The 115,905-nt window shown below is 38.6% G+C and overlaps 1 protein-coding gene across 1 annotated transcript; it reads left to right on the forward strand.

The window, feature by feature from the left end:
* Positions 1–24,199: 24,199 nt before the first annotated feature.
* On the forward strand, positions 24,200–106,830 carry LOC145768195 (von Willebrand factor A domain-containing protein 3A-like). Its single transcript, XM_082579673.1, has 31 exons — positions 24,200–24,345; positions 25,091–25,223; positions 28,950–29,074; positions 32,125–32,196; positions 38,470–38,524; positions 39,285–39,386; positions 40,658–40,764; positions 41,063–41,188; positions 41,587–41,776; positions 44,113–44,229; positions 45,831–45,992; positions 46,400–46,480; positions 46,896–46,976; positions 47,648–47,742; positions 47,830–47,949; positions 48,482–48,556; positions 48,856–49,000; positions 49,253–49,339; positions 52,546–52,657; positions 56,785–56,930; positions 59,556–59,657; positions 76,417–76,489; positions 77,172–77,371; positions 79,582–79,731; positions 88,599–88,745; positions 89,121–89,227; positions 96,465–96,609; positions 101,331–101,479; positions 101,775–101,901; positions 101,970–102,067; positions 105,686–106,830. The coding sequence occupies exons 1-31, from the start codon at positions 24,299–24,301 to the stop codon at positions 105,783–105,785; spliced, it is 3,576 nt and encodes a 1,191-aa protein (XP_082435799.1). The 5' UTR covers positions 24,200–24,298; the 3' UTR covers positions 105,786–106,830.
* Positions 106,831–115,905: the final 9,075 nt, after the last annotated feature.

The following is a 115,905-nucleotide window of genomic DNA, read 5'->3' on the forward strand; positions in this document are numbered from 1 at the left end:
TTAAATGTAGTGTTGTTGCTTAGCTATGTCTGTTTATGGTTTAAAAGAGTTACCTCTCTACCCAAATAGTTTCATAAATAAAATAAAAATGTTTAAAAACAATTGCAGCATTGTTTAGCTTTTTTACTATATAGGTTGTACATTAGTCTTTTGGTGAGGCTTAGTTGTAATTGCATTAGATTTCATAGGTTTTAAGCCACCACATAATGAGACTGGACATTTTTCCCATGCAACGTTTATTCCATTTGCTGTCAAGGGATTGGTCCTGCTCCCAAATTTTAAGGATGATTCCGTTCTGTAGTGAAACATCTATTTTACTAGATTATTTGCATCATCAATAGCAAAACGTTTGATCACTATGTCTCACTGTATCGTTCCATGTATTTTTAGGTCCTCTGCTTCTTGTACTTCCAATCACTATTATTATTCTTTTAGAACTTCTTGTTTTGACATATTCCCATCTACAGTATTTGCTCAAGGTGTCCCGTCTATCAGACGATGCCGTCTTAAATGTTTATCAATACGGTACTTTCAAAACCAGTCCACTTATTCAACATATCTGGTTACCACACATCATCATCATACCACACATAGTGGTTACCACACATCATCCTATTTGTTTTCATTTTCGTCGTCCGCATTTGCCTGACATCTTCCTTCTTTGTATGCTAACATTTAAGCCTATGACACATTGTGCAACTGTGGTGCAGAAGAACAAACTGCAGACCACGTAGGCCTACTCTAATGCTACCCGACTTTTACTCCACCAAGGGCAGTTGGTCTGTCAATACTAGACGATTTTACCATCAAGTGGCTGCTTGAGGAATGCACAAATATCTGACCCCAATGAAAAGTAGTCTACAGAAAGAACTTCTCATTCAAAAGAAGCTTAAGCCCCTCAATTATTTGGAACTTTGAACGCCGATTTTGACATACAGCTTGCTAGTTACCGGTACTCACACACAATGTAGGATAATCAAAGAGATATAAAGACGAAAAGTAAGCTTTCTTACCTTTACATACAATTAATGCACATTTTTAATCATTCAAAGATAACCATGTATGTCACAAAAATTAATAAAGTGCAGCCAATTGTGTGCTTTGAAAACAATAGTGCAACACATTTGCAGTGCAACACATTAAGGCATTTCAAATGATTGCCAATCAAACGGGAGCGCAGCTTAGTTGCCGTCAAGTCCGCATTGGAAAAGCATCGCTCACAAGATGCTGATGTTGCAGACCGTATGCCGAGATATTTTAGAGCCAACTCTTTTAGCAGGGGCATCTGCTCAATGTTGTTACTCCACCAGTCAAACTGTCGCATACGCACGTAGATTGAAAAAAAGCATTGCACGATTGTGCATGTGTACAAAGTGTGAAAAGAATTACGCACTTAGTTTCTTTGTTTGTTCACGCGAGCGTGTGACGTAGGGATGCATGCGCCGTGCGTGCAAAACGCGCGCAAAAAGGTTTTTGAAAGTGCGGATGGTGTCAGTGCAAAGAAAAAAGTGAGTAAACCACACTTTGTTTCAGTTTACTGTCTCAAGCTCACAGCTTGCAAAGTTGCAAGACTTGTGCATGTGCATATCTTTAAAACCGAATCTTATTACCCGGTTTTATTGCCATTTTGGATTTGGATAGTTTAAGATCCGAATCCTTCTGGATTCGGTATTCTGAATTGCCCATCCCTAATTATACCAATGTAACTGGTTAGTTTAGTTTTTGAATATTTATCTTAGAATTAAGACAGCCACTGAATGGTTATTTCTGACAATTTCACAATTTGCATACTTATAAAGCAGGGGTTCCCAACGTTTTTACGATCTCGTACCACTTGGGCACCCCACATTGTCAGCACGTACCACTTCTTGCACTTAATTTGATTGAATCTTAGTTTATTCAGAAAAATAATATAATATGGTGCCATGCATTAAAATAACACTAACAAAGCACAACTAAGTTTAATATAGTTTTTGTTTATTTTCTACCAATTGGCCGATGCATGGTGTGAATTTTCTAACAGCGTATTGAAAGTTATGTCTCGGTACATCCAGTCGGTTTTGATTAGCTGTTAACCATGACTGAAAATCCTTGCTCACATGCCCATATAAAAGAAAAAATCACTAGCTGTGGAACAGCATGGGAAGCTAGCACCAAGTATGAAGAGGCAATAGTAAGCCCGAATTTTATTGGAAAAAATTATTTATGTTTTGTTTTTGCTGTCTAGTCCTCCTGAATATATATCGGTTCCCATTGCTCCCAAGTCCAGATGGGTAAGTCAGTTGAATCACCGGAGAAAGGATTGGTGATGTAACCACAACTTGTCGCAACTCGAAAGTAATGCATAATGTGAGTGTAGAAATTTTCAAACACGGTGGAAAAATGACTATGTTTTCAAAGAAATGTAATCTCACCGAACACATGTGGAAAAAATTTAACTACAAGATCAACTATTCATAGATGTTTTATATGTACACATGAACCTTAACATTTATAACATGTTTAGATCCTTATAAAACTAATAATAATACAGACGAAATCGGTTAATAGTATACCGCTTAAACGTATCAATCGTTTATTTGAATCAAAACCTGAAATCCCAAACCAAATTCAATCTAATGTTAAGTAAAAACATCGGTTAAGCGCATACCGCTTAAAAGAATAAGTCCGATAAAAGCATCAGGATTTGCTTGTCGTTTGCATACTTCATTCATTTAATCATATAATTGTACCCATAAGCGAAAAGAGATTTGCTTTGCATAATTGTCTGCAATGTTCAAAAACGAAATGAAGCAAAGGTGAGGCAGATGCATGCGATCAAAACAAAGACAAAACTGTCTGTTATCCCAGGCCATAATCTTATGTGCTAGACATCGCACTACAAACAACCAATTTTTGCACTGCTGGGCTTCATTAAAACAGAAGTGCAAACAAAAGGAATAATCACACTTCCCAATAAAGAAGTTTAAATGCTTTTGATGTCATCCATCGGTGACTGGCCTTCCAAGGAATGGACATGGATAAATTATTTCGCTTGAGAGAGAAGTGTTGGAAAGCATGTCCAAAAGTTTAAACCAGAAAACTTTGGAGAATTTTTTTAAAATTGCTGGAAAACAAGTAGCCTGCAGTTGTGAAATGCAGTGCGTAATTTCATTTGTGCAGTTTCGTTCAGTTGAAGAACATTGCAGATTAATTATTTTACCAGACAGCGCAAAAGACTTGAAAAAAAAAGATTCAAAACAAACAATGAGTGTGAGCGTGTTTTTCTACCATACCACTATTTTTGTAGGCCACGTTCCATACTCAAAACTACACAGCTGGTACGGAGCTAAAAATAGCAGTATCATTACTAGGTCTATAAACAACTGCTGTTTCCAACTACATTTTTCCATTGTCATTAAGATTTCCATATGTGTTCACTGTTCAATTAAGTTTTGCACACTAACTGATGCTTTACCAATATTCAAGAATGTAACACAAATATGTAGTGGTGGTGGCATGGTACATTGATAGAAAAATTAAAAGCATTGTTTCTCAACACACTTTTCAACTATGCTTGTTGTGTTTGTCAGCAAGATATTTTATACTGTATTACTACAGACGAAATCGGTTAGTCGAATCACCTATTTGCCACACGTTTTGATACGATTATAGGCTTATCCACTAAATTGTCGTCTCTTTGCTTTATTATGTTCGAATAAGGATCTTGATCATGAACTGCTACTGATGCACATTCAAGTTGGCTGGTTATCAATGGGAAAAGTGTTTAACCGACTGTTTGAGTTGCGTGATGCTGCGCGAGAGTTTCTTGGAGAAAAAATCCAAGCTTGTTGCTCATTTCAACGATAGCTTTTGGGTTGCTGTTCTGGTTGACATTTTTGTACAACTGAATAAACTTAATTCTTCGCTGCAAGGAAAGCAGACAAATTTAATTACTCTCAGCGATAAAGTGTTTGCTTTTACGAAAAAACTTTATCTTTGGAGGACAAGATTATTGCAGGCAACTTTGACATGTTTGATCAATTGTAGGCTACGAATTCACTGAAAAACCAAAAAATGCTGAAATCAATAAACCACTGTTGATGAGTTTTATTTCTGATCATACTCAGTCACTGCAGAATTTCAGAGTTTTTCATGGGTTTCCAGTCCGTGAACTGAGCAGTGACACTACTTTGAATATTAAAGCTTTGGTAGAGAGTTTGCTTTGTTGAACCATAGAGAAATAAAACAGAGTAACCTTAGTGGGTTCAACATACTTTTTTTTTACACACAAAAAATATAACAATGAAAACTATCAATACTACAAAAAAAGTGCTCAATGCTAAGCATAAAAGCAAAGCAGAGCAAATTAAATCAAATATAGTTATTACTATCTGAAGCCTTTACAAATTGTTTCACCTAACGGATCATCAGAAGGTCTTATTCAAATAGAATCTTAATTCAAAAAATTTAATCTTATTTCAAAAAATATAACATATATAATTAAACGTTTAAGTTATTTTGGCAGCCGATTGTAGCATCGAATAGACAGCGATAGACACGTGTTATAGACACGTGTTAGACATGACACGTGTTATAGTGGCAAGAATACGGTGCGATACTGATGAGCCCAGCCTCATGGGCGAAACACGTGTCTATCGCTGTCTATTCGATGCTACAATCGGCTGCCAAAATAACTTAAACGTTTAATTGGAGGTCTTTATGGCTAGCGTGGAAGCTACACCGTTCTGGTTAGCGAAGCGTTACTGCTGCTCGCTGTGCTAGTGAGTAATCAGCCTTGTGCTGATAGCCGGGAAGAACGCCTTTCTTCACATATATAATTAAAATAAACTCAAACGTTTTTCGACACGTTCGAGTTCGTGTGTCCTCATCAGGAATTAAATCTGCAATATAGATAAAATGAAAATTCGTAAGATAAATTATATGTTAAACTCGCTAAGGTTGCTCTGTTTTATTTCTCTACTTTGAAGATGTTGCATCCATCTGAGAGTGAGCTTGATAAGATTTTGGATAGGCTACAAGCTTCACATTAGTATCCACAATTGTCTCAGAAAGCTTTGAAAATAATTTTACCTTTTGCGGCATCTTATCATTGTGAATGTGGATTTTCTCCATTGGTTACAATAAAAATAAGGTATTGTTTTCGACTTGCAGTCGAAGAGGAACTCCGATTGAGTCTTTCAAGTATTACACCTCGTTTGGATATACTATGCTCAAATGTGCAAGCTCAAGGTTCGCACCAAATGTAGCAATTTTTCTAAAACCAACTACTGTTTGGTGGCAAGCACTAAGTGACATTTTTTCGTTACAAGGGAAGGAGGAAGGGGAGGGAAGTAGTGGTCTGTGACTGAGACACAATTTTTTTAAGTGGTCCTTGAATCTCAAAAGGTTGAGAACCTCTGGTTTAACCAATATACTAAAAATAAGGTTTATCGTGAATGGCGTAATTGTTGAGAAGATGTCTGTGCTGACTAGGCTGCAACGCACATTACAACTAATATATACTTCGTACAACTGTTTACAATTCAGGTTAAACTTTAAAGAGTTTACTAGTTTTGTGTTACATATCACTATGCTGAATTATGACCAGAGGTGGGCAGTAGCGCGCTACTTTTGTAGCGGCGCTACTATTTTGGTAAAAGTAGCGGTAGCGGCGCTACTTTTTAGTTGGAGTAGCGGCTGCAGTAGCGGCGCTATTTTTTTTCCAAAGCAGCGGTAGCGGGAGAGGCGCTACTTTTTTTACGTCGCACTCCCGCTACCCGCTACTTTTTAATTTAAAGTAAAAATAATAGTCGTTTTTTTCGCAACACTGGCGTGGTCAAGCAGTTATATTATATAGCCTATAATCCTATATGATCGGTTTAGTTGCAAAGTTTTGATCTTTTGGGAATCTCGTTTTCTGGTGTGCAGCTGCGATCAAGGTATGAAATTGATATTGTTCATTTTAATATTAATAATAGCCGAAGTAGCCTAAAGTTGTATACGGATTGTAGAATATAGACTACATGCAGTGAGCATTGCCTCATCAGTCATCAGTAGTATATAGTGAGTTTTATCCTACGGATTGGTGCTTGACGTCACTATGACATCACGTATGACGTTGCTGGATCGATGACATCAGTCGATGACGAAACGGGGATAACGACATCATGCGATGACATCAGCTGCCTTGTTGTGCGGGCTTCATAGTGTAAAGCAAACACCAATCCGAATCGGATTGGTGATTGACGTCACAATGACATGACGACACCGAAATGACGACATCATGAGATGATGTACATTGTGACGTCGCACTTGACGAAGCTGGTTTGACGACATCGTGCAATGACGTACATTGAAACTTGAGACAACGATGGATAACGCCATCATGGAATGACAGTTTATAGAAAGCCAACAGGTGACGTCAGGACAATACGTGACATCACAACCACCGAAGCACATTGGACAGCAAAGTGGCAACCAATGATTCACATCCACTCACGTGATACGCGTCAGTTATCACACCACCCATGGTAATTCCCCACATGTTTTGCCATAAAGATACATAACATTCCATTGCACAACACATTCGCCGTATGGTGCAATAACAGAAAGTCTAAAAATGGAAATGACGTCAGTGGTATCGCGATTGGCCACATTCCAGACATGGCCCGGTGAAATAAACCCAATCCACTGGCATTGGCTGAAGCCGGATTTCAGTACATTCATATACAGGACAAAGTGAAATGCTTCGCATGCAAGGGTGGACTTAGGGACTGGAGACACGACGACGATCCATGGAAAGAACACGCCAAATGGTTTTCAAGGTGGGTATCGCAATAAGTGATTGTGGCAACAAGTCGTGTAATTAACTGTATTATTGTTCAGATGCAGTTTTCTGATCAAGCAAAAAGGGAGGGAGTACATACGGAAAATCAACTGTCAAAACCCACAAACAGACAATTTAATAATGAAGTTAGAAAACACCTTCTCAACGATGGCTATTCAGTTCGGATTTTCCAAGGACTTGGTGAAGGATTTAGTAGAAAAAAAGCGGTGTACCGGGGGAGAATACACAAAGCTACTCGATTTAGTGACAGACGCACAAGAAGCCGAACGAACACAAGCCGCGGAGCAGACCCCAGACATTACCACCACAATCAAATTTCAAACACCCAAGAAGCAATCAAACACCTCAGAATCGTCCAAACAAACACACAATGATAGACCAAAAGAGAAATGGGGTGGCTTATGTAAGGTTTGTCTGGACATGGATACATTACTCTTCCCATGCCAGCACATGTGCTGCTGTATCGAGTGTGCAAAGTCACTGAAATCGTGCCCGATTTGCAGAGCAAAGCTGAAAAAGATCATGAAAATTTACAGATCATGATCACCCTATATAAGCAGACAACCGCAGTGCAATGTGGAGAGATGGATGAAAGATTGCAACACCCATTTACATGCATCATCAGCGGACCTACGGGAAGTGGTAAAACAAACTTCGTTACAAAAGTGCTAAAACATGTGAACGAGATGATATCAGCACCACCACAATCGATCACGTGGTGTTATGGAGAATGGCAGCCCTTGTTTTCATCCATACCAGCAGTGGAATTTATCCAAGGACTGCCACCACCGGATCATTTCGATGTAAGAAAACGGAACTTACTGATAATCGATGACCTCATGAATGAAACAAATCAATCTGTTACCAATCTCTTTACCAAAGGAAGTCATCACAAAGACATCAGCGTAATGTACATCGTCCAAAATCTTTTCAACAAAGGAAAGGAGCATCGGACAATTAGTCTCAATGCCCACTACCTGATTGTATTTAAAAATCCGAGAGATGTTTCACAAATCAATCATATGGGTAAGCAAGTCTTTCCAAGGAAGCCCCGCATCATTCAAGAAGCGTTCGACGATGCCACGTCGACACCATACGGCTATCTCCTTTTGGATTTTAAACAGACGACACCGGAAAACATGCGCTTGCGTACAAACGTTTTTCCCGACCAAACAACCATCGTATACGTGCCCAATGTATAAAAGCTAACGCAAGTCATAGAAGGCTTGATATATCGTAAGCATGTCAGCGAGGCTAGAACGTCACATCGAGACGCTCAAGACACTTGCAAAGGCCAAGCCACAGATCGGAAAAGCGGTAATCAAAACAGCTAGTGACGATCTGGTCAAGTGCATTTGTGAATGTGCCCATAACGTGCTGAAGGGTAACGTCCGTATCACCCCAAAGCAAAAAAACAAACTAAGACGACACAAGACAACACTGCGTCAAGTTGCCAACAAGACCATCGGAATTAAACGGAAAAGAAGAATTATACAGAAAGGAGGATTCCTGGGTACACTTCTGGCAACGGTCATCCCGGCACTCGCCGACCTGTTGTTTGGGAAGTAATGGAAAACGTTAAAAAGATGGCACTGGTCGATGCCCGGATGCTGGATCAGATGAGAGAAAAGGAGGACATTAAACGATCAACAACCACAAAGGTTATGAACGAATTGGATAGAGAAATGCATACCGTGCTGGAAAGAACAGACCTCGACGAAGACACAAAACTGACAATGTACCAACAAATACTTCAGAGCTATATAACTCACCAGCAAAAGCAAATGAACCAACCAATGGCAATCGAGATCAAAGAAAAACCGGACCGCAGCTGGGTTGAGAGAGACATACTCTTTCAAGTACCAAAGTCATACGTATCACGCACAAGGGAGTTGATGAGCCTCATTGACAATCATCCCTTGGTGAGCTGGGATGACAAAGGTCAATTCATGTACAAGAACGAGGCTGTTCCAAACACCAACATCAAAGAATTGATAAACACAGCAATCCGCAAGCCCAAACAAACCAAACCGACCGGGTGGACAACGTTTCAAAATGCTTTAAAAGAAATGAACGCTCCTACCGCCTTCATTCAAAGGGTTGCAAACAAGCCAAAAGCATCATGGGATCGATGGAAGTGAGCTACTACGATCCGGCCAAACCATCAAGCTACGGAGGTGTTGAAAGACTGCAGCGTGCCACAAAGACTCCTGTGAAGGAATGGTTGATGTCACAGGACGTTTACACATTACATAAGGTATAGATGCCCAATGGCAAGCCGACCTTGTGGACGTGACAAAGCTGAAGGAGGATAATGACGACTTCAAGTACTTGGTGACCTGTATCGATGTGTTTTCAAAGTTTGCATGGGTTATTGCTATTAAAAATAAATTTGGTAAAACACTTGTGCGTGCTTTCTCCGAGATTCTCCGTATCAGCGAACGAAAGCCGAGAGTGTTACAGACGGACAAGGGCAGTGAATTTAAAAACGTTAACTTTCAAAAATGGTTAAAGGACAACAACATCCACTTTTTCACAACCCACAATGAGGAAACAAAAGCGAGTGAAGTGGAACGCTTCAATCGCACCCTTAAATCACGCATGTGGCGATATTTCACCCGCCACAGAAGTCACAGATACGTCGACGTGCTTTCGGACTTGACTGAAGCATACAACCACTCATACCATCGTAGTATTGACATGTCACCGGTGTCAGTATCGCAGCAAAACGAGGGTGCTGTCTGGGATACGCTCTATGAAGACAAGATTCGGATACCGTACAATCCCAAACTTGCAACAGGTACAGTCGTACGTATCACGAAAGTCAAAGGAAAATTCCGCAAAGGTTACCTTCCTAACTGGAGCGAAGAGCTGTTCATCGTACACAAAGCCGTAAAGGGGAATCCCCCTTATTACGTGTTGAAAGACCTCGATCAAGAGCTTCTCGAAGGTTCCTTTTACGAAGAGGAAGTGCAACGGGTTATAAAAGAAGACAACGTCTATTGCGTTGATACAATTGTTGCACATCGTGGCAAAGGCAAGAAGAAGCAAGTACTCGTCAAGTGGCTGGGATATCCTGAAAAGTTCAACACGTGGATAGACGCATCGGAGATTATCGACTATGCCTGATTGGAAATTCTGCGGGAGAAGTGTGCCCCGCAGCGAGATTGTGTTTTTCTGTCAGATCATTGTCATTTATACGATCGTAGCCACAAGCATATACAACCTCTCGGTTGACAAAAAACCGTCCAGTCTGTGGGTGGCCCTGCTCAGCAGCTCGCTTGGTCTGTTGATGCCGAATCCAGTGATTAGGACACAAAAAAAGAAAAAAAGAACAGACGAAGAAACAATGTTTTTTCTGACTCTGCCTAGTAACAGTTCCATGACCTACTTCCCCGACAACACCATTACCGGATTCACGACAAGGCTACCGAAAGAAATCGATTTGAACGGATCATGGGAAGCGGGCGTGACCGACATACAATACCCACACACATGGCATAATGTCCCTGAAGGACAGGGATGGATGATTTACACGAATCGGGGGGTCAGCACGCGCATAAATATCGAAGCAGGTCACTACGGCTCGGCAAAGCAACTTTTCAGAGCTATTGCAAACAGTGCTTTGGAAAACATACCGGAAAGAACACCACCGTTCCTATTCACACTCAATAAGACAACAGGAAGAGTGAGACTAGGCTTTCCACGTCAAACAGAAGGCACCGCAGTACGTCGTAGCGCCAACGACTCCAGACAACTTGCCGTAAGCGACACTCTGAAAAATATCTTGGGATTCGAAAGCAACACACTGGATCGGAGCACTGAAGGCATCAGGGCATTCGACTTGAAACAGGCACCGTCTTCTCTGTTTGTGTATTGCGACATACTGGAACCACGCGTAGTCGGAGACAGTCTGGTCCCACTCCTTTGCATTGTCACACCCGAAGGCAGATACGGCGAAACGGTTCACAAGGTCCTTCCAAAAGTCCACTATCATCTGATTCAGAGGAGGAATTTCTCGACGATTCGCATAGACATAAGGGACGACACCGGAGCGAAAGTACCATTCCAAAAAGGAAAAGCGATAGTGACACTGCATTTGCGCAAACGAAGACTCGCCCACATCTGAACCATGCGAAAAACGTATTGCTGTGACCGTGCCGCATACCAACGCTATTACACACAGCAAGTCGGGAACGGAAGCCCCTTCTTTTCAGGCTCACCCAATCAGCGCGGCTACGGCTTGGGCAGCATCTTTTCCGGTCTGGGTCGAGCCATTCTACCTCTGCTCAAGAGCGGGGCCAAAGCAGTCGGTAAGCAAGCGTTGCGTTCTGGTGTTCAAATTGCCAGCGACGTTTTGCAAGGAGAAGATCTCAAACAGTCTGCCATAGCTCGTGGTAAAGAGGCCGGCTCCAGCCTCTTGCGCATGGCCATGCCTTCTCCTCCGCCAGGGGAAAGGGTACGAAAGAGAAAAAGGGGAAAGGCAGCTCCGATTAAGAATAAAAAGCGTAGGATGTCAAAAAAAACTGACATCTTTGCATAATGTCGGCGCTCATCCACGAACAATCTTGTGAGTGTACAAACAGTGAATTGGATTTGTTTTCCGTACCACCGACCCAAACGAGCATCGATCATGGGAAATGGGTCGAGTATCGTCCGATGTCTACACTCTCGGACGACGGTCCTGTGGAATTTCTCGTGCCTGGGAGCGGGGGTGATTATCTGGATCTGGCGAACATGTTTCTCCACGTTAGGGCAAGCATTAAGAATGACGCCGGAACCGATATTGCGGCGGATGCTGACGTGGGCCCGGTCAACAACTGGCTGGATTCGCTATGGAGTCAGGTGGACATGAGCCTCAACAACGTACTCATAACACCGTCCACCAACACATACCCGTATCGCGCTTACATTGAAAACTTGCTCAGCTATGGAAAGGAGGCGAAATCGTCACAATTGAGCACATCCGTGTGGGCAGATGACACCCCGGGTCATCTTGACTCTAGAGCCGACGCAAACAAAGGCTTCACAAAGCGAAAGGCTTTGACGTCTGAGAGCAAAACAATAGACATGATTGGTAGATTGCATCTGGACATGTCCTTCCAACAGCGCTATCTGATCAATGGCGTAGCCTACAGGTCAAGTTACAGCTCATCAAATCTAAGAAAGCCTTTCATCTCATGGCCGCACAAGACAACTTCAAAAGCGTGTTCAAGGACGTCACCTTGGACGTGCGCACCGTCACTCTCAACTCTGGCATTGCTCTTGGACATGCGGCAGCCCTCCAGAAGGGATTGGCGAAGTATCCCATCAGACGTGTACAAACAAAGGTATTTTCCGTACCTACCGGCAACATGTCCATCAGTAAGGAAAATCTATTTCTTGGCCAACTGCCGAGACGTGTCGTGATCGGTTGCGTCAAAAACAGCGCCTTCAACGGCTCAATCGCTGAAAATCCTTTCAATTTCCAGCACTTTCACATCAACTTTTTATCACTCTATCGTGATGCAGAACAGATACCCTCACGCCCCTTGCAACCAGACTTTACAAACGGACAAGTGTTGCGCAGTTTTATGACCCTTTTCACCGGAACAAACAAGCACGGATCGGACAGTGGGAATAGCATCGACCTGGCTTCCTATCCGCGTGGTTTCACTCTGTTTGCCTTTGATCTAACCCCCGCAATGTCCAATGACGGCCCTCACATGGATCTTATAAAACATGGGAATCTACGATTGGAAATTCATTTCGCCAATGCCCTGCCCGCTACAATCAACATCGTGGTCTACGCCGAATTCGACAACCTGATTCAGATTGACCGATCGCGCAACGTCGTCTTTGACTATTCAGCATGAACACCCTTCAGATTTCCTCCATCCTGCAAAGTGACCCGCATTCCAGCTCTGTGTTTTGCGAAACGCTACCCAGAGATCATCTCCTTCGTCAAAAGCACGATGCCCCGAAGGCCTACGTTGTAAATACTGACCCTAGTCATAAACCCGGTCAACACTGGGTGGCGGTGCTGATCGATTCCAAGCTGACTGGAGAATATTTCGATCCTGTCGGTCTCCCGCCTCTGCACAAGGAATTTTACCAGTTCATGAAGCCGTACGCGTGGAGCTTCAACTCGACGCGATTGCAAGGACCTTCTAGCAAAGCCTGCGGTTTTTATTGCGTTTTTTATGTGCTGCACAGATGTCGTGGTTGGTCGAAAGACGATATAATTGGATGCTTTTCAGATGTTCTCACAGAAAATGGTGCACGCGTTGAACAATATATCAATAATCATTTTTTATTGCAATAAAATATACATATTTTAAATGCGAAGCATTTAAAAAAAAAAAATTAAATGCGAAGCATTTAATTAATAAAAAAAAAATAAAAAAATTAGACGGCCACCCGCTTGGCCTTGGGTTCTCCGAGTTTGCTCCGAATATCGTTGACAAGCTGTACGGCGTTGTGGAACTGCTCGGCGTTCTCCGGGTCGGCCCACTCCCCGTCACGATTGACGACCGCAAATTCTTCGGTTTTTTCAGCAAGGTAGGTCAGGTATTGCTTTGGGGCAAATACGGTGGTGACGTCAAACCGAATGACTATGTTCATTTCGGCAACTTCGCTCTTGACTGCCGCGATGCGCTCATTGTGTTGACAGTCTTCATCTTCGCTAGCGGTCGCCCAGAATATAATGTGCAGGTAGGGTCTGGTCTTTCTTTTCGGGGCAAAGACCAAGTAGGGATTGTCACAAAAAAGCTGTGTGGCCACCTGCCGCAGCTGGGCATCGTTGAATTGAACGTTGCCACATCGCACGCTCAACAGACCGCGACGCATGTGACTGGTGAATGCAAAGCCTCCGCATTCACCCTCGTCCATAATTTTGCTGAAAGTTTCGCGGATGCTGGCCGATTCCTTTCTGAGCTCAGCCGCACGTTCAAAGAGATTTTGCGCCTCCATCAGGTGTTCGTAACAGGATGCGTAGGGGACGTTATCAACGTTTGTTTGATGGCTTCTGGCTTGCTCTTCGAGGTCGTATGCTTGACTCGACAGCATGCTTTGTGATTGTGATTCAAATACACACAGTTATATAGCTCCCATAATGTGCCCTGCAGGCCGGTTACAAAAGCAGTGGTGATGTCGTGACATCGTCATTGGCGACACGACGTTTAATGTACAAGTTGGAGATGGCACCTCGCTTCTGCGTGTACGTGTACATGTCAGCACCATGAACTTTAAAACTTGTGTTTTCTCCCGATAACGTTTCCCCAATTAAAATTAGTTTGCGTTCTTCTGGTGACTATATACTAGGTTACCTCGTGATGTTAAAGATGATAACTAGCTATTTGTATTTCCTTTTGTACAAAAGCTAGTTATCATCTTTAACATCACGAGGTAACCTAGTATATAGTCACCAGAAGAACGCAAACTAATTTTATTACCAAATGCCTGGTGAACAGTCTCTCTCTGTTTCCCCAATTGTTAGCACATTGTGGAAGCCCTCTCCCGTGAGCGGGTTCTGGTGTTTTGACAGCCCCTTGCAAGAGAGCTTGTCACCTCCTGGCCCTTCGCAGTAATACGTTTTACTGCAAAGACTGGTCATTTCATCCCCGACCCATTCCAGTTTGAAAAGCCCTGGCTCGCGCTTGTCATAGATTGCCCTGGCCTTGCAACAATCTTCGCCGCCTACCCACTCACCGCCGTTTGTTTTTACGTCAATGAATGCCTGCATGTGGGCATCGCAGGCCGGTGAGGGCAACCACTTGTGGTAGTTTGTATAAAACTCACGCCGCAAACTTGGAATGACCGCCTCGTCGAGGGTCGCAGTGCTCAGGGCCAGATATGCGCTGTCTGTATCCATGTAAGTGTATTGGTAATTTTTACGGTGCAGGTACTTGTCTATAAATTCGTAGTAGAACTTCAACATAAATAATTTGGCGTATTGGTATACAAAGAAGGAAATATGCAATGGCAGATCAATGACGATCGCTTTCGGGTTGCATTGCACTTCGTACACTTCTTCCGTGAGAGGAGTGAGCGCCCGGAAGCGATGCCGTGCCACCAGCTCTCCCACTTTCTGCTCATTGCATATTTCGTTAGTCATGTACCTTTCTTTTCGCGTCGCCATCTTGCCGTATGCACTGTTGCCCAACAATTTAAAAGTGTCTGCGATTATTTTTGTTTCCGAAACTCGATCGCCTTCGCGCCTTGCTGTCGTCACTTGGGCGGCGAATGACTCGAATGCATTGCACGGTGTGTAACACACCACCTGGTAGATCCGGCTGACCTCCAACCCTTGGGCCATGTACCACTTCAGGAGCGGGGTGGCCAACAGTATTTTTTCTCCTTTCATGCTTCCTATCAGGGTGCGTCTAGGTCTTTTCAAAGCGCCCATTCGTTTGGCAAATGTGGCCATGCGTTCGCCCACGTCATCGATTGTGACGTCGATATTTTTAAATATTGGACTCATTTCATCAAAGTGTCTGTACAGTCGATCAGGGACCGCAATGTCGACTTCGACCATGCCAAATAAATCACCGCGCTCGATTTCACCAAGCACGTCGGCTTGTGTTGTTGGCCATTTGGTGCGGTACTTGAACTGCTTTACAAACTCCTTGATCGGGGACTGGCGTCGCATGGACAGCCACTCACATTCGCGCATTGTGATGACGGTGTATCCTATGTCGGTCAAGTACACGTGATTGCTTTCTGTGTCACTTCTCAGCTCGGCCATTGACCTTCCGTTTACAGGATTCACTTCAACTGATGCTGTCAGTCGGCAATCGTGACAGTGGAACATACAGCCATGGAACTGGTAGACCAGACTCCTCTCGGCAACAAATCCGTCTACTGGGATACGCCGTGCCCCTAGTCGGACTTCCCCTCCGTTGAACTGGTGCCTGATGTGTTGATTTTCACACAGTGCAATAAATTCAAGCCATTCACGCGCCATTTTTCCGTACCACACGCCCCTGGGTCGAACGACAGTGAATTCTGTTGCATTCTCTTTTAGTACAACAGGCGATTCTGTTGGCATTGGGCAAGCCAGGCATTTTAAATACAAACTGTTGCAGTCGTATCCGCGGATTGACTGACAAATTTCGGTCCCCTGTCTAATTCTTGTTTCACCCACCCTATGACGTCGATGAAATACGATTGATGGCCCGCCGACTATGTTGTTTCGCAACATTTCAAAGATGTCTTTTTGTTCCTGACCGAATGTGTAAAATACAATTTTGGGATCGACTGTCTTCATTAACAGGATCTGTGAAACCCCTGGTACGCTAATGGCGTCTTTGAACATGTCAATGCATCTTTCTTTGTAAAAATCAAACATCTTTTCAATGACATTGAGCATAGGCACTACGTCTAAATTGTTGTACCATACAAGAAAATCTCGCATGGTTGACATGTGTTTGTCTCCCCATGTCTGCTCGCAGTACCGGTACTCTGTCTCTGAAATGTTTGATTTTTTCAAAGAACTGTAAAACGCACTGTGAGGTGGGAGGCGTCTCTCGTCCAACTGTCGGAGATCTTTGACCCATTCATAGGGAAAGAATCCCTTCTGTTCTGTACAATTGTACGCCGCAATTAAATTTCTGTAAGTAAATCCTGGTGCCAAATAGTTGCGTAAGTCTAAAAATTTCACTTTGTCTGTTGATATGCACATGTAATCATTGTTTCGTTTGATGATGTGTGGTGGTGTGTCGTTGTCATAAAAAAATTTTGCCAGGTACCGCCTCATGACATTGACGTCGTATCGCCCCGAATTAAAGCCGACAATAGGTAATTGTTGAAGAAATCGCTCGAGCTCGTAAATGACTTTTTGAAAGGGGTGTTTTCCATTTTGACAAGCCTCCGGTTCCGCATTCTTATACACTTCTAATCTTGCTTCGATTTGTTGCAAGACGTCGGAGAATGTCTCTTTCATTTCGGCGTTGGCTTGTCTCTGTATTTCAAACACCCTTTGCATGAAGTCATTCACGAGCGCAAAAGAATCACCTTGTGAAATAAAACAGTGAGGTGTTTCGAAACCGGGGACGTTTGACGCTATACTGATTGACATCAAGTTGTGCTTGGCAGTATAGTGTGTGCTTTTGGTCGCTTGAGGCATATCATCATCGGTAAAAAAACTTTCGCAATCAAACGTTGCTCTATAAGGGTAAAATCTTATTTGAGGTGGGGTGGTAATGCTGTGGACTTCCAGTTTGTCAAATACTGTTTCCCGGTTTCGAAACACCCCTCCCACATACTTTATTTTAACTTCACCTCTACACGTTTTTTCATGTCGAATCATATTCCAATTCCTATCAAATCCTTCACCACAAACACGACATTGATATAGTTTGCAGTACACATCAAAGTCACTTATGAAAGTGAAATGTTTGCAGTTTAAATTTAAGCATAGCGATGGTTCTGTCTTATGCATCTTTTCCTTCACACTTTGCTTTATGAGCTCGTCGTAGACCTCACCCTCTTCATTTGTTTGCAATGTATATATTTTAATGTTAGTGTTAAATAATTTCTCCAAATACCCAATGTCCTCCAGTTTGACCCCGGGAAATGTCTCACTCGGTACCTCCATGAATTGTCGTTGCAGCAGCTTCGTTTCCCTTTCCACGTCTTTGCGTCTTCCTGTTCTGTGGACAGCCATACAACGAAAGAAGCATAAGCTGTCTTGACCTCCGCTGGGTGGTGACAAAGACAACAATCCTTTGTTATTTCTGATGTGGGTAGAAATTTGCGTTGGGTTGCCTATTAGGAAATTGCCCACGCGGTACACGTAAAATGTCACGTTGACAATTTCTTGGACAAACCAACCTGATGATGGTTTTTGCCTATGACACCATTCTAAATAATCCACATCTTCGATTCCATGTAGGAATTCCTCAAAGTCTCTAATGTTTCTAATCAGGTAAGGAGTGCTGTTCACTGTCGTGTTTTGTGATAGATGAAAATACCTCTCTTCTCCTGTTCTAATGTGGCGTAGACGAAATCCAAAGCTGAATGTCACTTTAAGCTGGGTTTTTTCGTTTGAATATATTTCTTGCAGTTCCCCGCGTACCGTATCCGTGACTGTTGTAAAATTTTGTGGCAGGGGAAAGTTGTAAACGCTCATGACTTTTTTGGAAATTTTTCTTCTCTTTCTTATACTCGACCAATGTCTTTCCATGAATTTTGATCGCTCACCATCATTTCCTTTGCTTGGGGTGTCTGCTTCTTCAACCCTATATTCGGTTGCGACATCAGAGTGTGCTTGTTCCTGGTGGAACTTCAACTGGAATGGATTTGTATACACCACTTCACACACTTCGCATTGTGTCTGTTCACTTTCCCTTCCTTCTGCCCCGTTGCTTGCTTCACTAACCTGACGGAATGGGGTACCACGCTTGGAATGTGCTTGTCTGAAGTGCCGGTACAAATTAAACTCTTTCTTGAACATTTTTCCGCATTCTTCACACTGATACATGGTGCAAGTTTTTGTTATATTTTTACAAGCATCTGCTTTTAACTACCTCTGTTTGACCCCACAGTCTTTCTTTTTCCCTTTTTACGAATACTCTGTGATTGCATCAAAAAATGCTTGAAATGTGTTTTGCCCGTGAGCTATTTGTGCATGCAAGAACTCTGGGCTGTGCTATTCATTGATTTTTCTTGAACCAGTGGTGACAACTTGCTCGCTTCCGGCGGGTTTGTCAAAATATCTTTTGTGTTGTTTCTTTCTGTTCTGAACAGCATTTTGCTATTCATCAATTTCTCGTACCAGTGGTGCCAAGTCCACTCCTTCTGGCCTTGTTATTAAACGCCTAAGGCTTGCTTTAAATTTCGTACTGGCTAGCTTTTCCTTGATGGATGACATCAACTCTGTTCTTAGTCTGTACGTCATTTGCTTTTTGTGTTTTTTCTTTCTGTTCTGTACAGTATTTGGTATTCATCGATTTCTCGTACCACTGGTGCTAACTCTATCCCTTCTGGCCTTGTTGTTGGAACGCCTAAGGCTTGCTTTAATCTTGATCTTTTTGAGTATTTATACCGGCCTTGCATCAGTCACTAGCATCTTCTGTTTAATCAACAATTGCAATGTCATTGTCCGACTCATTGTACGATTCTGATGTGACTGAGTTGGATTCGTCTGATCACATTCCGGTTGCGAGTTGGACTCCCCCTTTGAGTCCGGTGGATTCTTATGATCACGTAGTGGACCCTGCTGCTGAGGATGATCCAGGAGCGGTTGAGGAGACACCTCCTCATCAAGCTGATGTTTTAGAAGAAGCTCAGCCCTTCCTCGATCAAAACCCCGACATACCCCCTTTTCAGGCTGAGATTTTACAAGACGCTCAGCCCTTCCTTGACCTAGACCCTGTCGATTATTATGGTCAGGTCTCTCCTGATGAATTGGACTGGTTATCAGCGTTTGATCCGGATTATGACCTGGACACGGGATATTTTGAATTGCGAGTGCGTGGAAATCTTCGATATTTGTTTCACCCTTCCTTAGGATGGGTTTTACTACCACGTCTAACCGTTGATGCATTACCACTCGGGTCCGAATCACTGTTATACCAATATAGCAGTTTACATGGGACTGTCGCGTTGTATCGTTTTCACAATGTCTGCTTCGTTTGTTTAATGTCTGCTTGTTATTGAGTTGTAATAAATACGTCTTTGCATGCATTTCATAGCAGTTTACATGGGACTGTTTATTCATCTTAATCCATTTGTTTTGTGTCGCATTGCATCGTTTTTACATTGTCTGCTTTGTTGGTTTAATATCAGCGTATGCTGCATATCTTTTCAACTTTGGTTTTCAACATCTGTGTTTATGAGCCCTCGGGCGTTTGTTGCTGCTGCTCGTGTAATATGTCCCTTACATTCATGTTTGAATATGATGTCGCATACCTCTTGATGAAACATAATCTTGGTTATGATGTCATACTTCCGCGCGACGAAACATATGGGTTTCTAATATCCTGTTATGTCTTGTCACTTTGCTGTTCAACGTGCTTCAGTGGTTGTGATGTCACGTATTGTCCTGACGTCACCTGTTGGTTTTCTATAAACTGTCATTCCATGATGGGGTCATCCAAACATCGTTGTCTCAAGTTTCAATGTACGTCATTGCACGATGTCGTCAAACCAGCTTCGTCAAGTGCGACGTCATGGCTTCAATGTACATCATCTCATGATGTCATGTTTGAATATGATGTCGCATACCTCTTGATGAAACATGATCTTGGTTATTATGTCATACTTTCGCGCGACGAAACATGTGGGTTTCTAATATCCCGTTATGTCTTGCCACTTTGCTGTTCAATGTGCTTCAGTGGTTGTGATGTCACGTATTGTCCTGACGTCACCTGTTGGTTTTCTATAAACTGTCATTCCATGATGGCGTCATCCAAACATCGTTGTCTCAAGTTTCAATGTACGTCATTGCACGATGTCGTCAAACCAGCTTCGTCAAGTGCGACGTCACAATGTACATCATCTCATGATGTCGTCATTTCGGTGTCGTCATGTCATTGTGATGTCAATCACCAATCCGATTCGGATTGGTGTTTGCTTTACACTATGAAGCCCGCACAACAAGGCAGCTGATGTCATCGCATGATGTCGTTATCCCCGTTTCGTCATCGAATGATGTCATCGATCCAGCAACGTCATACGTGATGTCATAGTGACGTCAAGCACCAATCCGTAGGATAAAACTCACTATATACCACTGTCATCACCTATGTTAAGATGTCCAAAAATAAGGTTTTATCGTATTGGTTAAAGCAAAACTGTTGACAATAATGGTTAGCTAAGATATTTGTTGCTGATAAAATTTTCTTACACGATGGTTTTTGTTAAAAGAAATCATTACAGGGCAATTTTGTGTGATTTGTTTTGCTTACAACTTTGAAGTTAAAACATAGTTTGTCTTATTTCTAAACAGCTTATTTATTTCTAGCTGACGTCATCTTCTTGGGCGAATATCTCCGTGTGATCAAGCCTATCTGCCAGGCTTTAGACATTCTCCACTGGGGCGAGTCCAAGGCGTATTACGGAGTCTTGCTTCTAACCATCACATTTTGCGGGAACAAGTTGACCGAGATCAGTGATCTTGTGAGCTGTGAGGAGTTGAGAGTCAACGATTCAACAAGTGCTTCAACGACATGAAATGCGTTATAGCATCATGTCTTCATCTCAGCTCCTTCAAGACGTCGTGGCTACAATTTCTGCACTACGTTTCCGCGGATGATGCTGACGCACAGAGAGAAAAAGTCAAGACAGATGCAATTCGACTGTTGCGGGAGACATCAAGTCAGTTTGATACCGAGAAGAGTGACACCAACACCAGTCACGACTCCGAAGATGAATTTTTTGGTGTGTTGGCACCATCCTGTGAAACGTCGATGCAGAAGGAAACAGCAATTGTGGACGCCTTCAGACAGGAGCATAAGTCCTTGAGCTTTTCGAATACCGAGTTAAAACAACTGTTCATTAAATACAACACCCCCATTCCTTCCAGTGCTGCGGTGGAGAGACTTTTCTCTGTTGGAAAAGATGTGCTTAAGCCAAAGCGAGCAGGACTAAGTGACTCTCATTTTGAAATGCTCGTGTTTTTGAAAGATGCGTAACAATAAATTTCCCTTAGAATGTGTTTTCTATAACGACGTTAAACCGACATTGTAAACAAATGATAACAATCGTTTTCAAGGTCATTTTTGCGTCACTATAAGGACTTGAAGAGTGTTTCCTAACTTAGTGTCATTTTAGACAAAAGTAGCGGAAGAAGTAGCGGTAGCGCGCGCTACTTTGGTCCGAGTAGCGGTAGCGGGTAGCGCGCTACTATTGTAAATTGGTAGCGGGTAGCGGTAGCGCGCGCTATTTTGGTCCAAGTAGCGGTAGCGGGTAGCGCGCTACTTTGAAAGTAGCGGGTGCCCACCTCTGATTATGACATGTTCCAGCCAGCAAAACTGGTAGTTTTCAAATTGATTTATTGTCTGCAGACGTTGAAACGATGTAAAAAAATACCAGCTTTGCTAACTGGGAGAGCATGTACAATCAAAGCATTTTTATGCAAACTGCGGCAATCGGACTTGTTTTAATCTCACCGATCTCTGTGACGTCACAACGCGAACTTTGACTGTTGAAGTTTTTGATTCAAGCCTGCTATTTTTAGCTCCGTACCAACTGTGTAGTTTTGAGTATGGAACGTGGCCTACAAAAATAGTGGTATGGTAGAAAAACACGGCTCACACTCATTGTTTGTTTTGAATCGCAAAGGTTTTTTTTTTCAAGTCTTTTGCGCTGTCTGGTAAAATAATTAATTTGCAATGTTCTTCAACTGAACGAAACTGCACAAATGAAACTACGCACTGATTTTCACAACTGCAGCACGGCCTACTAAAACACGGCCAAATATGTTGCTATTTGGAAAAATTTCTAAGAGTCTGAATTGTTACAATCATAGCCATGATAAACCTGTCATTTTTCCACTTACAGAAGTATGTAAAACAAGCAACATTTGCATCTAGACATATTTTTGGCTTGTTTTACCAGAGATTTGATATGTATGTTAAGCACAATTTTGCAATAATAATGTAAAATATGTAAGAATTTCCAACTGCGTCCTGGAGGTAGTCTCATCATACAGTCGTTAGGTTTTTTTATAAAGCAGGATGTTTCACCAAAAGCCATATCTTACTTGCAAAACTAAACTTGGCGAAAAACAAATGAATTAAAATTTAAATTGACACATCAAATGAACAGCTTACAACATTGAATCCACAAAAAATCCTTGATATTTTAAATGGAACATGCAATTGCACCAAACGATACTACCTCCAGGGTGCAGTTGAAAAGTCTTACATATTACATTCTTATTGTGTAAACTGTGCTCAACATGCATACCTAATCTCCGGTTAAACAAGCTAAACATATGTCTAGGTGCAAATATTACTTATTTTACTTACTTCTGGTAATGGGGAAGATGACAGGTTTATCATAGGTATGATTGTAACAATTCAGACTCTTAGAAATTTCCTCAAATAGCAACATATTTGGCCGTGTTCTAGTAGGTCGTGACTGCAGGCTACTTGTTTTCCAGCAATTTTAAAAAAATTCTCCAAAGTTTTCTGGTTTAAACTTTTGGACATGCTTTCCAACACTTCTCTCTCAAGCGAAATAATTTGTCCATGTCCATTCCTTGGAAGGCTAGTCACCGATGGATGACATCAAAAGCATTTAAACTTCTTTGTTGGGAAGTGTGATTATTCCTTTTGTTTGCCCTTCTGTTTTAATGAAGCCCAGCAGTGCAAAAATTGGTTGTTTGTAGTGCGATGTCTAGCACATAAGATTATGGCCTGGGATTACAGACAGTTTTGTCTTTGTTTTGATCGCATACACCTGTCTCACCTTTGCTTCATTTTGTTTTTGAACATTGCAGACAATTATGCAAAGCAAAAAAGAGACATTTTCTTTTCGCTTACGGGTACAATTATATGATTAAATGAATGAAGTATGCAAACGACAAGCAAATCCTGATGCTTTTATCCGACTTATTCTTTTAAGCGGTATACGCTTAACCGATGTTTTTACTTAACATTAGATTGGATTTGGTTTGGGATTTCAGGTTTTGATTCAAATAAACGATTGATACATTTAAGCGGTATATATACTATTAACCGATTTCGTCTGTATTATTATTAGTTTTATAAGGATCTAAACATGTTATAAATGTTAAGGTTCATGTGTACATATAAAACATCTATGAATAGTTGATATTGTAGTTAAATTTTTTCCACATGTGTTTGGTGAGATTACATTTCTTTAAAAAAATAGCCATTTTTCCACCGTGTTTGAAAATTTGTACACTCACATTGTGCTAATTTTCATTTCTTGGGTGCTACCATTTCTGGTGACTCGCGGTCAAAGTTTTTCTTTGCTCAATTTTGTTTTGTTTAGAAGCGGTAACAGTTGTGAAGCACTGTTTCCATGTCTGGCTCCATTATAGTGTTTAAAATGAGAAGCGCAACAGAGTTGAGCTCAAGCTTGTTGTGCCGGTCATATTCAATCATATTTTCAAAATTTGCTGCGGGCCAATAAAAACTGGACTGCGATTTGCAGTTGGCCTGCAGGCCGTAGTTTGGACACCACTGGTTTATGGTGTTATAGCACCATATACTTGGTGGTGAATGAAGGTAGATTGGTCCAACAAACATAACTTTATTATTCAGTTGAATTATATGATTTGTTGTGAAAGTTGATGTTACCAAACATATACGGTACCTCAGATATTGAGCATTGTAAACACATATTTGAAAACAATGCTTTTTTATCCTCGTATCGGACTGTATATATCATTTATTTATTTTTTATATGTTTAGTAGCCTGTTATGTTTTTAGATAATCATATTGTGACTGACATAATGATGTAACATCTTCAATGCTCTTTGGAGTATACAGTTAACAAACTTTAGATATTGAAAAATGCAAGAGATATTTGACAATGCACAAATCTTCAATGAAGTTGACAGGTAGGCCAAACATAGCTTTTATTTTCTAAGATTTTTAGCTGAATTTTTTTGCAACTTTACGTTTTTAATTTATTCATGGTGTTCGTTTTTGAAAAAAAGAAAAACTTGTATAAATTGTATGATTCTAAATCAATTAAAAATGCCTTTATTGAGCTCAAAATATAGAGCTTTCACTACACAAGTGTGGCTTCTTCAGTATAATATTGTTCAAATAGAATTATATTTGAATATTTTCAATAGTTTCTATAATCTTATTCAAATAAAATAGTCCTGTTACTAAATGCAACAGTGTAGCAGTCTCATTTTTTTTTTTATAATAAATCGATTTCGCTATCACAGCATCCTCAGTATGATAATGTCAAGAGCTCTTGACACATGTCAATTATCGTGGATAAATCAATGCCTTTCCATTTCAATAAAGAAGATTGCCAGTTGCAAAGCAGCTTATATTCTTAAAGAAATTTTTAATTTAAGTGTTTATGAAAATGTTTATGATTTCCTGATTAAGCTTTGGTAGAGAGTTTGCTTTGTTGAACCATAGAGAAATAAAACATTACCGTAGGTCCTTAGCGGTTTTAACATACTTTATTACACACAAACAATATAACATTTACATAACTAAATTAACTCAAACGTTTTCGACACGTACGTGTGTCCTCATCAGGAATTAAATCTGCAATATACATAAAATGAAAAATCGTAAAATAAATTTGACGTTGCACTGTAACTGTTCATTGCATTTTAGTTTAAGCCAACCAGATGATTACAAGGTGACAGGAAAAAGACCTCCATGGAGAGATGAACGCTTTGATAAAGTTGGTGTCACTCCTCAATCAGACCTCATAGTCACTCATGTCAATCAAACGTTAGATCTTCAGGTTTGTTCAGGTTCAAAAAGCAATGATTCTGTAAGCATTTGTTCTCATGGGGTGGTGTTGTAGATTACAACTGATTATAACTATGGTTATCTTGGGTAACCACAAGAGGCTGCGCACACCATGGAGAGTTACTTGGCTCGATGAGTCCTTCCTTCAGCAGTCGTTTTACTTCTGATCCTATGAACTCTTTATCCTGCATTGAATAACGCCGTTCTTTGGTTGCCACTGGATGGCAATCCTCAGTTAGATGCTGGAATAAATTGACAGGAGTTGACGTCTTTACAGCTTGCAACAATCCGTGGTGTAACGTGGGCTTCGAACCTCCGAAGTAAATGGTGACTCTATTATGCTGTTCCATAAAGTCTTGACCGAGTATGACATCAATTAGCAAATTTTCCAGCACCATTACATCCACTTTTTGGTATAGTTGACCACGAAGGATCACGTCGACTTTACATATGCCTACACCTTTAGAGCTGCATCCTTTTACTGCTAAACCAATCCGCTGATCAGTCTCTTTAAGGTTTAGTTGCAATTGTTGACTAAACGACTTGCTTAGCATTGGCAGAAATACCGTTAATCGTGACAGGAATGATAACTTTTGTATCTATAGATTTTGAAGTACTTTGAGGGGTTATGTGCATCAAATACGTTGAAGAACAATGACTTTTATTCATTGAAAGTTTAGGTCAGGGGTGTGCCACGTGCGGCCTGTGAAGAAAAATTGTGCGGCCCGCAAAGATGTGCCAATTTTGAATTGTGTGCGGCCCGCAAAACGTGTTTATAATTTAGTTTAGTCTGCTACGTGTGAACAATTGATTGTGGAGTGGATTATTATAGATTTCGCACCGTCTGTTAACCATTTTAGAAATCTCCCAACGGCCACCGCTAATCCATTGTGTTTAATTATCTGGAACGTAAAAATGTATGGTCACATAAAAGGCTTTATGAACAATATACGACTTTGGAAAGCTCACATACAGATAGGAAATCTTTTCCACTTTCCAACTTTGAGAGACTATGGAATGCATCCTGAAAAGAAAACTAAATTTGAAAAATTGTTGTATGAATTTTTGGCTCTTCAAGGACTTCAAATCTCATTAATATTTGTTTGGTATATTCTCTTCGCCATTCGACACAGACATTGACAAAGCACCATCTGATATCCAGCTTGAACTGATTGATCTTCAAGAGAAAACGGATTTGAAAGCAAAGTAGGTTATTTAGAAATAAATCTTGGCGATTTTTACCGAAAACATCTCAACCAAGATGACTTTCCACATTTGAAAAAATCTATTGCTTCAAAAATGGCTCTTTTTGGCTCAACGTATTTGTGCAAACAATTTTTTTTCTAAAATGGGCGTTATGAAATCTCCCTATTGATGGGTTCTGACAGACAAACACTTGGAAAATGGACTTCAAATTACTAGCACTTCCATTAAAGTAAGTTTGGAAAAAGCCGTCGGGAAAAGAAGCCAGCTGCAAACTTCTCACTGAACTCGTTTAAAGACGGTGTGATAATAAATTGGAATAACAGTTTTCTTTAGAAATTTATGCGTCTTAACTTATTATTTCTGCAAGGAGATAACCCCTAATAATGCCATATGAATAACATGAATAACAGAAAAACTACTTTTTTGTGCCTGCAACTACTAGAAATCATATATTAAATAAACGTGCAGCCTGCGGTTTCACCCACTCATAGTCTTTCAAGGTTATTTGTCCAGCATTTTTTTGAACATCTTCCAACGACCGAACTTTCTCGAAGGCAGCTTGTAGAACAAGGTTCGGTTCTTCCAATATACGTTGCTTAATTTCTTGTGATGTTAATCTGTCGATAAAGGCATCAAGAATAGATTCCTCTCTGTGCTGAACGGCCGACACAGCTTCGAAATTGCAGTCAGTATTCAAGCGCTTGAGCTTTTGATAATATTCTTCAAGTGTCTGGTTGACCTCTTGCTTGCAAGATTTAAGCAAATAACGCGCATAAATTCGATGAGGAGCTTTGTCATATGCACTTTGAAGTTGAATAGTTGCAGCTTCATACGTGCCAGCTTCTGAAATGACCTCATAAGCTGCACTATCAAGATGATTGACAAGAAGACCGAGTTCATCTGCATCCGAAATACCTTCGTACTTCTGAATATAGTAGGTAAATTACCCATACCAGTGCGACCAAAGCTTCCTGGCTTCGCTACTGTGAGGATCGGCAGTAAACAGTTTTGGTCTTAAGTCCTTAAAATCCATTCTGTGTCTGTTTATTGAATTGTTATGAATCCATACTATTACTCATCACCAATCCTCAAATTAGGGTTTAATAAACAAAACACACGATATAGCTGAACATAAACATAGCGGTTAATATCAACATAATAAGGTAGTATTAACTTAAATACAGAGATTACACACTACAGCTTACAAACTAAAGATTGCATGCAACTGAAGGTACCCGGACATTTTGCCGAAAGACTTTTTGCCGAAAGACTTTTTGCCGAAAGACATTTTGCCGAAACCCATTTTGCCGAAAGACATTTTGCCGAATGGACATTTTGCCGAAACTCATTTTGCCGAAAGGACTAAATGCCGAATGGACAAATTGCCGAAATTATACAAATGCATTTTATGTATTATCATAACCTAATAACACATAAATGTCATTCACAAACAGATTTCACTCACAAATTATGTGCGACAGCGCGTAAGTAATAAAGTATCCGACAGAAGTGTTATATGTATAAGCGAACGTCTAATACTGATCTCCAAAACCTGTGGAGACTGCATAGCCTATAGCCTATACTTATAGATGAGACTTGGTGTCACTTCAAACTAATACTGATTTCCAAAAACTGTGGATACTGTATATAAAGCAATTTTTAGGCAAACAACAGTAGCAAAGTAATTACTACAGTATTTCAAAGCCACTGCTTGCATGGTAACGAGACTTGGTGTCACTTCAAAATAATTATCAGTTCAAAGGCACTGCTTGCATAGCAATGAGACTTGCGACTTGGTATCACTTCAAAATAATTACCAGTTCAAAGGCACTGCTTGCATAGTAACGAGACTTGGTGTTGCTTCAAAGTAATTCTTAGGCAAACAAACAGTAGCAAAGTGATTCTATTTCAAAAGCACTGCTTGCATAGTAACGAGACTTTGTGTCACTTCAAAGTAATTTTTTTCCAAATTGTTTCGGCAATTTGTCCATTCGGCAATTAGTCCTTTCGGCAATTAGTCCGTTCGGCAAAATGTCCTTCGGCATAATGTCCTTTCGGCAAAATGTCTTTCGGCAAAATGGGTTTCGGCAAAATGTCTTTCGGCAAAATGTCCGCGCACGCAACTGAAATGTCTTCACTGCTAAATAATCTGCTGTATGAAGCTACGCTGCTAGAACACAAGTAAAATGTCGCGGCAGGTACTTGAATGTTTAAACGAGCAATTACCTACGTCATAATACTGCAAGGAGAAGCAATAGAAGGGATTACCTGATTAGGCATGAGGCAAAATAAGAATGGTCAGTTGTAATCTACAACATTCTGTGTCTGTTTACAACTTGTTTAGCTTAGTTAGGTTTGATAGTGCAGTGCTTATCTTATTTTAGAACTTTACTTCTGTTTTGCACTGTAATGTAACCTCAATGGTCTGCTCTAAGTTTACTGTAATTATTATTTACTATACAAAGTTTAAATTGGTTAAAAAGTTTTTTCTACTTTCCTTTTTTTGTCACAGCAAGCAAAACAATTTGCTGCGGTCCCTAGCAAAAGCCAAACATCTTCAGAATGGTTGAGCAATCACAGTCTTGAGTATGAGAAACTTACACTCAAAGATATACTTCAATCTGGAAAACAAGTGAAGTAAGTGGTTAACTGTCAATGTATATACATGACAATGACATCAGTGATGTAAACCTATTTCAATGTTATTCATAACTCAACCAATAAATGCTATCAATGCTACAAAAAGTGCTCAATGCTAAGCAGAGCAAACTACATCCATTTCAGTAAATATTTTCTAAAAACCTCTACAGTAAGTTTCACTCTCACTTAGAATCCGCCGCCATTAGCTCGGTGGTTAAGCTCCCGTCTCAAGATCACATGGTGCTGGTTCGGATCTCGGGAGTGTGCTTGCGCAACGCATTTCAGGAATGCTCTTCAGTCAGCGGCACCTAGTAGATGGAATAATTCCCCAGCAACAACATTTCAACAATCGGAAACTTCAGTCTGCCAATCTTGTTAGTTGGCCCTGTACCAATACCTCTAAAAGTATGCGAAAATAACTTATCAATGTCAATGTCAACTTATCAATTAATGAAATGTCTTTTGGCAGGTGTCAAGCCCACAGCAATGTTTGATATGTACGACTCGGTTACACGTCTTGTAATACAAACGAATTTATTTTCACATGAGTCAGTTTAATCGTAAACAGCTAAAAATCGATTTCGATCAGCCAGCAGCTAGATCAGGGGTTCCCAACCTTTTTTTAAGGCGTGACCCCCTTTGAAAATTTTGAAAAATCAATGGCCCCCCTATTTTTTCAACCTTTTGAAAAAGTTAAGAAACGTCATTTTAACTAAAAAACTTGTTTATACAGTAACCGGTACTAGTATTTTATTAAGTTTTAATTTATTTCTTTTGTTATACAGTGTTGGAGTGGACTTAGAAATAATAAATTAAAAAATTATTATTTTTCAAATTTTTCCATGGCCCCCTTGAAAAAGGCTCATGACCCACTAGGGGGCCATGTCCCCGAGGTTGGAAACCCCTGAGCTAAATCATCTTCAAATAAGCTGAAAGTAAACAGCAAAAATAATCAAATAATGAAATGCAAGCAATGCAATGCAAGGAATGTGGAAAGTGGGTACATGCAAGATGTGCTAATGTCAAGAGAGCCGCAACAAGATTGGCGAAGTGTTTTGTTTGTGGGAAATGCAGTAAAGGAAGGAATGAAGTGGAAGGCCATGATGATGAGTTCTGCCATGGGATCGAAACAGTGACAGACTTCTGTTATCTGGGTGATCGGATAAATGGAAGTGGTGGATGTGAAGCAGCGGTGACAACAAGGGCAAGATTGGGCTGGGCAAAGTTCAGGGAATGTGGGGAAATGTTGCATGGCAGAAAATTTTCACTAAGGATGAAAGGAAAAGTATATCGGAGCTGTGTGCGGCCTGCAATGCTATATGATAGCGAGACATGGGTATTGAGAGAGAGTGAACTGGCAATCCTGAGAAGAACGGAAAGGTCAATGGTGAGAGCAATGTGTGGGGTGAAAACGAGAAGGGAAAAAAGGACTGAAGAATTGTTGGATATGCTAGAGATGAGAGAGACCATAGACCAACTGGCAAAGGCAAATGAAGTAAGATGGTATGGACATGTGATAAGGAGGGAGGAAGGAAGTTTTCTTAGAAAGGCACTAGAGCTAAAGGTGGATGGGAAGAGGAAACGCGGTCGTCCAAGAAGAACGTGGAAACAACAAGTGAAGGATGAATTTAAAAAAGTCGGACTGAAGGAGGAAGATGCAAGGAACAGGGTGAAATGGAGAAAAGGGATTAAAACAATTGCTGCGCGAAAAGAATCGGCCACCCCCACTAGTGGGGAACAAACCGACGATGGATTATGATAATGATGATGATGAAGGCGCGAAAGAATGAAAATATTTCACTCTTGCTACTTTAAAGAATTGATGGAAAAGACTAACAACCAAAAACAAAATAACATGAAAAGTGGCACGAAAGAGTATGGTATAAAATTGTAGTCTGTGCAACCGTAAGGCGCCTATTCTTCCAAATATAGCAACGAAAAGAATTATCTACATGAAATGATATCCATGAGGTAACCTGACAACTACCTACACAATTTTTTTGCTGACTAAAAATGTAAAAGTAAATATTTCATATGTTGATAGCTTAGCATGGAGATTGAAGGGCTTCAGCATGGTGCTTGTAGGTTAATTGTAGGTCGAGCTTTACTCCTAGGTAGGTGGGACACGGGTTGTGTGGGAGTGGGTTTCTGTTGAGAGATACTGACAATTGGCACATAGATTCTATGTTGCAAAGGTGAAAAGGTGTGACTGCTGGTCTTTGCCAGGCTCAGTTTCAGCATTCACAGCTTCAGTTAGTCTGCGATTTGGGCCATGTCATCTGTAAGTGCTTGCTCTAGTCTACCACATGCCAGTACTTGTCAGAATGGAGTAGTGCCAGATCATCAGCATAGCCGTACTGGCGTGACGTAGTCTCTGCCAGGTCACTGATGTAGATGTTAAATAGTACGGGTGATAAGCATGATCCTTGTGGAACACTGTTTCTTAAAGGTGTAATAAAGGAGGTCGCCTTAAACTTGATGAGTGCCGGGCATGGGGGTGCTATCTGGAATCGATCGGTACAGAAATTTCCGATAACGGGGTAGGTGCATCCTCCTAAGATTTGATTCGTCCAGGCTATCATGAGCAGTAGGAGCAATGTCATGAATTGACACAGTGGTTTCGCGTTCGTTTGCGAAACAAACTGAGCGTAGTTGGGAGTTGCATGAATCATTTCCACTTCTTCGACAAGCGGTTCATACTTGCTAGCACGAACACGAAATTTTTAGAGTAGGCCTAAGTTATTACTCCATGTAACGTTGTACCCCACTTTACCCTACTTTATTAGTTGTATTTTTTCGACCTGCTTTAACTATCCTTGCTGAAGGAAGTTTAATTTTAAATAGTCTGTAGCCTATGGCTTTTTTCAATGCGTATGTTTAATTTTTGGGGATGCTATCAGTTGTTCCAGAGATGCAGAAATTGATTCTTTCAATTAATTTATTTTTGTAGAGTGTTAAGTTTAGTCGTCACAGAAACTTTAAGTTTAGATTATGTGCATGCTTTAAGCCGTTGCTGTATAAATACAAAAATCACTTTTTTTTTCCAGAAACGCAGGCGAGAGACAACATCTTGTGTTTGATTCCACGTTCATTACTGAAAAAGAATACAAACTCAATCTGTAAGCTCATGTAATAAATTTTATGTTAAAAGTTTTGTTTTTTTATAAAATCATGAATAAATAACAATAACTAAACAAATGCATAATCTTCAGTGTCATTTTTTTTAAATATACCATTATTAGTTTATTCTAAATTTTTTATATCTTACTTATTGTTGCATAGAAGTGAACTGAGTTAGATCTGTCTGCTATTATAGCAAGTTCTTTACTATTATTATACTAGTTATTTACTCTTATTGGCCTATGTGTCAGTTTTGTGTGATACTTTATAGCAGAGATGTACACCTTTTGATTTGGAAGCTAAAAATTTCTCAAAATTTGACCGGTAGCTCATGCGAGTATTTGCGGACAAAAGGAGTTTAGCTGGCTGGTTAAACACTAATAATTTATCTACCTAGAACTGTTAAGATGATTATCATGTAGCCAGTGATTGGCATTATCGGCGATAATTATCGGCGATAAATTTTTATCGCTTATCATTATCGCTCAATTATTTTTTCAGTTATCGTTTATCGTTATCGCCAAAGGCAATATTTGATTATCGCCGATAATTAATCGCCGATAAATTTTATTTCGGACCATGAAAAGTAATATTTTTACTAGCCACCTAGTTAATGAAACTAAAATTAAAACCAGTTCTTCTTCAGTGCCTGAAGTGTGTATGCACAGGTCGTTGTCAGGGGAGGGGGCACGCCCCCCTGCAGCGACGGCCCTGACAACACAATAATTTTTAGAGTTGCAAATTGCAATGCAATGAAATGCATGCAACAAGTCTCTTGTTGTTTTGCTGCAATCGGCAATCGCGAGTGAATTTTACAATTAAAATGTAAGTGCACAGGCGGTACAGATTCCTTTGAAGCAAAGCGACAGAAATTGGCAAGTGGTTTGTGAAAGTGTCGCAATACGAGGCCGCTTTTACATCGGAAACATGGTCTTTCGCGCCACCTCACGATCAACTATTTTATTCTTGTGTTTTCTTTTTTTGTTGGAAGTGTTAGTTTTTAGTAATTGTCGTAAAAAAATAAAATCTCTCTCGTCAAAACATGAAACTTACTATTTTAAGTGCATTAAATCTTTAGATGAGTAGATTAACTAAAATTGCAAGAACTTGCCTTGAGACGTGTGGTTACGTCACAAACTCAGTTTAAAAGACAAAATTCACACACAATAACAACACAAGATCGGTTGTAGACTGTGAGATCGATTTTTTTCTAGCTTGGCGATATAACTTTAATCCAAAAACAATAACCAAATGCGTAAGTGCCATTTAACTTAAAAAGTTAACCCATTTGTGCCGAAAGTGAAAGTAGGCTACTTAAAAAAAATTTCGGAAAATTTAAATATTGCATAATTATGACCTAAAAAACATATCACAATTATTTTTTTCCTAATTGTGTTTGTACTTTTTGAGAAAAAAGCCGTCAAGACGCTAGGCAAATCCGTTATCAAATTTCACAAGCTTGATGGATTTCACAGTGTATGCACATTTTTATTACCAATAACGCTTAAGATTACTGATAAATTTTCAAGCATTTGGCGTTTTTTGGAATTTTTTCAATTATTGCTGACTTTGCTGTAGCCTAAACAGCCCTGCAGAAAGCAAAATACAAAGTTTGGAATTTTTTATGGTATTTTCATTTGATTTAATTATTTTGCCTACTGCACGTAAGCGGCAGTGTAACTCAATTGATAGAAGCATCCAACTGGTATCTGAAGGTATAATTATAAGCACGGCGGTTACCTCAGTGGTTTGATTCTGGATCAAGAGGTTGAAGATTCGATACCTACTGCCGCTGTTGCGATTCTATTCATGCATAACTTACAAAAAGTTTTGTCCCTTTACAGTATATTATGTTCGATTTTTTGTCATGTTGATGAAAACAGTTCGTGCTGCATGGGATGGGGCAGCGCTAATCAAGAAAAAATTATCGTTATCGGACATTATCGGCGATAATTTATCGTTTATCGTTATCGCTTAACTTTTTTTTGATTTATTGTTTATCGTTATCGCTTTAGGCATTTTTCGTTTATCGATTATCGTTATCGCTTAACTGAAAAATGAGTTATCGCACCCAACACTGCATGTAGCACTGACTCTTCAATACCACATAGGCTAAGCATAATTTTTTAGGGGATTTGAAAGAGTTAACTTTGTTAGCACAACTTAACAAGACGAACTCTTCAATCAATCGAAAGGTCAACTGTTTTGAGTTTATATACCGTAAAACAGTACAACTTTTTTCAATTTTTTTGACTGGTTATTACTTTCTAAAACCTCTACAGCCTGTTTCATCCTAAAAAGGGATCATCAGAAAGTCCTGAAAAATATACAAAAGCAATAAATCGTTAATACCTGAAAAGATATTAAACATTATAACTTTAATTTATTCTGCAAAAAGATCAGAATTACAAAAGGCCACCACCATCGGATGCCACAAAAGCCTCAATTAAGACGTCCAAATGGAAACCAACCAGATTAATAACAATATTTGTGACGTTGTAGTGAAGCAAAATCAAATAAAATTAAGGTAACCTGTAGAAATCAAATTAAATTTACGTTATTTTGAAGTATTTCAGTTTAAATTTGTTGCGGTGACGACATTTTACCCACCAGCTCAGAACGCTTCTTCAGAAGGTGGTTACAATCGGCTTTTAGAATGGCCAGTTTTTCAGCGAGACGAAGGCCACAATCATTGCGGCCACCTCCACTGTATGGCCGAGCATAGCTATGGATGGACCATGATATTTTAGGATCAAAACCCTTGTACTGAAGGTCCCAAACCGCCTTAGGTAGTTCCGTGCTATTTCGTTTAGACCTATCCATGAAGGAACATTTATGGTTGGAGGAACGTTTATACAACCAAGATTTAGAACAAATCATTTTCAGCTAGCTCATGATATCCGGGCAAAGTTGTACCGTTTTACGGTACCTTTCTTGGCAGATTAAGCCAACTGCTACAGATCGTATGCGCTTAATAATGCGTATCAATGCTGTCACAAAACGACAAACCAAACTTCAGCAAGACAGATCAGTGTTGCCAGATTCTGTCTCCAATTTTGGAGAATTCTCAGATCGTTGGGCACTAAAGAATGCACTTGGGGAATATTTTGAATTCTCGGAAAGAAAAAGTAGAAGGAAAAATATGGACGAGAAATCTGGAAACACCGACCTTTAATACGGAGAAGATTTTTTATTGTAGACCACCTTGAAGCCCCTCAAGGAGAATTTGCGATAAAAAACTCTGATAAAATGAAGTTGCAATTGGGAAATTTTTGAATCTTATGTGTGAAATTTGTTTGCAGTATCTAGCAACACTGAGGCAGATTCATTGTGTGTAGATTTCAGTTGTCTTGTGAGGGTTACTGTGTACGAAAATCAACAAAAATGATTCGGTTTGATACACTAATTTACACCAGCATCTCGCGGGCTAGGTTTAAGACCCAGCGTGCTAGATTTGGTCTGCGGACCGTTGTTTGCTTATGTATGCTCTATGGCTAAACTGAACATACATGAATGAACTTTCCCCAGTTTACAAAATGTATTATTTTTTTCACTTTTTTGTATATCCTAAGTATGATATGGTAAAGTGTTAACATCAACCATAATATAAGATGCCATGAAGTACGTTGTTATATAATTGCGATGTGATTGCAATTTGCATTTAAGGTTGCAATATTATTGCAGAAACGTACAGTTTACTACTTGAAGATTGTGTACATGCAGGTACTTTTAAAGCCGTTGAAGTACTTGTGAAATGACGTTGTTTGTCTAAATCAAGGGTCACCACTCACCAGATTTGGCCGGTGAGGTTTTTCCACCCGGCTTGCCGAATTGTGCAAAGAATGTTTGGTAGCTCTGAAAAAATCCTATCATAAGTTAACCATATGTGAAGCGATTAACTATTTGATTTTCAGTTTCCGTTATTTTTTTTTTCAATTAAAACTTTTAAAAAATAGCTATTTTGGAAACGTTACATGTATGTGACTGAGAATTTGTAGTAAAATAATGAGATTTTTTACAATTCATTCGCCTGCAACAACGGAACGTGTAAACTCTTGTATACAGCTGAACAAATCGCACCTACTCTGTTGAATCACCAGCACAAGTTGCAGGCTGTGTTGAACAAAATGGCTATGGCCTGTGAGCAGCATCTCTTCTCACAGTCACCTGGCCTTTTCTCAAAAAAGTTTGGTGACCTTTGATCTAATTGGATAGCCGTCTTTGAAATAGGCTGCTTAATGCACAAGTCTGAAGTTGAACCTACTTCTTCTTTAACAGATCGATCATGATTGATCAGCTGAGATTTCTCATATGAATTCCCTCCATTCTGTTCTATCTTTTGTTTTTAGTGCATGCTTTTCATTCCCGTAAATTTCCTGATATTGTCAAAACATTTCATTTTTTTGCCGTCCTTTTGTTCGTTTGCCTTGTACCATCCCAGTCAGCATTAAATTTTCCAACGAGTGGCTTCTTGCTACGGTATGTGTCCGAAATATCTTAATTTTCTGTGGTTGATGTTGTTAATCAGACTCCAGTTATCGTCTAATTGTTGAGTGGCATATTCATTTGTTTTTCTTTCCATCCAGCTGATGCGTAACAGTCTCCTGTTACACCACATTTCAAAACGTTTTAATGTCACGTTTTTTGCATGTCCAAATTTCACATCCATAATCCATATGTGGCAGTTGGGAATACGAGAGTTCGCAACAGTCTTAATTTTGTGTTTTTACCAATTGCCCTCCATTTCCACACAGGTGCAAGTGATGTCACAGCTCTGTTTTTGCCGTAGCATTTCGCCTAATTTCTGTGCTGTCATTGTAAGTGTCTGTTGTGACACTGCCCAAATAGCAGAAACTACTTACATTTTCAACAGCATTTCCACCAATGTATAAGCTTAGGCAAATTTCATCTTCTGGTATCTACTTATGGCCATCACTTTTTGTTTTTGTGGGATGTAATTGCAAATCATATTCTTCACTATTTAATTTGACCCTATTCAAAAGTTCTTGCAGTTCCTCTACACTTCTACCGACCAACATTATGTCGTCAGCATATCGAAAGTTGGTTACCATTTTCCCTCCAATTTTCACAGAGCCATCAAAATTGTCCAAAGCTTTTCTCATTATATGTTCTTAGTATATATATTGAAAAGATAATGACAACCTTTTGCACCTTTTGCAACAGAAAACCACTCGGTGAGTTCATTTCCAGTTCTTTTTGCTGCTTTTTGAGCAGTATACTGGCTTGAAATTAAGTTGATCAGATGTGTAGGAAAGCCAGTAGCCTTTCAGAATTGCACACAACTGTTGGTCCTTCACTGAATCAAAATCTTTTTGATAGTATAGAAAACATAAATGAGTTGAAAAGTTGCGTTCTCTTCGTTTTTCTATCAGCATTTTAAAATTGAATATTGCACCTTTTGTTCCTTTGCGGGGTCTATAACCAGCCTGTTTTGGAGTTTTTTTTTATTTATTGTTGGTATTACCATGTGCTTACGTGACGAATTAAGGTAATTGTTCGGTTGTTGCTGCATTCCGTTGTATCGCTTTTTTCGTAAGGGGACAAATATTTATTTTACCCAATCATCTGGTCAAATGTTGGTTTTCCATAGCCTATTCTCATAAAAAGTTTAAGAATGGTTTTCACTGCATTTTCTCCAATATTTTTCAACAGGTTAATGGGTATATCATAAAATTCCAAGACTTTTTTTGTTTTTAAAGCATTTTGTACTTCACTCAGTCGTGGTCGTAGCTCTGTATCATTTTCATCTTTACATTGTATACATTGGACTTGTCTGTACAGTGTACAATTTCGATAGGATTTTTGTTTTTGTATAGTTTTTTGCTATATTTTTTCCATCTCTTTTTTACCTCATCTTTCTGCCACACAACTTCACCATCTTTACTTCTTATGTTGTCTAATTTTGGTTTAAACTTGTTGCTTATGCTTTTTACTGTTTGGTGTAAATCACGGCATTATTTATTTAATGCGTGTTTTCTAATTTTACAATACTGTTCTTCTGTATTGTCTCGTTTGTCTTTTCTCGTGACGTTCTGTAGCTCGCTATTGAGCTGAGCGTACTCTTGTCTGGCTCTTTCCGACTAGGAAATTTTTGCTTTCAATTTTTTCTGTTGTTTCGTTTTTACTAATGTCTCTTCTTTAATCCAGTTTTTGGGGTTGAACCAGCGATTGTTATTCACAATCCATTTGCTTTTTGTATTTCTTAAGCTATTGGTTTAACATTGAAGTTATTGCATGTTCCATCTTTGCAGTGCCATTGAGGAATATCACAAGCGGGTCAAGTGGTTATTAAATGGAAGTAAAAAGGTGAGACTGTCTTTTCATTCGAGTTACCCTGGATAGGCTAACCTACTTTTGAGACGGAATAAACATTTTCCGTTTTTAACATTAACAAATTGTGATGCTCCAAACCTTAAGAGAAAGAACAAACCAATTAAAATCGCGATGGAGATTTCTAAAATTCTTAAAAAACGCCATATTGAATGTAACATTGAATGACAGTAAAGTGTTTCATGAACTTCCGGCTATACTTTTGCTTTGTTGAACCATAGAGAAATAAAACAAAGTAACTTCAGCAGGTTTAACATGATGTATTACATACACAAATATAACATAATTAAAATAAACTCAAACGTTTTCGACACGTACATGTGTCCTCATCACATCATGTGATCTGTTTCCACCGTATAATTTACTTGTAATCATTCCTGTGTCACTCGTTCAGTTTGTGCTTTTCAGTCTGGAGTGTCGTTAGTATACAGTTACAGTTATAATGCAAAGTCAAATTTACCTTACAATTTTTATTTTATTTATATTGCAGATATGTAATTCCTGATGAGGACACATGTACGTGTCGAAAACGTTTGAGTTTATTTTAATTATGTTATATTTGTGTATGTAATACATCATGTTAAACCCGCTGAAGTTACTTTGTTTTATTTCTCTATGGTTCAACAAAGCAAGCTCTCTACCAAAGCTTTACTTTTGCTTTGCTAGAGTAGACATTTGCTACTTCGCGATGTTATGTCGCTGGTTGCTAGTGTGTGATTGACGTTTGCTTTCACAGCTATTCGGTTTGGTGAAAGGTAGCAGAGTTGGAGTTGTCATTGACTCCTCCAACGCAAACACTGGATTTGGGAGATTAGAAGAATTCCAGCAATCCTTACTGGTACGTATTAGTGGTAGTAGTCCAGTTTTAATCCGGTGATGTCCCCGTTACCGAGGATGGCCTGATTCACCTACAAGTGCCGCAATCGCATTTTAGAAGTTCAATTCACTCCATAATAAGCAACCCTACGTAAAACCAGAATACTTATATATACTCGTTTCGTATTGCGACGAAAAATTGTTTAGTAACAACATTTGATTTGAGTGAGCTTCAACCACAAATACAAACTTTATCTTTTTGAGCTAGACACTCATGCTCTCAAAATCCAATTCCTTATATCAGCAGTTTAGAGCCATGTTATAGTTTATTCATTGTTTTTATAACAAGTAATCATTTGTCGCGTTGTTTGTAGCCACATCGAGTTGTTCACTCACATTTCCCGACTTCTTATTTTTCGACTTACCCTCACTGTCTAACATAACAAAAGGTACAATGGGTAGTTGGTGCACGTTTTGATTTCTGGGGTGTACCTTGATGTATTTGTATACAAATGCAAATACAAATTATACAAATACAAATGTATTTAAAATACTCCAAAGTTTGGTGTTCATGGGGATTGTTGTCTTTCTAGCATTAGTTTTGTTGCAATTTTTGCTGGAAAAGCAAAAAAAAAGTAATAGACATGTTTGAATCAAATTTTTGTTACATTTAGCAGGCTTAGCAAACAGTAACTCACTGCCTAAGAGCATGATTTTTACATTTATGCATAACGCATAAATAATAGTCAAGCAAATAAGGCAAACAAAATTTTTTTTCAGCTATTTTTACATGATGTCACCCATTTTTGCCCATAAAATCCGTTTATTTATCAAAAAGCCCGTTTTTGCCCATAAAAACCCGGGCGGGCTAGGTTTTAATAAAAACCGGTTTAATAAAAACTAGGTTTTTATTAAAACCTAGCCCTTTAATAAGTTTTTTTTTACAACCCTAAATCAAACCAAGGTCTACGTAAATCAATAATAGTGACACTGATTGTTCTGACACTGGCGTGCTATCTTTATGTTGATGTCATTTCCATGTTCATGGTTTTGAGTTCTATTTTTTTTAAAACTATAAATTGAATGAAAACCAATGTTTCTGAAATCCTTTTAACAGCTTTGAATGTCTCGCTTTAAAGTTAAATTGTTTATAACACCTCACAGCATGAGGTGCTCAATAAGTAATTCATGACTGCCACTGAAACCTAGAATACTCATGACCATGCCAACCTAAAACGATTCACTGATTAAGACGATGGTATTGAGTTTATTAAAATATTTCACATTTTTTAGAACTTAATAGACGAGCAATTACGGCACAAGAAGTCTCTCTTCATTCTCAGCTTCGGTACTGAGCCCGAAAGTTTATGGAACCATGCTATGGATGTCAATCTCAGAACGTGAGTTGTAGTTCGTTCCCCATCCCGTTCAAAACAAAGCTATAAAAACAGTTGCTTGAGGGTTGTGGTCTGAATACGTCATACCTTACTTCAAGCAGCTAAAAGTTCTCCTAAAATAAAATCAATTTACAAATTCATTCATGATCATTATACGTGCTGTGTCGTTTAAGGTTTAGCTGTTACGATATTGCACAACAAAATAAACCAATTGATATATTTTTGAAGTGTAAATTTACCACCCTTTAAGAAGCACGCTACGTTAGACCAACTAAGTCAAAACGCACTGTTTTGTTTGTAGCTTAGAAGAATCAAGAGACTTTATCCGTGGCCTGCATTCATCTGGAGGGTGCAACATTTTGAAAGCGTTCAAGAAAATTATCAAAGTGAAAAAGATTAATTCGATCTTGATCATCTTAGGAAACTGGTAAACTTTTGGTTGGTGTTCAGTTCGTATTTTCATCCTTCTGACAATACAGCAGCCTTCTGTTGAAGAAATAGGATTATTTTAAACAAGAAACATAGATGGACAATGGACATTGAACATTCTATCAGCTTAAGTGTTTCTTATTAAGTATTTCTTAGACGAAATTTTTTTAGAAACTTCAAAACATTTTTTTTTCTTCAAATATCTTGTTACTTCAGTTAGCCTTTGTTTTCTAACCCAATTCACTTAAAAAAATATAAAAATAATCCTGTTTGTTAAGTTTGCTAGTTTAACTTCTAAAGTAGTCTTCTTTAATAATACTTGATTAAGAAGTAATATTAGATTATTAGACCTCCATTATCTTCAATTTCTATTAAATCATTACAATCTAATCTCAGTCCCGACCAAACCTCCACGGTCTTGTTTGACTACGTCCAGCAGTGTTTGCTTGGAAAGAAGATCCCGATACACGCGGTGGCTTATGACACTAGCAACCACCTAACACATGAAACGCTACAGAAGCTTGCAGAATTTTCCAATGGAAGGTATCACTGTTACAACTCATCCAATGACCGAGAAGTATATAAGGTACAGTACTGATCTACTTATTGAAAGGTGTGAACTGTATATACAGGCCATAAAACTCGTTTTTTTTTTCGGCAGCCATCGTGGCCTACCAGGAGCTCCCTCTCGGCGGCCAAATCTGCGCGCTTGGAGGCCAAAATACAAATAACGATAGCACAAGTAAATAGAATTAAACTTGCAATACCGCTAAAATGATCACTTAGCGTTGTTGAAGTCTCGGCGACGTCCTGCAATAGAATCGTTGTACCACGCAATAACTGCTTTAATCGGGATTGTTTGTAATCCGGTATTGCGGGACCATCTAACGACACTAAATTGTTTCAGCTGCTCAGTAAATTGTTTCAACTGCATTACCGAATACCGCCTTTCATGAAATCTGACCATTTATACCGTTATGATGTCACCAGTGAGGGTGTGAAGTCACTAACTCACAGTGGGAACATTTCTCAACTATGAAGACACGTGTTTTCCCCTCGGATAAACAAGACTTAATCAAACAGGCAAATGAGCGAAAGTTTTTTTAAAAATTTTATTCCAGATCATTTAACAAGGGGAAAATTCGTCTTGTTTTTGTTCAGTTATGTTCGTCGTACTGCTTTATAATCATGCAAAAAATCGCAAACCTGGGACTTGCGGTTTCGCGTCACAGTAATTAACGCCATTACTCGCGCACAATTTATGAATGCGCGTTGGCCAAATGCGCGGGTAGGCTACAGCTGGTGGTCGCAGCTGGATATATTCCATAATAGCAAATGTTCCCTCACAATACAACAGTGGTGATTATAACGCGCTGCCCTAATTCTGCGTCACTCTTTGATACTACATATTTTCGACAGTTAATCCACGCTCATTCGATTGCAAAATTAAATAATTGGCTAGAAGAAACCGGCCGCCAAACTTGGCCGACTAAGAAGGTAGCACCGGCGGTCATTCAAGCACTACTTAGCGGCCATGGCCGCCGGCTGCTTTAAGGCTTGATATAGAAGTCGATAGAGACTAGAGTGAAATGTAAAAACGTTTATGGATTGTTGATCAGCATATATTGAACGAACTTAGTCCTATCTTTGATGAGACTGTCTTTATCAGACTTATCTAGACCTGTTTAGTATTACATTAAGACTAAGATGGCTAAAAGAATCTCCTTCAGTAGTTTCTTCTTCAATATACATACAGTTTGTTATTAGACTTTTAATGTGTAGCAATGTCACGATTTCTTTCTATCTCTTACCAGGAAAGAGACTTGGAAAGGATTAATAACGTAGTTTAATGGGATATCACCGAAAAGCAATCAATTAAATGGTCGGATAGTTCTACTAGTGAAATGATAATGAAAATTCTTGAAGGCTTTAACGAAGTTCACTCACAGCTTCTCGTGTAACTCTAATTTCGATCACAACTTATATCAGCACCAACTCTCATCTACTTATATTCAATTACTTCAACTCTCAATCAACAATAATCTCTGCACCTATTACCAACTACTACAACAACAATCTACAACTCATAATACTTACAAATTACACCACTATTTATAGCAGGTTGTTTGGTCTAGTAACTTCGAGAAGGTTACGCAATGTTACAGAACTCATTGTTCTGTTAAGTTGCATTACACGTAAACATCTTTGTGACGTCATAAATCCTTATACCTGGTAAAATGTGAGAAGCAAGCTAAAAAAGCTTCCAGATTTGCACGTAGCAGTAGAATGTTCTGGAAATACGTCACATAATAAAGATTTCGCAATCAGAGGTCACTGCAGGACAGTAACCGATAATAACATATCGCACAAGAATTCCACCATTAAAACAGTACGCTCTGTCAAGATACAAAGCAGCCCGTCGCGAGGCCTTGCACATTGATTGTGACAAGCAACGTCGACTATATGCAATAAAAACACAATAAAAGCTTTTATTAACGTTGTTTTTGGTTAGTCTAAAACTCTCAAGTAATCGGTCTCAACCTGGGGGTCCGTGAGGAAGTACCAAGGGGTTTGCGCAACATATTTTTTAATTCATCGACTAATAAATAATGTTGGTCGATTTGTCTTTCAACCGGTTCGAATTTTTCTTTGTTTTTGTAAGTTACTTCCCACAGACTTTATCGTAGGCTTGCTCTAGTAATTTTCGCCATAACTTCACACTACATAGCTTTGTACTTACACTTTGGGCTGATACTTAACTTTGTACTGTCAACCTCGATGACCTGGTCCAAGTCAGTGGTCAATAGTTTGCGAAAATATAATGATTGAACTTTATAACACTTTTGCACTCTAAAAAATATATACACTATTTCATCAATGAATTTTATTTCAAAGTAATGTCTAATTCAAGTTCATATCCAGAGTTTCGATATCCAACTACTGCTCAGAGAAGCTCAGCGTGCAGTTGACGTCATATCGAAGATAAAGCAGATGCGCACTGGCATGCTTGGTGACGCACTGATCAGCATTGAAAGCGAGGTGAGATGCAGAGGTGGGCATCCGCTACTTTAAAAGTAGCGCGACACCCGCTATCGCTACCCGGGCTTTAGTAACGCGTGCTACCGCTACTCGCTACAAATCTATAAAAGTAGCGCGCTACTCGCTACCGCCGCTACTCGGGCTAAAGTAGCGTGTGCTACCACTACTTCTCCTGCTACTTTTATCTTAACTTAAACTGACACATGAGGCACTTTGTGACGTCAAAATGACCTTGAAAACGAATGGTATCATTCGTTTACACTGCCATTTTAACGTCGGTATAGCAAAACACGTTCAAGGTGAAATTTATTGTTACGCATCTTTCAAAAACACGAGCATTTCAAAATGCGATTCGCTTAGTTCTGCCCCATTTGGCGTCAGCACGTCTTTTTCCAAACGAGAAAAATCTCTCCACCGCAGCACTGCAAGGAATGGGTATGTTGTATTGTATTTAATAAAGAAACGTTATGAATCGGCACTAGGAGAGCTCAAGGACTTTCTTCTGTCTGAAATAAGGCCTCTACAATTGACTTCTCTTTCCGTACCGACGTTTCATGCGATGGCACCAAAAATTCATCCTCGGAGTTTTGACTGGTGTTGGTGTCACTCTTGTTGGTAAGTGGCTTGATGTTTCCCGCAATAGTCGTATAATTTCTGCTTTGATTTTTCGCGCATTGTTTCCATAAAATATCTCTAAAAACGAGTCATTTTTTCACTTTATATTGGAAAGTAGTGGGTAGCGGGAGTGCTAGTAAAAGAAATGCAACGCTTCTCCGCTACCGCTACATTGAAAAAAATAGCACCACTACTGCAGCCGCTACTCCAACAAAAATGTAGCAGCGCTACCGCTACCAAAAAAGTAGCGGCGCAACAAAACGCCCCGTTAGCTCAGTGGTTAAGCGCCCGGCTCCAGATCACGCGGCGTAAGTTCGACTCTCGGGGTGTGCGCTTGAGCAACGCATTTCAGGACTGCTCTCCATTCAGCGGCATCTAGTGAATGGTATAATTCTCCGGCAACAACACTTCAACAATTATCGGAAAACCTCACTCTGCCAATCTAGGTAACCGGCCCTGCGTCAAGAGCCTCTACAAGTATGCGAAACTACCATGAATCCCCAATCAAGACTTTGTCAGTCCAAGGATAAGGATTCAAAACCAACCAACCAAAATTAGCGCTACTGCTTACCTCTGGTGAGGGGTGATGGCACGCTAAGAGCAATGTTTTACTTAGCTATACTTGTAAGTAGATCTATTGGAATATTTTGTTAGAATAAATGTGACTGCAGCAAATTCTTGTATGCTTTTAATCAATTGAGAAGATTGTTAAACATTTCACCAATTGAAACCTCCTGGTTGGTATGATGCCAACCCCAGCGCCACCTAGCAGCAGAATCAGACAAGCAAGGATACTGCAAGGGGTTCATAATCTCAAAGCAATTCTGCTAACTTAAAAAGTAAATTAGTTTTAAAATTATTAACAATTGTTTTTTGTGATTTCTCTTTCGTTGCTGCAAGAAGTATCGTGTGATTTTTTTTTGTTGTTGCAAAAGTCGGTATGTTGCATAATCAATTATACAACCTCTTTTATCACTGTTCAACAGATTTCTCTTGAAGTAGACAGGCTGTCAACAGCGAGATTTTTACCCCGTCCCCCCAACCACCATCGCCCCCTCAGTGTCGAAACTCCCAACTTTCACCCTTGTACCTCGATCCAGTGGATCAATGAAAATGGTCTCCGTGCGAACAATCTCAATCTTTATCAGGTAAGAAGCAGTGATGCGTTATAGAACTGATTTTTCTCCTTTCAACGAACAAACGTCCACTGAACAGTTGAGTCCATAATCTAAGATTATTATTTGTTAGGTTGCTATTGCTAAAACCAGCGTACAACCAGGAAAACTGAAGACAGCACATTCAATTTGAACTTGCTATAATTTTGAACCGGATTCCTTGAACGAGTGGTAAACCTGAACAGCTACTCGTCAATCATTTGTTATTTTCACCAATTTCAGGTCCAATAGGCCAGCTCCATCGTGTTGTGTTTAAGTTTACTTCAGAAAGTTTTACTTAAAATCTTGAAAAACTACATTACATGTGAAAGTGTTTGCTAGGCTTTCAATTTTATTTTCATTTCAACCATCGTATTATTTGTGTTGCAACTACCTTGCAGATTTTGGCGCCAAACGCTTTTGATCCTGTCCAAGATTTCATTCCAATCCTCAGGAAATCTGTTGGATCAAAAATACACGGGGTAAGTATGACAAGGCTGCTTCAATAACTTGAGAAAGCAGGAAGCTTCTTAAAAGAGTAAAAGAATCCATGAGCTGTCAATCGATCAACTGCTGTTTGTTATGTTTCTGTGTAGCAGCTGAGTGAAATGCCTGAATTGCCTCAATGCGAAAGAACATAACTTGAACTTCATACTGCGGTTAACTTTTTAAAACCTTGCACACATCTCATGCGATCAACAATACGCATTTTTATGCAGTTGAGTATGCAACAATTTTGTGATATGTATCTGAAGTGACAATGATTGACACGTTAGTTCTATTTTTCACATGTCTAAGCTCGATTACATGAGCGATATTAGAATTACGTCGATATTAGAATAATGCTTGCTAACGTACTGTCGACGCTAAAGCAGTTTTTCAACGTAACAATTGCAGAAAGCCATGCAGCAGTTTGAGTGGCACGATGGAAGCGTCAAGAACGTGCATGTGGACATCGCCATGCTCTATGAGTATCAGGTGGGCTGCTGGATTTCTTATTGAAATAACTTTCTATTTCTTGGCAAAAGTAAGGACGAGCCAAAAATCTGTAACTTGTCAGATCGGTTCGCTTTTGACAGTCTTAGTTTCGCATTTTTATAATGATACTTACAGGGGGGACCGCGTGAAGGTGACTTGTCAGTATTTAAGGCGGTTAAACCTGTTCGGAGAGTCACTCCTTATTTTTTTATTACTTTCTAATAAAGCCTAGGTTGGTTATGAGTGACGTCAAATGACCAGCTGTGAGATTACTAAACAAAGTTAGATATATTTTGTTATCATGGTTATGATTCCCGACGATTTACAACTTCAAGCCAGTTTAGTAGACTTGATTCTCCGCCCAATCCACGGAGATGAGTTCAGTACCTTGCTATGGGTCGCTTCAAAACTTTTGATTTGAAGAAAATCTGGAAAAAATGTTTCATCTAAGCACAAATCGCAACAACTGAACAATACATCAAGAAAAACACAAATGAGTCACCACACCTGTTCAATAAGAATTAGTTTGCATAAGAGATTATTTCTATCTGGCTTATTTTGTTCCAATAACTGTTTAGTGCTGTTTGTTGGAAATAAAAGTGCACTGTACACTTCAGCACCTGATTCACCCAATATTAACTTCCATTGTATTGCTATATTTGCTCATGCAGAGACAACTCGGTTCTGCGGTGAAGACTTTCGAGAGAAGGATTGAATGGCTCGCTAGTGGGAGCCGTAAAATATGGGGAACTGTCACCGAGCAGAGGTGAGATGATAGATACACGCTCTTTCTTTTCTGCTGGGTTATGTTATCAATCTCACAACTCGTGCTTATAACGTTTTTTTTTTCCAGAGTGATCGTTCTCGTTGACATGTCGATATCAAACAAGGCCTACGTCATCCACATCCAACACTCTCTGAGGTTGTTACTGGAGCAACAAGTTGCCAACAAGCAAGCATTCAATATCGTCGCGTAAGTAGGAAGGTTGTCTTTTGTGGGCGATAAAGGTCATAGAAGTAGAACAAACTTTAGGACTGGAAACAGGGAGAGTTTACCTGACTATCACCACTAGACTAAACACGCATAAGAGCACGATTGACTGATAGTGGTTAGCGTGTTCACCTCTGAACCGGTAGACACTAGACATGGGTTCGATACTATGTCGGGTTGTATCAAAGACTTTTTAAAAAGATTACTTAATATTATTCCAGCTTAAACTCAGCAAAGGAATAGGTTTAAGGTAGTAATGTATTTGGTGGCGGCTCTGTGCGGCTACGCACTTTCGCAAGTATTTACGTGTGATCTAGGTTCATCTCAGTTTTGTTTTTATCGTTTTACGTATATTACTTCAATCGTGAATTTGATCACAAAAGAACCAGAACCATGTTGAACTGTTGAAACTGGTTTAATACGTGAGTTCATAAAGTAGCAAGCATGTCGTCATTAGATGTTAAAACCTGCACCATTACTGCTGTACGTGAAGCTTGTTGCTGATTGTTAATAGATTTGGAAGCCATCCGAAGATGTGGAAACCAAACATGGTGAAGCCAACTCTTGAGAATCTACAATCTGCTTGGAAGTATGTAGAATGCTTAGTGGCAACTATAGTGTGCGAAGTCATAAGGAATTTATGAAGAAAACATAATCGCACACAACTTGTGCTGAAAGAATCGAAACCTTGAAATCTGATAAAACACTGTAAATCATTTGGTTACATCCTGTTACTTCGTTTGTTTTTATGACCAATTGTGGAAGAAGAAGAAGAAGACTTTATTGCAATTCTATCAATATGCTACATCTCAAACAATCCTGAACGTTTTTTTTAGCAATATTGAATGATAAAATGGTGAAATTGATCAAATGATTCTTATTCACCAGGTGGATACTAAATCTGGAAGCTCTGGGAAGCAGGAATCTTTTATCAGCGTTCCGAGCCGCGGTTGAAAATGATGAAGACATAAAGAACTTCGGAGAACCACAGGGGGTGTATCTCATCAGCAGCGGAGTGCCTGACCAAGAGGAGGTAGGTGTTGGTTGGTTCGTTACGATAAATTTATTTTACTATGAAATACCTAACCAATAAATGACTCATTTACCAAAATGGGCATCGGTTTATAACTATATATTTTATTAAGGAAACACGTTTTGCTCGCTGCAGAAGTGCTTATTGCAAATTCCTTTTAGTTTTAGTTTGTTTTTCAGCAAACCAATAGTTTATGCGAGAACAAGTTTCATATCCGTACAATCGGTTGACCTAACCTAAAACAATGCGCAGGATGTGCTTTGCTCTTTTGTCAGCGAAACCTGCATTGGATCGGAGTTGAAGATCCATACCATTCTTTTCAACATCGACGACTACATTGTGAGCCCATTCTTTAAATATGATGTAAAAGTACCATTTAAGTATGTAGCAATAATGTACTTTTCGACAACGTTTAGTTCCGCTTCAATAAATTAAAACAACTTTTACTTCAACCTGTTCTGAAGCTATAGTAAGTTATTTTTCCTCAATGGTCGGTACTTTTACAGTTGTTGAATCTTAATATCACTTATTGCTTTTGCAGCTGTTGTATGACGTTTTATAATGCTTTTGTTCCAGAAACCAGTTGTGAATAGTTTTTCTACAGAATATTCAGAATCTAAAAATTACGCGTTTTTGTGTTGAGGCTAAATTGCGTTGCATGGAATCATCGATAGATCAAGAAGAAAGTTTTATTGTTGTTTGCTTCTTGAACCAACTTACAGCACTCTCTTACAAATGTTTCACTTGACATTCAATAACGTTGAAGCAATGTTAAAAAGAACTTTTATCGCCTGATTTTGTGGCATTTTGGACTGTTTTTCAGGCTACATGTTATTTTTTCACAAATAACCTTCAACTCCTTCAACTTTTGCTACTTTTTCCGTTGTCAAATGGAAAGCTATATGTCTAGGAGTAATTATAAAATTAATTCGTAAGCTACTCAGTTGTACAAGTGCCTAGACTGAAACCATGGTGGCCTTTTAACACAGGGCACGCCAACTTGAAAGCTTCAAATTTTACTGGAGGCCGATCTGCTAGCAGCCAAACTCGCTAGTATACGTTGATAGCTTGGGTATATAGTTGTTAATAGATGCAGTCTTTGTGCAGTGATTTGAGATCCAGTGATCACACTTTGGTAACTTGGATTCACAAAACTTTCATTTCAAAGGCATTGTTTCAGAGGCTCATTCGCCTTACGCGCTGAGTCAAAATTGTTGTGCTCACGTCTAGGCATAATGTGTTGTGTGCTCGCGCCTCGCTTGATTTTTTGTTATTAAGGAAAGGCAACACTCTTTCGTTTTTTCAGTTCCGTGTTATGTTAAGTCCGCGGCATTTAAATCCCATCCGGATGGCTGTAACTTAAATTCTGCATTCTACTTTGGTGTTTTGTGTAAAAATCGAATTTTAATTTTAGTCTGCTGGAGAAAAACAGAAATAAAAAATAAACAAGTTGGTGATGGTTTGAAGTCTGCCAGACAGGATAGGGAAACTTACTGGACAAGCTCTCTGAACTCAGCAAGTGTCTTTCAACAGCCTTGAGGGACGCTTCAGGGACATAAAAAAAATTTTGATGAAGAGTTCAAAGTAGAAATTATATAAGCCTCCAGTTTGCTCGTTGGCAAGTCCTGTGTACAGTATGTATTGTACAGCACTGACGCCGACTTACGGGGTTACGGGGTGGCCACGCCACCTCGTAACCGCTGTGGCGGGGTGGCAGCCACCCTGTTTAGGTTACATTACTTACTGCAAATAAATGTAATTTGAACGGACGTTTAAATCTTTTTTCGATCATTGGTTTTCGCTTCAAGTCAACGTAAAGCAAGAGGTGAACCAATACAGTATCGCGAAGAAAATGATTGTTTTTGTCACAAGCATGATACTCGCGTGACATCAAGCAAGCTACGTGAAGATTACGCAACACGTGGCTACGAGTTTTTTCCTTGTTGTTGTTGCGATCGTTTTACTTGTTACTTGTCATAAGTCATTGTTGCATTTGTTAGGTTTACAATGGGATTTATTAATCAATGAAATACGACCTTTCCCTTGCCTCCCTCAAAAATCTTTTTTGAAAATTTTTAAACTGCTCATAATATCGCTATAAATTATGCCAGCTATAAAATACTTGGAAATAAAATTATCTCGATAATTGATAGCTCCACCCCCTAAATGAATATCTATTTTCAAATTTCATTAAAAAAATGCAATTTTCGAAACTTTTTGAGTTTTATTTAAAAAGTACACTTAATAAAGTAGCAGTTTTAACGTTCTGCAAATTTACACGTTTACATGATTCTATTCGAGGCAAGCTACACCCCCTGCCAATTCCCAATAATAAAAGCAACCTTTTTCAATTAGCCTACTCAACATTTTGAATTTTGAATTATTTTCCGATTTCAATTGGAGTGTACTGTCATCTACTGTACTTCATGCTTTAATTTCTACTTTGTTATCTACTTCATGCAGTAATATTGCGTCACCGTGTCAATGCGTGACAAACTGTGAGGCGGGAATTTATTGATCTGACACAGGCGTTGCTTGTTACATCATAGAAAAAATTACGAAAAGTCGTCCAGTAAAAGTTTTCGCCGACATTCCAATTTTATTCAGCTTAAAGATGCCACCGAAAAAGCGTTCAAAATTGCAGCCCTCCATTGAGTCATTTTTTGTTGCGTCTACCGTCTAGTCAGGATTTCAGCCAGCATGAAAGTGACCAAACGCCTGAACGAAACGAAAGTGTGCCACTGCCAAAAGGCGTTAGCATTATCAGGGAGGTGGAAGAACCGAGCACGATAATCGCTGTTGAAGGGAGGAGCTATCAAAAATCGTGGGAGAGCGAATTTCCGGGGCAAGAATACGATAGATGCAAAGATAGAGCATTCTGTCCGATTTGCAACTATGTCGCAACTGCTTGATCTATTTGCAAGCAATGAAACAATTTCATTAATGCTTCCAAACGTGGTCTGCATTGTCAAAATATACTTATCGTTGCCTTCCACCACCTGCGAGGCGGAGCGATCGTTTAGTGCACTCAGGCGTATAAAAACCTACTTGCGATCTACCATGACACAACAGCGATTGAACCACGTCCTAATTTTAAATGTTTATCAAGCTGAAGCTTCACGGTTACAACTTGACCAGTTGATTAACAGTTGGATTGACAGAGCTGCTGTTCGCAAAAATACTTTTGCCAAATGTTAAGTGTCAGAGCAGCAACGTAATAATAAAATTCACGACATACCTCCTGTGCTTTGTTTTAAAGTTGCTTTGTAAATTATCGAGCTACAAATCAGGTGTGAAAAGACAATTGCATCTACGAAACACGCTTAGTAAAAATCAAACAAAAACATGCAGTTTGAAATTTTTTAGATTGCCATATTGTGCTATCCGCCACCCCGTGCAAAAATAAAAGTCGGCGCCTATGTTGTACAGTATATAGATAGCTATGACTGACACGCAATCATGTCTCTTACCTGCATCATGACTGTATCACACAAATTTCTGTTTATATATATTTTTGAATTGTTGCCTTTCTATTTCACCTCCAGGAAGACGAGAAGAACCTTCCCAGCAGGTACGCCACTGTTCCCAGGACAGCAGACTATCTGAGAAACCTCGCTCACTGCGGTGGTGGTAGGCTGCACTGGTTCAAAGAGACTGGTGAGTTCTGTATGCTCAACAAAATGGTGTTTACTTTGTGAAGTCAATATTAAACGATTAGATTTCTCAGTGAAAAGCGAGCGGTCATATTAGAATAAAAGTGATTAACACAAACCAGCAATAAATGTCATTCAGCCGAACTTTGTCATGTGTTTACTGTTTAATGCTGCAAACTAAGCTAACTAATGTAATGTGAATAACAAAATGTCACTTTGACTAGACAAAAACAGTAACATGCAGTGATCCCTTATTTAAATAAGGTATCATTGTTGCATTTTAAATAAAATTTGAGCTCGTTGACTACCATCAATCCAAGTAGCTCGTAGACTGTACACCACCGCCTTGATTGTTCTATGGTGAGCTACAGACGGTACATGACAACTGGGCGAGACAAACTGGGCGATACCCACTTGGGCGAGACCAGGTAGACGATGAGCCAAATGGGCGACGAGCCAAGTGGGCGACGGACCAAGTGGGCGACGGACCAAGTGGGCGACGGCCAAAGTGGGCGACCGTAGCGAAAGTTTAGTGGTGGTGATATATATAATTTATCTAGTTGCTTTGCGGCGTCACGGTTTATCATGAAGCTTAAGAGAAACCCCTCAGAAAAGAGACAAACGAATGGCCAAAGAGTGGTTGAAGTCGAAGCTTGTCAGTCGTTATAAAGTCATATCACGGCCTACTAAAACACGGCCAAATATGTTGCTATTTGGGAAAATTTCTAAGAGTCTGAATTGTTACAATCATAGCTATGATAATCCTGTCATTTTTCCACTTACAGAAGTATGTAAAACAAGCAACATTTGCATCTAGACATATTTTTGGCTTGTTTTACCAGAGATTAGATATGTATGTTAAGCACAATTTATGCAATAATAATGTAAAATATGTAAGACTTTCCAACTGCGTCCTGGAGGTAGTCTCATCATACAGTCGTTAGGTTTTTTTGTAAAGCAGGATGTTTCACCAAAAGCCATATTTTACTTGCAAAACTAAACTTGGCGAAAAACAAACGAATTAAAATTTAAATTGACACATCAAATGAACAGCTTACAACATTGAATCCACAAAAAATCCTTGATATTTTAAATGGAACATGCAATTGCACCAAACGATACTACCTCCAGGGTGCAGTTGAAAAGTCTTACATATTACATTCTTATTGTGTAAACTGTGCTCAACATACATACCTAATCTCCAGTTAAACAAGCCAAACATATTTCTAGGTGCAAATATTACTTATTTTACTTACTTCTGGTAATGGGGAAGATGACAGGTTTATCATAGCTATGATTGTAACAATTCAGACTCTTAGAAATTTCCTCAAATAGCAACATATTTGGCCGTGTTCTAGTAGGTCGTGGTCATATTTTCTGTTTTAGATCATAAAGTATGACTTTTAATTTTTACTTTAAAATACAATGATGGGTTTGTGGAAGGGAGGCAATGAGAGTTCTCACGCTGAATTTCACGAAGCATTGGAAGCAACATTTTCATTATTTTTTATAGTCTAGTAATAGCGCTTGCTGTTTGATGTTAATTTGTATTGTGACATCATCTTAATACATTATTTCGCAACACACAATCTAGTCTCTGAATATTATAAACGCTTGCGGTAGGTCACTAGGTCAGCCAGTGCTGAGATCTTAACTACTAAGTAGCCGGTTTGATAGGTACATGCATTAGACATTTGAATTTTTGTAGTGATTTTCAAGCGAAACAGAAGTTTTTTGTTAGTTGTTCGAGTGTGTTATTGTTCAAAATACATGTGAAAACTTACATACGAATCATTAACTACGGAGATTAGCATAAATTTGATGCTCTAAAAATAAATTCTTATTTTTCAATTTTTAGGTCATAAACAAAACGGCCCTAGTAATGACTGTCAGTCAGAATGTGTTCTGTAAACTGCTGATGCGGCAACACAGCGTCTAGACTAGAGCATTCGGATTAAAAAATATCAGTTGACTTTAAGTGCCCAAGTTAAAATTATGACTTATGCCTCTTGAGAAGTCCCACATAGTCTGTGGTGGATCCTGTCCATTAAAGTTTTATTGGTACTTTCACATTAGGGTGGCTCGTTTTTGAACTTTTTTTTTAAATTCTCTCGGGGTAGTGGGGAAATGGTGCCAATTGGTGAGAAAACAATCATGACAAAATTTGAGATTTGTAAAAAATTGTCTTCAGCCTCCTCATGGGGCCCAAAAATCGAAAAATGGGGTCAAAAACGCAATTTTTTTTTAAATATTTTTAGTTTGGGTAGATACAATATTGTTTAGATATATCTAAATAACCTATAAAAAAAAATTGAAGTCATTTGAACTATTCCTTCAGCTTCCTCACTGCTTCTAAAAATTTTCATTTTGCTGAAAATTTCGCATTTTTGTTTGTGGTTACATAACTACAAACTTCGTCAGTGACGTAAATTCAAATAAAAGACGTCACTTTTTCCTACCAAATTAACCTAACTTCATTAAAAAATGACGCAACAGCTCAGGGCAGGTCTATAAAGAGAAATACAATGACGTTTTAAAAGCTGGCAAAATGTCGAACGCAATTATGTATCATGTACCCACCCACAAAAATGCGAAAGTTTCAGCAAAATGGAAATTTTCAGAAGCTGTAAGGAAGCTGAAGGAATAGTTCAAATGACTCCAATTTTTTTTCTTAGGTTAATTAGATATATCTAAACAATATTGTATCTACCCAAACTAAAAATATTTAAAAAAAAATTGCGTTTTTGACCCCATTTTTCGATTTTTGGGCCCCATGAGGAGGCTGAAGACAATCTTTTACAAATCTCAAATTTTGTCATGAGCGTTTTCTCACTCATTGGCACCATTTCCCCACTACCCCGAGAGAATTTAAAAAAAAAGTTCAAAAACGAGCCACCCTATTTCACATACAACATTGTAAATGTAAGTTAAGGTTGAGTTTCGCTGATGAACGTTGAAGAAACGTTTGTCTGTTCTAACTTTTCTCAGATAAAACACGACAACGTTTCTCAGCGAAACTTAATGTTGTAGCTAGTCAGGATCAGGAAGTGCAAATTTTGCTTTGTATCAGCTACTTGAAAGGAAATATTTTCATCAGAAAAAATGACCGAATTTTTACAAGTCATTTCGGACAAATGACCGAAAAGTTTCAGCGAAAAAAAAAACAGATTGCGCGTGCTATGTTGGTGGCCGTAGCGTTTTTATCAGCATCGATGGTGACCGGAAGTTTTTGCAACATACTCCATCGATAATGATGTTTGAAATTCTTGATGATACCTTGGTCTGAAGGATGAACAGAAGAAGTTGTGTTTTCTGGAAATAAAACACAACTTCTACTTGCTTAAGGTGAGTTTTGTCGATGTTGTTGTTACGATGGTTGTTTAAGAGCTTCAAATGATTTTTCAAAAGTTGTTTAGATTTATCATTGCAATATTTTACATAGATTCAACGTGTTTGTTTGCAGTACAACGTTTAGCACATAAGATTATGGTCTGGGATTGCAGACACTTGTCTTTGTTTTGATCGCATGCGTCTGTCCCACCTTTACTTCATTTCGCCCATTGCGGACAATCATTCGATTGGTGACCTATATATATGTAGGCCACGACATTCTGGAGAAGCGTGCTCACAAATTGAAATGACCTGAATACTTGGTATAAAACATGCAAGGCAAGTCGTAGTTGTCATCACAATCGAAAGTGTCTTTCGAACGATACTCAGCTACCGGTACTTTAACAAAGAAGTCAGAAAAATACTTCGGTACGAAATATGGCAGAAAGTTCCGAGCCACTATTGAGTCAGAGAAAACGCGAACAAGTTTTAGATGGCGGGTATACGTATGTTTTCGACAAGCGTAGCGTAGCGACTGACAAGCTTCGGTGACTTCAACCACTCTTTGGCCATTCGTTTGTCTCTTTTCTGAGGGGTTTCTCTTAAGCTTCACGATAAACCGTGACGCCGCAAAGCAACTAGATAAATTATATATATCACCACCACTAAACTTTCGCTACCGTCGCCCACCTGGTCTCGCCCAAGTGGGTATCGCCCAGTTTGTCTCGCCCAGTTGTCGTGTACCGGCCACAGACACCAGTGCATTCAAGTCGTTATAGGGAAAATTGTATCTACGTGTAGGGATCGTCGAAAGCGATGACATATTGTTGATATCTTACGAGATGGAGAAGGCCATTCACTATTCGAAGCGATGCTCCACTCTAGTGGAGTCTGTGAGGTTGAGGGATGAGAAGAGAAGGGGAGAGATTGCGGCCAAGAAGCAACTGGTGAGAGCGGCTGCTTTTGGTTTTAGAACGCAGTTAACGTCCCCGTTGTATGTATCATACCAATGCAGGTTTCGATAAACTGGATGCTGAGGTCGTATATTTTGCCAACGTTCGCTATGTCGTGCAGAGTCTCAGTGTTTTTAGTTGGCTAATTTATTTATTTTGTTGAAAATTAAATAGAAATGTCATTCGTTTTCTGCCACGTGCACACCTTCTAAGATAGCGACCATCTAGAGCATATGTGTCAAACTCCCGGCCCGCGGGCCAAATCTGGCCTGCGATGCAACATTTGTTGGCCCACCGGATGGTATTAAATTCCTTTTAAATGTGGCCCGCCGATATGCTGCATCATAAACAACTTCAAGTTTTAATCGATAATATCAGTTGTTTAGTTCAGTTGTTTTTTATTTCTGACCATCATATCAAAAACAATACACGTCAACATAGCAAAGGTCGAGAAAAAGGTAGAAGCGACAAAACGCGAACGTTAAAACGTGCTTGTGACCGAAGTAAGTTATGAGTTGAAAAAAATTTGGCACGATCGCAACACCTTTAGAAAAATTTAAGATATAAAGGGAAAATAAAAAAAAGAAAATGTTACAAACAAAAAAAAATAAACAACATATATTTAGGCCATAGCTTTATTAACCCACATAGCTTTAGCTGATATATTTAAGATTTGTATGGACACTTACCTAAAATAAACAATATCGAAGTGATACGTAATTAATAAATGTTTAGTTTATAAGTACTGTAACTTACATTGCATATTTGCACGAGTCAAAGTTCTCAATATGCTTCATCAAGTTAATGTTAAGACAACAATTTATTGTTTACGTAAAAATCGTTCAAAGGACATTCCAGGTAGATTTCAGGGTTGCCATATTGACAAATTTATCGCCAAAATCCAGAAATCTGGCGATGTTTGAAGACGTTTGGCTTCATATTTATTGTTTGACGATTTGGCTCTTTTTGGCGAATTTTAAGAACTGATTTGGCTAAATTAATTCCTTTTGGCGATTTATCAATAAGCTAAAACGTGCTTGAATGCTCGGGAATTTGACACTTGAACCTAAAATTATGTCGTTAACTCACCTACTGACCTTTTTTTTATTTTTTAGTCACACTAGCCCACAGTGTTGGAAAGACCTGATTTTTCTACGTAATTTCCGCGGAGTTTAGGTAGTTTTGTGTCGGAATCGCGAATTTTTTTTCAACGAATATGATCAAAATCGCTGGCAAAACCACCTATTATTGTTGCAAAGTTGGAAGTTCCTTGAAATATATTTTACAATAAATATTGAACTAGTCTGGCCCGCGACGTACTGATTTTTTAATTTTTGCCCGAGGTGCATTTGAGTTTGACACCCCTGATCTAGAGCAACAGTTCAAAACCAGGGGTCCGCGGACCCCAAGGGGTATGCAAAGCGTTTTCAGGAGGTCCGTGCAAGTTTCCAAATTTACAGCATGATTGATAAATTACGACATTTTAAAATTGGTTGTGCTTTATTTGTGTATTACAGTGATTCTCAAACTGTGTGTCTTGACGTCCTGGTGCGTCGTTTGAAATTTCAAAAGTTGTCGCACAAAGGTTCGGTTTTCAAACTAAACACAATTCATATGAAATAGTTAAATCTTTTTAAAACGCTATGTACATTCAACTTAATTCTTTTCAGATAGAAGATTTATTGATCAATGCTGAATTCAGAAAGTAAAAGTTATTCAACATCATATTAGCACTCGCAGTTTTGCCATGATTATAATTGCAACGAAATATTGATTACAAATCAAAAAAGGGAGAAATTCTTAGAAAAGTCGCAAACATTCGACGTAGTAATTTTTAAAAAAAATATTGAAAAACGTTACAGACAGACAGAAATCTTCACATTCTCATCTGATGAGATGTCCGAAAAATTTGATTTACTTTTGAGTTATATTGTTCGTTTGTTCCTGGTCTTGTACAAAACTTTTATGCGGATATCGGACAGTAATAATTATTAGAATTTGTTCTTTGCTTGATTTTTTACTTCGGCTGTTAGCCTTGTTTAAACTTGCATCTGACGTATATGTTGTGAGAAAACTTTGAGGTGCATTTTTAACTTTCCCAAAATAAGGACTTAATGTCCCTACTCCCTAGTCTACTTCATGGTCAACGTTTTTTTTTTTGTTACAAAAAAACGTAAGGTATTGAACTACTCGTAAAGAAGATACAGAATTGAATGCGAGTGACGGCGTGTGTGTGATTTCATATGGACATAAGGAATTTTGATTTGTTTATCCTTGGTGGCTACTTTAGTCTATTTTCGGTTCAATGAAGCTTCAACTCATCCTGGTGGCTGTCACCGTTTTCTTGCTTTTATTCACCCACATACTGTCTATCACCAAATGTGACAAAAATCTTCAACTTGTGTAGCTCAGTATGGCAGCTTTGACTCCGCCAAGGGCATCATGTGATATGTGAACAGCTCCCTAGGTTGTATGTAACAGCTGTCTTGTGGCTGTTCGTCTTAACAAAGATCCCATTTGTTCAAATCTTAGCGGTAAACTTCAGATTTTACAAGAAACTTTTAGGTATTCCTCCAACGCCCTTGTTACTCTCTTAAGTTATGTTATTTTTTCATCCAGATGATATGCGGTGAGGGTGCGAGCAACCATCCCAAAGATGACCCCCCTAGACTGGTGGCCTTTATTGAGCCCAGACCAACTGCACTTACCCTCGCGAGAATGGTGAGTGGGTTATTGTAGTGGTGTGTGTTCTTATCAATGTTAATATCAAAGTCGGCTGCATTGCCAAGTGGTGAGAGCTCTGAAACGGCACTCGAAATCTTCAATCACCGGATACGACAAGCCTGGATACGACAAACAACATCAATGTTAATGTGTTTAATGTGTTTAGTTGTGTTTAATGTGTTAGTAATCACTCTTCATCCCTTTTCGATACAGTGTAAGCCAGTAAGTTTTATAGTTTATTTCAAACTAAATTCATGACCAATTATTACTTGAACAACTAATGCTCCAACTCAGTGATTTTCAGCCTGTGTTCAGTGGAACACTTGTGTTTTGTGAGAGATTGTCAGGTGTTGCGCAAAAAAAAATTATTAGTTCGACTAGTGTTCCATGGAATACTGGTAGTAGTGGAGTATGATCCGATCGAGGACCGCTGGCAGAGCCAAATGCAGAGTCTTGGCAGAGCCAAAAGCTGAGTCTTGGCAGAGCCAAAAGTAGTGCTCTGGCACTGCTTAGCAGTTGTTTTGTTTGCGCTTATTTTATGAGAAAAGCAGTGCTCTGGCAGTGGTCTTGTTTGTTTATTTTATGAGAAAAGCAGTGCTCTGGCACTGCCCTGGCAGTGGTTTTATTTCTTGTTTGTTTATTTTATGTGAAATTGACATAATTTATTTCTTGTTTGTTTATTTTATGACAATAGAAAAGCTTAAAACACACCAGAGCGCTACCGTTTGGTGAAAACAATTCCACCGCGTCACCGATGTCACAATCCTTGCGTAATCTTAATACGTCGGGAAGAAATGAAAAAGAAGTCAGTACTTTCACTAGAGACGTAAGCTGACACGGCTAGGCTTTACTGAGTTGTAGTGCGATACGCAAGGTTGTTAGATTGAGTTTATGATTTCTTTGGTTTGATATTAGTAGGTTTAACGTAAGTTAGAAAAACATGTTGTTCTGTTCTGGAGCGATGGTTGTTCATTAAAACTCACGTATCACGTGTGAAACTGCTATGTGGTCCATTGAAACATTGGCTTGTGATGATATGTCTATGAATCGTACACCTGTGTTTGTCGCATCTATCGAGACGATCGTGATTAGTTATTTGTTCCAAATTTCAATAAATTTGTTAAGTTAAAAAGTCTATTTGCAGGTTTCACTTTGCATGTTTAAACCAAGATTCATCTTTCTTTTGCCAACCATGTAATTTTAGCACGCATGAAAAACATTCTACCTAGTCTGATTCGATTGCGATGATGAAAGAATGCAGCTTCTGAAAGCTATAACTCTAGAAGAGGTTTATTTCAGTTCAAATCAATTAATTGTTTCGTTAAATGGGAAAGCCGCAAACAATGCTTGAAGCGGTGGTGTGACTTATGCAATGTCAATGCGTCATAATTTTGTAGGAGGTTGAGAATTTGTTGTTAATTACTTCCTTGCCTAGGTATTGATCACTTTATCTTACAAGATTAGTTGAATTAAAGTTTTATTTTAGTTTCATAAAAAATTATCATCTAAGTTATGTCACTTTGTTAGGTAACAATTTTCTTTGGTTGGTTTAAGTTTATCGCAATCCAGGGTTTTAAAGGGTTCCTTAGTCGCTTATCAGTTACTTTTGGGATTTATTATTTTCTTTAACATTTTGCAGTTGTCTCAAACTATATTGTAACACGGATTTTAATTCATACTCTTTAATTTCTATCCCTATATGCCCAACAGTTTACCTCCAGATCACCCAAAGACTTAACAAATCCTGTATTTTTCATCTTGTTTCAGTTGATATTTATTTTGTTAAACCTCTATTTCGTCTCTGTGTCGTGAAGGTCAGAAACGGCTTTAGTTAAAAGCTTGATACCAATTGTTTGTAACTGCAGTAAACCCTGAAGTTGTTACAACTCAAGGTTTGCAAAAGTCATAACTTTGTCGCAATGACGTAATTTCAAGTTTGTGTTTTATTTGTATTTTTGGAAATAACTTTTATGTCTTACTGTATGATGCTAACAACAACTACACAATGGCATGATAATACAACACGATGTGGTAAACGATCACTCTCTTTTACAATAAGGACACCCAAATTAACACCTACAAGACATTTTGTTTTTTGTAAGAACAGGCAAGCTCTCCCGTGATTTTGGTAGACCTAATATCCGCCATTTTGTCGAAAATGACTTTTTTGCATTTTTCTAGGTTTAAAGACTTCATGCATCTCCTGAAAAAAATTTGTGCCCTAATGTAGTATGGTTTTCGAGATAATTGGTGGGTAAAACCTAACATATTCTAATCTGTGCAAGAATAATTTTCTGAAACCTAACATATTCATCTACTCCAATCACGTAACAGGATATCATCACGTGACAGCGATAATTTCAGAAGCAATTGCAGCAGGCTATTTCACAACATCTTACATCTCTTGAGTAGTTGCATGAAGCGGATTTAAAAGCGTTTGATAAAGTAGATTGGGCGAAAATGTTGTCAAGCACTAAGTAAGCTTAATTATGTAGGCTAGCCTAAAAATGTCCATCCGAACACACTAGCTTTTCTTTTCATTAAATGCCGTATCATTTACGTCTCGCCGATCAGTATGATTTTTCGTAGCCTACTGGTGTACTGATGGCTTAGTTGACTTTACGGTACGCTAAATAACTTAGCTTGCATATGATTATTAAGATTTTAAAGCAGAGGCCCGGGAGTACGCTACTCAGTGTGTTTAGTCATTTTTAATCAACCGTCCCAGATGCTGTGTAGCCAATGAGCCAATGTAGTACGGTAGCCTTTAAGCTTAAATGAAGGCATGGTTATTAAGTAGGCTACCAGCAACTAATTTTGAGTCGGCGATAGCCTTTAACCTAGCAGGCTTCTGTGATATCAGCAAAATCATCTAGAGATTACAGTGACGAAATGATACACAGTTCTGGGAGAAATCCAGAGGCTTACCGGTACTTTAGGTTTGATTTAGGCTTACAAAGCAAACGTAGTGTGGTCAAAGCCAACATTTATCTTATATGAGGCTTTATCATACAAAAACATAACATTAAATAAGCCAATAAGGCGGTTAAAATCAACATCGAGAATATATATCAGGTTTTATCATACAAACTTTATACTTTTTTTATAATTAGTTATCTGGCAAAACCAAATATACGCCATGTTTTAATAAACAAACAAAAACTTGGCTCAAATTTAATTTTTAAAAATTTTGTTTGGTTGTCTGCTCCAGCCTTCCAAAAGTCAACTTCGAGTGTTTTATCTTGGTAATTTTACAGCTATAAACACAAAAAGTCGTTTATCTCGAAAACTTGAAAATGGCGGATATTAGGTTATGACAAATCACGGGAGAGCTGACCAACAAAACATATCATAAGTATGGCGATTTTTTGTCATTAAAGTTGCTTTTTTTGGTTGTACTAATTAACAAAAGAAATGTACTGCTCGTTTGCATTCATCAAATGCTGGCATTTGCACAACAATCTAACCTCTTAGTGTAATTTATTAACAATCGATTTCGCTATAGTACTAGCATCTTCAGCTAGCACATGTAAAAAAAGAAGAAATGTAGAACCAAAATTTTATGGTTGTGGGGTCAATATTAGAAATTATAAAGTTACCAAAAGTCACTTTTTGCGCTTTTAGGTTACTTTTCCTTTGTTAGGTCCCTTTATTTTGCATACTTTTTTGCCTAAGTTCCCTATTTATTTATCTTTCATTGCTACTGGAGAGATGAATTTACATTCTATGTAATGCCAAGATTTTTAATATATCTTCTACTATGGTACGGATTTTAGGTTTGCACATCATCATCATCATCATCATTGTCAGCCATTTTTATTCCACTGCAGGATGAAGGCCTTCCCCATATCTTTATAATTTTGTCTGTCTTTGCATGTTTGTGTCCAGTGTTTGTCGAATTGGTAGAGTTCGTCTCGCCATCTTGTTTTCTGTTTCCCTCGTTTGCGTTTATTGTCAAGCGGTATCCAGTCAGTAGCTCTTCTTGTCCATCTGTTGTCGGTTGTTCGCATGATATGTCCTGCCCAATTCCACTTTAAACTTTTTATTGTTTCAATGATGTCTTTGATTTGTGTTTGTTGTCGTATCCATTTGGCTGGTTTCCTGTCTTTCCACGTAATGCCTAAGAGTACTTTTTCATGTGATCTTTGTGCAGTGCGTAGTTTGAGTGTGAGTGCTTTCGTTAAGTTCCATGTTTCTGCTCCGTATGTCATTGTTGGGAGAATCCATTGATTATATACTTTTCTTTTCATTGAGATCGGTAATTTACTTTTAAATATTGAACTCGCTCTTCCAAATGCCTGCCAACCAAGTGTAATTCTTCTTTTAATTTCTTCTTCTTTATCAGGTGATGTGGTTACTATTTGACCAAGGTATGTGTATTTGTGTACGTTTTGGAGATTGATTCCATCTAATGTAATGTTTTGGTTTCCTTTGACATGGTGATTGAACATAACTTGAGTTTTAGTCAAATTCATTTTGAGACCGACCTCTTTGCTTGTCTCTTCGAGTTCAGTCAACATTGTTTGGAGTTCATTGGGTGTTGAAGATCGCCCAAAATCGCCCAAATCATAAGTCTACAACAGTCCATTTATTCTGAGTTTTTTTTTGTTTGTTTTTTTATATATGTATATAAAGATGTTTGGTTCAGATTCTGTAAGAGACTTGCCTATCAAGTTTCCTCAGGTGCGATTCTGCATGAGGTGATCACAAGAGTGTTTTTGAAATTATCAGGTGAGACATTGTCGATCTATGACGTGCTCAGGTGATGGTTACCAATAGGGTTTTTAGATAAACTTCTGAGTGTTGTTGTCATTTCAAGTTTTATTTTAAACTATTTGTAGCCTAATGATAAAGAGACAAGATTTTCTAAATATGAGAAACAAACGCAAGTTTAGACAATTACTTTGTATAAAAGAAACACACAAATGAACAGTTGAACACCTAACACAAACCTCATACTATATGACTTTTAAAATGATAATGAAAACAAACAATCAATTTTTAGCACAACGTTTACAACGCATAACTTCTCAAGCGTGATGATGATTATGTGCTTGATCTGATACAGACGTTGGCGATCATGGTCTTCCAAACTTCTCTGTCATTTACCATTCGTATAAAATCGTTTGTTTTGACTGCTGTGTTTGTGGCGTATTGATCCCTGTTTAAATAAGTTAATCTTTGTCGACCTTTGCTTCTTTTTCCCTGCATCATCCCCAATAGTGCTAATTTTTCCAAATCTCCATGTCTGTGAATATGACCTACAAATTGCATCTGGCACCTTCTAACTGTTGTTATTAATCTCTTTTCTGTTTTTGCCAGTTTCATAACTTCGTCATTACTCTTCTTTTCAGTCTAAGATATCCTCAACATCCTTCTGAGAAATCACATCTCAGCAGTCTCTAGTCTTTTCTTCATATTTTTACTTATTGTCCAGCTTTCAAATCGTAGGTTAGCATTGATTCTACATATGCTTTTAAAACTTTAATTTTGGTCTTTATTGTCATTTTGCGATTCATGAAGACTGTGCTCATTTTACTGAAAGTATCCTTTGCTATAGCGATTATCTTTTTAATTTCAGTGTCACTACTTTTGCCATCGGAAGTTATAATATACCCAAGATATTTAAATTTATCAACTTGTTTCACTGTAACGCTATTGAGTATAATGCTGCAATTTGGATAAGTTTTCTTTTTTGATACCGTCATGCATTCTGTTTTTCTTGAATTTAACTCTAAACCCATTGCTTTACTCTTATTGACAACAGAATTTAATAAGTCCTCTAGATTATTTGCAGATTCTGCTATCAAGACTGTATTATCAGCGTATCTCAAGTTTGTTATATTTTCTCCTCCAACCTTTGCTCCATTCGTATATTCGATGTCTCTCAAAATTATCTCACTGTAAACGTTGAAAAGGTCGGGAGATAGGACGCATCCTTGTCTGACGCCACGTCGTATCGGTTTAAATTCGCTAAGATCGTTATTTATACGTATTGCAGCCGTTTGTTCCCAATAGAGGTTTCGTATGACTCTGAGGTCTTTTCCGTCGATATAAAGAGAATGCAGTATATGGAATAAATTGGCATGTTGAACCTTATCAAAAGCTTTAGAAACGTCTATGACACATAGATAAAGATCCTTGGTCTTTTCTATATTTCTCTCTGTTAACATTTTTAATGTAAAAATTCCATTTCTGGTCCCTTTGTCTGGTACAAATCGAAACTGTGCTGTTGAAATTTCCGGTTTTAGTTTTGGTCTCAATCTCATCATCATGATTCGGAATAGGGTCTTTATTAGGTGACTGGTAAGGCTAATTGTTCTGTGGAGTGAGTATTCTGTTGCTCCAGTTTTCTTTGGTAAAGCTATGAATATGAAACGTACCATATCACTAGAGATATTTCTAGTGTCATAAATATGACTTAAGATCTCAGTGGTTAGGTCTAAACCCCACTCATCTAAAGCTTCGATAATTTCAATTGAGATATTATCTGGTCCAACTGCCCTTCCATGTTTTGTTTTGTTCATAGCGTTTCTTACTTCTTCTTTCATAATAGCAGGACCTTCCACTAGCAAGTTTCCCTTTTTGATGCAAAGTACGCACATTCCACGTTCCTATGCGTTTTGGTTTAACTTTGCTGACAGTCGCATTATTATAACGATTGGGAGCCACCTGTCGCACACGGCAATCCCTTCCGAGCGAAGTGTTTACCTTGTAAACCCCATTTACGCTGTTCGTCTGCCTTTTTATTTGGCTGACCATAATTTTCTTTGCAATAAGATAGCACACAGTGGTTTGCAGTTGCCTTCTGTGTGGGCAGTGTACTTACAGGACGAGGGTCCTAGTCATTGTACCTTGTTCGGTATCTTCTGCCTAGCACCGTGAGAAATAAAACCAGTTCTGAAGCCATATCAGCTGCCTTTACTCCTCATCCGTCACCTGCTTACCATTTCCGTGTCCCTGATCGGAGGGCAAGTGGTTTCTCATACGTGCCCACGGTACGACCCCAGACTGCGGAAGGGAGGCGCGCCTTACTGTACACCATCCTCCATGGGTAGTCCACAGGAAAGTGTAGCCTACCCATGCCGCTACCTAAAGTCAAGCATAGGGAAGCTAAAAGAATAGCGAAGGAACCTAGAAACTGGAAGTTTTGTTTTTATAGCAAAGCGCAGAAATATAAATTAAATAAATAAATTTCAATTAATTTTTCTTTAAATAAATTTTCTTTTCAACCTGTACAAAAAAAATTATGAGTTTTAATTTGTAATTTTGTGAAACAAAAGATGAAATTTGGGAGAGATATGTTGAGACGATTGTCAGATCGTCAAGTGTGCAGAGGCCTGTTATTTTGTTGGGAGGGAAATAGATGGGACACCCAAAGATGATGTGGTTGGCTGTTTGCTCCGTCGCACTGCACTGACACACAGCAGAGTCGCTCATGCCCCAGCGTGTTAAGCAAGCATTGAAGCCACCAACTCCCGTTCTTAATCGTAAGGTAAGGTGAACGAAAAAGATGCAAGGTAAAACGGAGACGAACATGGAGAGGTGTTGTACAACTGACTTGTCAAGCATCAAGAAGCAAAAAGAATAACAAAGGAACTAGCAACTGAAAGTTTCTTTTTTGTAACAAAACACATATTGTCCTTTGCTTTATTTTTTTTAGTTCAATTTTGATTTAACCCTTTACAGGCGGCGAAGACTATCTCTCGTTATTTGTTAGTGATTTTTTTGTAAATTGTAGTTTTTAGTCCAACTAAGAATATTTTATGAAAAAAATTTAAAATTTTTATTTCTTTGTTTGATTTTTATTATGTTCCCAAAATGGGAACGTTGGTATGTAAAGGTACCAAAACATATCGTAACGTGTTTTGTATTTGAATACGACGTAAGCTTGGGTAGCCTACTTTATTCGATACAATAGCATTGAAAAAGACAATAAACAAAATTACACACGTTTAAGAGATCCACAAACAACAAATGTACTTTCTACCATTGTACTTTCTACCATGTAACTGTACTTACTACAACCATAGGCGCCTAACTATTTTTTTGGCCGTGGGGGCGAAAGCGTGTTTCATCAGCAGCAACGTAAATTCAGCGAAATGTCACGCAGATGGATGACGTAATTATGTCGTCACACTAGGATTGCTTTTATTGCCACACTCGAAGTTATCGCTTCGTTCGACCTACCGTTAATTATTATAAACAAAACTCGACCAAAACACATGCTATGCGTCTGCGTTGGCTAGCGGTTGATGGACTGCGACTCTTTAAGCTAAGCACAACCTAAAGTTTAGCAACGAACTAGATTTGTTAGCATGAAACAAGAGACGAAAAGTTTTACTAAAAGGTATTGTCTGTAAATGGAATGAAAATACTAACTTGATCATACGCTTGAAAATATACCTGTTGAAAGTAAAATCATTCATGTTTACATCAATTCAACAGCGAACAGCACGTCACCTTGAATACATTTAAAAGTTTCTGACATCCGTAAACAGCCCTTGAAAAATAGTCACGGAGAGACGTTTGATTAAGTTTTCGACTTAACATTGCTCCCTTTTCACTACAATGTCGCAACTTATCATTGACCAGCTTTCAAGTTTCAATTGGCTGTAATACGCCCGTTTTCGTGTTGCAGATGAAACAAAAAATGCGCATATTTCCCGCCTTTGATCGGGTTTCTATGGCAACGGGTTTCTATGGCTTCTATTTCTATTTGGGTTTCTACGGGTTTCTACGGGCTTACGGGTTTCTACGGGTTTCTACTTCTACTTGGGCTTCTATTTCTATTTGGCTTTCACGGGTTTCTATTTCTATTTTCTATGGCGATCGGGTTTCTATGGCAACTAACTGACATTGCCGTCGGCTGCAGCGTGGGTCAGGTGTATGTCGGAAGGCGTACACCGATGCATAGCGCTCAAGTCCGCTTTCCCGCAATGCAGGATAAAGATAAACAAACAAACAAACAAACGGTCGTGTGTGCGCCATGCAGTCTGCGCGAGTCCGTTGTTGCGTTGATTATGCGGCGTGTGCGCAATGCGGTTTGTACCAGCCCTTGTTGCGTTGGTTAGTGGTTACCTCGGGCCGAGACTTCAAGTTCATTTTCACAGCAAGCGATTCACTGCCGCGACAATTCTCTGCAGAGGTTTCGACTTTCGAAAGCGACATCGAGTCTGTTTGCAAGCGCATTAAGCTAAACGCACGCTGCGTCAACGTAGCAAATTATGTTGTTTTTGAGTGCATTCAACATCTGATGACATTGAATCGACGCAAAATGGTAGATTTTTGCTATGTCTCAGGCAGCAAAATCAGTCATTTTTACATTAATTCAACGTCTGCAGACGTTAAATCAATGTAAAATTGACAGATTTTTTTGTCTGGGGTGGGATTGTAGCATCGCTACTCGTTCTAGTGATTATTTAGCGCAAAGCTGTTGTGGTTTGCTTTTACAAATGTTTTCCTGCTGCCGATCGCTAGTTCATCTATTGTTTTATGTATCAATGCAGCATAAAAGGTTGCTCCCATGCATAAATATGCGTGGGGCCTGGCCCCCACGCCCCCACGGGTTAGGCGCCTATGACTACAACTATATACCCTGTCACTAACTTTATTTTTGGTGGTATACGTCACTGCATAACATATTCATCCGTTTTTCGCATTTTGTGCATCGCGACCTTGTATTTTTCATGTACACTACACATCTTCCTTGTGACGATGATACAAGAAAATGATTCAACGAGTCGAATCGCACTGTTGCAAACGGAGGTGCAGTAGGTTCCCTAAGTCGACACCTAGCTCACCTAGGTTTCTTCACTTCCACCAATGACCGAGCAATCTCGCGCCTGAGCTGAAGGGGGTTTTCAGAACATTGTTTTCCGTGATATTAAAAACGGAAGGCAGCTACAATTTGAAAGGTTGACAATATGGGCAAAAATATTCCACCACCATTTTTTTAATCGAAGTCGTGGCCGGTAAGAAGATAGCAACTTGTCACATACATCCACACTCCCCATTCCCTGATTGTACATAGCAATCATAAATGGTTGTGTCACTGATTTTTTCTTATGTTTTACTTTTCGTTGAACTGTTTGAGTTGGTGCTACACCGCAGTAATTGCTTGCAACAGCGACAGCACAATTATCGTTCCATCTGGCACAAATTACAATGCCGTCTGATCAGTAATCAAATTCTCCTCTAGGCTTTTTCTGGAAGGTTTTCTCACTGGAGAGAGGACAGGAGCCGGTCCTGTTCTCTCTAATTGTACCACATGGCTTGTGAAAAAATTGTCAAAGAGAATAATATGTTGGTCTTTGCGGCAACACATGACAACATTGTCTCAACTACGTGTGTTCCCAAAGGTTTAGCTCTTCTTTCATCTTTACCGCAGTAGATTTCGAAGTTGTAGGGATAACCATCGGAGCTACACAACATCCGTAACTTGTAACCAAACTTTACTGGCTTTCCATTTACATATTGTTTTGTATTGTGTAGTCCTCGATAAGGAACCATCGATTCGTCAATGGTTAGTAACTGGTGAAATGTACCAAATTGTTGACAATTTGACCTTAGCATATCTAACAACGGCAGTAGCCTACCTTGGCCATTTTAGACTGAGCTAGATTGTGATTTTCAGCCAGGTGCAAGTACGTTTTTATATTGCGGAAACGGTCTCTGCTTATGGTCTTAGAAAATATTGGTGCCTCCGGCTCCATGCCATCTGCTGTGCACCAATAGTCATTTTCTGATAGAAGACTGTGGTAGTGTGGTAACCACTGACAGTAATTAGTAAGCCAATAAGTTTTCTCATATCAACCTCATCAACTTTGAAGTTTATCATATTCTTGTCTCTCCTTGTATATAAGCTTGTTTGCTCTACGAGTAAAGAGAACATGTCATCAGTAAAGAACAGAGAAAATATCTCAAACATACTTTTCTCTCCATGAGCTTGAACCTTTTCGGATTGATGCAGTTCTTTCGGGTCGCTCAGTGATGTTTTGTCTTTTTTTTCGTCATCTGCAAGCTCTTTTCGTTCTTTCGATAGAAGTCATAGAAGTGTTTTCTGCTTAAGATCAAGCTGTGAAAACATCAAGCTGTGACAGCATCAAGCTGTGAAAATGTTCTCTTGGTAAAAGTAGTGAGAACTTTTTTGAGATAAACTCCGTTATTTGTGTATCACATGTTGCCAACGTTCCCATTTTGGGAACAACGTATAAATTTAATTATGTGAAGAAAAATGTTAAAAATAACAAAACAAATGGTAGGGGAAACAAGTTATTAGTAATAATCTCACATAAAAAACGCAAATATTTTGAAAAAAAGTTTAATTTGTGTTTTCGAGAAACACTTTTTTTCGAAAGATGAAAAATATGATTTTTGACTAAATCCATCGCTTTCACAAAGGAAAAATTTTGCAAATATTATTTTTTCAACAAATGCATCTGAAACAATAATCATTCAACAACAATATCCAAAACAAATTTTTTTTAAATGAAGTCTGTGTAATGCTGTGAGTGACTTCAACCCCATGTTCCCGAACGTTTTAAAAAATGTATGCTATATAATAAAATATAGTAAAACATATATTATAAAATATACAATTATATTATACTTATTCATATGAAATATAGTAATATATATCAATATACTATAAATCTTCTAGTTCTTTCTGGTTTTTCTTTCGTCGTCATGTGTCGTCTTTGAACCGAAGGTTGTTTGACACTTGCTTCCACACGTCACGTTTTTAGTATTCATTTTGCCTTTCAATGCTTGACAAACCAGTCACTGGTGTACAACATCTCTCCAAGTTCGTATCCTTCTCCCCTTTCATCTCTTTCCCTCCACCGCACCTTCAATAACCAATTGATGCATCTGGTCTGACGATCCCCTCAACATATGTCCTCAAATTTCATCTTTTGTTTTACAAAATCGCAAACTAAAACTTGTAAAGGTCTACTCAATTAAATTACAAATTAAAACTTATGAAATTTCTTATAAATTTGTAAACGAAAATTTATTTGAAGGACAACTCTGTGCTTTGCGATAAAACAGAAACTTCCAGCTGTTCTGTTAGTTCCAACGCTATTCTTTTTGCTTCTCGGTGCTTGACAAGTTGTACAACACCTCTCCAAGTTCGTCTCCGTTTTACCTTGCATCTTTTTACGTTCACCTTACCTTACGATTAAGAACGGGAGTTGGCGGCTTCAATGCTTACTTAACACGCTGGGGCATGAGCGACTCTGCTGTGTGTCAGTGCAGTGCGACGGAGCAAACAGCCAACCACATCATCTTTGGGTGTCTCATCTATTCCCCTCCCAACCGAATAACATGCCTCTGCGCACTTGACGATCTGACGAAAAGTTGGTTCAAAGTCCTTCCTTTTGGCTAACCACAAACTTTCTGCTTCATACGAACAACGACGACCTTACCTTCAACACCCAATTGATGTCTGACAATCGTCTCAACATAATATGTCTCCCAAGTTTCATCTTTTGTTTCACAAAATTACAAATTAAAACTCATAAATTTTTATAAATTTTGAAAAGAAAATTTATTTAAAGGACAGCTCTGCGCTTTACTACAAAAACTAAACTCCCAGTTGCTAGTTCCCACGCTATTCTTTTTGCTTCCCTATTCTTGACAAGTTACGCGTTGTAAACGTTGTGCTAAAAATTGATTGTTTGTTTTCATCATCATCTTAAAAGTCATATAGTATGAGGTTTGTGTTAGGTGTTCTACTGTTCATTTGTGTGTTTCTTTTATACAAAAGTAATTGTCTAAACTTGCGTTTGTTTCTCATATTTAGAAAATCTTGTCTCTTTATCATTACAAATAGTTTAAAATAAAACTTGAAATGACAACAACACTCAGAAGTTTATCTAAAAACCCTATTGGTAACCATCACCTGAGCACGTCATAGATCGACCTTGTCTCACCTGATAATTTCAAGCACATCTCTTGTGATCACCTCATGCAGAATCGCACCTGAGGAAACTTGATAGGCAAGTCTCTTACAGAATCTGAACTAAACATCTTCATAAAAAAAAACTCAGAGTAAATGGACTGCTGTCAACTTATTATGATATGTTTTGTTGGTCTGCTTGCGTGTTCTTACAAAAAACAAACTGCCTTGTAGGTGTTAATTTGGTGTCCCTATTGTAAAAGAGAGTGGTCGTTTACCACGTCCCGTTATTGTATTATAATGTTATTCTGTAGTTGTTGTTAGCATCATACAATAAGATATAAAAATTATTTACGTCATTGCGACAAAGTTATGACTTTTGCAAACCTTGAGTTGTAACAACTTCAGGGTTTACTACAGTTACAAACAATTGGTATCAAGCTTTTAACTAAAGCCGTTTCTGACCTTCACGACACTGAAACGAAATAGAGGTTTACCAAAACAAATATCAGCTGAAACAAGATGAAAAATACAGGATTTGTAAAGTCTTTGGGTGATCTGGAGGTAAACTGTTGGACATATAGGGATAGAAATTAAAGAGTATGAATTAAAATCCGTGTTACAATATAGTTTGAGGCAACTGCGAAAGGTTACAGAAAATAATAAATCCCAAAAGTAACTGATAAGCGACTAAGGAACCCTTTCCAACCCTGGATTGCGATAAACTTAAACCAACCAAAGAAAATTGTTACCTAACAAAGTGACATAACTTAGATGATAATTTTTTATGAAACTAAAATAAAACTTTAATTCAACTAATCTTGTAAAATAAAGTGATCAATACCTAGGCAAGGAATTAATTACAACAAATTCTCAACCTCCTACAAAACTATGACGCATTGACATTGCATAAGTCACGCCACCGCTTCAAGCATTGTTTGCGGCTTTCCCATTTAACGAAACAATTAATTGATTTGAACTGAAATAAACCTCTTCTAGAGTTGTAGCTTTCAGAAGCTGCATTCTTTCATCATCGCAATCGAATCCGACTAGGTAGAATGTTTTTCATGCGTGCTAAGATTACATGGTTGGCAAAAGAAAGATGAATCTTGGTTTAAACATGCAAAGTGAAACCTGCAAATATTTTAACTTAACAAATTTATTGAAACTTTGAACAAACAACTAATAAAGCCTAGCCGTGTCAGCTTACGTCTCTAGGGAAAGTACCGACTTCTTTTTCATTTCTTCCCGACGTATTAAGATTACGCAAGGATTGTGACATCGGTGACGCGGTGGAATTGTTTTCACTAAACGGTAGCGCTCTGGTGTGTTTTAAGCTTTTCTATTCTCATAAAATAAACAAACAAGAAATAATACTCAGCTTTCACTACTTTTCGACACTGCTGCCAGACGTTAAGGACATTGTCAGGACTCTTGCTCTGTTAGGACTTAGCTTGTCTCATAATATAATCAAATAAGAAATAATGTCAATTTCACATAAAATAAACAAACAAGAAATAATACTCAGCTTAGTTTCACTGCTTTTCTACATTGCTTCTTGCACTGTACTGGCAAACGTAGCATTGTAAGGGAACTGTCTTTCTCACAAAATAAAACAAACAAGAAATAAATAATATCAATTTCACATGAAATAAACAAACAAGAAATAATACTTAGCAAGCACTGCTTTGCCACACTGTTTCTTGTTCTGTACTGCCAGACGCAGCATTGTAAGGGACTGTCTTTCTCACAAAATAAAACGAACAAGAAATAAATAATAATAATGCTTTTATTTGCGCCCATTGCGATAACATACAGTAGACTGCGATACAACAGACGACAGGAAGCAGCGAAGTGACATATAGTCTTCGAGTTAGCTGCTCCCCTTATTTTGGCTTGACTTAAGTGTCTTTGCCGAGACACAGCCGCGTGCTCTTGTTATAAACGCTTTTATTAAAAATAGTCACTTTTGTTAATATTTTGTCATATTGCCCTTGTTTTTGATAACCATTTGCAAGCGTTTGGGCATAAAGTCGCTTAAATTTCTAAAATAATCCGGTGTCAATTCCAGGCACCACACTTTTTTCAGCTCTTCTTTAAGAGTATCCAGGTTAGGAGCTTTTTTTTTCGGCCATTGTTCTCTTCATTTTGTGCCAGCAATTTTCGATGGGATTTAAATCCGGGCTGTTGCCAGGTCATTCAAGAACATTTATCTGTTGCTGTTCAAGGAATCTTGTTACTTTTTTGGCTTTGTGGCAGGGTGCACTATCATGCATGAACACCTCGGAGCCATGAATGTGGAAGAAATTGAGCATATGCTCCTCCGAAACTTGCATATAAAGATCAGCGTTCATTTTTTTTGTTTTTTGGAAGAAAGCACAGGCCTCCCCTCCCCTTCTCTCCACAAAAAATTCCCCACAGCATGACTGACTGTGGGTGTTTAACAGTCGGAACCGTATATCGAGGATCAAAACGATCAGATGACCTTGGACGCCGCACCGTAGTAGACCCCATCTTAATAACCTGGAAGTTGCTCTCATCAGAGAACATTACTTTTCTCCATTGTTCAGTGGTCCAATGAGCATATTTCTTAGCAAATACTAGCCGTTGTTTTTTCATCCGCTCATTGATAAGAGGCTTTTTGGCAGCTTTACGGCTCGGAAGATCCAAGTCCTTTTGGAGGCGGTGATGAACTGTCCGGATTTTTACATGCTGCAGCAGATCTGGATGAAGAGCTTGCAGGCCTAATGCTGTTAAACGAGGGTTCTTTTGTATTTCTCGTTTCATGATGGTGTCAGTTTGTTTAGATGTTTTTTTCTTCTTCCTCCACCAAACTTATGCTTGGGAACTGTTCTGCATGGAAGATTTTTGGCTGCAGCCAAGAGCCTCATAATGGTTGCTTTTCCTCTTCCACTTCGCTTGCATATGACTTTTATTGGCACATTTCCCTGCCTCCATGCAAGAATACGAGCCTTCTCTTCATTACTAGTGTACTTTCCAGGCATGACAAGTTTACTACAAAAATATTTACTCACCTCCGAAAACTTTTACTTTGGATTCTCTTATGCTTTCAAATTAACTATGATTCTCCCAGAACTTCCTCTGAATTCTCATCACTATTTTATTCTAATAAAATGCCCAAAGCAATTCTACAGTAACATTGTCTTGCTAATAGCCCATTGTGTACGTATTATACATCATAATCATAATTGATTTGAGTGAAACAATTGCCTTTAATGCAATACACAATGGTTTAATACTTATTGCAATTAAAAACGTGTGAAAATGATCGAGGTCTCAAGTCATTTTGCGGTAGCTGTAACAAGCAATAAGACCACTGTCAGGGCAGTGCCAGAACACTGATTTTCTCATAAAATAAACAAACCAGAAATAAGACCACTGCCAGGGCAGTGACAGAGCACTGCTTTTCTCATAAAATAAGCAAACAAGACAACTGCCAGGTAGTGCCTTTTGGCTCTGCTAAGACTCAGCTCTTGGCTCTGCCAAGACTCTGCTTCTGGCTTTGCCAGCGGTACTCGATCGGATCATACTCCACTACTACCGGTCGAAAGTCGAAATCACTAGAGCTTTTCATCGTTCCGTTTGTTTTTCTGCAATTCCTGACCGAATATCAACTTTGTGCTCACTTAAACAAGCCCAGATATCGCACCGAGAAAAACTGAAAGTGAAAAAATTGTTGTTGCACTGTTGTGAAATTTCGTTTGGTTTTCCGCAAGATTATTTTAATACATAAAATGTTTCGTAGATAAAAAAAAAAAGGTTGTAAAACACTGTCTAACTGACAATGCTAAGCTTCTGTCCTCCTGCCTTATGAAGTTACGACTGTTTCTACAGAATCTTCAAGAAGACGAACACCCGAAAGTTCTGGCGTGGAAGGCACCTAGTAAAAAAGCAATCTTACCTGCAGGTATAGTTCTATCGGCTGCAATACCCCTCATGACTGTCAGCCTTTTTGATAACGCACCAAGGCCGATCAACGTAGCAACTGTCTTCTGTACTTTCTTTACTCATATAAATTTTGAAAATTTCACTTACTCTTTTTTTCTTTGTTTTTCTAAATTGTAAAATTTTACTAAGGTGTTGCGACCGTGCCATTAAACTGATTATACTGTTTCGGTATCAAGCACGTTATAACGTTTGCGTTTTGTGGCTTCTACCCTTTTCTAGACCTTTGCTTTGTTTGGCATATATTGTTTTTCGTTGTGATGGTCAGAAATAAAAACAAACTGAACTGAAGAAACTCTGGTAAATTGTTTTACTTTTTCATATTTTATATTTTGTTCCTTAAGCCAGAGCGTAGTCCTTTACCTTTACTTGCAATGTGCGGGTAAACAATATCCAGTTTAGTTTGTTCAACACTTTTGTAATATCATCGTTGAGGACAGTCTTCTGGCGAGATAGCATAAACTGTTCGATGACGCCACTGACATTCTGGGAATAGCTATAATTGTTCTGAGGAAGACGGTGGTTTTGGAATGACAACGTCCCATTACCACTAGGGGAATAGAACTCGGGTTTGTTAAATTATGGCATTGTTGTTGTATTGTCATGCTACGATCCCGTTTGTCAACAATAGCTTGTTTTGACAGCTTCCAGTAGCAAACTCACTCCCACTACAGCTACCACGAAGGGACGAAGGTCTGAAAAACCCTACCAGCAAGCCTTTTATACCGAAGACAGCAACTCAGTCGGTGTAGTATATAAGAAATATCCGAAGCAAAAGAGTGTTAGGAAAGCTGTTCCTGAGCCGATCCTTCCCAAAACAGAGGAACTTCTCACCAGCAAACAGGTTTTTGGCAGCTTTAATAATTTCATTGCGAGAGATTCTAATTATATTTGTCAGCCGAGTGTAGCAGGACTGCGGTAAGCGATGGACACCAGTTGTTATCGCTGTCAATTCTTGCTACAATCGACTGACGAAAAAAAATTGTTCGCTAAATAGCGTGAACGGCTGGTGTGGCAGCAGCAAAATTATGGTTGGTGAGACGCAATGCTAGTGGTTACTCAATACAAAAGTAATGGTGAGTTCCTTACTTGAGTCCAAGCATTGGAGAATGAGAAGGTAAGGTTCTCATTATACTATGATTCTCATCTGCCTTCCTCACTAACGAGCAACTACGCCAACCCACTTTATTACACCCTGGGTAGAGGTGAGTGGTGTTTATCAGCAACCAGCTTCAGCCGGGAGTCGAACCAGGATTCCATATTGGAAAGCGAGAGCCTTATCCACTGCGCTATCCCACCTCAATACTCATCTTAAAGGCCTACTAAATGAAATTTTCAAACGGGAATTAAGCATTCAAATGCGTAAACTGAACACTCAAGAATACATTTTCATAAAAAACTACTGAAAACAATGTTGTTTTCAATGGCGCTGGCAAGGCGCAAAGTCCAATGTTTCATTTATTTTTTATTTTTTGCAAAATGACCAAAAAGTGGAAACACTGCTCGAGAATGCGTCACCAGCGACTAGCAGTAGCAATAACAAAAGTCATTTCGTGCGTTGGGTTGGAAAGTTCAGACGTGTTGCGTTCCAAGAATTTTCACATTGATTCAAGGCCTGGACACGTTGAATCCATGTAAAAAAAATGCTGATTACTCCACGCCTGCTGAATTTCCTGGCTGAAATCGTTTCACATGAGTTCACATGCCTTTGTGGAGTTTGCCTTCAAAAACTTGTTTTTTTACATTATCATTGTACGTTGATTGAAGGCCTGAATACGTTAAATCTATGTAAAAGAGACTGATTTACTGTTTGAAGAACAAGATTGTGGTAACGTTTATTTTGCGTGTAAGAATGCTTTAAAATGTTAATTTATATGTTAATTGACTGTCTCATGAAATCCTGTCTGTCTAACGGATGTTCTAACTTATTTGACTATCTGACTCCATTAACTATTTCCACACTATTGCTATTCATCATATAATTTTTAGTTATCAGAAGGTATTCATATTATATTGTAGGTTTATGACAGAAGTTGAAATTAAACATTACAAGATAGTAAAACTACAGGACAGTGAAACATTATTTCGAATTATTACATTTTAGCAGTCGTCCAAATGTTATATAAAAGTACACAATCGATTTGATGTTTTCTAAGCGGAGCTGAACTGGTCTGACTGCGTGTCCAAAAGGCGAATGTGAACAGTTTTTATTTTCTGTTCTCTTTTTTCTTTTTACAGCAAGTTAGCTTAGATGGAAAAATTCAAAATCTTTGGAAAATGACGTGTGGGTTAAAATGGTTCACTTGTTAGAAAGTAAAACTTATCTGACGCAATAATTGATCGCTACAAGATCTGCCGTTTGAAAGTCTGGTTAATGAGAAAACACACACAATTAAATCGCACGCAGTAAAAACTATTGCCCGATCAGCTGATTGCTAGTCGCTGGTGACGTAGACTGTATAATCGCACGCTTCGCTGCTCACGCCCATTTCCGTTTTGAAAGCTCTGACAAAAGCAACCGCGGAATGGTGATCAGACCGCAATGGGGCCAAATTTTATTCAAATTTGTTTTATGGTAGCTTTTATGGTAACACAAAGAACGTGTATAATCGCAAAGTCAGGTTTTTCATTTAGCATGACTTTAATATTCACAGGCAGAGAAACCCTCTCTCTCTAACTCGTTGTATGTGTTCGTTGAAGGCTTATTTAATTTATCGATTTATCGAGCTAATAATTGCATTTTAAGCTTTAAAATTAATTTTTTTTATTCATTTCGAGTGTCTACTATGCTACTTATGGAGTTTTTATGTTGTCTCTTTGTTATTTTCAATTTCAAGTTTAGTTTTAATTTTTGATGAGCATTTTACCAAGCTATAACATATTAGACAGCTTGTATTTATCATGCACGTTTGCTTCTGCTAGCCTCATAATTCTTCTTGTTGAATTTTATTGTAAGTGATTTAATTATTGATTACATGTATTTGAGATTGTTTGTTTCTGCTACTCCGTTATATATAGATGTTAAAATAACACAAAATCACTTTGTTTGCGCAGTGGCTGAGGAAATACGGAATCAATCGACTCAAACTGAACCTCAACAAATACGTGGCTGGTCCCGTCTGTGTGCACGAGAAGGCGAGGGTGAAAGGGACCAACACCACAGCAAAGTGGTTTTGTTCAATCTTTCCAAGCGTTGAGATCGAGGTAGAAATGATGCATGTCGAGTTTTGACCAAATATTTGACTATTGAGCAAATTTTTTCCAAAAGTTTAAAAAGCAACATTTTTCCCCAAAAAAAAAAAATATCATCTGGAACCAGGGGTGACTCTAGGTCTTGATGGTTAATGTAAAAGTATACTGTATAAGTATAGCTCCTTTTTGCTTTCTAAAACTTCCTTTCCCTCCGAAACGTAACTAGCCCAAAACCACGCAACTGCTGTGGAGATGTAGGCCAATGCTGACTGGCTGCGAATTGCGACCACTGAGTGACATGGTATGAGTGGAATAACAGGCATAAGTGACGATGCGAAAACATTATCATAAAGCCTAACTGCAACACGCATGTCATCTTCAACGTTCACTGTCCAGGCGATTTCGATGTTGTTTTTATTGTAACAAGAGCTGAAAATCCTGCCTCGAAAAAGGTTAAGTGGTTATGAATGGTAACAAAACAATATCATAATTGCTTGCTTTGCCAAGAATGGTAGGTTTGCAGTTGTGAGCACCACAATTCTTCCACAGTTTTTGAATGAAACTCAATGCGTAATAACTCTTTTGATCTCAAATCAATTAGGTCATCTTTACTGAGATCGTCATCGCTAATGTTGTTCGAGTCAAAAAGAAAAGGATTTCGAATCCATGTTTCAACTTCGTTCGGCAGGTGTTCTAAATTAAAATAACGTTGAAATGAGATTTGCAGGCTTTCAAATGTGCGCAAAAAATTTCTCTCATAGAGATCAAAAGAGTACATTCTCTTTGAGTTTCATCCATCAAGATAAGATCTTCTAACATTGGAAAGTTAGCGTAATTACCTGCTTCCAATTTGCGTTTCAAAACAGGCAACTTGGCTAAAAACCTTTCAGTTTTTCAGCTGCATCAGTTATTGTCACACCTGGTCCTTGAATGCCACGATTAACATTGTTAATATGACCGAAAATATCGGCTAAGTAGGCCATGCCGTATAAAAAACTTTTACTCTCAACAATTTTGAGAGGGGACTTCCTTTTCCTTTCAAAAGAGTTGATACCTCATTTTTTAGCTGCTGCAGTCGTTTTAAAACTTCTCTAGATAAGCAACGTACCGGTACCTCAAAATGATACAAAAGTAGCCTAGGCTACTCCGTAATCTGACCCTACTTCTTGACAGAGCGCTTTAAAAGTACGGTGGTTTACAGCTCTGCTTTTGATGAAATTAACGACTTTCACGCAATTCGTCAGAATTTCTTAGAGACTTGCTAGTAAAGTTTTTGCTGCTAAGGCGTAGCCTACCTGTGCAAGAAGCAATGGGTAACAACCATGCGAGGAGCTTCATTTTTTACTAAAGCAGCAAATTCGGATTTGTTCCCGAGCATAGCTGGTGCTCCATCCGTGCATATAGAACAAAGTTTTTTTTTTTTCAAAAATTCATCAAGGTAATCACGGACACCAAATGCTTTCTCTCGGACCCCCAAGGGGTCCGCAAACCCCAGGTTGGGAACCACTGACCTAGACATATGTTTGGCTTGTTTAACCGAAGATTAGGTATGTACGTTGAGCACAGTTTACACAATAATAATGTAATATGTGAGACTTTCCAATTACAGCCTGGAGGTAGTATCGTTTGGTGAGTCGCTTTTAGTGCAATTGCATGTTCCATTCAAATTATCAAGGATTTTTTGTGGATTCTATGTTGTAAGCTGACCATTTGATGTGCCAATTTAAATTTTAGTTTGTTTGTTTTTTGCCAAGTTTAATTTTGCAAGTAACATATGGCTTGGCTATTGGCGAAAGATTCTAACTTACTATACAAAAAAACCTAACGATTGTATGATGAGACTACCTCCAGGATGCAGTTGGAACATATTTTGCATTTGCATAAATTGTGCTTAACATACAGATTTAATCTCTGGCAAAACAAGCCAAAAATATGTCTAGATGCAAATATTGCTTATTTTACTTACTTTTGGAAATGGGAAAATGACAGGTTTGTCATGGCTATGATTGTAACAATTAAGACTCTTAGAAATTTTCCCAAATAGCAACATATTTGGCCGTGTTCTAGTAGGCCGTAGTGCAAGACTGCTAAAGTTAAATGTGGTCATTACTAGGGGGAGGGAGGAGTTAATCGGCTTTTTTTTCAAATTTAATTTTAGTTCTGATTTTAGGATACAGTTTATTCCAAGACCCTTGGTAAACAAACTTTTAAATTTCCGTCCAAGACCCCCGAAAATTACTTTTCATTTAAATTTGTATTGTATGGACACCGATTTTTGTTATGGAGTTTAAAGTTCAAATATTGTTTGCTACTATACTAAAAACTTTGAAAATTTTGTAAGACAGCCGCAAACAGCATTTCTGATCTTGTCTTCATCGTAAAACACGTGAAATTGGTCAATTCGGTTTGTGCGCATGACTACGCGCGCATGCGCGAAAACGTGACATTAATGCAAACAGCTTGTATGAAGCTGGTTGTGGTTGAGCTGCCGAAAATTGGCCAAAAACTATTATTCAAATAATAGTCGCACTTAGCTTGTTTTGTAATGATAACTGATTCTGGTAACTAAAAGTTGAAGTGAAGATGAAGTTGCTTGTTTGCTAAATCAATTGTAGGGAAATACTTCTTAATCATAAACAGTTGGAGTCTTTTTGTTAAGCAATTTTTTTAGAAATGTTTTATGTGAAGCATAGTGTTGGGGCGAAACGAACCCCCGAGCGGAGCAAAACGGACTCAAGAACCAGACGACAACGGAATTATAAAGTCAATTGTCGGATGATTCGGCAAACGTTCCCACCTCGTCAAAGAGCCCAACGAAGATTTCCATAGCAGACATATTTACACTGCCTTCTGCTAAGTTCACTCCCAGGTAAAAGAAAACTCGACAATAGGAACTTCTAACAAGCTTTCCAGTAAAAGTCTGTTGAGTTTTGACCTTTCTGTTAGTCTCAAGAAATTTTGGAAGAAGGAAAAATTTCCCAAGCAGTCTAAAGCAGCTGTTGTTGGTAGTTCTCCTACTGGACGGTGTTACTTGCTTTGTGAAAATCTCTACTAAGATCATACTAAAGAAGGGTTATAGGCAAATTGTTCGTAAGCAATTGTTCGTAAAGCAATTGTTCGTAAGCAATTGTTCGTAAAACAATTGTTTGTAAACTGTTTTTCGTAAAATCATCATCATCATAATCCATCGTCGGTTTGTTCCCCACTAGTGGGGGTGGCCGATTGTTTCCTCGCAGCAATTGTCTTAATCTCTTTTCTCCATTTCACTCTGTCCCTTGCATCTTCCTCCTTCAGTCCGACTTTTTTTAATTCATCCTTCACTTGTTGTTTCCACGTTCTTCTTGGACGACCGCGTTTCCTCTTCCCATCCACCTTTAGATCTAGTGCCTTTCTAAGAAAACTTCCTTCCTCCCTCCTTATCACATGTCCATACCATCTTACTCCATTTGCCCTTGCCAGTTGGTCTATGGTCTCTCTCATCTCTAGCATAATGAAATCCTTAAAACAATTCTTCGTAAAGCATTTCTTCGTATACATCAAAATTTAACTGCATGCACGAAAAAATGCTTTAGGAAGAATTGTTTTACGAAGAATTAATTTTACGAACAATTGTTTTACGAACAATTGCTTACGCACAATTGCTTTACGAACAATTGCTTACGAACAATTTGTCAGACACCCTAAAGAAGATTGGATTCAGTGCAGCAAACGTAAAAACTGGTTTCACTGGAAATATGTTCTGACTGCGCTGAGCTTGGGGACTTTGCATATGATTTGTGGGTAGAGAGCAAGTTTGAACAATACTTTGCAGATATGTTCTAGCATACTCCAGTACACAAAATGCTTTTGCTACGCTATTGTATGGCATTTCTACATCTAATAAGAACAACGCCTGAAAATTAAAAGATAAAATTTTATGTTGTATCTGTGCATACTGTTAAAATTTGAGATCGTATAAACGATAATTGGCAAAGTTGCAAGACTGTGCAATGATGTTAATTTTTTTGAAACACCCTGTATAAACATCGCCATTAGAAATGTGAATTATGAGCGATTCTTCTTAAAAAGTCAAGTACCTTGCAATTTTCATAGTCTTCTACAATGGTTGCAATGCGAGCTGTTCGGGTGAAAATTGTCCGGGAGACAGTTGTCCGGATACCGATTTTACATGTATTCGCTCGCAAATAATACAGAAATATTTCTACACGTCACTGCACGAAAGAAAAAAAAGTCTCTGAAAGTTTGGAAATCAATTTTAAGTGGATATGGTTATATTTAGCCTACATGTATTTTAACTTTTACGTTAGTAACTAGTCCTGTATATCTATTTTATCAAAGAAGGAGGTTTAAAGTTATGCGTTTGTAAGAATGATATGTATTGACAAAGTCACTGTCGTGTGGCAAAAGCTGTGCAATACCTTGGATCAATTTGACGTGGTAGCCTGCTCTCTATTTTCGGTAAAGTTTTGCGCATGCGCGTAGTCATACGCTGAAATTAAAATGACAACTTTACCGTGTTTTACGATGAAACCAAGACCAAAAAACTGATTAAGTCTTGCAACATTTTTATCATGTGTTAGTACAGTAGCAAACAATATTTGAACTTTAAATGTCATTTAAACAAAAAATGACGTCCATGCAACTTTACGCAAAAAGTAAATTTCCATGGTAGGGTTTGGACAAAAAATTCAAAAAAATTATACCAGAGGTCTTAGACTATACCGTTGTATCCTAAAATCAGGGCTAAAGTTGAAGTTAACATTATCTCCTCTCCCATTATTACTTGTCCATTTTACTTCTCGGGCTAAGCTCGAGTTACGGACTCGCCACTGTCTAAAACCTTTACGGTTTCAAGCTTTTTGGTTCCTGAAAATAAGCTAGTAGTTTTTGAAATGATAAACAAACGAAGGTTAGATCGGAGTACAATACTTTATTTATATAGGTGGTTTTTGTACAGTGGACGTTGCTATGGCCTGACAGCATCATCGACAGGAAGCAAAATGCGTGCAAGATGAGGCTCAAAAAAATTGCCATATTGACGGTTTTAATGCCATATTTGAAAAATTTGGCGTTTTTTTAATACGTTTGGCAGGATATTTTGAGTTTGGCATGTTTTAATTTTTTTTTTTTAATTTTTAGCATTTAAAAAAAATTGAAAAACTCTAGGTAGTACAAAATTAAAAAATGGGAGAAATCATGCTGTTGACAAAATCAGCCCAAAGTGCGATTAGGATTATGGAAATCATCATCAGGATTCGGGAAAAGTTGCTTTTTCATAGCTGCGAATTGATAAAACAGAGTTTTTTACACTTCTCTGTAAAATACTAAAAAAAATAAACAACGCCAATTTTTTCAAATTTGTGGCTCGTAAACAATTTCTGAATGCCCTATTTTCCATGGCAAAATCGGCAAACACTTAAATGCACCTACGATTTACATAAATGTATTGCATAACATTAGTCAAGCCGCAAATATGTCGTAAGCAAGTCAATTGCAATACTGTAATTTCAAATACTGAAGAAAACGTATAGTCAAGTGCAATGTTTAAACGTCAAAAAAAATATCAAAAAAAAACAGAGTTTAATTTGAAGTTGTAAGAGAGGTATTTTGTAATAGCGATGGAAAACCACAGTGTCTGGCGTTTTTTACATTAATGTCAGTTGAAAGAGTTTATTTTAAACCGGCAATATAGCACCCAACAAAAGAAAAAATAAGATCTGAACCACAGAACTTTCAGGAAAGCAGTTTTTGAAAATCATTTTTGTCGTCGCAAACCAGCAGAAACACTCCAAAAAATGCGTTAATTAGAACAGAAAACTCCAGTCTTTTTACTTGAAAGAATTTCTCTCTTTGCGTGCCCTTAAATTTTCCTCAAACCTTAATGCGGCCCTTCATGCTCTCACTCTTGGGCCACCCTGGCTAGTCTACTCTTACTTACAGATGTCGCTGCGATCGATGCCTTGTTGAACTGAATTTTTCGGTCTATCATGAAGACACACAGGGGTTAAAGAAAATAATGGGAACACTTGCTCAGGGCTGCGATTTTTGCCTTTTTCGGTGACGAGGTCACTCGACACGCGCCATCACTATTCGACAAACGCCGTGCCTTACAAAAAAAAAAGAAAAAAAATTGAAAAAAAGGAAAATAAAAATGAAAAAAACTGAGAGAGGACTAAACATCGTCAGGTCGAGGAACAATCGGGGGGGAGGAGCATCACGTGATGCAATCATAAGAGTGCTGACTTATGTAAACTTTCCTTTGCCAGGTACTTCAAAGCAAGGTCTAAAAGCGACGATTCACACGAGAAACTCCCAAGGCGTCAGCGCCGCCATTTTGAACCCTGCGGTAGAATGCTTTGATCGAAGTTCCAACGCCTGGCATCAAACATTTCGCAACACACGTTTTGTGCTATTCGACACAACGGGTTTCTTTTATAGATAAAATACCGAAGTAGGCTACGTTGAGTTGTCAACGTCTATGCCAGTTTGTATTTCGCCGTTTGAGCTAATTAACAATATTGCTCTGGTAAAATGTATGTTGGATACTTGCTATGAAAGTTTTTCACATGTAGAAAACAGCCTAGTTCCCGACCAGACGTTCAGAAATACAGATGAAAAAAGCCGCTATTTTTATGGAAAGAAACATTTTGAACACTGCTGGAAAATGCTTTGATCGAAGTTCTAACGCCTGGCATCAAATATTTCGCCACACACGTTTCGTGCTATTCGACACAACGGGTTTCCAACTTCCTTCAAAGTAGGCTACTTTTACTTGTCAACGTCTATGCAAGTTCGTATTTATGTCTGACTTATGCACTTGTTGTTCCAAGAATGGAGAATTTTTTTGCAATGTGAATAAAGAATAGTAGACAGATAAACATGGTTGCAACTCGACTTCCTTCCACTAAAAGGGTTTCTGTGATTACGTAATGGGCGATTTTGCACTTGCATTCACAAAAGCACACAACCTAGCTAGCAAAACCCGTCGTTTTTACATTGATTCAACGTCTGCAGACGTTGAATCGAAAAAACGAGCAGCGAAAAATATACTAGAGTAGTCTATCACGTCCGCACTGTTTGATTTGTTGTGATGTAATAATACCAAAAGTAGCGATACGCACGCTGTTACGTTAATTCACCTTAAATAACTCAGGGAGGAAAAGTAAGTTAATTTTGGGTTACCTTTAAAGTAAGTTAACAGCACAAATCGATTTAAATTTCCTGGAGGGTTATATTGCGTAGGCTACCCAGACAGCAAAAAATCATCATTTTACATTGATTCAACGTCTACAGACGTGAAGTCAATGCAAAAATAACAAATTTTGATGCCTGCGTATCAATGCCCAAGAAGAAATTTACGTTTGTGTTACATTAATTCGACATCTAGCGACGTTGAATTGAATTATCATAAAATAACGTTAATTGTTCAACCAGGTACCGGTAACAAATTAATAGCTTACTGCGAGATGATTGCCTCAATTTACGTTTACACTAACATAATTTCGGCACAATTGGGATACTGCGAGCAAACACGAGTCTGTTTGATAAAGAACTAGCTGTCAGAATCGGAATTATCAGATGCTGTATCGGAGGATGAGGTTGTCGCGTCGTCACTAGAATACTTGAAGACGCAAAACTGCCCGTTCATGAACGCACGATGCCATATGATCGGAAGCATTACTTTACTGCCCAAGAACCATTTATCGAATTTCGTATTACTTTTTTAACTTGACCCCGTAGCTTTTCTAATTCCAATTTGTTTCCGTCATAAAGTTCTTTACAAATATTGCAAAATACCCGCTAACTTTTCCTTCTGTTTGATAATCTATAGCAGGTAAATTCCACTTTTTAACTGTATCTTCTTTCACCATAATTTATATTCGCAACGACATCGGTAAACAATAAGCATTCGATGAAAAAACAACTTTTGCGTAATAATAAGCCGGTATTTATAAGGTTGCAAACTTTTTAGTTCACAAGAGCATTGTCAGCGCATAAAATAGCTTGCGTGATGCTCTGGGCTACCGCCGTGTGACACGCGATGAAGAAACGCATAAAATTTCGTTTGTTTAAACTTTAAAGCATACGGCAATTGCCGCCGTAATCCAAGGTTTGTTGATTTGGCGACGGCAATGTTTTTGCCGTCGTAGATACAAGCTAATTTCGAGGGCTGTATACATGTCCGGTAGGTACATAACTTAGCGCTTGATACTCCTTTGCAATCACTCAACCAGCGTGCGATTAAAAGCTTAAGTGACTCTGATACCACACAACTTGTGCGGTAACTCGCGGCCAAACGCTTATAATCTGACTCTTGTGACGTCATATTACTATTCGACAAACAAACGCAAAATTTTTGGTCGTTCGACAAGAAAGAAAAAATCGCAGCCCTGCACTTGCTATTAACACGGAGTTGGCTCTTCTCCAGTGTTGGAAAAACCTAAGTAAAGAAAATTGAACAAGGTAGCAGGAAGCAGTCACTTGCCTCCCTGCAGACAGCTCCTGCACTGTAGTGACATTGCTGACGGTTCCAGGTTTCTAAGAAGCTTCTATATTCACATTAGAATGGAATCACGGAGCTTTCTTTCGTTGTTCAGAAGAATGTTGAACTAATTTCTCGTCAAAATTGGTTTCTTTAAACTAATTTCTAATCACACGAGTGGCATATGTCGGATCATTGTTCTTTTATCCCCTACAATTACTCTCCCACAATATTGAGATCACTGAAATATTACTGTAGAATAAAATTTGTTTCATTATTTTGTCCAAACTCGGTGTATACTTCAAGAGAGCGCAAGCTGAACAGTGAACAGGACATGCTGCGGCTCAACTGCATCTTTTTATCGTTATTTCACATTAAACTGACGTTTTCCACACAGGACACGATAAGACATATTGACATGCAAGAGTCTGAGATCAATGACTACATCCATCACGTCACAACAGCCATAAGAAGATACTCCAAGAGGTTGCAATGGCTCCTCTCCGGAAGCAGGAGGCTCTTCGGATCAATCGTGGAGAAAAATGTAATGTTTGAGTAAATAGAACTAACATTTTTTAACATTCAGTTGACATAAAATACCTTTTATGGTGAGAAATGTATAACTTCGCGAGAGAATTGCGAGAACCAGCTAGTAATTCAGTGTTTCGTTAAGTGTGTTCTTTTTCACTTACAATAAGTTAATGTGCATTTGATCATAATATGCCATTGATTTGTCAAAATCTAAACTATGCAATATGCATAGAATGACACAACACATTAGTTTGCATTTAACTGTTTCTAAAATGTTGAGTTACGAACATGCTACTGGTTATGGTAAATAGATTACACAAAATACTTATGAAATACGTCTACGCTTTTCTAACTGAGGCAACAAAATATTGCATGATATGATTGACAGGTCGTGGTGCTAATTGACGTATCCGGCTCAATGGGTTACTACCTTGAAGAGCTCCAGAGAGAACTGACATCATTGATCTGGGAGCAGTTCCGAGCGCACAAAATCATGTAAGCTGTAACTGAGATGTTTAAAAGAGACCTATGTTTGAATCGCGTGTGTTAATTTAAGCAATGTTTACTTTAAAACATTTTTACTTTGTTTTTAATTTTTAACTGGTTTCTATAGACGTATAATATTTCGATGGAGTATGTTGTCGCTATGGTTACAACAAATAGCACTTAAAACCACAAAACTTCATAATGTCAGCATCGGTGACTGGCTTTGCGTCTACAAAGTACTGGACCCTTCAAACTCAGTGTGGAAAACTTTTTTGATGTAATTCTAGAATCTAGATCACATGTGCCAAACTCCCGGCCCGCGATGCAACATTTGTTGGCCAGCAGGATGGTATTAAATTCCTTTTAAATCTGGCCCGCCGATATGCTGCATCATAAACAACTTCAAGTTTTAATCAATAATAAACTTACATAACTAAAATAAACAGTAATGAAGTTATACGTGATTAAAGCTTAATAAATGTTTAGTTTATAAATACTGAGCCAAAGGGTTAAACCACCGCCAGTTCAAGTCTCTTCTGGGTTCAAAGTACGATGACTTGCCCTATCACACAGAGGTGCGATGGCTAAGCTGAGGAAAAGTGCTGAAAAGATGTTTCGAGTTACGTGACGAGATCTGCGGGTTCATGGAAAGAAAAGGAAAAGACACATCAGAGCTCCGGGATAAAAATTCCTATGTGAAATGGCGTTTTTATGTGACATCACGAACCACCTCCATACAGTCAACCTGCAGCTTCAGGAGCGGGGTCGTATGATCACTGATATGTAGGCTACGCACTACGCAGCAGTGAGAGCTTTTAAAACTAAGTTGCGCCTGTGGAAGATGCAGATGCTGGAAGAAAATTTTAGCCATTTTCCGTGTTGCTAAACTGTGAAAGACCAGGTTTTTGCCACAGTATTTTCAAGTACCGTAGGCTACTCAGTTTGTTGAAAAACTTAGTATTCTTGGTGCCGACTTCACACGACTATTTGCCGACTTTGAAGCCCAGAACAGCAATTTTGCACTGCTTAGTAATCCATTTGCATTTGACGTGGAAAGTGCACCGACCAACCTCCAAATGGAGCTGATCGAAGTCGAACTGCAATGTAGTGATGGACTCAAGGCAAAGTACGACTCTGTGAGCGCTGCAAGATTTCCACCTTTTATCCCCAATACAATGCCACAGCTGCGTAGCCAAGTTGGTCGATTGTTCCCTATGTTTGGCAGCACGTGCGTTTGTGAACAGTTGTTCTCGTTAATGAAAATAAACAAAAATTCACATAGGAGTCGCCTTACTGATGAACACTTGTCTTCAATCATGAGAATTTCTTCAGCTGAGAGCTCGACCCCAAACATTGATGAACTTGCATCCAAAATGAGAAGCCAAGTATCGGGGTTAAAGTAGTATGCGTTACAAATGCGCAAAGTAAATTTTCGTGTAGGTTTTTCCTTGTTTTTAGAGGCATGTTTGTGTTTTTCGGTTTTAGTTTAAATATTGTTTTCCTTTGCTGCTCTGAAAAGGCTGCACTGAAAGCCATAAGCAAGGAATACAACTGATATTTTTATTTATTTAATATCCCTATCTTGACTTTAGATATGACTTGACCTGAGTTTGCTTTTTTTAAAGTTTAATCATATTTCGGTAAAGACGCAACCAATATGCTCAAAATTGCTGGCATAACCACCTATTATTGTTGCAAAGTCGGAAGTTCCTTGAAATATATTTTGCAATAAATATTGATCTAGTCTGGCCCGCGATTTGTATTGATTTTTTAATTTTTGCCCGGGTGCATGTGAGTTTGACATCCCTGATCTAGATGATACTTCATTCTTACAACTGATCGGTTGTAGTGTGGCATACAACAGCATGCAATATTTAATTCTGGGACACTTGCAATAATAAAACTTGAAGTGAGTTACTACCTTAGCAGACTTGCACTGTTACTTCAATGCAGTAGGCTACGGGTTACGCACAAAACAATGTAACTTAATACATTTCACTTATCACCTTTGCTAATCTCATGTAGAGCATTGTTAAACCTCTTACCCACCAATGGAGCTTGGAGTGGAAGAAAAACTCCAAGACTCCAAAGCTTCATCTTCGACACTGGCCTTCATCCAACCACATGCGTATTTATAATCTGCAGGTCGCTGCAGCAGATGTTGTGTTTTAACCAATTAGAAGGCATGATTTAACGCGGCTGAAAGAAATTTCGCGAGGAAAAGTAAACCAGGTTTCTCACAACATTTGCCTATGATGTCGAAATTTCCATGAGCAACACACTTTGATAAATCTGACAAGTAGTTGCCTGAAAAGTTAGCATTCGCAAATTTGTACGCAAACCTTATTTACTGAACTTTTGTTGCATTTTTTATTAAAGTTTCCTTCTGATTCTTTTCAAGTTCGATTTTGACAAATAATGTTGCCAGCTTTCTTAGCTGGGTTAAATCTTGCCTTCTAATTTGTCAATAAACATCATCTGCTGGAGCGACCTGCAGATTACAAATACGCCTACCGGATTGTTCCGGCCAAGAAAGGCCTGGGTGTGGCGCAACCGCCTGCGTACTGGCGTCGGACTATTTCGCTTCAACATGCACAAATGAGGGATGGCTGCATCCGTGATTTGTGAGTGGGACAAGGAGGAACATTAGGGTTGTTCAAAAAAACACTTTTTCTCGAATTTCAGTGGGGACCCCCTAGAATTGTTAGGTTGCATCTAAAAACCCAACAAACCAAATCTGAGCACGTTTGGTTCAGTATTAACCGTGCAACGTCAATTTGAAAATTTAGATTTTGGTTAAAATTTTCGAAATTTTTTTTACCCCCCCCTTGAAAACAAAATTTTTTTTCAACTTTTTTTGCATTGCTTGCAATGGAATAGCTGTAAATAAACCTGTTGACAGTTTAAAAGCGAGTAGTCACATTTTAGCAATAGTTGTGAGGTCGTTTTATGCAAAAAATGGCCTTTTTGCATGTTTTCATGAACTTCGGATAAGTTGTTGAATGTTGATATAATTGTATGAATATTAACTGCACTATTTTTTGATCTTTGACATCACAGATCATTGTGAGTTGTCTCTCTCTTGTATAACATTATGTTGAATTCAAGTCTTGTGTGTAACTGATAAGCTGCAGTCAACTAATCTTTTTGATTTTCTCATTTAGATATTATACTAGAACATCATCATCATAATCCATCGTCGGTTTGTTCCCCAATAGTGGGGGTGGCCGATTGTTTCCGCGCAGCAATTGTCTTAATCCCTTTTCTCCATTTCACCCTGTCCCTTGCATCTTCCTCCTTCAGTCCGACTTTTTTAAACTCATCCTTCACTTGTTGTTTCCACGTTTTTCTTGGACGACCGCGTTTCCTCTTCCCATCCACCTTTAGATCTAGTGCCTTTCTAAGAAAACTTCCTTCCTCCCTCCTTATCACATGTCCATACCATCTTACTCCATTTGCCCTTGCCAGTTGGTCTATGGTCTCTCTCATTTCTAGCATATCCAACAATTCTTCAGTCCTTTTTTCCCTTCTCGTTTTCACCCCACACATTGCTCTCACCATTGACCTTTCCGTTCTTCTCAGGATTGCCAGTTCACTCTCTCTCAATACCCATGTCTCGCTACCATATAGCATTGCAGGCCGCACACAGCTCCGATATACTTTTCCTTTCATCCTTAGTGAAAATTTTCTGCCATACAACATTTCCCCACATTCCCTGAACTTTGCCCAGCCCAATCTTGCCCTTGTTGTCACCGCTGCTTCACATCCACCACTTCCATTTATCCGATCACCCAGATAACAGAAGTCTGTCACTGTTTCGATCCCATGGCAGAACTCATCATCATGGCCTTCCACTTCATTCCTTCCTTTACTGCATTTCCCACAAACAAAACACTTCACCAATCTTGTTGCGGCTCTCTTGACATTAGCACATCTTGCATGTACCCACTTTCCACATTCCTTGCATTGCATTGAATTTCTCATGACTCTCTTGCCACATATTCCACAGGGATCTACTTTGCTCTCAACAACTGTTCCTTCTGCTCCACTCACCATCACTTTTGTTTTTTCAAGATTCACCTTCATACCCTTGGTTTCAAATGCTTCTTTCCATTTCTCAAACTTTCTCTCCATTCCCTCCATACTATTACTTGTCAAGACCAGGTCGTCTGCATGCAAAATTTCACTCAATAAGCCCTCCCTCACTCCTTCAGCTACAACGTCAACCACAATAGCAAATATCAGAGGTGACAAAACTGATCCCTGGTGTACACCAACCTTCACAGAAAACTCGTTTGAATAATTTGATCCAACTCTCACTTTTGTTCTTGCATCCTCATACATAGACATCACAGCTCTCACAAATACCTCCGGTATACCTCTTTTCCTCATTGCCCATTCCATCACTTTCCTTGGTACTCTGTCAAATGCCTTTTCTAAGTCGACGAAACACATATATAGTTTTCTCTGCTTCTCTCGGTATTCCTCCTGCATTCTTCTCAATATAAACAGAGCATCCACTGTACCTTTTCCTGGCATAAATCCAAACTGCATATCATTTAATTTCACCAATGTTCTCAACCTCTTTTCTAGTATTCGCTCCACAATTTTCATTCCATGCTCTAGTAGTTTTACACCTCTATATGCACTGCAACTTCTCACATCCCCTTTTCTCTTGAACAGTGGAACAACAATACTATGCTTCCACTCCTCCGGCATTCCCTCTCCATCTAATACCCTTTGGCTAAGTTGTAGCATTACTTCAATTCCCAACTCTCCACTTGCTTTTATCATCTCTACGCTCACTTCTGATGGACCAGCTGCTTTATGCAGTTTCATTTGTCCCATTGCCTCCACCACTTCATCACGAGTAACCTTTCCCACTGGACCCTCCACCAGATCAACCTTTGTCATATGATCCCATACAGTCTCCTTATTCATAACATTTCCATATGTTCCTTCCACACTTCTCCTCTGCTTTCCGGGCTGAAATGCAACTTCCCATCACTCCTTATACATCTTCCCCCTACAATATCTTTCCCATCCTTTTTCATTTGCTTTATGGATTTGTAATAAGATTTGTACAAAGATTTGTAATAAGGGATAGCTAGAGTTTGTTCCTGATTGCATAATTACTGTACAGTGCTGTAGTTCTGCAAATTTGTTCACCTGCTGCCGTGCATTCCACACGTTCAAAAGATGTGGAAGTATTTTTAATCGGAAAGCCCAAAGACCAACCATTCTCTCAGTTACAATTGCCAACAAAGAGAGCTGTTTTACAAAGGTTTCTTTTTTATTTGAAAATTCAGAAAAAGCCAAGACAGGATGCTGTGGCCACTACATGCAGTGAGATTGAATTCCTGTGGAAAAAGATCTCTGGAGGATCCACACCTGAATATTCCTGTTTTCAGACCAAGAAAACAATCAAACTAAAACTGAACAAGCTGTGGAACGAGCACAGGAAAATTGAATCGCCATAAGATCGCAAGTAATGCATTAAATGATGTTTTGGCTGCATTACTTGAGATCTTATGGCGATCAGCAGCTGCTATGACTTGTGGCAGTTTAGTTATTTGCCTTGGCACTTCTAAGAAAACAGATTGTGGTTTCGCTGGGATGTTGGATGTACCTTCCCAATCTTCTCTGCTCACACAGCTTGAACTGGCATCAGTATCACTGCTGCTTAGGAAATCAAGGTCAGTCTCCACAGAATTTAATACTTCCATTTCCTTCACCGATTTGTTTTTCATTTCCAGTTCAACTTCTTCTGCTCTTTTCCGTAGAAGGCGTTTTTCCAATGCTTTAGCTTTGCATCCAAATGTAGACTTTCGCTGGCCTTGTTGATCTTTCACGAAAGCATAGTCTTCTTCATTAAGTTTTTCTTTAATATTTGCTTTTGCTATATCAAAAAGGGTATCCAAATCAGCGCCAAACCGATCTTTTCTCGTATTACCTTGTTTGGGATGTTTACGAGCCTGTGCTTCAATTTTCATGTGCTCGTTCCACAGTTTGTTCAGTTTTAGTTTGATTGTTTTCTTGGTCTGAAAACAGGGATATTCAGGTGTGGATCCTCCACGGATCTTTTTCCACAGGAATTCAACCTCACTGCATGTAGTGGCCACAGCATCCTGTCTTGGCTTTCTCTGAATTTTTAAATAGAAAAAAAAACTTTTGTAAAACAGCTCTCTTTGTTGGCAATTGTAACTGAGAGAGAATGGTTGATCTTTGGGCTTTCCGATTAAAAATACTTCCACATCTTTTGAACGCGTGGAATGCATGGCAGCAGGTAAAAAAATTTGAAGAATTACAGCACTCTACAGTAATTATGCAATCAGGAACAAACTCTAGCTATCACTTTTCACCAATGCAAATCTTTGTTCCAGAATAATATCTAAATGAGAAAATCAAAAAGATTAGTTGACTGCAGCTTATCAGTTACACACAAGACTTGAAGTTCAACATAATGTTATACAAGAGAGAGACAACTCACAATGATCTGTGATGTCAAAGATCAAAAAAATAGTGCAGTTAATATTCACACAATTATATCAACATTCAACAACTCATCCAAAGTTCATGAAAACATGTAAAAAAGCCATTTTTTGCATAAAACAACCTCACAACTATTGTTAAAATGTGACATTTATACCATGACTACTCGCTTTTAAACTTTCAACAAGTTTATTTACAGCTATTTCATTGCAAGCAATGCAAAAAAAGTTGAAAAAAAATTTTGTTTTCAAGGGGGGGGTAAAAAAAAATTCGAAAATTTTAACCAAAATCTAAATTTTCAAATTGACGTTGCACGGTTAATACTGAACCAAACGTGCTCAGATTTGTTTTTTTTGGGTTTTTAGATGAAACCTAACAATTCCAGGGGGTCCCCACTGAAATTCGACAAAAAAGTGTTTTTTTGAACAACTCTAAGGTACATACTGCAATCCAATGGCTGCTCGACACCTGCCCAAACATCTAGCCGAAGTCATCGCCACTGCTGAAGGGTGGTAAAAGGCAGAGCCCCTCAACCCTTGGCTTGACGAAATAAAAAGGTTGAAACAAAGAAGAAGACCCAGTGCATGCGATAACACGCTATGGGTGCTTTTTATTGGGTTGGAATCAAGTTGCTCATAACTCAAACATCTTATTATTGCAAGCGCGATGATCGGCCACTCTCTCACATAGCATCTATCCCTGGCATCAAGTTGCGGCGCAAATATTTTTTTTTAGTTTTGATTGATATTTTTAGATTCAATCTTGTATCATTCTCAAATGAATGTAAAAAGTGGCAAGAAGGCGTCACAGAAGCCAATGAGACGACCTGCCACGACGCTGTGCAGTGGGCTGCGTCCCTACGTGCGCATGGTGGAACGGCAACACTGGAAGCTTTGCAAGTGAGTTGGTGGTTAAATGTTATTCTTCTCATTTATCTCGGTCTGTCTCCGAGTCGACCAGTTTTATCATTTCTTCACCTATTCTTAGTCACTTCATTTTACGTCTAGTTTCTGATCGTCTACGTCTTGATTCTCTGAAGCTGGAGTAAACTTTTTGTGAGGACAAATCTATGACATTTATAGAACTTTTTAGTTGAAGAAAATGCTTTTGCTATATTTATTATTTTATGTTAATCAGGTTATCAGTCAAATTAATCTCAACCAAAAGAAATACAGCGTTGAGTCAATGAAATTAATTTCATACGGCCACGATCTACTAGAACACGGCCGAATATGTTGCTATTTGAGGAAATTTCTAAGAGTCTGAATTGTTACAATCGTAGCTATGACTAACCTGTCATTTTCCCACTTACAGAAGTAAGTAAAATAAGCAATATTTGCACCTAGACATATGTTTGGCTTGTTTAACCGAAGATTAGGTATGTACGTTGAGCACAGTTTACACAATAATAATGTAATATGTGAGACTTTCCAATTACAGCCTGGAGGTAGTATCGTTTGGTGAGTCGCTTTTGGAGCAATTGCATGTTCCATTCAAAATATCAAGGATTTTTTGTGGATTCTATGTTGTAAGCTGACCATTTGATGTGCCAATTTAAATTTTAGTTCGTTTTGTTTTTCGCCAAGTTTAATTTTGCAAGTAACATATGGCTATTGGCGAAAGATCCTAACTTACTATACAAAAAAACCTAACGACTGTATGATGAGACTACCTCCAGGATGCAGTTGGAACATATTTTGCATTTGCATAAATTGTGCTTAACATACAGATTTAATCTCTGGCAAAACAAGCCAAAAATATGTCTAGATGCAAATATTGCTTATTTTACTTACTTCTGTAAGTGGGAAAATGACAGGTTTGTCATGGCTATGATTGTAACAATTAAGACTCTTAGAAATTTTCCCAAATAGCAACATATTTGGCCGTGTTCTAGTAGGCCGTGATACGGCACATGCGCATTGTGCAATGTGCAGCCCTTCCCGTAAATGTGTATTCAAATATTTTGACAACAAATTTAACAAAGAACCCACATTAAATAGTCAATATATAATTTAGCGGGATATTTTCTTGTGTAAATGCTGTTTACTTTACAACACGCTGCGCTATGAGTGGATTTGATAGAAATATTGCGTGGAAAGTTTTACAGCAGATCTTATACTTTTCAACAAAGCCTAAATTTTGAAGAGGTCACCATCAAGCTACGTCATGTTTTACCACCGACCCTTCTACAGGTGGGCAATTCCATTTACAATCAAACACCCCTTGTAACCACTAGTCACAGAAGCCACCTAATGGAGCGGAAAGTCTGCGTGTCATGGATGATGAAACCAAAGACTGGCTGCTCTCTAGTAGCCTTCCAGTGTAGTCCGGGAACATCGTGAATCTGGGGTGGTAAAAGGATAGACCCTCGACCCCAGAGGCTCACACGACGACGGTTGTCACAATGAAAACATGCATTTTGCCAATTTAAGACCCAAGGAATTGATTTTTGCAATTAAGATTATGCTAAGATGAACATTTCAAATGGTAATTAAGGTTTAAAGTTTTTCTTATTTTATTTTTGATAAACTAACTTTGGGAGAATATTTCGTGGCGTTGAGAAGAAGTGACAAAAAAAAATTCTCAATACAAACAGAAATCACTTCATCAACTTTTAAGGTTAGATGCACCAATAGCAGTTTTTTTAAGTGGCTGATTAAGTTAATTTTCTGAGTGGGAGATCGAGAATCAGTTTACACAGTACACAAGCATCTACATAAGCTCATTGAAGGTTTGTTCAATTTTCTTTAAATCTTCTCTTTTAATTACATAGTTGCGCCCGGATATTGTTACAAGGCTAGGAGGTGAAACAACACATAAAGTATGCTCAGAAGAAATCAACCCTCGGCCAATAGAAATATTGAGATGGTCCATGAAGTGCCATGAACTTGATGTTGACATCTCCTTCGTCCCTAAAAACTTCTTGCACCATGCCAATCTACTAATATAAATCGTATGAGCATGTATCATAGTCACCAATTTTAAAAAAAGAGGGGCAGCATAGTTTCAAAGAATTTGTGTATTACTACACTAGGGCGATTATTTTTTGACTTGTCAAAAAAAAGTCAAAAATTGGTCAAAATTTTAGCCTTAGGTCAAAAACTGTCAAAATTACTTACCAAGTCAAAATTGTTTACAAACTGCATTGTCGTGGTGTCGTAGAGGTTTTTACACCTTGTAGCCTACTTTATACTGTTGTAAATGGTCCATTGTCTACTTATTGTGAATCATAAACCATTAGGTGAAGCATGACCACCTGGAGATGCGGCCTGATTTGTAGCATTTTGCTAATTTTGATTACCGCAACTGCTAGTGTTTGATTGACATTTTCTGAGATTTTTTACTTTTTGCTGTCTCTTAATGATATAAAAGTTTTTCGTTGCCTTGGGGGAAGCAGTAGCAAATGAGAAAAAGTAAGTTGAAAAACGCTCAATCAGACTGTTATTGAAAAATTAACAGTCTGACTAAAATCTTCGAAATCAGATTGTCTTTGTTTTTCATCATTTGAGCATGTTAAAACCTATTGTATCATCTGGGGAAAACAGTAAAGAAAGCGTAAAAATATAATTTTTAGAAAAATTCAATTAAACATTCGCCCAAAGTTGGCAAAATCTGGAAATTTCTGCAAAATCATCTTTAGACAGCCATGGGTGAAGAAATTAGTTTGATATGGTGTGATGCTCAACACACCTAAAAACGTGCAAAATTTTTGTTAGGTCCTAAGTCGTTTTGTGGCAACTGTTTTGTACGGCATTTTGTACAATTTAACTACTTGAGTTCTTCATGCGTCAAAAGTTGTCAAACGTCAAAGTTTTAATTTTTAGGTCAAAAAATAATCGCCCTAATTATCACTAATCCTTTTAAATGCCTTACTGTGAGAAGATTTTGGTTCAAAATAATGGAAAGATCGTGTGCCATGTACAATGGAGCCTTAAACATACCTTTCAGAAAGATTGTGTCGAATTCTTTCAACTTTATTGCTTTTAAAGTCAAAAAACAGAATTTCATTAATGCATTAAAATCGAGAATTTGGTTTGTGTAAGGTCTTTGAAGACTTGCTCTAGTGGCCAATCGTTTCCCTGTGCCTCCTATTCCATCACAAGGAAGGAGACTTACCATGACTGGTGGCAAAAAAGTCCAGGGGCAATCCATTCCCAAATTAGTTTTATGATAACAGAGGTTAAGCAGGTATTTTTTTACTGAGCTGCACATCCATCAGAAAAATATTTGATTTTCTTTCTTTTTTCGTTTAATTGAAAGCGTACAAAAGTTGTAATTTGTTGAAAACTTTGTAGACAAATAGTATATTATGGTACAAATCATCTGAAATAAAACACATGGATTGTTGGACAAATTTATTTTCAGAATTTTTGTAATAAAATGCCACTGGATGTAACGAACACTGACTTTGATTCCAGTAGAATGATTGCACTTTATCTTGAACAACAAACTTGTAATTTTCTGCAAAATCCAAAATAGCAATACAGCTTTCAAAGTGTAGTGTTTGTTTGTGTTCTGACAGATACTTAGCTTGGCACTTAGCTATGAAAGATTGTGCTGTAAGCTTGTCCACGGCTTGTGTTAGAAAGTCTATGAAAGATGATGAAGAAGAAACTATGGTTTTTGATCGATTGATTGATCAGTGGACTGTTTTGATTGATCGATCAGTGGACTGCCATTGTGTATAAACAATGTCATCCTCAGATTCACCTGCTAGCTTTTCTGTTAAAAATTGGTGTAAAACTTCTCTTCCAGGACAACTTTCACATCTATGCATCATGCACATTGCACATCTTATTTTCTGTGTTACATAAAATCATGGACATAAAATCTTTAATTTTGAGCCATTATAGTAGCATTGCATAGTAAGAGTGTGTTGTGGTGTTGTGTACACACACAGACTGAGTGTGTAGGCCTATCACTATGTGAGACGTTAATACACCATTTAGGGCACAAGTCACAAAATTTTGAAAAGCTGATTTTTATGTCAGAATGTTTCTCTTGAAATGCAAAATACAGTTCCTTCAAGTTGCAAAGAAGTAACTGTTTTTGCTTATACACTTTGTTTCCAACACTGACACAATCACTTTTGCCTAGCATAACTCTATTGTAATCGTTCTCATAAAATGTAGCTACAGTTTCAAGTGTTGATTGAGGTAGTTTGTTTCTGCTTTTGTATGTTGGTGTTGCTAATATTCCCTTGATGCACTTTAAGTTCTGTGATTCTCTCACCAAATATTCTGACACTTTAAAGAATTCTGCAGCTTTTTTTATCCTCCATGATTTTGGCTTTATAGTTAACAGTTGTTGCTTTTCTTTATATGACTTTGCTGATACTAATTTTTCTATTATTTCAAACATCAAATTAAGTAAATCACTTGAATTCTTGCCAATGAAAGTATTAAAAGCATCTAATTTTCTAATTTTTGCACTGCTATTTGAATTTTCTCTTTGTTGGTTTGGTATACTGTGTGTAAGCTAATTATACAGTAGAAGACACTTGACAAGCATCAAGTGTATCTTGAAGACAACATTTTATAGATTGTTAGTGTTCAGTTTCCACATACTAGTGGTTACAAAATTTGAAAAAATCTGATGATTATAAAATGGAATGCCCTAGGTGGCTCTTTCTGATGAGGATGCAGACGCAATCTATCTGATCACTGATGGGAAGCCAGACACCAGTGCTCGGTTGACGTTGGAGAAAGTCAAGGAAATGAACAAAAAGAAGATTCCAATCCATTCTGTGTCCTTCAATTGTGACGACAAGTGAGATCTTTATATGGAGTTTTGGTTTTTTTGACATTTGAAACCATCACTTCTTTGTATCGTTTAGCATTTCCACTGCTATCCATGTTTTTGGTAAACGTAGAAAAATGTGAAAGTGATCTACCATATGTCTCAGACGTCCACCATGAGTGTCCATGACCCATTCAATAAAGTTCGGTTGTGCATAAGTACCCTGGCAGGGATTTGAGCCGTAGTCGCATGATCTTTCCAAAAGGTTTTGATTTAATGAATTTCAAAACACTACTTTTCAAGCAATTGCTGTGTCTTTTGCTAGTGGGGCAAACAAGTTCATGAAGATACTATCATCGATGACAGGAGGAAGGTACCATCATTGCCACGGAGAACCAGATGCACAGTTGGCAATTCATCGGCTGGTGGACGACGGATGCTTGGATGAGGATGTAAGGTTCACCTCGTACATGCAACGATATAAGCACAGACGCGATACATAAATGAACGTTGCTTTTAGGATCCTAATCTTCCAAACTTCCAAGGGGATGATTTGAAGAGAATCGCAAATGAAATTAACAAGGCGAGGAAGTTCTTAACCCAAGCCAGTTACTTCAGGTTTGCAATCATGTGATACCTTTTGCTTCTATAGCGATCGCTATTAGTATTAGTTTTCAACCGGAGGAAGCTTATTTTGAAGCTATTGCATTTTTGCAGTTTATTTGTAGAGCGGGTTTCTAAACTTGAGGAAAATTATACCAGAGGGTAATTTAACGAATCAGGAAAGATGTCCTGCATGATATTATTCTGGTCCATAATTAACTGGTAAGCAGGGGCGTTGACAGGGGGGGTCTAGGTGGTACTTTTGGACCCGGGCCCGGAATATTTAGGGGGCCCGGATTTAAAAGATTCCCCGCGACTTCAAACATTATCAAGATCTTACTATAATCAGATCTAAAAGAATTGCGACCAGAGGTTAAAACAGCTACTTCAGCCGTCAGATGGTAAAGTACCGGGCCCCCTTCCAGGTATAGCCTAGTGATTTCCCTAACCACGATTTTTTTTTCAAAAACACGAAATATTTTTCTTACCCATTCTTTAATTCTGAATATATATATTTTTTGGTGGTAATCACTTCTAGCTACTTGCATCTACAATTCTTAGCCGTAGGAGATGGGGGGGAGGCAGTCACTCCCCCGCTGAAAAAAAATGTTGCAAAAATGTCTGGGCAAATCAATCTTACCACAATGTTTCGACACCTCACCTGTTTAGAAACTTTACATATGATAATTGTTGTAATTTATGAGATGCATTTATATTTTCCAATGAATGTAAATGTATTATCACCGACTTTGAAAACTGCTGCATGTGATACTGCAATCTGGGCAGAATGATAAGTTTCGATTCGACAACTGCAAAATAGAACTGTAAAAAAGCACAGTTGGGAAACAGAGGTAAGCTTATTACTGATATTCACTAATATGTAGGCTGCATTTCTTCATGGGTAAGATTTAAAAGCCTACTGATGGTTACTGGTAACTTTATACGATTTTTTGTTTTTTCTCAATATCCTACTAATGTAGTTGATTATAAAAATCATTTGGGCAAAAATGTCTAGTTATTTGGACAAATCAATTCTTACCATAAGTTTTCAACATTCTACCAATTTAGTACGTAACTTTATAGAGTTGCATTTTGTATAAAAAACATTTTGCTTTGAATGTAAAACAGAGTATCGACAATTTTGAAAACTTTTATAATTGGTATTAAAATTTGGGCAGAATGTTAAGTTTCGATTCAGTATTTGCAGAAAATAATGCTTCGACAAGCTGAGATAAGCTTATTACAGATGTTCATTAGAATATCATCACACTAGCCTACATTTCTTCATTGGTAGAATTTTGAAACCTTGCTGGGTTCTGGTGAGCTTATAAAGTTTTTGTTTTTTCTTTATATCTCACTACCGGTAATGTAGTTGAACTTTGTAAAAATATTTGGGTAAAAATTTCCAATTATTGGATAAGTCAATTTTACCATGAGTTATGCTATGCTCGCAAAACTTGACTTAAATACTACAAAGATAGCTTATCATTTTTAGATATGGTCAAACAAAATAAGGATTTGTTACAAACTTTAATAATCAACAGTTGTGAGCAATGTGAGGCCACATATACACCACTTTTGTGAGCATTGATCCCGGCCACTAACTATAGTTATGTACAAAGTGAAAAAGTATATTAAATGAAAACAACTTGTAAATTTTCCTGTATTTAATTTCATGTTTTTGTGAGCTATGGTTTAACTGTTTTCAGCATTGAATTTTTTTGTATAAACTGCTGTTTGTCTTTGCCAGTCCCAAGGTTGATATGCTCAGTTATTTACTACCTATGACACAGTATTAGAGCAACAACAATCAAATATAAAGACACATGTTATGTTATTTTGTCATCCAATTCATGCAGTTAATATGTCAGGCAATGTAAACAGTGCTATTTTTATGTCATGTTTTGGTAATGTGGTCTGTATTTTGTGGCAACGATTGAGTTTGAAGTTATTATCTGGGAGTGATTTTTCTTCAGTGCTTGTGATTTGAGTAGGCCTAGCTGCTTCATTGTGAAGTAAGATTATCTTTGTAATGATCTTCTGAAAAAACATTGACTATTGACTATGACTATTTCATTGTAATATAATATCAATATTTTTGGTATCAAAATTAGTTTTGTTCAAAGGTGGAAGTTTGATGCACATAGCATGGTAAACTGTCCAATTCTTTTCAGGCTGTAGGATTTGAAGCAGCATGGATTAAGTAATGTTACTGGTTTGATAAGTGAACGGATTGTCATTTTAGTTTTTTTCTATGCAAATGTACAAATATTGAATCTTTGAATTGAAAAGGTTGAGCTACTTTTGGTCAAGCCTTTTATTGAAGTTGGGCTGGAGATTTTCATATAATCTGGTGACATGAATATTCAGCAATTATTGTTATCCAGTTATTGGTGAAGTCTCAGTTCAAATTTTTTTGAATCCAGTTAGGCTTAATATAGCCTACTGAATATTTTTTTTTATGATACACAAGAATGTTTTAATTTGATAATTTATTTAAATGGGACACAGACAGGTCTATGAAAGTAGATTAAAGTAAGTTCAGCCTTGTTTTGCTGTTGTATATAGCCTACATTTTTTTTGCTTGTATTTCGTACACAGCCAAGTTGATGACTCTCAGAGATTGTGAGTAATTTAGTATTTTTTAAAATATATACGCAAAGACAAAATTTGGGCAAATTATGTTTGCCCCCCCCCCCAAATGTTTTACTCTCCTACGGCTACTTTACTTTACAAAGAATTAATTTTAGCCGAAAACTCCAACAATTTTAAACATACTGACGAAGATTGTAATTGAGAGCAAGGATTTTGCGGTTTCTGGAGAAATCCCTAATAATGCGTAATTGCACAGTTGGGGAAATTCGTGGATACAACAAATCTTTGAGAATAGGCTACATAAATGATATTCCTCTTAATTTTCTACTTTGAACGGCAAGTGTTATCCTCATTTTAACAGCACATCAACAAACGTTTCTACACAACCTGATATTATTATATTCATAACATTGTCGATGAAGGGGGCCCGAAAACAAATGGGTACCGGGCCCGAGAAATCCTGTCAACGGCCCTGCTGGTAAGGATAGTCTTATACCAAGAAACCAAGCAAGAAATAATACTTACGATCCATTTTACAGAATTGTTCAGTCTCTGGTGAAGGCCCGGTAATCGAGGTTGATATTTCCCCTTGTAGTTACGCGAAAGGCTGTTGATTACACATTACTTTCTCTACTGGGTGCTAGTATTTTAAGTTGGTTTCTGGACTACACACATCGAGAGTTAAACCAACATTGCTCAGTTTTACCGATGTTTTTTCTGCTTGATTAAATATGGGAATCTTATCCTTCGAACTAACAAAACCTCTTTGGAAGCTTAAACCCCGCAGTTTCGCATAGGCTACTTTTACTTTTAGAGAATGAACCACTGTCAGAGGCTACCCAATGAGATTGACAGAGTGGAGTTTCCGCTTTGTTTTTGCTGTGATTTGTTCCATTCACCGGGTGTGGCATAACACGAATATCCCAACCTTATAATGATTAATTTGAACACTATTCATCGGGTATGGATTGTCACCGCTTTTCGGTGCTTTAGTTTATATGTACCACACTTTGTATAATTTTATATATGATTTTTAAGGCAAGTCATCGTAAACCATTCGTCAAATACCCAGAAGCCGACCAACGCTGACACCAAGCCAACGAGCAAACGAGTTTCTGACCGACCTTTCTACCCATGAGGCGCCTCTCGCATCGGCGACTTCAGCGAGTGACCCACTTTGCCTTCCTGCATCAATCTTGTAGGCCTAGTTGTATTTAAGCTTAGCTAACCACGTTTGTTAGACGAATAGCAATGCTACATCACAAAAAAATTGTTATCATTTTGAGAATCATTATCGTGTATCAAATCGAATGTGTTGAGCATAATCAACCGTAACTGCGACATGGAGATAGTATGCTTTTGCTCATGTCTGGGAATCACTTTTGCCAGTTTGATTCTAGAATGTGCATGTCACCACCTGTAACGTGATCACTCTCTTAAGACCGAATAGTTTGTCCTTTACACTTTAGCTTAGGCTCATTGACTATGAATGATAATGGCAATGCATTATTCTTCGAGGTAGCCATGTGAAGGCGATAAAGTTCCTTGTGAATATATTTTCGTATCTTCTTGTTTTCGTATTTTTCTGTTCATTGTAACAATGATTTTGCTTTTAAAACGATCATTTGTTGTAATTTTACAAAAGTCTTTAATTTTCTTGTTTATATTTTCAACAGGATTTTATTTTTATTATAAGTTATGACTTTTTAGCAAAAAGTTAAATAAGGTTAAGCAATAGGCCTAATGTCAGAAAGGAAAAGTTTGTTTTCTATAAGCTATAGCCTTGTTTAAAGTATGCTTGTTTAAAAGGACTGATTGACTGAAGTTGGATGCATTGCTTATGGATATGGTTGGCTGCATTTATGTTTGTGGCGAACAAACGCAGTGTTTGCCTTGTACCGACTGCAACTTCGCATTCCCACATATTTGTATTTTTGTAACGAATTCGACATCTCAATCTCATCAAGTACTGATGTTCTTAGACTCTTGATACGATATCGATAATAATTAATCTTTCTTATTCCATTACTTCGTCACTTGATCCCGCAATTTACAGAATCTTATTCTGTCTCTTTGAAATTGAAACATCTCCACAGACGTATTGCTATCAGTTGGCTATCTTTGAATCGCCATGTGTGCTGAGTATAGTGGGTAATCAATAAATAAAGTTTTCTGAATTTCAACCAGAGCATCTGATATGGTAGCCTACTACGACAGTTTATCGAACGACAGTTTATCGAACGACAGTTTATCGAACGACAGTTTATCGAAACGACAGTTTATCGAACGACAATTAATCGAACGACAGTTTATCGAAACGACAGTCAATCGAAAACCTAACCTAAAACCCTAACCCTAACCACTACCTCAAACCCTAACCATAATCCTAACCATAATCCTAACCCTAACAATAACCCCTAACCATTAACCCCTAGCCCCTAACCCCTGAGTATTCCATTGCATATGTGCTGCATATGTGCTTCGTCGTTCGATGAACTGTCGTTTCGATAAACAGTCGTTTCGATGAACTGTCGTTTCGATGAATTGTCGTTCGATGAACTGTCTTTCGATAAACTGTCGTTCGATAAACTGTCGTTCGATAAATTGTCTTTCGATAAATTGTCGTGTCACGATCTGATATATGTAATCAGTCGACTGGGATGATTTCCGACTTCATCATCACCAGTAGTTTGACAGCAGAACACAGCGTCATCAATTACCTTCTGCTGCATTATGTTAAGTTAACAGTTGGTGGTAATCCACTTCAACCGCATCTGTTACAGCCTCGGTGACCAATGACCAGGGGCGCCGGAAGCGAGGGAGGCAATGGTGCCCTTTTAAATTCATGTAAGCTACTGCACATTTTGCAATATAACAATTTCTGCTATTCGCTTTTAGCCTAATTATAATCTTTCATTTTGCCTCAAAATAATATACACGGCACAAAATTTTGCAACACAATGCAGGCCTTAAAACTCGTTTTTTTTTCGGCAGCCATCGTGGCCTACCGGAGCTCCTTCTCGGTGGCCAAATCTGCGTGCTTGGAGGCCCAAATACAAAATAACAATAGCACAAGTAAATAGAATTAAACTTGAAACAATGCAAAAATGATCACTTAGTGTTGTTGAAGTCTGGGCCTGGGCGACGTTCTACAATAGAATCGTTGCACCACGCAATAACTGCTTTATCGGGACTGTAGTCCAGCACTGCGGGACCATCTAACGACACTCTCGCATGAGTGTCTCCAATGTGGCTGATTTTAAAGAAGTTCGCCACTCCCCTAGAATTCTGTTTAGCAACGAAAAATATCGTTCGACATGTGTTGACGATGACGGCAAGGTAATAAAATAAGTATTTCAATGATGTGAAGGACATTACTAAAGGAAGCATAATTTTTGCAAAATATGATCAAAAAATGTTTTCCCCTCGGATGTCAACTAACCTAAGTTCTCCTTCCTAACTAACCTAGTTCTCCTTTTTAATGTCCAACAACATCGAATAGACATAAAAACGACAATATTCCCAGCCGATGTAAATTAGCACTTCGGATTAAGACTTTGTTAAAATAAACGTCGAGAATTACAAACAAGACTTACAGCGCTGGTGATCGCAGATGGATATATTCCATCAATAACAAATATTCCCGCACAATGCAACAGTGGCGATTATGACGCGCTGACCTAATTTTGCGTCACTCTTTGATACTACATATTTTCGACAGTTAATCCACGATCATTCTATTGCGAAATTAAATAATTGGCTAGAAGAGACCGGCGGCCAAACTTGGCCGATTGAGGAGGTACTGCAGGCGCGGATTTATGGGGGTGGCCAGGCCCCCCCGAAATTTTGTGAAAAATTGTATGTTTCCGCATCAAATGGTTTGATATGCTTCTAAACAGCTGATATTAGTCCCTCGGCATCACAATTGATGAAAATGGTTGTTTTAATGTCTATTTTCTAGCATATCGGAGATGTCGTAGTATCATTGTTCATATCTGTTTAGCTTTTTCTTTCTTTTTAATTGATTTTCAAATTGTCTGGCCCCCCCTCCCGAAAAAAACTCTTAGATTCGCGCCTGGGAGGTAGCACCGGCGGTCATTCAAGCACTACTTAGCGGCCATGGCCGCAGGCTGCTTTAAGGCTTGACAGTGGGTTACATCATTATAACATAGCATGATACCCTTATTTGTATACCGGACACTTGTAGGCTATCATTAGCCTACTCAATACATAGTGAGCTGATAGATTAGCATTGTCGCTATATCTTATCTTAAAACTTGAAAAACAATTGAAGGACTTAGTGCAAAAGGAGGTATGTCAATTTTTATCAAATTTGAGTTAAGCACGTCAGGAAGTTCATGAGCCTGCTGAGCGTCTTGTGTAAAAAGGCCATAGCCTATGTGTATCTTGAGAAATGAAGGAAAAAGGGGATATGTGATATGTCACATAATTTTTTTATCATTTCAGCGCAAAAAAGATATATGTTTGACATACATCCTTTTTGCGCTGAAATGATAAAAAAATTGTCTGACATATATCCTTAGGCCTACTGCAAGCAACAGATTACAACAATTGAACATAAAACCTGCAAACCCTAGCTTATCCAAGCAAAGCATTCTCGAAATGATTTGTTTTTTTATTGGAAACACTATCTCGTGCTTAATGAAGTGTTGCAAGCAGCTCATCTTTCAGCAATCCGGAATCGTTTTTATAAGTTTTGACGGGACAGTGGAATAACGGGACGACTCGCTTTATTGATTCTTCTTGCGATATGGACAGCTGGAGGGTCACTGCGAAATTTAAAAATTGGCAGAACTGCAAAAACTTTTGTTTGGTTTTACATAAATTCATTCTCATCAAATGAAATGCTATATTTTGCGCGAGGTTTAAGATGCTAGAACATCGACAGAACCTTGCTACAGCAGTGTGAGGTTAACTACTGTTACCACTGTAGTGTGAAATCTATTGCTGCATTATTATGACTAGTATAGCATTACATAAGCATGATATCACATTACATAAGCATGATATCCATTACATAAGCATTACATAAACCATGATATCATCTTTCATAGATTTATTTTGGCAATACACACTTTGTGCACACGCAGCCAGATCACATACGCTGCACCTGGGTATGCGACATATCGCGGTAGACCTCAAGCTGGTTGCACCAAATTTTGTCATAACACTATGACCCTCCAGTTGTCCACCTTCTTTTTAAGTGGGCAATCCCCTACTTCTACTATCCCTAGTTTTGACCTACAACAAGCAATGCCTCTCCCAAAAATATCTACATCTGTTGCATTTTATTTGAGACAACTTTGGATGTATAACTTCGGAGTTTATTTGATCCGAAAAAATGTTGATTCGAGTAATGTGAAAAAAAACGGATTCATGCACTCTTGGGTAGAGAAGAAGGAGGCAGAGGGTCGAACGAGATCATCTCATCTCGCTATGCTTTTATGTTAAAAGCTGAGGTACACGGTGACACGCTAATAGCTTGGTCGGATTCCTGTGGAGGTCAGAATAAATACTTCTATATGATGGCTTTCTGGCACTTTCTTGTTCAAACGAGGAGATTCGAAAAAGTTTTTCATAAATTTCCGATTGTTGGGCATAGCTATATAGACTGCGACAGAGACTTTGGTCTCATTGAGAAGCAGCTAAGAAAACATCAGCACATGTACTTGCCAGAGCGTTATAGAACTGCCATACGGGACACAAAACAAAATCCGTGTCTATGACATGGCAAACAGTTTTTATGACTTTAAACTGCTGCCTGAACAACTGGGACTACTTAAAAGGAGCAAGAATACCTGTAAGGAAGAATTCTCCATTCAGAAAGTTACTGTGATGTTTATCAAGGAATTCGGCACAACTTGCTATAAAAACGATTTTGAGGATGAAGAATGGAAAGCTTTAGATATTAAGCATAAAAGAAAAATTGTTGATTTTAACATTGATTCCCTTAGGTTGCACCAAAACTATTCACGTGGAACTTCCAGCAAAAAATTTGCAGATATCCAGAAGCAAATGCCTTTTGTTCCTCGCCAATATCACTGGTTTTACCAGCGTCTCGTACAACGTGATGCAGAAAAACTTGAAGAATAGGATGGCCGTACTAGATCCAAACAACTTAAACGAACTTTTTTAAAACAGCTTAAGCAAGAAATAAATTGTCTCTTTGCTTTGTTCTTGAAATCCTGATCGATCTTGAGTGTGACATATCTCCTTTCATTTGAATAAATTGTTGTGCAAAAAGGTGGTATGTCATTTCTTGCGCAAAGTAAAGACACGCAACTTATTTTCAAACAACAATAAACTGTACTGGCACACTTCAACAACCATTAGGAACTGACACATAACCATGAAATTTGGTATAATGCCAAGAAAAGAGCAGGGTACAACGATATACTTTAACCTTCATTTTCTCAAAAGTGCGATTTTTGACATATCTCGTTTTTGCTCTAAGCCCTTCAATTGGCCTTTTAGTAAACAAAAGTGCCCTTTTTTCGTAATCTTGCCCCCCCCCCCAGTTAAAAATCGTTCCGGCGCCCCTGCCAATGACCATATCAAATGGATTTTTAATGTCAGACTCCTGTTCCAGACGGGTCAAATCCGTCCCGATCTGATGAAGATGTGTAGCCTACCTAATAAAGGGGTTGTCCGAGGTTGGATTAATAGGCCACTTCATTTGCAGAGTCCAAATGTTTTGACTGGATGCTGTTGCCTGAAACCAAAGAATAGCAGCCTAGGCCTATAACGTTCAGCTGTGTGTAAAGTAGCCTATCTGGCAGAGAAAAATGTTGGCATTGATGATGCTAAACTGTTCGATCTATACCAAAGCTTTAAAACTGACAAGCCTTTAGTAGCCTAATCTCTTTTTTCTAAATGGCAATTTTTCTTCAAACACTGTAGAACCGTGGATCTTTTTAAGGAACTGCTAAAAATCGCGTAATTGTAGGTCTGCAATAATGGGCCATGGCTAATAAATCAAATGTAGAACGATTTTTTTTATATGATGCAAGCTCTACGCGCAAAAGAAGATACAATTTGAGTCCGATTCTAGCACCAACAGCTGTGTAAAATTTTAATCATATTTCGTGTTAAGCAATTTTATAATCTCGTTAGATGATCATTTCTTATTGAAAAACGTAGAGAGCGCAGCAAAATATGTATGGGCTGAATTTGATAAATAAATAATTAGTTCTGTTTTAAATGGTATAGACCTGTAGGATAATTATCTTAGAAGATGTAAAAAATCTTCAAGCGTAAAAATCCATATGGGGAACGTTCAAATATTATGTAACTCCTTCGAGGAGGGGGTTTATGCAAAGCGTTGCGTTAGCGTCACATCGGGGGGGAGGGCGCATAGGCGTAGCCAGGGGGGCGAACACTCGCCCCAATTTTCAAAGTTTGGATTCCGAAGTTAAACCCTTTGTTGAAAATATAATTTGTATAAATTTAAGCTTATAATAAATAATAATAATGTTAGTTTTTATATAGCGCTGTATCCATCGCAGAATGTGTTGCTCCACAGCGCTTTACAAAGCAGACATTGTCAATGCAGCCGTATAGAGGCGCAATTGAGTACATTATTACTCGAATCCACTCCATTGCTCAGTGCCAAGCAGAAATTAGATTCAGTACCATTTTTAAAAAGTCTTTGGTATGACCCGACAAGGTATCGAACCCATGCCTACCGCTTCAGAGGCGGGCGCACTAACCACTAAGCCACCGAGCCGGTTTATGTCGTTTTTCAAGACATCTGGCTATTAACACCTCCCAGGACTTGTTTTAGACACACAGAAAGACACCAATAAATTCTGCAATCCGTAAATCGCGCAAAGTTTACGCGATTTACGCTTCTTTTAACTAATCTGTGGAAGCAATTTCAGAATCGCTTACTCTGTTGGGTTTTTGTGTAGCTGAGCTTTTTGTGTTCTCTAATTTTAGCCGCAGTTTTTGCCCGTTCGTGTGTAACAGCTACCTTTAATAAGTTAATAGCTGTTTATCTGCCTATAAATTTCATACAAATATTACCCTGAAAGTGTTTCCAGAAAGCGCTATAATCCATTATTTCAGTGTAATTTTGCAAAAAATTTTTGGGGGAGCATGCCACGGACTCCCCTAGAATACGCGTGCCTTCGGCACGCTCTAACCCCCCGCCAGCTTTATTGCTTTCCTTGCTTAACCCACCAGGATACGCCACTGCACATCAGGTGGCGATGTCTTAAATCAAACACTTTGTCGTTCTCTTCAATTCATCAAATATTTGCTCCCCCCCCCCCAAATTTTTTTTTCTGGTTACGCCACTGGGAGGGGGTTCAAGCAAAACCTTACGTAACGCTTTCGAGTACGGAATGGTAGTTTTTTGTGCTGAATTCGTAGTGAAAAAGCGTTACATGGGGGGGTTGAAAAAAACGTTATGTTGGCGTTACATGGGAGAGGGGGGTCAAAAATTCGGAAGAAAAGCGTTACATAATATTTGAACGTTCCTATGCAGTTTGCGTGCTGACGAAACATGTCCCCTTTTTGAATGATGAAAATATGGTAGGCCTAAATTTATCCCCAATAAGGTATAGCCTATACTTCTTTAGTTTCAAATACCTTTTCAAGAACTGTTAAATGTTTTCAAAAACTGTTTCAAAATAAATTGCGACTGCGACTGTCTCACTTGATTCTATTTTAAAAAAAAAACAGTTTTGTGAATTCTTTGAAAGCAAATGCGCTTTCTTGCACACAACCCTTTAATTACCCCTTTTTTACATGAACTTTAAAAGTGCGCGTTGTGTAAAAATGTAGTTGGCATAATAGCTCCTGGTAGATAAATAACATGATACGTTCTACTGGTGCAAATTAAGCTAAACTATCACACGATGTATGAAGTTTAGCCTAGCTTAATTTGCACCAGTAGAACGCATCATGTTAATAATAATCATGCTTTAATTTGCGCCTATTGCGATAACATACACTGCGATTACAGATGCGATACGACAGGAAGTAGCGAAGTGACATATAGTCTTCGAGTCAGCTGCTCTCCTTAGTTTGTCTTGCCATTACCATCTTTGCCGAGACACAGCCGTGTGCTCTGGAGCAGTGTCGTCGAACCCACGTCCTTTCAAACGTCGCGCAGACGTTTTTACCAGTTACCACTCGGCTACGCAACCGACAATGTTATTTAACTAAATGCCTGGTTAACAGTCTCATTCAACTTTCAGTTCCTGGTAGCCTACTCAAATAGGCTATGCGAAACTTCAAGCCATTGCTGAAATCAACAAAAATAAAAACCTTCTAGAAATCATGACATAAACAATGTAGCCTACGTTTGCGGTAATAACAATAATTATAAATTTGTAATATGTTGCAGTATGAGATTGAGAGAGAATTATGTTTGTTTAAACAGTTGGTGTTAAACAGTATGTTTGTTAAAATTGCACATTTATGGTGGCCAGTGGAGCATAATATGAAATAACAATGTCCAGGGCAATTGAATTACCAAATGGACGACAAGTGGCACCTCGTGCCCCATCCTGTGAGTAACATCTGCACCCAAACAGATGCCAAACGAAACTTGTCAACCAAGAGCCTCCACCCGGACGCGAATTTTTTTTTCCCACGAACTTTCTGTTACTTTGCATAGAGTTTGTATTTATACCGTGTGAATGCAAACGTTTTTCGTTGGCGCATTTGGTTCAGTGGTTTCGTCTTTTGCCTTACATTCGTGAGGACATCGGTTCGACGCCCATCGAAGTCAATTTTTTTCTTTACATTAATTTTTACAGTGCACATAAGCTTTACATAAAAAGTAAGGTTAGGGCTAATGGGTTAGGGTTAATTTTTTAGGGTTAGGGTTAATTCTTAATCAATTCGGAAAATCTTACTTTTAGAGTAGTGACCAGAATCAATTTCTTTTCTCAGCTTTTTTAAACTTGACTAGACTAGGTGTGTCTCCACTCTCCAGGCTACGTTTTTTTTCCAGTTCAGTGTTTAGATTTGGACCTGGAGGGTGAGTATCGGCTGCTGTGACAGTTAACAGTTACGCGCGCCGCGCGGTAACCAGTAATGGCTACACTTACAGAAATATGCAAATGAGACAGAAAGTTTGTGGGAAAAAAATTCGCTACCCGGACGGCACAGCTGCAAGGGGCAATGGACAAGTTTAGACGCCCCATTATTCTGCAGCTCAACATAGAAGGCTACACAACAAGCAAAATCAAATTGTTAAGCAGTTTGCGCATACCAACCGGGCACTCGTCATCCTCCTCCAAGAGACCCACTGCACCTCTGCAGATAGGCTAGCTATTCCCAACTATACGCTAGCCGGGTCTACCTTAAGCAAGAAGCACGGCATTGCCACGTTTGTGCATGAGAGCCTGGAGTGGAGCTTTGTCGACCAATCTCCAACTGATGCTGAGATTGAGTGGGTGTGCATTTGTATCTCAGACTACAACGTCGTCAACATCTACAAGCCCCCACCCTCGCGAATGTTGCCACCACCGGTTACAACGTTCCCCTCTCCCCAATCTCTACGCTGGCAATTTCAACTGCCAGCACATTGACTGGGGCTACAGCAACACAAGCAGCGACGGAGAATTGATGGCTGACTGGGCCTCTACAAACCATCTTGTCCACCTATTCAATCCAAAGGGACCAGCCAGTTTCCACTCCGGCCGCTGGGAACAGGGAAAAACCCTGACTTGGCCTTGGCCTTGGTTGTAGCAAAAAACAAATACATTAAAAAGTATGCGTTGACGCTATGCGCTAAAAAACCGCGAAAACTTTACGGCGTAACCTCAAGCGTAAACTATCCAAAAAAATGTGGCCGTAAAGCGTTAGCGTAAACAAAAAGTCTACGCCGCAAGTATGCGGCGTAAACGTACATCTCTGTCTAGGCGCTACGTGGTGCTGCTTCTAACACCGCCGCCACCACCAGACTACTTGAGCGGCTGGACACAAAGAAGCTTGAGCGATGGAACGAAACTGTCCAAACCATCCACTTCTCACACTCAAGCCGCAAAGCATGGAGCATCATCAACAACCTCACTGGGCGCTCAGCAAACTCCCCTCGTCAGTGCCCCGTTTCTGCTAATGCCATCGCTTTCCAGATGCCATCGCTTCCTCTCTTCTTGCCTGCACCACCTCACAATCTCAAAACTCTGGAGAAGAGCTTTAGTAATTGCGATCCCTCAGCCTCAAGAGCCACCAGAGGACTCAAGGAGTTATCGTCCGATATCCCTCCTCTGTGTTCCTTT

The sequence above is a fragment of the Aplidium turbinatum genome, chromosome 4 (assembly GCF_918807975.1).
Source record: "Aplidium turbinatum chromosome 4, kaAplTurb1.1, whole genome shotgun sequence".
Classification (NCBI taxonomy): Eukaryota; Metazoa; Chordata; class Ascidiacea; order Aplousobranchia; family Polyclinidae; genus Aplidium; species Aplidium turbinatum.

Excerpts from the sequence above, each read along its gene's own strand:
- LOC145768195 (XM_082579673.1), top strand. The coding sequence starts at position 24,299 with ATGCAAGAGATATTTGACAATGCACAAATCTTCAATGAAGTTGACAG. Across the intron at positions 59,658-76,416 it reads CACTTACCCTCGCGAGAATG|AATCTTCAAGAAGACGAACA; the intron begins GTGAGTGGGTTA and ends CTGTTTCTACAG. Across the intron at positions 102,068-105,685 it reads ACCCAAGCCAGTTACTTCAG|GCAAGTCATCGTAAACCATT; the intron begins GTTTGCAATCAT and ends ATGATTTTTAAG.